General features: G+C 43.0%; 5 protein-coding genes and 1 long non-coding RNA gene across 12 annotated transcripts in view; 1 reads left to right on the top strand and 5 right to left on the bottom strand.

The window, feature by feature from the left end:
• mrtfba (myocardin related transcription factor Ba) overlaps window positions 1–12,712 on the bottom strand; it is a 36,563-nt gene extending 23,851 nt beyond the window's left edge. For 4 of the 5 annotated variants that reach the window (XM_034571130.1, XM_034571129.1, XM_034571127.1 and 1 more), the window contains exons 1-2: window positions 12,540–12,712; window positions 2,683–2,937 (exon numbers count right to left, since the gene is read on the bottom strand). In XM_034571130.1, the coding sequence (XP_034427021.1) occupies window positions 2,683–2,845 (163 nt within the window). In that variant the 5' untranslated portion in view covers window positions 2,846–2,937; window positions 12,540–12,712. Of the gene's footprint in view, window positions 1–2,682; window positions 2,938–4,999; window positions 5,088–12,539 lie in introns of all 5 variants that reach the window. The other variant, XM_034571128.1, reaches the window with a different exon arrangement.
• Window positions 12,713–13,679: 967 nt separating this feature from the next.
• On the bottom strand, window positions 13,680–19,509 carry ercc4 (excision repair cross-complementation group 4). The gene is made up of 10 exons (XM_034571142.1): window positions 19,177–19,509; window positions 18,494–18,674; window positions 17,522–17,717; window positions 17,213–17,420; window positions 16,898–17,078; window positions 16,660–16,791; window positions 16,467–16,571; window positions 15,454–16,120; window positions 15,247–15,359; window positions 13,680–14,668 (listed from the first exon to the last, which is right to left on the bottom strand). The coding sequence occupies exons 1-10, from the start codon at window positions 19,351–19,353 to the stop codon at window positions 13,926–13,928; spliced, it is 2,703 nt and encodes a 900-aa protein (XP_034427033.1). The 5' UTR covers window positions 19,354–19,509; the 3' UTR covers window positions 13,680–13,925.
• A 2,860-nt stretch (window positions 19,510–22,369) lies between these two features.
• LOC117753421 (poly(A) polymerase type 3-like) lies at window positions 22,370–27,209 on the bottom strand. The gene is made up of 15 exons (XM_034571497.1): window positions 27,172–27,209; window positions 26,184–26,354; window positions 25,915–25,981; window positions 25,713–25,794; window positions 25,483–25,592; window positions 25,329–25,382; window positions 25,125–25,236; window positions 24,888–24,977; window positions 24,445–24,583; window positions 24,155–24,227; window positions 23,916–24,036; window positions 23,658–23,742; window positions 23,004–23,057; window positions 22,634–22,854; window positions 22,370–22,531 (listed from the first exon to the last, which is right to left on the bottom strand). Exons 1-15 carry the CDS (start codon window positions 27,207–27,209, stop codon window positions 22,392–22,394), a joined length of 1,557 nt encoding a protein of 518 aa, XP_034427388.1. The 3' UTR covers window positions 22,370–22,391.
• Window positions 27,210–29,625: 2,416 nt separating this feature from the next.
• LOC117753264 lies at window positions 29,626–39,785 on the bottom strand. The gene is made up of 3 exons (XR_004612222.1): window positions 39,362–39,785; window positions 37,308–37,517; window positions 29,626–30,074 (listed from the first exon to the last, which is right to left on the bottom strand). It is a non-coding gene; the product is annotated as an uncharacterized LOC117753264 (long non-coding RNA).
• An 8,951-nt stretch (window positions 39,786–48,736) lies between these two features.
• Window positions 48,737–85,964, bottom strand: cpped1 (calcineurin-like phosphoesterase domain containing 1). Its single transcript, XM_034571209.1, has 6 exons — window positions 85,733–85,964; window positions 81,781–81,999; window positions 67,728–67,900; window positions 66,775–66,900; window positions 66,451–66,583; window positions 48,737–50,881 (listed from the first exon to the last, which is right to left on the bottom strand). The coding sequence occupies exons 1-6, from the start codon at window positions 85,794–85,796 to the stop codon at window positions 50,655–50,657; spliced, it is 942 nt and encodes a 313-aa protein (XP_034427100.1). The 5' UTR covers window positions 85,797–85,964; the 3' UTR covers window positions 48,737–50,654.
• A 2,070-nt stretch (window positions 85,965–88,034) lies between these two features.
• On the top strand, window positions 88,035–132,474 carry shisa9a (shisa family member 9a). Of its 3 annotated transcripts, none has more exons than XM_034571165.1 (5): window positions 88,035–88,997; window positions 89,754–89,860; window positions 121,515–121,724; window positions 129,835–130,052; window positions 130,125–132,474. In XM_034571165.1, the coding sequence occupies exons 1-5, from the start codon at window positions 88,483–88,485 to the stop codon at window positions 130,803–130,805; spliced, it is 1,731 nt and encodes a 576-aa protein (XP_034427056.1). In that variant the 5' UTR covers window positions 88,035–88,482; the 3' UTR covers window positions 130,806–132,474. The 3 variants fall into 3 exon arrangements, with proteins under 3 accessions (XP_034427056.1, XP_034427055.1, XP_034427054.1); XM_034571164.1 differs by having other exon boundaries at window positions 129,835–130,065; window positions 130,102–132,474; XM_034571163.1 differs by having other exon boundaries at window positions 129,835–132,474.
• Window positions 132,475–144,179: the final 11,705 nt, after the last annotated feature.

Raw genomic sequence — 144,179 nt, 5'->3', positions numbered from 1 at the left:
ATTGTTGTTTACTGTGCGTTCTGTCGTGAAAGTTGTTCCAGTAGTTGTTCCTTACGCACAAGGAAACCAAGCGACCCAATTGTTTTGTTTTAATTGTTTTGATTGATAGACCCCTAGCGGACAAAGTTGTACATTGGCCCTACATTTATTCAGTCTTTTCATTTAGATCTGTTAAAAATCAGGGTTTTTAAATGTAATGATCGAGCTGGTGCCTCCCATGGCTGATTAACCCGCATCGTTTCCAGATCTCCAGGACAAGTTGGAGCAGCCGAGTTAAGCAAACAGCGTCACAATAAAAACAAAGAAGAGGAGTTCTCACCTGCTCTGAACCTATCGCAGCAGCTGCTGAGTGTCTCTACCTCCATACCGGCAATGCTCTTGTGCTACTGCTGACTTTGATTCCAGTTTGACAGCCTTTGTATTATGCCCAGACTATAGACACTGACACATAATCAATGAGGCAAATCCACAGCACTGCAACACCTTTAAGAATGATAGAGAAGCAACACTGGGTCCGTCCTTTATATCTTTTTTTATAACTAGTCCACAGCCCCCCCTCCTCCCACTCGACTCTTACTTCGCTCTCTCACTCAGCTCGGTTTGAGATGGCAATTTTCTGGCTGTGGGCAATCCATGCTGCCAGATGTGGAAGACTACACTGGTTCCTTGTAACTACAGAGGAAGAATCGAGTATCTGACTCAGCACAGACGTAAAATGTAACAACATTAAATGTTAAGTGTGTGGCAGCAACACAGGTTATTCAGAGCTTTGTATGTGACTTTGTAAGGGAGCTTACAATAAAGTAAATTAAGTATAACGTGTAGATTTGCTCCATTCACAGGAGGTGACACGTCATAGCTTCCAGTGACTTTGGTATTCAAGGGAAAGTGGGTATACAACCCTGAGAGCTGTGATCAGTTTCGTCCCCAGCTACACTTAGTAAACAGTTAAGAAATTCCTAAATTCCTCAACTCAAGAGAAAGTCACTAGTATTTTCTATTTCCTCTTTCCTAAATCATCTTCACAGGTTGTCCCTGCTGTCACTGACCTTGAGTTCATAGACTTCCACTTACTGACCAGATTCTCAGTCCTTGTCACTACAAACTCAGTCCTGAGTCCGAACATCATTATCTTCCTCTGTTGTCAGAGAAGCACTTTTTCTCTCCCTCCATACTTTCTGAGCCTCCTGCCCCACAGAAAGCCAGTGTGGTCCTCTACATTCACACTTGTCATGAAGGTTGACAGATTGACACCTGCATGTTAAAACCAACATGCAGAAGGGGCTCTGTTGTTGGCGAAGTGCTAGGGATGGCTTAGTCAGTGGAAAGTATGAGGTTTGTGTGTCTTCTCACTGGAGGGGAAATGACAAATGCTGAGATGATGTGTGGGTTCTACTACTATTGACATTCCACAGAATTTTCCACCTTCAAGATGTGTTGCTTGGCTTGGTGACTGTATCTGAAAAACTTAGATCTTTCTGAGCGCAGCGATAAGTATCAGTACGCCATCTGAGCCATGGTTAGGAACTGGAAGTAGAACGTTAGGATTTGCACAAATCAAACATGGGTCATGGGAAAAGATACTTCTCCATTCACAGGAGGTGACACGTCATAGCTTACAGTAAAAGACAATCTCTTGCTCTGACAGGAAACAGTTGGCCTGAATTACTTTGTTGTCCATTCATTATCACCACAGATATGCTGATGTGTAACACATTAACTGAGTACATGTATCCGCCAGGGTAAGACCAGTGATTACATAATCTTTTGTCATAGAGAACTTTGCCCGCAAAAATCATACAACTGACGAGATGACAACACTTAAAAGAAAATCTACACCGACTCCTGTTCAATCAATTAATCCAGAGAATTGGCTCCTGACTTTACCCGCAGTTTGCTTTTCACACATGCACAACACAGCGGGAGGTTCTCTTCAGGCGAGAGGTGGAGCAGCCGGGTGCATAATATGTGACATATCAACTTAAAGTAATCTAGCAGCTATCCGGTAGAACTTGGTATTCAAGGGAAAGTGGGCATACAACCCTGAAAGCTGTGATCCGTTTCGGCCCCAGCTCCACTACAGCAGCAGAAGAGTAGGATTTTGCATGTTTAGTCTGGAACAGCTCTGGCTAAATGCCCTTTGTTTGGTGACTGCATCTGATAAATGAAGATTTTTCTGAGCACAGTGATCAGTATCATTACGCCATCTAAGCCATGATTAGGAACTGGCAAATGCAAGCGCAAATCTAACCCGCTCCTAAAGTCTGATAATGACGTACCCATCCATCAGTGGCTGGCACAGTCCATGGTGAATGCATAAAACAACAGCAGCGTCATGAGGGTGATGAGAAGCACGCAGGCTGGCTAACATGATGACGATAATTTGGGTTTGAACTGCAGAGGAGAAGCTGCTGCAAGTTTGAGGAGCTGAGGACTCGTGGTTTTATGCTTCATTTGGAACTTATTAGGGAGTAGATGAACTCGCATTAATGAAAACTGTGTAGACCATCTCTGTATGAAGGGCATTTGAGGCTAAACAGGGAGAATATATACGTCACCAAGCTGGAAGAGTTGTTAAAAGGACAAATATCATGATGTTATTACAAATCATAATCTTTTTTGGAGTGGAGCCAACTTGAGAGCCGGAAAGATCGGTTTATGTGTCTTCTTCTATGTACTCACCATTTTTGCGTTCACTGAGCGGAGGTAGGTTCTGTGCGGGCTGCAGTGTCAGCTCCTCCATCTCATGGGTCACCGCCTCGCTCTGGGGACTGGGCACTAGCAGACTCAACATCCTACAATCCCCCTCTGCTCCAAGCTGCCACTGACAAGCCTGGGGCTCCATCCCGCCTCAGGAGGGGTGCGGGGTTGAAGAGGGTCCCAGACAAGCAACAGGGGTGTAAGTCACCGTCCCTTTATGTTATGTCTCGCTGCTACCTGCGTGGATACAAGAAGAGAATGAGGCGTTAGTAGGGAACTAATGAATGCTCTTCTCCTTTCACTGAACAACTTGCCCAGGAGGAATACATCACTCTGGGATACTTTGTGGGCTCCTCGTGAACAGTAATTCAGAATAATCATCCAGTTGGTATGACTACTTCACCCAACAGCTGAAATGAGAAGAGTGGCATTTCGTTTCAGCCATCTGGAAGAGCTCAGTCGCTGCCCAAATTATTCATTAAACGAGCTGGGTTGGCTATTACACTGAATAATCACTTCAAACCGCTGCTCATGAGAAACAACGCCAGTTTGGGGATGAATGTTCCCTCTGTTAAGACGGGCTTCATAATCTGGAATATGACGTTGCTGGCGGTTTCAAACAGAGGGTAAGGAAACATTTTGGGGAGCATAACAAACAGTTTAGTATCCATGGCTTCCCAACAGCCTCTTAACCAGAGGATGACAGACGGCTCAGTCTGAATATGTATGCTATTTATCGCTCTCCAGTAGCACCCACACTGTCCATTCCAGGACGTAAGCACTCTTTACTACCCGTCCTGATGTGTTGCTTTTGGCTGAGAACAACTGTGTTCCTATGGCTGCCTTTATTCCTCCCTGCAGAGCCTATAAGTGCCAAAGGCATTAGACGGCAGAGGAACACATTTGGCTACAACACAAGTAAATGTGGTCCGCTCCGGTTGCTGGACGCTCATGTAAGGCATCCAAACACAACAAATCATTAACACTCCGTTTTATTATGTATTGCTTTTCTTTTCTATCCCTTAAAAAGTACATGATCATATATGGTGCAGTTTCTCCGTTCAAGAAAGAATACAAGATGTTACTTAAATCAATGACAGGTTAAAGAAGAAACAGTGCTTCCTGTTTTCACTAAACATGATCTACCCCAACTACCATGGTTGGCAATACTCCTCTGGTAAAAAAAAAAAGTGTGGCGAAAAATGAAGATAACACTTAAAGGAGACACTTAAATCAGTGCAAATGGAAGTTTTGAAATGCAGGGACGTAGCATTTTAGAAAAATTGGTCCAAAACAACATTCATTTATTCAAAATATTTTTTTTTTTAAACAAAGAATTTACAGAAAAGAAAAGAAAAGGTCACGGTTATGAACACAGCCATCTTATGCATTTGGAGCTCGAGTCGGGGGATGGACCAGCGGTAGCAAGGATTCGTTGGTACACACGCTCGACCTATTTCAGCTGTCAATCATGACATTCCATCCTGTTTTATAGGATCAAATTCATTAAAACCATTAATTAAAACTGTACTTTGAATATTTAGTTTGATCCATCAACTAACATGGAGGAGGGATTTCTAACTTATTTTGCAGCCAGCCACCAGATGGCGATGAAGATGTGTTTGCTTTGCTTTTGGGGAGCTGTCACTTACAGTCTATGGTCCCAACAATTAAATATCATGTTACGATGGGAGTTTATCCAAGTGTACTTGGCATCTACTGGTAATCCGAACTGGTGCGCGCTGAATCTGACCACAGCTTCAAAACTCCCCCACTCTTCAAAACTTGACTAGTGTCAGTTCAAGCTCAGTGGTCCATCAACAGCATCTTCAATAATTTAAGTCTCTGCTCTGTCAGATGTAACTTTAACAGATTACAAAGACAGGAAATGCTTTGTGAGCCTCCTTTAAATTATCTAGGCCATGTCAAGGCTGTTTGAAAAGGGACTCTGCTTACATTGACCCTGACTGAGGGATGTTCTTCACAGTCAGGTCCGATTTCAATTGGAGAGGGAGAAAGTGAGACAGTGAAATCCAGTCATATTTACAGGTCTTTAAATGGATGTTTGTCAGTATTGGTTTGGCCCAGGGTTTCACAAAGAACAGCAAAATACAGAGGAAGAGTGATGACGAAAACAGGAACACAAATATAAATTTAGAGTGCATGACAACCTCCATGACAACCTCAGTCATATTTGTTTGTTTGCTTGACTGTACATGGCCAAGCGGCAACCACAACCACAGGAGGGCAGACCAAATTGCTGACAAATAAATAATAATAATGATGAGTTAATTCCTACCCTTAGTAGCAGAGGACAGCAAGGGACGGAGGAAAGAGATGTCTTGGGTACTTCCTGTGTAGAGTGACGTTAAGCCATGGAGTCAAACCTGACAGAGAAACACAGCGGAGCACAAATCACAAACTACGAAATTCATCCAGCGTGAAACTACAGTTTAAAGTGATCATCTAGGATACATTTATTTTTGTTGACATCTGTAATATTAGCCACACACTACAAACCACTGCGTTCAGTGCCTGTGACGTGTTTTTCATTAGTTTTTCTGTTTCTAACATTTCAGTTGCTCTTGACAATTTCCAGAACATTTCCTGCCAGCCCCCTAGTAAGGTGTCCAGAGAATGAGAGTGATTCCATATGAGAATGCAGTGAGTGGGCATGTTGATAAAGTGTTACAAACACATGATGGGAGGGAAACTCGTAAAATAGAATTAGCTTAGGTTGAAAAAGAGGTTTTATGTCAACTCAATTTTCAAGAGCCATGTGCTGTAAACAAAAATGCAGCAGAATCTTTATGTCATGTCCTGCCTCCTGCATGCTATGATCAGGCTTCACCCCTCACCCGATTGTTCTAGAAATGTTTCTATTGTTGTGAACGTGGCTGACAATCTCCTGCTGCGTTCTTTGAAAGGCAAACGACTGGGAAATTGGCTCTGGACATTTTCCAGATTTCATGTCTGAAAACACCTTAAGATTCTTGGAAACCCATTCAGTAGGTTGAACCCTGCTGACGAACAAACAAACCAACTGACAGCTCCTATCTCTGGAAAAAACTACTTTAAAAAAATGGAACGAACACAAGCCTTATTAAATTAAACATATACACAGCGCTGTCAGCACCATACATTGTTGCTTGAATAGGTGCGTTTGAAGATAGACAGAGAAGTGCCACTTCAAACTGTCTGAATGAAACTAGCACACACTCAAGGCTGCATCAGGGCCTGAACGCTGATGTTCACAGGTTGCTAGGAAAACGTGCAGCCGTCTCTATGACAAAGGAAGTGGGTCCTTCATGCACAGACAATAGAAGCCCCAGGTGCTTCAAACTGCTGACTACTTCAGAGCTGTAATGTAGTATCACACTGCCGTCTGAGGCAGAGAGGCAGATGCTGGTTTTGTAGAACATTATGGGATAATGTAATATTTGTTTAAGTCAATTATTCCCCGACTACAATCTTTAAGAACTGCAATGACTTTAATTCTTCTTTGACATTTTATGCTTCTAATAATTAGGTTTTTCCTTAAAAATGTGGTCATTAATCCTTTTTTTTTTTATGTAAACATCTTGTTTCAAAGAAGAGATTTTTGGCAATGACTTTTAAAATAACAAAATAAGCCCCCCCAAAAAGAGTCCAAGTATGTTAGATGGATTACTGATGATTAAAGTAAAAGTTAAGCTGCTTTCAGACATGCACTGAACTGGTGTATGTAAGAATGCAAATGTCCAAGTTTCTACGGACACCCCACACATGGCCCCCTTGTATAAAGTCTGCACTCCGGTAGTGCCGATGTGAAAACACAGCAGGAGATCCACCGCCAGCGAGTGAAAAAACGCCTAGAAGACAGACGAAGATGTCAAGCGAGTTTGTGGTGTTAAGAGCCAATGCCGCTGTGGATGTGCTCTAAACAAAAACATGTGATGAGTAGTTACGTTATGCCCCGCCTCTGCCTGCTGCACCACCCCTCAACTAAATCCTGTGGAAGATTAGTTGCTGTTGGGAACACGTCTGAGTAGAGAATCTCCCGCTGCGTTGTGCAAGTGTTAAAGTCAAACTGCGTAGAAAGTCTGAGTTCCTCTGCAGTTGCACTGTACTGCCGTTGCCAACTATGTACTGTTTTTAGAGTGGCGTAAAAGAAGCAATTTCTGGTAGCGTAGTGTTAGCCAGAGCTAGCTAAAATGTAACAATATTTCCAACCGGAAAGTCCCACAAGTAAAACGGGGACGTGAACCGTATTGTGGGGTGGCACAAGTGTTTCCAATTACAACACGAGCAATGGGCCATACAACAATGATAGCAATCGTCACTTCCATACATGGTAAGTAGGCTAAATGGCATCGGAACGTCTTTGAATATATTCCAGAGAAAGAAAGTGATGTAAAGATTCCAACCGAGGGAGAAATACATGCTGTGTGGGAGTATGTATCAGGGGCAAAGGGAAAGGGAGTAGAGAGGGGGAGCAGTGAAAGAGAGAGGAAGTAGCAAACAACTGTCACGGCTGACGAGGCGTTGTGGGACAAACATCGGCGCTGCCATGGCAGAATCAAAGAGCACAACCAGATGTCGGGTGCTGCGTGATGATTCTTTTAACAGCATGGCTGCAACCAGCACCATGTGTGTCATCAAAGTACAATGAGAGTGGACATCTGCTACTTATGGTTACGCTCTAATGTAGTACAGTTTTACTTTTCCCACAGAGGTTCCGACCATAAACAAGACGCCACAGCTATAAACATTTTGGGACAATCGGCAGAAATGTCACATGACCAGTTGGGGGAGTGCTATATTATTCTGACACTGGGTGTGTTTGTTTAGCATTTTAAACTGCGCACAGGTGGCACGCAGGGTCATTGCAGTATCCCACGCTCGTGTCAACCAGTGCACCCATCCCTTCTCCGTCAGCACACAGCATTCTGTCTTGCTAAACATGTTGCCAACAACCTGTCAGCTGGTTTCGCTCGACACATGATTCAGATGGATGGTTACGAAAGTCCTCACCGCATAAAATGCCATCAAAACAAACAGCTGTTCACGGCATCTGAACAGAGAATTGATCTTGAAATAACAACAACACAGCTATGGGTTTCTGTGCCACGTGGATAAGGAGTCAGACGCAACATCAAAACGAATACGTTTTTGTTTTGAATTAGCATTTAAAACAAAAACGATCCCATACATACAAACCAGTGTTTGCCATTCATTATCTAGACTGGGGCGGCCCGCCAAATTCTAATTTGACCCGCCACAGCTTCATAATGAGCCAGAAAAATATACACTTCTCATAATAACATAAGAGATCTCCAAGTTAGTGTTTTGCTCCATTGATTGAGAACTGTCTGCAGCGCTGTTTGCCTTGTGCTTGTTCAGTCCCCCCCTTTCACACTTACGTACATTAAGTCTTTATTGTCCAAGCAGACAGACAGACCTCACAGCTGCAGCTGTTTGCATACCCCGAGTGGTAGTTCTCTCACACAGGAGTGAACTTCTCTCTCACTTTTATGTACCTGTCACTCAGGCTCTGTAGCACTTGAGAGCGAACTGCATGTGTGTGCAGGTGTACACCTTGTGACAGCCCCCCCTCCCCTCCTCTCTCTGAGATCTGTACAGTCAGTCCTCACAAAAATGACACTACACTGTTGTGCGGTGCGCATTCTCCTTACTGGGAAGGATAAGTGAAGTTTAACAACATCCCCACCGCTAAACCACCAAATACATCTCAATCGCTCAATTTGTCCCTGTTTCCAGATGTGCCAGGCGCATCCTGTCAACAGTTTGCCAAAAGCGCACAGTCATGCTCTCTCCGCAATGGACATTTAACTGCGCTTTTGCAGGATAGGGCCCCATATGTTTTTTTATTGACTAGTAATTACAAACGTGTACACCACAGTGTGGCCTCAATCAGAGTCAGTGCAGACTGTGTCAAACTAAAGCCAATTATAGAGGCTACGTCATGTGATTAAGTCAAACGTTTAATCTCTCGTCCTAGCAGTTCAGTTCACTTTCACCATCTTTGCCACTTCACGCAGGCACATTCAGGAAAATAGGCACAGAATTTGAGGAATCGACTCAAGTCTCTGCATCAACTGAGGTGAGAGGATGAATTTGTCTGGTAAAAACTTTCAACATGTCCGAAATTTATCGAACCTTCGGTCAGAAGCAATAAATTGCTGCTCTTAAAAGAGTCATAAGACTCAGAAATCGGGGGGGAAAAAGGGTTTAAATCGTAAAGTCTATGCCCAGCTTCACAGAAAATACAAAAAAAGAAACAACAATGGGGAAAAGTATGATCAGGGATTTCTTTCCATGGACCGACAACGAGGTGCAACTGATACGGACTTAAAACGGTTTGGCTTCACTGCTAGCAGTTTAGTCGTGACTGATAAGAACCAAATCAGGAAACAAATGCGGGTGGATGATAAGCATACACATAGCAACAGTGATGCGTTTTAAGAATAAAACATAGAAATGTGGATGTAGCCAGAGGCAGCAAAAGTTTAAACCAGTGTGTGTATGGAGGGAGAATACGTTTTCGAACTCTGCCAAACTGCCGTGGAAAACTGGCTTAACTGGTCAGATTTTGTCATCACCAAAACTGGACAATGCACATGGAGCAGGGAGGCTGTCAGGACCTGAAAAGCCTCGGAACCTCAACAACCTCAACCAAACGACCATCAGATGATGCCATTCCTCATATCCCTGTGCTCTCAATGGAAGAGCTAAAAATACATCCTGCTTTGGAGACATTTTAGTTGTGGGACATTAAAGCAGCCATTACCCAACTGACTGCACTTTGAAGATGGTTTGAAGCTATTTCTCCACATTACCAATGCTTAGTTTGGAGCTAAATGAGTCACGAGCATTTCGGACCAACCCAAATTAACCATGTTGGCTTCTCTGACCTGGAAATAATCACCGGCCTCAAGTTTCATTTATGTTTGATTGAGTTCAGCCAGGTTATTATTTGAGTCAACATTTTTGCAGGCTGACAACTGTATGTGGGTGTGTGCCCCCCGCCCCGAGGCTATTCTCACTCTATCTCACGGCCTTATAAAAGGCCCTGACATATGTGGTGCAGTGGACAGGCTTCATGAAGTTTAAGTGGGGACATCTTGGGGATGGCTTTCGGAACAAGATGGGACCGAGTTATTTTATGGGAGATAGGACTTGGGATGTTAAAGACAATACTCCGAGACCGACCCGATTATTTCACAATCATGTTTTCAGCAAAACAAGCCCAACAACTGCAGAGCCATCCGAGGGAGTAGGAACCGTTAACACCACAGAGCTACAGATCTTCAACAGTAACAAGGAAAGAGAAGTCATCTGTTCCCATCTCCAGTCTCTTTCCATACTGACAAGAAGAGGTCACGAGTCAACTTTACTCCAAATAGGCCTGGCTGTGAAGACTTTCAGTGATAAAGAGTCCACGAGCACTCACACATGCATGCACGCACACACACACCTGACAGGAGATAACTGGAATCTGCAGCTTTGGGATTAAGAGCTAATAAACCACTGACCTGTCGAAGGTCTGGTTTCTGTTTGAAAGACATAAACACACCATGACATCTTGTGATCAAACACTGACATGATTGCACAATTGTAAAATGAAACAAATAGGCCAACCTATAAAACAAAGGCTTTGTCTTGCAACAAAACGCCCTTTAGTCTGGGCGACTGGGAATCTCAGAAAAGAAAAAAGCAACTAATTTAACCCTCACAACATGAAATCTAAAGCAGACAGGAATGTTGAGAACTGGTCAAATAACATACCTTAACACCCACCAACATCTGGCTTTTGTCTGCAATGGGAATGGATACAATATTCACATGACTGTGGTAGACGCAGGTTTTCAATCGGCACTAACATGACACCTGGGTGAACGTGCTAATTTCTTATTCTGTCTGTATTTTGGCAGCACTGACCATGCACCTTTTCCGGCACAACGTTAATAACGGTGCATTAATAACAATGAAGGCTTGTATACTTGTTTGAATGTGCATCCGCTATTTTTGTTCTTTATATCTTGCAGGATACAACACTAAGACAGCGAGGTTTCCGACATGTTGGTTTCTAGCCCTTTCGAGGTGTAGAACATGACTCACCGGGGCAAAAAACTATGGGTCAAGGAAAAGGTTACAACCACCTTTTTTAGCAGGTTTACCCTTACTGCATATACCAACTAATCTTGGTTTAGAGGGGTTAGTTAAAGGCAATGGACGTCAAACAGAAGTTTGCTTAAGTTATGTTGTGTAATGGAATTATTTATATTGCTCGTATCGCTTAACCCTGAAAGCCATTAATTCTGTATTATAAAAGAGCTGTTAAATAAACTTGCACGTACAAGCCACCCCTCCCATACAGACACACAAAAACTCAGACACACAAAAACACACACATAGCCTGAGAATCAATCTGTGCCAAACCACAGTTTGCTTCTGCATTTTTCTGGGCCTTAAATAGACCATGTCTTGTCCAAAAAAACAAGTCTGCTTCTATCCAGAGATAAGACAGAGATGATGTCATCGCTGCGGCTCACTCACTAGAGTCGGCGCTCCGCTCTGTTCCCACAGACTCACATGTCGTGTTGTTTCCTTCCTGGCTGCCTTTGTGGACTTTGTTAACTAGAAGCCCTTAAAAACAGTACAAAAAGACTGGACCAAACAAAAACACACACATGGTTTTAATGGCTTGCAGTCAAAGAAACAATAGGACAGCCACACCTAGGAAAAGAGGGAACGCAAGAACGCAAGTTAGATTGTGCTGCCTGCAATCAAGTGTTATGCAGGCTTGTTATGTAAAGCAGTGTCTCAGATGTGAATAAAAGGCCCAGCATGCTCGGTTGCAGGTTTTCTGCCAGATGGATAACTACAGCATGTCAGTACCAAAACCCCCTTCCTTTCCGTACGAGTCGGATTTCCACAATCGCTGCAAGGGGAAAAGTATTAGGTATTATATTTTTAAACAAGGACACTTCTGTGTACATTTTGATATTAGGTTTTATTTTAATGTAATTTGCCACAGGGGGAGGCATGGAGAGCCTGGTCTGAAGTGATCTGGCTTCCAGCAGCACTGGGAGGTAGAAAACACACAGGGATCCGTGGCCCCACAGCCTCGGGAGGATGATTACTTTGCCATCCAGCCATTTGCACGGTGTAGAAGTGGACGCTGTGATTTCACACTTTTCAATGACAGGCTGTGTGGCCGGACGGGGTTCGACTCTGAAAACCGCCACATCCTGCCTGGATCTGTCTGTCTGAGGGATTCACACGGACCGAGACCTGCGAGGATCTGCTGCAGCAGCGCCGCCTCATTCAGCATTCAGACAGCATTCAGCCCGACAACAAACAACTGGGATACACACAAAGACACACACACACACAGACACACAGACACACACACAAAGACACACACAGACACACACTAGCAGGTTAGAACAGCAGAAACAGGGGAGTGTTACTGAGTGAGCTCATGTTTTCTCAGTGGAGGAGGGCGGGTTGCTGAGGGATGAGCTACCGCAGGTTAGCTAGTTGAAATCTGACAGGTGAGTGAGTGGCAGTCTGCCCCGGTGATAAACAACACGATGGGGCGCCTCCCTGGCCTTCGTCTCTGGGACTAGCAAACACGTCCGGAGATAAAGTACAGTCTGATACTCGCCGTGCACGCTCCTGTCCCCCGGCCCGGGCGTGCTGCGTCCCTGTCACATCGCCAACGCTGCTCGACAACAGCCTCCCTCACGTTTTTCGCCAGATAGCCCGGCTTAGCTAACACGGGCTAACATGCTAAAAACAAGACAGCGGCGCCCCGGGGAGTCGGGTCTTACCGAAGTGCGAGGACTTGAAACCCGGATCCGCCCGAGCTCTGGTTCACAGCGACGTGTCCATGACCTCCCGCCGAGCTGCTGCACTTGTTGTTTTTTTTTTGTTCCTCCTCCAGCGCCGAGATTGAAGTTTATTTCACGGAGTAAAATGGCTGCGACTGGGTCTGGGTTCGGATGCTTGGTGACGTAATGACGCGGCCGGACAGGAAGCGTCGAGGGGGCGTGGCGGAGGGCAGGGATCACCGTCCTATGAACTGATCAGAATTTATCCTCAACTGTATAGAGAGAATCTTGTAAAATCTTTTTATGATATTATATAATCTTTATACGTCTACTTTATAAACACTTTATAAGGTGTTATATAATCTTTATACATCTATTTTATTAACACTTTATATGGTATTATGTAATCTTTATACGTCTACTTTATAAATACTTTATATGATATTATGTAATCTTTGTAATGTGGACTCTTTATGTGGCATATAATCTTTGTTTATTTTTTCAAATATTTCCCAGTTTGGGCTCAATCAAGTCCATTCACCTATCCATGCATCCAACCATCCATTTCTTTTCTGTAAAAACTTTACTTATGTTCGTAGGTTAAGTACTGTGCTTGCAAAATAAAATATTTAAAGAGCTCTGCAGACAAAGTAAAACATGATAACTCTTGTGTTCTCAACCGATTGCAAAGTACAACTTCCCATGTTGAAATTGTGCACAAAAGCAACAGCACAGTGAGAGAGGTTGTGGTTTCAACTATAGTTCCCTTACTTTTAGTATGTTTTCCTTTGCTTCCGTCATAATAAATTCCATTGAAAATGACGATAGAAAGTACTACACAAGAGTACTACACAAGAAAAAAATATTTTTATATATTTTAAATGTATGAAAAGATCACATTTTCCTAATTACTGTTTACTGGAAGATTATATTTTATTATTTTTATATTTGACTGATTACATTTAGCTGCAAAATGTCCTTAGAGAAACACTCATTTTTGCTACTGCCATCCTTCCAGAGGCATCATCTTCCATTAAAAACAAGTGCAAAAAATTTTTTTAAAGTAGAATATTTGAAATTAGATTGTGTTAAATGTAATTTTGAGTGTGCTGTATCCTTTCAGGTTATAAAAGCTGTACTGTCCAGTCCAAAGTTTTATTTTGAAATGACAGGTTATAAATAGTTACAAAATTCATCAAGATTTTATTTATTTCAACAACTTTTTAAGAATATGATAAAAGTTCCATATCTTGCATATATTTACAGAGTAATTCCAAAATACAAGAGAGAAACCTGCATTACTTTGATTCATTCTGCACATTAATATAATATGCTGAAATTTAACTTTCATCCAGCTTTACAATGGTGTTAAGAAACATATTATTCCTATGATGTCTTTTTTTTCCTCTGCACTGGAGCAGGAACATCAGCAACATTATGCAGAAACTCGTACAGTATCTTAGCGTTGTTCGCATTTTCCAGTATTTCTGCGAGCTTGTCCTTGCTGAGTTTGGCTAAATCTGCCAGGCTGTCAGCATTTCTTATCAGGGCCCTATAGTTTTTGGTATTGACCCCAGGCATTTTCAACAGGAAGTCATAAGGTCCTGGGTTGTAGAGCCCGGCTGATTCAGCCACCGTGTCCGACTCGGCTGTGACTGCCTGAGCTGCTGCAGCGTCGGGTTCCAGGCGGCCTTGCTTCAGCTCCAGGAAGAGGTCAGCTGTGACATGTGGGGAGGGACACCAGAGTATCCGCAGGCGGGGGAAATGCAAAGTGAGTAAGGTGAGTTTTGAAGAGACGTCATTAGATGAGATCTCATGACGGAAATCTGATCGAGCCATTAAGGAAAACGGTTTAGCCGGGTCAAACTCAATGAGCAGCACTGGCTTTTTGTAATAACGGGTCATGGAGAGACATTGGGTGTAGAGACGGCCGCTCTGCAAAGAGCCAATCAGATCACTGATGCTCTTGCGCTCCACGCATGTGTCCGGGGTGAGGATGTAGTCACCGACTTCTAGGGTGACAGGCTCGATGTCCAGACCACGGCGGTGCAGCAAGGAGGGGAGTTCACTGCGGAACTCACGCATGTCCACAATGACTCGTGAGGGCTCTTTGGGCTGCTCCTGGCCTCCTGGTCATTGGAAACAGGAAATGGAAAAATAAGATAATTAATCACTTATTCAAAGAGAATCAAAAAATAGAAAAACATGTCTGAAGTGCTGGGTGCTGAGCATAATGAGGCGGCTGCAGCACCACCTACAGGTGAGAGACTGAAACTGCGAGGCAAAAAAGTTCATCAATTTTTAAATTTTACAAGATTTCATTTCAGTTTCGAAGATTCAGTGTATTTTATGTGTAGGCCGGATACAGTGCAGTGTAGAAGTTTGGAACGTGACTTGGATACCATTAGGCAGTAATGATCACAGATTTAGAAAGGTAGTAATAGTGGATTAGATATGTCTTAAAAACTATATTTGATTTATTTTATTTAAAGCCAGTTAAAGTTAAAGTTTGCTGTCAATTGTAGTTGAAGATGTTCTAAAAATTGGTATAAAATGTTATTGTTTATTCAAATTAATACACGGTCATGATTTTTGTGTAGCTGCCGCATTTACTGATGTCATTATAAACACCCCTTTGTCTCAGCACCCCGAACTGTGAGTGACTTACAGCCTCCCTGAGAAATGTAGTGAACTGATAGAGTCATACCTGCTTTGCGGGTGTTGGTGGTGGCGTTGGCAGGCTCTAAACTTCTAGCAAGATCGAGGTTGGTGTCTTCTCGTCCCTCCCTCTCCTCTGGTATGACCATGGTAGCTTTTTCCCTGCAAAATTACACACACAAGCACCAATGATGACCGGATACTGTGGAGAAACCTAAATTAAACGAAACGTACAAAGTGAAGAAACTGTTCTGACCTGATGAGGTGTTCAAATGCTTTCTTTTCCTTAGACAGTGCTGTGAGGTACTTCTGTTCTTCTGTCGACCCTCCGTAGATGAGGAAATACACCCTGAGTGCTTTTCCAGGCCGAGTGGCTTTGTAGATCTCAAGTTGTCGCACAAAACTCACTTCAGCATCGTACAGGACCACAAAACTGGGCTCCACCTCGTGCAGCACCCGCGTCAAGCTGTGGGGGTCAGTGCAGCCTTTCAGTGGGTGGATGACAGTCAGCGGCTCCTTCAGGACACCATAGTAAGCGTCAGATGACAAATCCAGCTTCAGTTGCCCTTCCTCGCCTTCTTCGTCCTCCGTCAATTCCTCCTCGTCTCCACTGCTGCCCATCGCTGCTGCCTCCGCCGTCTCTCCCTTCCCGACCATCTGGGTCAGGGTCAGAGATGGTCGGCTTTTACTCTTGGCGGACTTTGTGTTTTTTTTCTGAGCAGGCTCTTTCCCCTTGGTTCCTCTTTTGGGCCAGCCATTGCCCTTTTTGTGAGAGTCGAGCTCCAGGGCAGCGGCAGCAGCAGGGTCCCGTTTACCGATTGTGCGAGCATACAGTCTGTTGAGCAGCCCCTCAGAGCCGCGCCTGATGTACTGCTGCAGCTGGGCACAAGTCCGGTCATCACTGGCACAGATCAAGACGCGGCCTGTGGGCAACATGTTGGGCAGTTAGACGGATATACTGTACAAGACAAATATCCACAGAACCTTTTTATGGACTTGTTAAACATATCTGTTATTAGGATTCAACTATATCTGAATAGACATTTTCTAACATTGTCATTTTAATTGCACTGACTAAAAGGACAGGCCTGTGTTTATGCCAAGCCTAAATGTATCACATTCCTAAATGAAAGGAATCAGACAACATGTTTCTGTTGCTTGTTGCAGTTCCAGCTTCCAAGTAACCTGGACTAGTAACATGAATTTAGATTAGGCAGTAATATTCAATATTATCATGTCATTAATAGTAGTAGTAAGTAGAACTCTAACCTGGTTCATGTTCAGAGCTCTTGTTCTCTCTCTCAATCTCCTGCAGCACCTCAGTTAGAGCCTCCCACTTTGGGCTCTTCTCCAGCACCAGGACTCTTTTCACATCTGAAACACGCACACACACGAAGCGTTAACTCAACAAATATCTAGTCTGAGGAGCACATTGTCAGAGATCTGTTCACATGTCTGTCACCTGAGGTCGAGGGTAACTTCTGTTTCTCAGCCTCTGCCCCCACTTTGAGTTTCTTCTTGCTTTCACTCATGCGGTACACACGACCCCTGGCATTCATGAACATGGAAGTGCTCGAGTCCAGGAACAGCCACCCTGATACAACAATAAACTCATGCAATCAAACAGGGATAAACAGAGTCTCATGATGCATTTTTACACTTAAACTAAATACTCCAAGCTGGTAAATAGTTTAGTTTACCAGAATTGGAGCCAAAGATCTTTTGGCTGGAGCGGAGCGACTCAAGCAGATTGAGGAAGGTGACACAGTCGTACTGTGTGAGGTAGAGCAGGAGAACCCTCAACACCTTCAGGTCCTGGACCAGGGCCTTGGTCTTGGCTCCCAGTTGGTGCCACAGGGGGTCCAGGTAATGACGGATGGTCTGGGATGAGTAAGAGAAGGTCAAAGTCAAACGATTAAGTTCAAACACTTTTATTAAATTCACTATATCGGCTGGAGGCTAATTTGGTCGCACGGCAGATTAATGTGTCATATTTCAGTGACACAGCAACAGACCTTTTCAAAACCATTTCCAAGCGTGTTCTCCAGTGAGAGGTCCTCAGCCTCCAGTGTAGGGTTGTAGCGTTTCAGCTCCTTCAGACAGGCGCTCATAATGTCCAGGATGGAGCTCTGAATAGCCCTCATAGCTGGCGTCAGCGACACATGGAGTTCCACCACCTCTGGTTTATGCCTGTCCAGTGCTGTGTTTACTGATGCCTGGAACCTGTTGAATGATGCAGGTAAATAGAGCAAAGGTAAAGAAGGATGTCGGAGAACAACTCCCCTTCCCTGCTATGACATGTTAAAAAGTTTGTCTCATCATACCTGGGCCACAGATAGAGCTTCTTGACGAAGAGGTTTCTCATCACACGCTCCACCTGGCAGAAGCCGGAGGAGAAGGCTGTGGCCTTATCGGTGAAGGCCTTGATGAATCCCGTCTTGTTCTTCTGTCTGAACAGACGAAGGATGAAGGCCTCCTGACAAGACTCGATGATTTTATGTGCGCGGAACACCAGGATGCCTGAAGCGTTAGTAAATTAAGAGAGGAAAATATAACCACCTGTATCGTGTAACAACAGCTACATTTTTGTGACAATATACTGGCACATTTAAATACTGCATATATGAAAGTATTGGCTGATGTGTCTCTCCCTGGAAATAAACAAAATGCTTTTCCACCTGTGTGTGTGTGAGAGAGACAGGAGAGGATAAGGGACGTCTCGTACAATTGACAATGTGCTGGTTTCTTGATTAAGTTTCTGAATTTGAAAATGAGTGCGGCTTTCAGATTCAGAGATCAGGTGGGTTTCACTTTTTCAAAGACGGTTTGAAACACTAGGTGGCGTTATGAGCCATGATCAAGCCATAAATTTAGATTTAGTTTTATAAAAAGTGATTGTGTTTCTCTACTGGTTATGATTAAAGATGATTGTGTATTTACTCTGTTGATAATAACAGAATTAAAAGTGTCTAGTGTTCTAGTGGATTCCCATGTGTTCACATTTGGGTGATGGATTGTGTTAGTAGAAGTACAGTTTATTTTTTATTAATAACATATACAGCACTGTTAGCAGTTCAAATCTCAATGGTCCCAACTAGGGCCGAGGGAATCATTAACTTTACTAGTATCAATTATTAATCCTCCATTAAGATTTTAACAATAACTGACCTACTATGATTTTGTAGAGGGTAAAAAGTAAACAAACAAACGTTGTTTACTGTAATAAATAAAATCACGTCATTGTAAAAAGACAAACGAGGGGAGTGATTTTCGCCACGATCGCTTGGTCCTCTGACCTGATATGAGATGAGCAGGGATGCGGTCGGTGAGGAAGTCGACCACCAGGATTCTACTGGTGACAAACAGCACTCCGCCCTCGGTGTAAACGGTGTAGCGCTCCGTGCTCTGGACGTCGCTGGTCACCGTCCTGGGCAGGTGGGTCACGCCCTCAACCCGCAGCTGCTCCGTGAAGTACTCCTGAGAGGGGAGGACGAGTGGGAAGGTGCGTTTGTTGAACAGGGGCCGTGGCAAGGGAGCTATCACCGACAGAAACTGTGCCCCCCCACATTCAGACCAAGGTGGAGCTAAAGTACTGTGTTCCAATGTCACCAAAGTAAAGTAAAAAATAGCCACACATGGATTTCATTAGTATGTGTTGTGTTTTTAACATCAAGGTTTTGTTCTGTCACATGGTTCACCAATCAAAATAAATGCTTTTATTCCTATCATTCATTGCGCTGCATTGAGTTTGTAGACTATAAAACCAGATTCATAATTTTGACTACAATTGATTGTTGTGACTTGATGGTTATGTGTTGTTATCATACAGTCTGTCACTGAATCACTGGTACTTTAATATTTCCAGTCATTTGTTATACTGGTCAGTCGCTCCCATCACATAACATTAGCCACCTTGCTGCCCCCACATCGCCTAGCAACGAGCGGACCAGCAGGCTACGCTAACCCGTGCGGTGCTGACCTGCTCGGGGGTGGTCGTGTTGAGCAGGAGGACCAGGCTGTCCTTCTCCGAGTGAACCCGCATGAACTGCAGCAGGATGCGGTCCATCCCCATCCCCTCCGCCGCCACCAGCAGCCCGTCGCAGCCGAACAGACTCAGGAACATCTCGGTCTCGAACTCCAGCAGCGGGCCCGCCATGTTGGAGCCTGTACCGCACCGCAGTCGCACAGCACCGGTGATAGACGTCAGCTGAAGCCGCTGCAGACCATCGCGAGGAAGCTAAACACGGAGCTCCCACATCTGCCGTTCAGTGTTTTGAAATGGCACATCCGGTCAAGTGGCTTGTGAGTGCGGTAATTTAAGATCAACAGCGCCACCTTTTGACCCGGAGTGTTATAGCAGGTAGAAATGTCGCCTATGCTATTTATTATGGCCTGTGTGGTGTTTTCACTTTGATTTTATTTTCGTTATTTTTATTTATAGTGTATAAATAAAATGGTTACCTGCATATCTTTTTATATTCATGTTATATCGCAAAATGAAAATGAGCTCTGTTATTATAGCATCCCTCTCTGTATTTCTCTCAGTTATACTAATATATAGCATTATGGGTACTTTTCTCACAAGGGAGACAGTGGGGTTAGGTGCTTCCGGTGAGGTACTGATCTTGTTTGTATACAAGATTATCTTGAGAAACAAGTATTTGTTTAAAATGCAGGTTTAGTCCAAACTACAAGAACCTTCACTGTTCTCCTATAGTAATTTTATCCTCAATTCTATCCTTGAAAATACCATTAATCTGCTGAAAGACCTTAAAACAACTGACAACATTTAGTTCCATCAAATCTGCACGTGGGGTTTAACCGACATGTGAATCTTACAAACCTTATTCAAAGCTGACGGGATGAAGTATCATGTTTTGGAAGCTATATTTAAAAAAGGAGGAACTTTGAAGTTTTTCATTAGAGATGACAACATCCCCTGATATTCATGCTCAAATCAGCCCAGCTCAAACAATACAAAATAACAACAGAATAATCATGTTTATAATTTTATTTTAAGACAAGTTACAAATTATACAAAAGCAAATTTGATGCTATAAAAACAGTATGAAACATCATGAATGACAGCTGAGATTTACTCGTGATTGGTGGAGCGCACGTATCACTGGGAGCTTGCTACTGCAGCTCCATGCTACTGCACAGACTCTGGCTCCAAATGTGCAAGATGCATTCGTGGCCGGGATTTTTTTTCTGACAGGCATGTTCAGTGATGCCTGTAAGAGAGACAGAGAGGAACAGGGTTGTAATACCAATACATCAATGTATGAACAACATGTAACATGACCTCCATCATTAAAATGGTCTGTAGAAAGAAATCAAATACACGTGTTTCCATGATAAAGAACAAAATAACTAATGTGCACTGGTGTCGCTCCTTCGCCAAAGAGTCTTAAAACAGATCAAAGCAGCAGGGTTCTCGGTCACTAAATGACTGCTCTGTGATCAGTATGAGGACGAGGCCACCGGGAAGGTCTCACTGCCCTTTTATGGATCTCAACATGTGTGCTCTATGAGTCATATCTGTGCTGTACCTGATGAGATTTCACATGATGACATTTTCACGGCCGCGAGAGTTCGCTAGGCAGGTCGGACAGCTCGTCAGGAGGTGGAGTCTGAGGGAGGAACAGACAGTGAGGTCAGTCACAACATATGAACATCTTAAGTCTCTCTACAAAACTTTGTTTATCGAACTGCAACCTGAGAAGTTTGGTCTTGTGTGTTAAGAGGAGATCGATGGTAAGTGTAACATACCAGATTGATATTAGATGTCTTGGCCGGGCTCTCGATATCAGGAGTGCCAGCTCCGTCCTCGCTTGGTGGGCTCACAGTCCTGGATGGTGTCTCACCGGGCGAGATACCTGCAGGGGACTTTCCAAGGGAGGTGGTCTTCGCCTCTTTTACGCCTTTCTCCTCAGGCTTGAACTTCTTAGACGAAGGTTCAGCTGAGGGAGAACGAGGTCTCTTTGTGGCCTGTCGAGCTGTGGGAGCTGAAAAGCCAGGTCTGCTAACCAGTCTCACAATTCTCTTAGTGGCCAAGTCACCTGTGGTGGAGTTTTTGGTGCAGGTGGGTTCCAACCCTTGAGCCTGTTTCTCCTCAGGCCTGAACTTCTTACTTGAAGTTCCTGGTGAGGGAGAACGAGGTCTCTTTGTGGCCTGTCGAGCTGTGGGAGCTGAAAAGCCAGGTCTGCTAACCAGTCTCACAATTCTCTTAGTGGTCAAGTCACCTGTGGTGGTGTTTTTGGTGCAGGTGGGTTCCAACCCTTGAGCCTGTTTCTCCTCAGGCCTGAACTTCTTACTTGAAGTTCCTGGTGAGGGAGAACGAGGTCTCTTTGTGGCCTGTGGAGCTGTGGGAGCTGAAAAGCCAGGTCTGCTAACCACTCTCACAATTCTCTTAGTGTTCAAGTCACCTGTGGTGGAGGTTTTGGTGCAGGTGGGTTTCAACCCTTGAGCCTGTTTCTCCTCAGGCCTGAACTTCTTGCTTGAAGTTCCTGGTGAGGGAGAACGAGGTCTCTTTGTGGCCTGTGGAGCTGTGGGAGCTGAAAAGCCAGGTCTGCTAACCAGTCTCACAATTCTCTTAGTGGTCAAGTCACCTGTGGTGGAGGTTTTGGTGCAGGTGGGTTTCAACCCTTGAGCCTGTTTCTCCTCAGGCCTGAACTTCTTGCTTGAAGTTCCTGGTGAGGGAGAACGAGGTCTCTTTGTGGCCTGTGGAGCTGTGGAGGCTGGAGGGGCTTTGCTGGGTCTGGATGTTACAGAGGAGTCCTGTAGAGAACAAAAAAATGGGTTTTGAGTAATATCTTCACACAAGTAAGAGTTCAATCAATTTAGGAAAATACTTTGTACTTAAGGGTTAGGGGTTAGGGGTTAGGGTTAGGGTTAGGGATACTCTTCTTGCTAAGAGTAAGACTATTGATGCCAATCTTGCATCTGTCTGATAAATATGATGCACTGTAAAAAACAAATATTACATTGGGGTTTTTACAGAGGTTATGTACTGGACTATTTCTATTCTGGGCACAGTAACATCTTGATATCACTGTAACTCCAGGGTGAGAAATACTTCAGTGCACAAGCCACTGTAAAAGCACAATATGCCCTCTCTAAACTATGGTTTTCGTGACGGTTTAAAAAGAAATAGATATCATTAAAAAACTGTATATTTTGTCAAACCAAGCATCAAATGTTTGAGCGAACCTTGTCAGCTGTGTGGCAGGGCGGCACATTGGCACTTTTGGCAACAGCCTCCCTCTTTTCATAGTTGACTGAAACGACCATTCCCTTCTGAAACACGCCACTGGTCTTTGCCAGGTTGTAGACTGCAAGGGCACAAAAATAAAAATGATAACACATTTCCACACAACTTTGCTCCAGTGTCACAAAACTTAAATTAGAAGAATAGGAAGGAAACAAAAACATACCAGCATCAGTAAAGTTGCGGACTTCACAGGTCAGGTCGATATCGTTCTTGTTCCTCATCTTCTTGTACTCGTCTGTCAGGGTAAATCCAATCACCCACTTTGTGCTCAGAGCCTCCTCGGGTGGAGAGTAGGGCTGCACATTCACATGAGCCAAGGTAATGCACTGATGTTTCCAGAGAGCTCCCACCAGGTGTCTGATCCTGGACTCCACCAGGCCGACCCTAAACAAGTGAATGAGAAATTTACAGGAAGAGAAGAAAACGCTCTAGCAGCTGGATGTAAAGTCCTCAAACAGTTTTTCATCACAGGTTTTCCACCTTTAGATTGTCTACAAATGTGTTGACATTAATTCCAGTTGTACTTGACTCACCAATCAAGATGCTGCTCCTCTGTAGCAGAAGTTGCTTCCACCTGAAGGTAATCCCTTTGATTAAAAGAGATCAAAACATTGTTGTGAATTCATTGCTGCTAAATATTTACAGCAGGTCAACTTACTGTACAGCACAATGAGTAACATCACCATAGTCATCTTCATTATGTCCATTATACAGTAAACTTTAAATATAAAAAAAGCACTTTCCAGAATAAAACCTGTTGTTTTAAAAAGTAAGTGATCTGTGTTTGTGTATTTAACGCCCCAAACTCCACAACTCAGTTTTAAAATTCACGTCAAAAGCTGAACACAACTGCTCACTGTGTCCATCAGTTCTTCCACAACATAACTGTATCATTACTAATATCGAGGACGCTGCCTGTTGGGACCTTCAACAAAATAATCGGACGTTCCAAGAAAAAAACATGAAGAAGAGTTTCAGAAGAAATGTATTGATGGGAAAAAGTGGGATGAGAACAAACAGCAGATTTATTCAAACGAAACTGAAACTCAGTCAGGCAGCTCCCATTCCGAGCTTTAACCAACCACATAGCAATGAAGACATGATCACGTTTTTAGAGAGCAGTGTGTGTGAGTGTCTTTAATTACATGGCAGTCCTGATTTCTGTCTTTATGTAACTCAATACATACCAGTACTTGTCCATAAAATGTGGTGTTTCAAAGAGTTTGAACCAGTCGGCTTTGTGCTGCTGTATTTCCTGGACGATAGTGTGGCCTGTGAACGAGGAAGAGACAGGTGGTTTAAAACAAAATGTTCTCACACTCTCAGAATAAAATTCTGGAAGATGTAACTGAGTTTAACATGGTTTTGATGGGAATTGATGGTTGTTTGCCTCGCAATGCAGATAGTGACCATGTGATGGTTCTCAGCTGGGTGACTATACATACCCCGATTGAACTCTTCGACCAGGATGGCTAGCGAGGAGAGAGACACATTGAACGCTGAGTTCTGCTGGGGGTATGCCGGCGTGAGGATCGGCATCAAGTGGTAATGATCACGTCTGTTATACTGGAAATGCAGAAGAACACAGATTCTCATCTTACTATGTTTTAAACTGATAATTCAAAAACTCACTTGATCATGTTTGTATATTAAACTTTGAATAAAGATCCTGCAAAGGACTTACCGTGGAATCCCAGAAAGGAAGGTTGTAGTTGAGGTCCTGCACTACCCTCAGACGAATAGGGATAGGCCACTCCCTGACACAAAACACAAGATTGTCAAAGCAACTGATCCTTGTCTACAACTGATCCTTGTCTACCACTACCACTGATCCTTGTCTACCACTACCACTGATCCTTGTCTACAAAGCATGAACATGCAGTTACATTTTCAGAGTTTAAAAATCCCCAACCACCGAATATTGTGAAGAAATTGAGAAATACTGTATTTAAAAGAAATGCTGACACAACTCACCACATGGAGTAGACCCTGAAGAACTTCATCACCAGGCTGGATGCTGTCATGTTTGGATTAAACTGGCAAATTCTGGCTACCAGAATGGCCCAGGATACCCCGCCCAAGAAGCCCAGCTTGCTAGAGTAAATGTTGCGTCCTGAAGGGAAAAATAAGGATGAGAAACAAGATTAAGACAAAATGTCACTTGAATAATGTTCCCTTTTACTAAGGTTTTACGTTGTGTTCATAGGATATAGTTAAGTTAACCTGTGCATTGTTTATTCCTGCACAACAGAGACTGGCCTGTGGTTGCACGTCAGCAAATGTAGACAAAGCAAACTAAAAAAATGATTTCAGATTCCATTGTTGGTATAAATGTATAATTATCATGTTAGGAAACAAGTCCAGCTATTCACAGAGAGACTTAGTGACTGGCATGATGAATTAGTCGTTCATCTTACTTTTGGCCCACAGCTTGATGGCTATCAGAGCGAGCCTGAAGTTTGAGACGTTCGGCACAAGACGGAGGATTTCCTCTGTGACTCTGTAACCTAAAGAATAAAAACAAGGGATTCATACACAAACAGCCACATTTAAAAAAAGGGGGGAAAGTGCAAATGAACAACTTGGAACAAAAATAAATCGTCTGGTCATACTGCAGCATTCCTGAGCAGCTGTGTATTTGAGTGTGATGTTACCATTGAGACTCCTGGCGGAGGCTTTATCCATGTCCTTCATCCACATGTCGTCAAGAAGGTTGAGTGTGTCACTGAGAGACCTCCGTGGCATCTGGGCATAGACTAAATCAACCTATGAGATACAGAAACACAAACCAGTTATCAAAGCACCAGTAGAGATTTTAGTTATTATTTTTACTTAGTAGTTATTAGATCTTAATTTACCTCAATTCCATCAAATGTCAAATTGATGACCGGCACGAATGCTTTTCCGATGGCCTGAGGAGAACAATATTGTCAGTCACTTGCACTGGGGAAAAATAGACTTTGACTTGCATGATAATGATAAAAGATGCAATAATTGATTAATATGCCAAACCTGTATGTCTTTGGCCTCCTCCTGGGCTTTGATCTTCTCAAAGAAGGAGGTGAAGAAGACCGTTCTGTCCAGAAATACAGGCCCAACACAAAGAGCATCAATATCAGCACCTGTCGAGGCAAAACAGATTCATATGAGAGTGACGTTTATTTTGTTACTTGTGAAACTGTAAAATACAAGTTATCACTGTTAGAAAATGTTCTTAGAGTTTAGGAAATAATCTGAGTTACCTTTGGAGAAAGCTCCCAAGCCATAGGAGCCGAACGGCAGCAGCCTGTATCCGACGTTGTCAGTGACATTTTCAGGTACGTTCTGAAATCAAAAAGCAAACCAATGAAGTCGTATCATCTACGCAATAAAATGCTTTCTGTATAACATTTGGAGATCATTTTTAAAATAACTATATAGATTAAAAAAAAAGATATTTCTTACCATTTCTATACACATGTCTTGGAGCCACTCCTTAAAGAGGGAATTCAGTCTTTTCACAACCGTCTCTCTGCAAATAAAACATAAAGAGCATTTTCAAAATGTTTTTCACTTGTGGATGACACTTCTATTTAACATCATTCACAGAGGATGCTGTTATTGAACAACCACATCACAGAGTTACAAAAGAGAACACAAAAAAAACGTACAGTAACTCTCTGAGACAAGTGAAACATGGTGGAAATAATGAAATAGAAAATGATGGATCTTACCTGTGCTGCAGCTCCACGTCATCCGCAAAGACATCATGCGACTTCAGACTTTTAATGAGTTCATTTGTCTGGATCCAGTCCTCCTTTGGCAGCATGTCTGTGCCGATCGGAACACTGATCCTGTAATGCTGGGGAATTTCTGGGACTGCAGATGATTGGCTCTCAGTTGAACTGAAAAGGTAAAGTTACATGTTACTATCACTGTTCAGAAAGGCCTGTGAGTTATCGCAGGTCGTACCTTTCTTATGTATTATTTTCTTGCTGCATATTTCCTTGTGTTTATATTGCTTCTTTACTTTTGTACTTTTACACGTTGTTGCTGTAACATGGCAAATATCTATTTCATATATATTATACATAAGTATATACTTTACCTTAGGGGTCTCAGTGTGTTAAATATAGTGACTTGGGCCTCATTTTGTGCACATTTTTACAGTTCTACCATCATAACGCAGATATCAACGCCAATTCACAAGTTAAGGTCCAGAAAATATAACCGGAAATGTGAACAGTGCTCAATAGCCTGTTTAACCTAAATCTTGGTTATAGAGATGAGTACTTACTCAGACATTGATGAAAACAGAAGACCTTTCTCTGAATAGATTCCCGATTAAAAACAAAGAAATATAACGATATGCTGTTTTAATATCTAAAAAAACCACGAGCAATTACTAAAGCTCAAGCTGAGGGTGTCCAGAGTGAAGGACGTTTTGCTTCAGCGTGTTTAGATTAAAGTACGTTTCCATGGCTATGATCTTGACGTTGTATTAATTGCCAAATTGATAAAAGGACTATACGCTCACAAAGGAAATTGAAGATTCTTTGATGTGTGAAAAACATTCATCACAGATAATTTCACATTCAGAAGATCATTTCTGAATTCAGCACATTTCCCGTGGTTTTATACATTTATAAACACACACACTGTGTTCTACGACGTTAGCACTAACGGCTGTTTACTTACCAGCATCAAACTTCCTCCCTCTACTCAGACATGGCGGGTCCCTGGAGGGGGACAACGACCATGTTGACTCTTGCATCACCTGTGTTCTTCCGTTGATGTTAGCATGCTAACCAGCTAGCCCCGGCTCATTATAGCACAATGGAACTGTCGAGTCCATGGAGGATCCAGTCTGTCCTTAGTCCAACACTAGAGTGTCCGCTATGTACTGACAGACGACATGACGGCTCACCCAAAGTAAATCCTAAGGGTCTCTATCGTCACCTGGTGGCCGGCTGCAGTACAAGTCATAAACTCCACCTCCTCCATGTTAGTGGGTCTGACATGGACCAAACTAATAAGTCAAAAACCTCGTAAAACAAACGTTTCTTTTTCGCTGGAGCAGGGATTTCAAGTAGTTTTTAGTAACCTGACTATTTATTCTCATCCCTGAAATCTTATAAACCCCACATTAACCAGGCAGTAAAACAACAACAGACTTTTTCCTGTGCCGCTGTCAATTGTGACGTTTCACTTTAATTCTAATAGCATCAAATAACTAATTACCAAACTTACCAGAAGAATGAGCACTTGAACAAACATCAGTGTGATAAGAACTACCTAAAATGCCAGTAACCATCTGTGAGGAAAAAATTATTTCACATGTACTTTTACTTTTTATTTTGGTCCATGTCCCCTCTGTGGAGGAGATGAGATTTATGCCCTATGCTGCAGCCACGAGGGACTTTGGCTTCCTTTTTGGGGAGCAGTTATGTCAACCCTCTTTATATACAGTCTATGTTTTCCACCTGCTTCTGGAGGTTATACAAATCTAAGCCTGACAGTAGACTTATTTACCCATCAGATGTGTGAGTGGGGTCAATCTACTCATTTAATGCTCAGCAAGAGAGACAAATGAACAGGCTTCCCAAAACACTGAGTTATTACTTTGGTGACGGAATTTTGTTTTATTGGAATCAAATCAGAGATAGAAAGATAATTAATCTACTGTATATACCTTCAAATTGATGTCACCTTTCCTCCAACAACAGCTTTGGAAGCAGTTTGAATAATAAATATATATATATATATACTGTACATATAGCAGTTTACCAGTAACTTACTGAAAAGTGCTTAAAACAGTCATAAACCAGAATTTGGGGAAGTCTAAAGCTGCCTGAGACGACGGAGTGGACCTTTGTGTCACTTTGAGGATGGTCATGGTGATGTAGGTGTGGACCTCTGGTACATACAGTTGAATCCTCGTGTGCGTAACTGGGCTCTGCTGTCCTCTGGTGGCTCAAAATGACCACAGCAACGCTTGCAGAAAACAGGAGGCATTAGAGCCACCAGGGGGGAAAGGGACAGAATGACTGGGAATGATGTTGTGAGGAGACTCAAAGCTTTTAGATGCTTTAACTTTTGAGTCTGTGAGCATTTCTGCTGGTTGATCTGTATCTTGGTGGCTTATTTGTTTCAGTCGACAAGTTCATGTGGGTTAGTGAACAGAAGTGTGGAAACCTTCAAGGTCACAGAATACTGAGAGGCAGGGTTTCAATGTCAGTAATAATATCATTAGTTCACATAAATAACTACAAGGGTGCTCAGTGTGGAGTGTAAACCTCCGCCACATTTAAATTCAATAGATTTTTTTATTTGGATCTGCAACAAGTTTCACACACTCATAAATATCAGTCCACTTAACATACCTGATATATTTTTTTAAAAGATCTATGAATAAATGAATCTCACAATGATAAAGAAAGTGAAAAATAGTTTTTATTTTTGGATCCATCCCCTAATCCAGATCCCCACAAAATCTCCTTGGGTCACATCCCACCCTTCCACAAAATTCCATGGCAACTGGTTGAGTTGTGTTTGCGTTATCCTGCTAACTAACAAACAAATGCAGATGAAAACAAGAAATGTGAAGGCAGAAGTGACATAGACAGCGGTGTAGGAAGTATTCAAACATTTAAATTAAGTGAAAGTACAAATAAATAGACAAAAATCTACTCAAGTAAAAGTAAAAGTACCACATTAACTCTTGTACTTCTTCACCAGTGATGATGCTGCTGCAACTGCAGGAGGCGGGGACTAATGATTGATCACTTTTCAAAAAACAAAAATCAATATGAACATGTAACGTAATGCAAAAATGTGGTGGAGTAGAAAACACAGATATTTGCTGTGGAGTAAAAGCGAAAAATACCTGAAAATAAATCGACTTAAGCAAAGTACAAATACATCAAAAAAATGTACTTAAGTACATTAATAAAGTAAAAGTACGTTGTTACATACAACAACTGGACATAGGTCCCAAAAAAGGCAGAAAATAAACATGGTGAAACACCTACATCTCCTAAATGTCTTTCCAGTTCCTTTATGGTCCTTCCTAAGAATGAAATCTTACATATCAAGTGTCTTCAGTGTGTCACAGTTAAACTAAGCACATTGACAAAAGTGACTGAGGATTAAAGTGATGCACTGTCATGGAGAAGCCAATAGGGAGCAGCGGAGCACTTTGTTTTGAAAAAAACCCTGCATCTCAGAAGTCTTACCTGTGTTGCAGTGTGCATGAGAACATTTGTGTCCATCCCTCCTCCTCTGGAAGTCAATAAGCAGCCTCATGCTGGGATGAGAACGTGAAGCAGACAGTTGGGATGGAGTGGTAACACGACACCTTCAGGGCTAACAACAAACTGAAATGGGGAAAGAAAGGCTACACACAATTGATTCTGCTATTATTACAGTTCTGTGGTACATGAAATTGAATCACATGATCCATAAATGTGCTTGGAGTAACCAGCATGTCTCCACGGACGGTTGGCCCGCGAAGGATTGCGGCGAAAAGACCCGTTCATCCTCTCCTCTTTGCGCCGAGCGGCATGAGGAAAAGTGCACATTTGGCAGCTGATGTGCATCCTGGTACCGTGGATGATGTGGCACAGCTGTAAATGAGAGGAGAACAGCTTGAAATTGATGGCAGGCTGGAGGATAAAACAAGATGAGATACTTAACACTGCCTGCCTGACTGCAGTGTAGGAGGGAAATGAGTGCGAGAGAGAGAGAGAGAGAGAGAGAGAGAGAGAAGAGAAAAAGAGCTGAAGGCCTGATAACATCCCTCCAGCCCTCATTAGGAAAAGAGAGATGCAGCAGGGTTTGTTGTAAATGGAGGGCTAAGCCTTGGAGCCAACCAGGCTCTGAGGGCCAAACACGAAGCCTCTGGAGGTTAACACACGCACTCTTTAAAGGGGCAGCTCAACATTTTGGGGAAATACACTTGTCAGGGGGGGTATCCTGCTTCAGATGACATAACTCTGGAAGTCAAGTTTTTATTGGGTGATAAAGAGCTGGATTATTCACTCTACTAGTAAACTAGTTGCATCTCTTTTACACCAAAATTAGAGGGTATACAATGTTTTATATAAAACCTGCAAAAAAAGGTGATTGTCTCCTTTCCCGTTGCCAGAAGAGGACTGGATCTGTTTTTTGTCTGTGGAACGCATATCTCGAGGACCGTTTATCTCATCTGTTTCAAACTTAGCATGTTAATTGTTAAGGGGCCAAGGAAGTGCAGTGTTGAATTTGGTGCAATTTTGGATATGCTCAATATTAAGAAAATCAGGCGATCAGCAGCAGTGGCTGGGACTCCACATAAGTGATGTTGTTGATCACGACAACACCAACTGATTCTCCAAGTTGAGCTTCACTGAACTTTGAATAAACAGGTGAACAGGAGCAGGCCTTTACTTACTGCGGGTTCACTGTTACTGGAATCTGCAACCAGCATCACCACAGAACAAGCAAACAGCCCATTCCAAACACTGCAATTTGTTATGAATAATATCACATGTACACAGTGCCATATTGTAAGTGTAATGGGCCAAGCACCAAAAAAACTCTTTGATTGCACCTGAGGTTAAAGCAGCCAACTCGGGGGTCAAATTCTGAAACGCATGACTCACTGAAAAGCCTTTTAGCGCTAAGAGCAGTCACGATGCTAAAAAGAAAATGGTGCAAGCTGAGCTGAGTTTCAGTAAAAATAAAAGTCCTCCAGCGGTGCAGAGGACGGCTGCTGTCGGCACGACGTGTATAGCATTTCAGGCTGTCGTGACCCTTGTTACCTCAGCGCCGTAGTGGAATGTGACTAAAGATTATGGTGCTCGGTAATGGCAGAGTGACGCCGCTGCATGTTCACAAATTGAGATTATTACAGAACACCCCCAGCGCACTGAAATATAGATGAGGGAGAGGAGCATTTTTTTGGCACTCGGAGCTGGGTCAAGCAGCACCAGTCAAGCATCCTCTGTAATGCTTGACTGTAATGACACCCGTGCAAGTCGGTTCTTTGTTTACGTAATGGTGGGAGCTGATTACCAAAAGCAAAGAGGCCTGTGTTTTTTTTTTCTTTTCCACGGCTGCAATTTGCATATATTATCAGTGACAAAACAAGGGACTGAACATTAGAACAGAGAGGAAAATGCTCTCCCTCACGGTCAGACACAGCATGCAAAAGAGGCAGAAGAAATTTGATGGGAAAAATTCTATTGAGGCAAAATGTATGGCTTTTATAAGAGGCATGAACAACGCTGGCTGACTGTCACATCCACTTTGGCGAATCGCTGTGACAACGGATGCCAATAAAGAGGGGGGAACGTCGCGTTTGTGAGAAAAGATGAGAAAAGGGAAAAGGGGAGAGGGGAGCTGGGGGAGATGAGAGGGGCGAGGCAGAGACAATAACGGGAAGTGAAGGAGTGAGACACACAGAGACAGATAAACAAATTTTTCTTGCCTGTAATGTTTGGCAAACTAATACAACGGCTGGCTTAGGCAAACGGGCATATTAGATGAATAATTCAAGGGGCGGCTGACAGACTGGAGGTTTGGAGGATGGTGTCAGTAGGTGACAGGGGAGACAAGTTACAGGCGGGAGTGGATGTCAGTGATGCACTAAAGACGTGCGTGTGTGTGAGAGAGACAATTAAGGAAACATATAAGGCTTGTTAAGTGAGAATATTGTCGAAAAAAGATATTGAGGGGAATCAGGGATTGTGTGTTTGTGTGATTCAGAATCATCTGCAAACAGAGAAATAGCCACACTGCAGAGGGACTCACATGCAGAGTTTCCAGGAGACATTTGCATATCTCACTCACTCTCACGGCCAATCATGGGAGAACTGCAGATGTTTGTTTTTTTTCCACCAGCATAGTCTGTTGCATCCGTTTGATGTTGCGGACACACGTTTTCCTCTGTCTATAAACCAATAAACCCTAAATCCTGACAGAGCCGAGGCCCGTTATCGAGCGGCACACCTCGAAGCCACGATGCTGCACTTCCTGGACCACAGATAGAGGAGCGAGGAAGAACAAGAGAGAACCAAACAGGAGAGGCAGAGATCAAGGCAGCTCCAAGGCTGACTTAATCTCTACCAGTGGTGTCCTGGAGTGGCGAACCTCTGTGTGTGTGTGTGTGTGTGTGTGTGTGTGTGTGTGTGTGTGTGTGTGTGTGTGTGTGTGTGTGTGTGTGTGCCTACGCATTTGTTTTTCTTACCTCTTTAGGACTATCATATGTCATAAACCCACAAAAAAAAAGTTGTGTAACGGATAATATACACACAGATATATATGTTTCTATAATTTAATCAGAGCTTAATCTCACCGACTCTGATGGAATATAAAAAGGATAAATACACATGTTACATTGTCTCATCAAACAAATACGAAAAACATTAATATGACTGTATTCCTTGTGTTAAGAATGTGTTAGGAATATGTCCATATTCCTCTTACATGGACAAGGCCCTGGCTTATTACTCTCGCAGGGACATTATTAGGCCGTTTTCCAGACATGATGGGACCGGACTTTCTCCGCAGGTCACACATTTTTTAAACACAGTGGGAGATTCTTTGCTCAGGTGAGGGGTGGTGCAGCAGTCAGAGGAAGGATGTAACATATTTATTCTGTTGCAGAGGAATCTTTTTTTTTAACTCAAATACAGGCCCTCCAGAGATTATCAGGAGATTATCCGTAGTTGCATAAGTATGTCTGAAAGCAGCTTTAAGTTGTACGTGTTTATTTGACTTGGAGTCTGGTGTCTTCACACAATTTACAGAGTAGCTGAACCCCAAGTCTAACTCGGAATAACTGAAAAGACCTGTGTGGGTGTGTAGTTCCCAATTAATCTTGTCTCTATCTATATATATAAGTATGATTCAACAGTGAGAGCCGTAAGGAGTCAACTACAGGAGCTGTTGTAGCAATGCACTGAAAGCACTTTATTCTTCAATTAACACGTGCGAGCAGACCCGCAGCATACGGCGGATTAGAATTCAGGTCAGCTAGGCTAAGTAGCTAAGAGAGAGAATGTGAGGTTATACGTCGTGTTTTATGTGATTATCGAGACTCAAGTTTAGAGCTATGATGTTTGACTCCCAAAGGACATGAGAGACAGGATCAGAGTTCACACAGAAAACATCTGAAGAATCGTTTGCGCTCATTTTGACCTCTCTCTGTTCAGGAGTACAAGAAGAAGGGCAGCCGGGGGGGGGGAGTGATGCGAGGCCTGCATGAAGACCATGTATTACAGCGCAGGTGCAGCCACACGGTGAAAGTTCTGCTGCATAAACACTTCCTCCCGTACACACATACACCGAGAATTACACACTTCTCTTTCTAAAAGCCAGATAGCTGTCAAGCAGCTGATGCACTCAAAGGCGAAAGGAGGATTTCAAGCATTAGCATTCCCCCCATAATTCCTCCTAATCCAAACACTAACATAACAGTAGGAAGTTCCGTCTAATTGAGGAGGGGATGAAAGCCAAGGATATCCTGTGTGGGAAAAGATATCTGGATTAATTAGCATTGTTGTGGTGGTGTATGCGTGTGTATGCGTGTGTTTGCGTGCGCCAGAGCGGGCCTGTGTAACAGCACGTGTGCGAGAGGGTAATTGTTACTGCATGATATCGTATATGTGGAGCCACCACCTCATCAGTGACTGTTCACTGTCATAAGAGGCGTGTTTGATTGGATTTCCCTGTTTTAATCGCTCCGCTTCTATTTCTTGCTTGTGGTGGATAATTACAAGCGCGGATTAAATTTGAATGTCAACATGTAAAAGTCATGCAATCACGGCCATAAACATATAAGGGGGCAATCCGGAGGCATCACTGTAAATGAATCAACCCACCTGCGAGTGTTCACAGTCTTAGTTTTTGAAATTACATATATTACATTTATATAAAAATAGTCATATTCAAATTAAAAGTGATACATTTTGTTATGGTATGGTATAACGAGTGAATTTGAACTCAAACTTGGTGTGGGTCACCAATTGAAGTAATGTTTTAAGTTGTTAAACAATTTTCTGTTTCCATCCATCATATAAATGATGGAACAAACTTGTGTAATTGAATTCTTGTGCTAAAAATAAAAAGTCCACAACTCAAAGTGCTACAAAGATAGCACTACGGTAATCTGCCAAAGTGGCTACAACTCAACAAAGGCTAAAACTAATCAAAGTAATGGCTTTCCAGCGCCACTGAAAATGTTTTTCCGTGTCAGTTTGCTCAAAACAAACCCCGTTCATACTTTGCACAAGCAACTCTGAAGTGTTTCAGAACGGTCATGGCCAGAGGTGAGGGGAAAAAGCCTGAAGCAGACAATCATTGGAAAGAGGCATAGCAATGCACATCTTCGCTGAAACGCTCCTTAAATCAGTGGTGGATCTAGGATTGTTTTAAAACAGGGGCCATGAAGGGGACACAATTTACACAGATCTACATTCATGCACGGTTTCTGATTCAGTCAGGTGCACGTGTAAGTCTTTCATCGTTTACTGTGAGCTCTATAGCTTTGAACGTCATTGAACACATTTTTCAACATTGTGCACTTCAAAAAAGCTTTGTGTAAATTCATGTTTATCATATATCCCCAGTCTGTCAGCCGCCTTGAATTATTCATCTATTATTGTTATTATTGTTGGTTTTGAAAAACTACCGATACTACAGGGGCACTTCAATCAGATTTCAGCTGGGGCCAGTTTCCCCTTGGCCCCGCCCCTAGATAAATGCATTCATTGCGGTCGCTATATGAGGAGGGTGTATTCATCCGTTTAGAAAAATAACATGGTTTCAAACGCTGTTCGAATATCAGGGCTAGCTCTACTCATTTCTAAGCCCAAGGTGTTTTATTCATATATAGGTGTTAGTGTGTATACATGACTGTAGATCTGTACTGTATTCTTGCATATGGAAAGAGAGAGTAACATGTACTTCTTGGTATTGGGTAATTCATTATGTGTGTGAGTGTATGTATAAGCACCTAGGTGTGTCCCGTCCCCCTTATGTTATCTACATGTTCCTGTTGATTGAGGTTCTACTCCAATATAAGGGATGAGTGCGTTCCTACATTAAGCCTGGGCTTTCTTCCTCCTCCTCTTTTCATCCCCTCCCTGCGAAACTGAAGAATATTAATATTAATTTAGAGTGATTGTTGCCTCGTCTCGCTCCGCCGTGCCCCAGAGGCACTTTCAGCGATGCGCAGCGTGTCTGCACCCGTCAGTTTAGTATGTTGTTAGCCTGCATCTTGGGTGCTAATGTTCCCCCACAGTTTATTGCTCGGTAGAAAAGGCTCCATTAGTGTTGAAACCCACAGTAATGGCATGCAGATGGGCTGTCATGTGCTAAAGCAAGCTAAGGGAGCGGTGACTGACAGGCAGAATATCAGCCTAACTTCACACTCTGTATGTGTGTGTGTGTGTGTGTTTGTGTATGTATGAAGAAAATGTACCATATTAGCCAGCATCTGAGTGTATATATAGTAAATATAAAGTATGTCATCTTCACCTGTGCATGTGTGCTTCTCAGAATGTGTGTGCGTTGTGTAATTGTGGTAATCTGTGTTTGTGTAGAGGGATAAAATAAGAGCGTGTGTGTTGTGTTTGTGTGTGTTTATGTGTGTGTGTGCTGTCTCCTCTCCGGGGATAGCAGGCGGTTTGGAGCCATGTTCATGCACCGTCTATGCAGCTGTTACACTCGGCTGCTCCTCGGGGGTCTTATTGAAGCGACACAGCCATGAGGGGAAACAGTTGCGTTGACAGTGGGAAGTGGCCACTGTGTCACACTACAAATTATTCTGCTGGCTCAAAGAAGTTGGTCGGCGATGGCCTGCGGGAACTCTGAACTTCCAAACTCAGCGGGCATACTCCAACTACCATTATGTGAAGTATGCCGCCTTCAAGTGGAACTCGTGAGCTTGTGGTTACTAAGTGGGAAGTCGTGTGCACGGCGCGTTTGCTGTTCAAGCAACTATTAAGCATCGGAAAAATGGACGCTAATATTGACATTACTGTCAGCGCCTAACCACAGAGGCTAGGTGAGCTGAGCCATTACGCAAAGGCCGAACGATACAGGGAAATATCATCACTTTCTTCAGACGTATTAGAAACCTATTAATAAAAACTACAAAAATAAGCTCAGCGCTTTCAGTCAATTCTGAGGTTGTGAATGCCACGAGAGGGGGATTGCTCAGACGGACCCTTCTCATGAAGCACAACCCCATTTGAAGTCATCAATACACCCAGGTCTGCTGTTGATGAAAAAAGATGAAAAGATAAATAAATCAATAGGACAATATCTCTGGTTAATGATGCGACCCATCTTCTGGGACTATGGGACAAATCCGTGTAGGACTTTTTGGCTTTATAGAAGGGAAGTACTGAAAGGGGGACATTTCGGGATCTGGCTCCGTTTTCCTTTTAATTTGTCATGTTGTTTACTTGTGTTATGTAATAAATCCATCATGCCTATTGGTTCAAACAGGAGCCACAGAACATGCTGTGGGATTATCGATAATTACTCTATTGCAGCTTCAATGCTATTTCACACGCATCAGGAACAGAATGATTAGCAAACTAAAAATATCAGATTACATTTCATAGTATAAATAAAGATTTGGATAGACTCCAAAACCAACAAAGCACATGAAACCGAAAGTGATGTTGACCCTTTTCTGTAGATGAAGGCGAAGTAATTCCCTAAAAAACAATATAACACTAAGCTTGTGTTGAATAGGTTCTATGTGGTATTATTAAGAGTAAAACAACCATGTTGATGCTAACTTTAGTGTGTTAACATGATAATGATTGCTGTGTCTTAATTTGGATACTTCAGTCAGTACTCACATGTAGTGTGCTACCTGTGTCCCAGGGGCTGCATCCTTCAGAGGCTGCATTTGAAGATCGATTGCGTCACAGCGACGTGACTAGGCTGTACCATTTCAAAAGGCTCCTCCAAACAACTGCGTTCTTCCATCCCTGAGAAGCAAAGGAACCGACGGGTGGATCCTTCAAGGGCCAACCAATCCCAGGATTCATGGCGCTTCAGTGATGGAACTGGTTTTCAAAGATATAATGGCGAGATAACTGAGACGTCCAATGTTGACACTTTGATCTACATATCCGGGATCAACTCAACTGAACAGCTAATGTTGCACATGTTAAAAACCAAGGGGCATTGAAGCTTCTCGTCATGTCTGACGGCAGCCCTGTTGTTACTTGATAGCAGTAAGGGCAGGAAAAGCAGACACAGATCTCAGAAATCCTCCGTAGACCAGACTGTCTCAGACTCAGCATTCCCAGTCTACGTGGCCCAAGAAGGCCGCCTCCACAAAAGAGGATACTTTGGAGTATATTTTCACAAGTTTGATAATACCTTGGTGGTCCTCCTTTTGGAAACTGTAGAGTCTAAAAAGTATCCAACATTTTACACTAAACATTTTGTGTGCACCATTCAGTATTAATGTAGTACTTGTAAATGTGAACATACATATGCACATTATATATCATCTTCAATATCTTAGTTTAGTTTTTTAACATGCTAACATCTACCAATTCACACTACTGCAATGGGAATGTCATGGTAAGTATTCAGATATAAATCAAAACACTGGACAACGTTTAAGAACTGACTTGACGAAAGCACTAGAGAAAAAGTGAAGGTATCACCAGAGTTGATTAATGAATACAAATGTCTATAGCAAATTTCATTGCAATTTATCCAATAAACATTTCACTAAAATCCACAAATACAACTGAGTATGAGAGGAAAAGTCAGTTCACCATCAAATCCTCTGGGGAGTATGAATGTCTGTACCAAATTTAATGGCAATCCATAGATAGAAATTTGTGTTGTATTGTATTTTTCAGTGTGGACCTATTGGAGGACAGAATGACAGATGACTGACACACATACCAACATTGACATCCTCAGAGCTACATTGCTAATGTGGCTAAGATCAGAGGAAATGCCATTTGTTACTGAACTGTTTTGGGGTTAGGTTTCTTTATTACAATCATGCTTTATATTTTGCCATTATGACTTAATTTACTTGTATGTAAGCGAATTAAGAGGTGTGTGAAATGTTAGCAAATATCTTGCAAGTCAAATGTATTTTGGGACAGACGGCAGTCGCCTCAATGTGCCTTTTAATAATTTAAATAGTGGTTTGATTAAATATTCTGACCCTGATGGAGACCACAGTGGAGTTCTGTTGGCTTTAGCCATGTGGTTTCAGTGTTTGGGCTTATAACTGTGGACTTGGAGCAAAACATGAGCAAAAGTAAAAATTCTGAAAGCTCCCTTTGTTTATGCTAATATAAATACTGTTATGTGTGAAAGTGCGGACATCTTTAACATTGGCTCCAAGTGCTCTTCAGTGGGTGGCGTCCTCTGGCAACTGGGCTAACTTTACCGTATAACTGTGGTGTTGTGATCACAGGAATCGCAGGAGACCGTGTCAAGTTCCCACATCGGATGGACACACATTACCCAAAAAGGGATGCATATCGGCACAACATTTCGGTTTACGGAGCCAACATATTTTTGGTTTATTTATTAACTTTGGTAAAAGGTGTTGATTTCTGGCGTTCGGTGAAAAAATATTTGCGCACAGCCTCAATCATAGTTGATTCAGAGAGTCAGCCAGCAGTTTATATGACACTATCCTCCTGGCCAATTTGCCACCGACACATGTAGTGAAACACACAACGCAGTGTGAGGCTCGCTGGGCACAGGTGCTCCTTGTCGTCCTGATGAACCGCCCCTGTCTCGCTTCGCCTCTCCGCTCCGCCACAACACATCTGCTTCCCGTGTGCCGGTTGAATTACAGCGTTTGGCCATTTTTAGTCAGCAGGTGGCGAGACATGTTCAAACGTCCAAACAAACTGCAGAAACAAACCTCCATCTTCGCCTCGAGAGAGTGGGAGTCCAGTCGGTGGTGGTGTGAAGAACGGTATTGTGGGTAAATGTCACAGAGAGCCTTCTGTTCTGTATGTGACTAAAAAGAGAACAAACAAAAAAAAAAATCTTCAAGTATGTCCACCAATTTGTCTGCTCCGACAACAGAGTGAGGCATGATGGGAAATGGGATTTCTGCAGAGAGATGTGACTGGGGACAGTTGGTGTCATCGTTTTAGACGCACACATGCTGCGAAAGTGTTCAATTCTTTTTTAAAAAATGTTTTATGAAGCAAAAATGGACTTCCACGCGTTTCCCAAAGTTCTGGTTGGTGCACACAGAACAGTATCTCTTCCTGTGTCGTGGGCACGCGCAGAGGAACACACTGAGGACTCATGGAACCACTGACTGTTACAGACATATGGCTCACTTCCTGTTGTTGTGCTCACGTCATATGGGGTGGATAGTGGAGATGGAAAGACACTCATGCTCCCAACTTGCGAGTGTTCACATTACTGGCTGTATGATTGCACAGTTGCCTGTGTGAGGCTACTGTGAATTGACAGTGTAGCGGTCTATTCATGTGGCAGTATGCTCGATAAATCTGGGAGGAAATATCACAAAATATTGGTGTCTAAGGATGTATGAAGGGTCTGTGTTCGATTCGGAGCTTTTAGGAAAATTTGGAATTTCCTGGTCGTAATTATGGCGGATGCTGGATGTTGACGTGAAGGTCGTTTACAAGTCAAGTTAGGTGTTGTAAGAACCGTGGAGTAAGTCATCTGATTACTAGAGTTTATAGCTGTCAGACAGAAATAATAAAGATCTGAAAAGATGAATAGATTTAGTTTAATTACAAGTATAAATGTGTGTTGGACCAAACTGATAACAGTGGTTGATTTGTCCACAACATTTAAAACAAACCATCCAAGAATCTGAAGAAATCATGACAACAGTGAGTCCTATACTATTAGTGTGTTTTTCAGTTTTGTACATCTGATGGAACAGATACACACAACTTCTTTTTTTAAATATTCACAGGCCCCACAGCCGCTGGTAATAATAAATCTGTGCGTGAGACCCTGTTAATGGAAGGGGCGAGGCAAGGAAGTTTTCATTTCAGGGAGTTCTTATCACACTTTTTGTTGAAGTGATTAAGTTTGTTTTTAATTACACTTGATGCTTGAAATCTCATGATTGGTCGAGCCTGTGTATTGACTGGACCTTGGTTCAATGGCTCCATTCGCGACTGCAGTAGAATGGCAGCATTCTGGATGTTTTGGCTTCTTCTCTTGATACTGGGAGTACAGTCTATGGTCCTAACTACCAATAATGGTGGCAGTTGCATCTTAATTTTGGACGCTTCATGTCTTGAACATGGTGCCTATTCGGGACGCTCACTGGACGCTCCAGTGTGACATTTAACAACAAAAAAAAAATGTTTCCTCCAGTATTCAAATGAGCAAAATGAGACTTAGTTCAGGCAGCAAGACAATTACCATTTTAATTTTCTCATCCCACGCCGTCTCCACCTACTAATTATAACCAGTGAACTCACTAAGTTATGTGCACGAAATTCTCTGTCAACCATGATTAACCTATAGCCGAAAGGTATTTAAACCCTCCTACGTGTCTTTCTCTGTCACTGCTGCGTCGCCCCCCCCCCCCCCATTACCAGTGTCTCCCTCACAGGTTTATTGCTGGGATTGTTGGGTGTGATGGAGAAAATAAAATGTTGTGGAAAGCAGGAGAAAAAAAGATTCAGAGATTTTGAATTTATGAATCCATTGGTTTTCATTCGTTTCAATGCTGCATGGACTATATATTACGGGGTTAGTGAAAGAACATATCACAGCAATTTCTTTATAATCTGGTGAGGGACAATAAAAAATACGTATTTATGTGAAAATATGAGGTATTATTTGTATTATTAATGCAACAGTTGGGATACATCTGTGACCATGTCAGTCAACGTGGCTGAATCCACCCCGCTGCATTAAATACAGTGAATCACGGGCATTTCTGACCTCACTGAATGCTAGAATCATCAAAACATGCTCCAGATTGGCGAGCGAGCGAGGAGCGCTGATCCTCGCCAGCTCTCCCAGTCTGTCTCGCTGGCTGCAAGCCCAGAGGACAGGGCACAGCGATGGATGGGCCTGTCGCCGGCTCTCTGCTGCCCAGATGGCTTGCTATGTCAGCGGGCCCACAGCCAGGAGGGGTGGCACCCTGACGTCAGGCCATGATTCGATACGCCAACTTTCATTTGCTTCCCCCCCAACACCTGTGGACTGTGTGGTGAAATGACAGGGTGGTGGTACTGGGAGCCTGGCCCAACGTGTGTGTGTGTGTGTGTGTGTGTGAGAACTGCATGTGCCTATATGTGTGTCATTGTACTTGTACATACATTTTTCATTTGTTGCATTACATGTAATGGACTTTCTCTGGTGATATTTTACAAATAGCTGTCTTTAAACGTTCGATCATGCCCTCAGGAGACAGTGTTTGTCCAGTTGTCATAAGATTTGTGCGGCTTTAAAATTCTCTGAACAGCTTTAATCAATATTGTACAGCAGTAACAAATGGACTAAGTTAGCGCCAAGCTTGTGAACATACAAAGTATTTAGCAGCTAAATAGACAAATTGTTGGAGGCCAAAAAAGAAGTAAAAAGCCAGGGAATATTGAAATCACAAGTAGGCCTACATTACACGGTAACTTTCAGTGCTAGTCACTGTATATTAGTTACCATGGCATATTAGGGCCATATTGAAGAAAGAAATAATCAGATATTTCGAGAAGGTCATAATATTACAAAAAAAATCGCATTTTAAGGAGAAACAAGTCCTAATATTTCAAACCACTCCCTCTGGATCCAAAATCATGAACCAATTACCTTGTTAGAGAAACTACAAAACTCTCGAGTCGACCACCACCAAACATTTCCTCCACTAAAGAGGCAATTTCCTCCAAGTTCACGTGGTTCTTTCTTCAGAATAGACACAATCTTCGCTTAATCTCTACTCAATCTTTCCAAAGTTTTGATACTTTGAAAACGCTCAAGTATTTATTTATTTGTGAGACTACAATACTAAAGTATAATTTAACAAGATGTTCCTCATTCCTCATTTAACAAATCTTTTTCCCCTCCAAAATGTCACATACATACCTACAACTATGACTTTATTCTCATAATATTAAGACTTTATTACCTCCGCCAAGGAGATAATGATATCGTCAGCATTTGTTTGTTTGTTAGTTAGTCGGAAAAACTACTGGACAGATTACCATGAAACTTGAATAAGAAATGTTGTTCATTAGTTTTGACAGTGACTTTAAATGTGGTTTCATGAGGGGACTGTTGGACGACTTAATATTACGACTTAATTTGCAAAATCTCCAATTTCTTTTCCCCATTAATTGGCCCTAATACATGCATGGTTAGTTACATACTGGGACATATGTCATCATAATAAGCTTACCTCAGGGTTTTCTAACTAAAGTTGTATTGTGTATTGAGATTTACGGCTTCATAATAAACACTGTAACGTCTTGGGAGCAGAGCAGCCACAATGACATTCAATTCAAGTATACGCTTAAGCTGATAATCATATCACAGAATTATGCCATAACTACACAAATCCGTTTAGAAAGCAATTCCGAGTTTGGGTATAATTTTTGATAAAGCTCTCAGTGGTGACATTGTTTACTGCATAAATCTCCCATTTACTGTGAGTCCTTCCAGACTGGCGTGAAGTAATTTGAGTGAACCAAACAAAAAGTGGATTTATGTCCTCAAGCATTATACTGCAGACGATTTGAATTGTGAAATGATTTCCCGACAACAGGAGCTGCCTGCGCTGTCATTATTGGGAGTTTGAAAACTTTGAAAGGTGCCGTTCTCCACTGCTTTTTGCACTAGTCGCTTTACCCCAGGTTTTTTCCTCTGACACCAGCCGAGAAAACCTGATGACTGCTGCCGCCTCTCCACCGCGTAACCATAACTCCTCCAGGAACCAAAACAGTAAAGCGAACATAGAAAAAGCACTCGTTTGTGTCTCTGGTGATTTAAACCAGCACACTTCTGAAATGTTAACATCCCCTTCATGCCATCAAGCTGCACACAGGCCTCTCATGTGTGTTTAAAAGCTGCCGATCTATGACCCCGGTCTCCCACATGTGCTTGAAGTGCGCTCTTGTAAGAGGAAAAAAACGCTGAGGAAAAACATCAGTGTTGTGGATTTTACACCCTGGCAGCTAATGAAAGAGAGGGTTGTGTGTCTCAGTGTGTGTGTGTGTGTGTGTGTGTGTGTATATCTGTACTTTTATGTCTGTGAGCACTGGAGGACACTGCGACAGCGTTCTGGATCAATAAACAGGAAGTAGCTTTCTGCTGTCAGGGTAGAATAACTCTCCTGCAGGAGCGAGAACAGGGAGCAAAGGTCGCCTCGCTGACCTCAACTCTGTCCAGGCAGCTGCCATCTTGTAACGACTATTTTTGTTATTGTAATATTGATAATTTGCCGGAAAAATAGAAAGACATCATGGTCTTTGAGAGAAATGGGCACGAAGCATCACAATTCTGCAGCAATAAACTACAGGACTAAAGACCTTTGCACATCAACAGAGACAAGAAGAAACAACACGAAATGGCAAATAATTCGGAAGCGGATTCCGACTATTCACATTAAGCGCGACAGGATTTAGCAAAAAAAAAAACGAATTGTGCCTCGGGGAAAGAGAGACGGGAATAACATCAAGCGATGACGACCAGATGCTCATTTAAAAAAGAAAAAAGAGACGAAACGGGAACACTTAATACTTACAAAGATGGGAGAACTAGGTGAGTTTCATTGCTTGGTTCAGGCACCACAGCTGCTTCAGGACGCTTCCTGCCAGTTTGAAGAACTGCTGCAACAGCTGCCACCAAGATAATATATTTTTTTGTTCAGTATTTAATTTGACAAAGGTCCCGGTTGGTTGGAAACGGTCCCAGCTCTGCGCATTTGGTTCATTCCTTTTTCTTTGGCAGGAGTTGGGATGCATTTTGCATTTGATCCTAGCTTCAAGTTGGCTTCATCATGTACTTTAAAACACACACACACACACACACATTAAGCAAAAACTGTGAGCAATGGCTTAGGATTCTGATTGGTTTGATGTGTCCACGTCGGAAGCAAAATCTTGGAAAAGTCGACCTGGCTCAGAAAGAGAAAAAGCCTCATAAGCAAAATACTGTCGCTGGTGTGAAAGATTCCATTGATTGGATTCAGGGACAAGAAATGTTTATAACGTGTGATTTCATCTCCCGAAAGAAAAGTGGGCAAAACTCCTTGAAGGGATGGTTCACCGCAAAAATTTAAATCACTATGCCGATGGAAGGGTGGGTGAAGTGTTTGAGTCCACAAAACACTGATGGAGTCTCAGGGGTAAACAGCGTCGCAGCCAAATTCAATACAATTGAAGTAACTGGGGATCACTTCTTCAAACATAAGAAAAACAACAGATACAAACATAACAATGCCTCCATGCTGCTCCTGTTGTATCATCCAGGTGTCGGCAAGCCCCGACATTTAAATTTGACTCGAACCAAGGTCATTTACACCGTGTTTTTATCCTAAATGTCCTCTGTGGGCCACATCTGTTCATGTACCAGAGTTTCAAAGAGAATGAACTTCGAAATGACGGATGCATGTCAGAGTTGTCATCGTCCGTTCAGCCAGCGGAGCTGAGGAGGCTTCTTGTGGAGCCTGACATGTTTCTGTGTTCTGAAGAGGCCGAAAAACAAACCGTGTCAACGAATGGAAAAACAAACTGACAACACATTGATCAGGATTGCTCTGAAAGGGTGTTTCACAAGGTGCTTTAGAAAGAGCTCGCTATTGTGAGAAACTTAATTAAACCTGGCAACAGCAATACAACTAGAATGTCATTCAGTGGAGTGCATACCTCCACCAAGGCCCAACAGTCCCCTTATGAAACCACATAGAAATGAACAGGAGCTGGATTTTGATTTAGATCTTCCCCAAATTGCACACACTCGTAAATATCAGTCCCCTTAACATGCCGGATTTATTTCATCAAGGTCCATGAATTACTCCCTTGAAAAACTGTGAAAAACTCTGTATCTCGCATTCTTAAAAAAATCACCAGAATGTATTGGGTTCTCCCTTTACTCATGTTGTACCCCGCCACAGAGTTTCATGACAATTGGTTCAGTAGCTATTAAATAATCCCGTTCACAATCAAACAAAGAAACACAGACAAAAACAAACTCCTTGGCAGAGGGAACAATCTGTAGCTGATGTGGCTGGACTAACTCAAGTCCACTCTACACTGAAAAAAGAAAATTGTTTACCAACTTAAAAAACTACTCTTACAGTTGGTAACACAAAAGTTAAGCATTTTCAAATGAAAGTTAGCAATGGCGTTAATATAATAATATTTCTGCTGTTTTGTCAGTATGTAAACAAAATTGCTTCAAAGAAACAGGGCTCAAGCATCCCCCAAGGCATTATGGGGACTGTAGTTCCACATCTAAGAGCATTAGTCCCCCCCCCCCCCACCCAAGTATCAGACGTATACCACATACAGTGAGTTCACTCTTGTCCTGAGTGCTGATGCACAAGAAGCCTCCTGACAGTACCAGTCATGTTCTTTTAAAGTGCTGAAGAGGACAAGCAAACACAACGACACAGAATCATTAGATAAAATCAACATTTATTATAAAAAATACAGCCAGAGGTGTCCCAGTCATGGTGTTCGGTATGGTCATTCATTACAATTCAACGTAGGAAAAGGTCAAGAGCGTGTGAGATATGGACTAAAACAAAAGCACACACAGATGAAAAACAATGTGACTGAGCTCGGCCACTGTGGGGATATAAAAATAGATGAGGACATAAGGTTCCTTCTCAGACAGGAAATGAAGGAGATGGACTGAGTCGTCTTTCACACATCACACTCATTATCCATTCCTCTCAGACGCCCCCCCCCACCCCCCCCCCCCCCCCCCCACCCCCTCCCTTCATCACATGCTGACTTTTTGGAAAATGGACAGAATCTGTCAGTGTGAAATGAGGTCAGCGATTGCGTCGCTGATGGAAAATCACCTACGGTAGCCACCATATCACGGACGGACGTGTGCACACACGCAGACTCACACACTTTCTCCCCGACACTTGCAGCATCTCTCCGAGACACACACACACACACAGATGTGTTGCTAAAGGGTTGCCATGACAACTCTCTTACATTCCCAGTCGGTCAGGGCGAGTGTGAGAGTGTGTGTGTGTGTGTGGAAAGTGTAATGGAGTAGAGTCATTTAGGACTCACAGAGGAAAGTCATTTTGTTGCAGAAATTGTAAAAAGACAATTTCAGGACCGGGAGTTCGGCTGTGTGAGCTCTGACTCAACAGTCAGGAAATACTGAGCTCTCCACAGCAGATCACATTGTATCAGCCGGACACCAGCCCTTCAGTTTGACAGTGTGTGTCAGGATCCTAATCGTGTGCACATAACACGCATTAGTGTGATTTAAATGTGAAGCGTCGCATCATAAAAAATACTGATTGGAACCATTATGAAACACTTTCATAACGTTGAGGGAAACCCGCTGTCGGTTTGATCCACGCCTTCATAAACAAGTAGCTGAGAGAAACCGAATGGATGTGGCAACACTACAGCAAAATATACTGGTGATGGAGTAAACAGAATTGAACTGAGGTTTGACATGAGACACTTTCAAAACAAAGACGTGAAAGTTACAATCCTTGAGATTCAGGCCTCGTCTACTCTACTGCGAAGAGATTTTTTTGAAGAGATTTTTTCCCCTTTTTAAAAAATGTAATTCCGTCCTCATGAATATTGCTTTACGAAATGTCTCTGTCCAGACGAGAACACACAAACGACTCAAACAAAGATGCCAGGACATTAGGGCGGCGATAAAGTTTTACATTAGCGATCCGTCAAATACCAGAGAAGAACACTGGGAGCGTGCTCAGTGAGCAGGTCCGTATCATATTGGGCGAGGCAGACATCTGTGAAGGTCGGTACTGTTGAGCTGTGATCCTTCATTTCACTTCACATAAGCTCTGTCCAACAAGCGGAAAATTACATTTAAGTTAAAATCCTTGAAATGTTTATTATTTATGCTCTAAATTGTCATACAACAGCCAATCAGTGTGTTTTAATTCTATGATTAATTTGTTTTCCTTGATAGTTAGCTCACTTTAAAATGGCGTCGCACGCACACGAAGGAAATTTGCTTGTAAATTCATCTTTCAAATCAGCGTAAACATTTCCTACTGCTACTTCCTCACGCTCAAGTGTGTCCCCTAGTGGCTGGCTGCAGTATAAAGTCATAAAACGCTGCTTTCCTTTTATCTGAGTGAATGGGACATGGGCCAAATTAAAAAGTAAATGTCAAATACATTTTTCTCAAAGACGGTTTCTCTTATTTTGGCTACTTCTTATCACACTGATGTTTGTTCAAATGTAAATTTTTCTGATTCAATTTTGGTTTTAATTATTTGAAATGTCACGATTGACAGCTGAGACTTTATTATTAGTCCAGTGCGTTTATCAGTGGGACCTGGACACCGCTGCTCCATCCTACAATCTCTACTGCACAGACTCCAAATGACGTCACTGACTCATCTCTGGATAGTGAGAGGAAGTGGAAACGCATCTTTATATACATATATTGACAGGCAAAACACGGGGTGGCTTTTATTGTGAAAAGGTCACGTGTTTGTCATGGAGGATAAAACCGACAGTGGCTCTAGCACAAATGCATCAACAAAATAAGACAGCGATCATTTGAAGCGTTTTTTAATTATAAATATTGCCACAGATGTATTTCTTCTTCAACCAGGAGTGACATCTTAAGGATTGTAACTTGAAAATCAGTAAAAAAAAAAACCCAACATTGTCAATTTTTTCACATTTTATATTGCTTAAGAATAACATCTCTAGCCAACTAAAACCTGAAGAGTCGCATCAGCACTATCAAGGCTAGACATTGGAACTCAGGGCTGCGTGAGTAGCTACAGACGAACAGCTCACAGTTGGATCAGAGGTCAGGAGTCAGCGCCACATCTTTTAGTCAAACAATGTACCTGGCTAAACATTAAAATACACACACACACACACACACACAAACACACCACACACTATTGTGGTGCGATTAGCTTGCATAGGATGGCCAACCAGGCAGAGCACTGCAGCAACAGCAAACAGTAGAAAGACTGACCGTACGGGGGGTTAGAACAGTGACACTAAATATTGGCATTGACAACAAATACAACGTTGGCATTGAAACAGGTTTTGCCACTGTTTTTCATTGTCAAGCTGTTTCTTTTTTTCCCCCCATGTCTCTCTTTCATCAGACACCGGTGTCAATGTTCTGTAAATAAAACTCCAACAGTGTGGACAGTCCCCGGAGTCAGGGGGTATAGTGGCGTTTAGACTTTTCTGAGGAACCTTTAGTGAATAAAATCCCTGTTTTTCCTTTCCTGTAGTGATGCAGCGGTGATCCTGCTCCCTGACTGCACAGCTGTTCCCTGCAGAGCCTCATTTCAACAGAACATCAACACTCTGTCTGACCTAAACATGTTTCAGTCCAAACATGGTTTACCAATGTTATTCTTCAATGCCAATAGTCAGTGTCCCTGTCGAAGCCACATATGATTGGAGCTGGATACTTCAGGATCATTGAGGTAAAATCGTTCAACACTGAAAAGCCGGAGTGTGTCCAAACCTCCTCTAGTTCTACTGGGGCCTCACTTATAACAATTTTGTGCACATCTTTCAGACCCCATTGTGTGCGCACGCCACTTCTCACGCAAAAAAGTTGACGAGGAATGTGCTCACTTGAACGCCAACTCTGACGGGAAAGTGGCGACTTGGTGAATTGAAAGCAGATTATAGATCCACTTTATCATAAACATTAAACCAGCAGTGTCATATGTGCTCATGCAACTGTTCCATAAAATCCTTCATTTGTGAAAAAAGAAAAAGAAAAAGTGATTGGTAGTTTGCCTGTATCAATAGGGACGACTTTAGTTTGCATACAGTGTGTGTAAAATCACTGCAGTGAACATAACTGTGCTGTCAGGCGTAGAGAATGCACAAAGCGCACAAAGCGTACTGGAGGCCGCTTAAAAAAAAGAAAGAAAAGTGTTTACCTTTACGCTTTCGTTTCCAAATGAGAGAGGACGATAGGATCCCACTGATGTGTGAAGTAATTGGCCCGATTGCTGTGAACATAAATACTGCGCTGACACTCGTGCGTAATGCTGCGTAATGGATGTAGTGGCGCCGAGTATATACGTGAATGGAAGGATTAAGAGGAAACAAGTCGAATAGATTCTATAGAGCTGTGATATCAGATCTTTGTGCTGAGCCGAGTCCCGTATCAGACAGACCGACCCAAAAGGAAGGAACTGAAACATCCCAAAACACAAGTACTCACCACTCTTAGCTGACAGGTAACACAGTATAATATTTACTGTGCTCCTAAAAGCCCCTTGAGGGAATAAAACAATCCTGTTAAATTTTAATAGATTGGGGATATCACAGCTGTCTTTGAATTTAATAATGCCTGCCGTTTGGAATGGGATCGTTAAAATGCATATAGGTTTTATATAGGTGTTCATGGATTTATATAATTTTGGGCTTTTGTGCCAACTTACACTTTTATTATGGATCCCATGAACTGTTTTATAAATGAGGCCCCTGATCAAACTCTCAGGGTGGACTCTTCCTTTAAAGATGGAACAGGTTGGATACATTTAAAGTTACACTGGCAACATCTGACGACACCGGAGCATATTGTCTTGAACTTGTTACACTGCAGACGGGCAGGCAGACAGGGTGTCGGAGGGCGCAATGCTACTTCAGATCGAGGAGGACTGTGCAGAAAGGTAGAGCCTCTCCACGGAAGAGCCAACAGTCTCAGAACACATTTGCTGATCTCTGTGTGGCCCTGTCAGGGCAGCGGGAGAAGGGATAATAACATCCATTCTGCCGAGAGATAATCCAAGGAACACATTCAGTAGAGGGAACGTCAACCCAATTTCATTTAATCATAAGATTTCTGTAAATTTTCTGTAGACTGGGCCATTGGTCAAATTCAACATTTATACAAATCGCTTTCTTATCTGCTGACACGAGTTGACCAACGCCCTAATCTCCAAAAACCCTGCAGTATGCCCCTAAAATCTGTAAGATCCACATAAAACCATTGATTAAAAAAAGAAACAAAGCCAAGCTGTTCCGGTTTATGCTACTTCATCAGGCCTGAAGGAGCTTCCTGAGGTCCTGGTCCATGCCTCCCGCACTCAGCTGCTCCAGGCCGTGGTAGCGATGGGTGATAGCGTCTGCGGTCACCACCACCACCCTGATGCCATGGGTGTCGTCGCCGAGCTGGCAGCCGATGGCCGAGCTCACGACCATGTCCAGGCCTCCGTGGCAACCTCCAGCGTTCCGGTGGTAATGGCCGGAGAAGACCGCCTTCACCCCTGCGGCGGAGAGAGAAATGCGAGTGCTGAATTTGGTACAGTGGAGAAACGACACAAAGCGGAGCATTGCATGGGAGACAAGAAAAGCTTTAACTCGTCTTGATTTGGTTTGTGTCTGCTTATGTCACTGATCTAAATCAGGATATCCCCATAAATAAGCCACATGCTGTTTAAGATGCCATGCAATTCACACCGTAGCTGCTTTCAGACAAGCACTGAACTCTGGAGATTTTCCTGCCAGACCCCCGAGTAAAAACAACCGGCAAATGTCAGAATATTAAGTGAGAGTTAAGATGCCACGTATTTCACACCCTGTATCTGTCATGTTTTCCTAACTAAAAGGGCACCAGGCAGAATGTTTAACAGCTCACAGAAGAAAATGACCAAAACACAGTACATACAAAAGGATTAGTGATCAATAGCAGTGAGTCAATGTCTGCTCCAGCAGAAGATTTACGGCTTTAAATAACTCACTTCACAGCCACTGGTGTGTTTTTAAAACAAGAACCTGCAGCTCAGGCTCTTCGTATTTGATACAAAGATTTACATGTTGTTTTAATTCACTTAGCATCAGCATAATATCAGCACTGTTGGTTTATCATATATAAATTGAATTAGGACCAAACAAGACCAGACCAGCTGGACAAAATGTTTTCTGGACAGGAAAGGCAAGACATGGACAAAGAAATACATAAATAAAGAACACAAAGTAGGCAGAAAGAAAGAAAGAAACAGAAAGGAGAAATAAAGAAATACATAAATACATAAATAAATAGACCTAGAGAAAGAATGAAAGAAAGAATACTCTTGAGTCTTGAGCCTTCCAGTTGTAAAATATTTTGAAAAACCCAGGGAACTTTCATTAGGGGAGGCACAATTTTCAATTTATTTTCAATTACAAACGACATGGTTAATAGAACAGAGCTGGTTTCGCTCGGCCTGCGGCACAGACGCGGTGTCACTACAACTGAAACGACTACATACTTAAAATGGCACGGCAAACAAGCTCCACTTTGAATGAAGGCTGCAAAATGAGTTGTTATTTTCTGCGTGTGACTGAGGAATTTGTCTGAGCTTGTGAATCCGGTTCTTTACATTATGGGGACAACGATTTTGACTTTCTGAGAAGTTGGTATCACTCGGTATGTTCAATATTAATAACATTTGAATAAACAAAGCTCTGTAACAGTCAGTGGGGGGGGGGTGGAGCAGTGTGCCTTCAGAGTGCGGAGTCCAACATGTCTTCTACGTTTTTGGACAAACTCCAGCAGTGGTCGGCAACTGGTGGCCAGTAATATCTTATTATTAATAATATGTCCTCTCTTTATTTCACCATATCGGACTGACACAGGAATTTACAGGAGTTGCGGGTGCTGATCTAGAATCGCTTCCTCTACAGTAATTGATCTTCGAAGTAAAAGCACAATGTTCGTTTTGGTGCTGTAATACTTTATATAAAGCTACATTGCAGAGCTTTTATTTTGAAAAATTGGGAACTTGGGTCTGAAGATTGTGTCTGTTGCTTAACAGATCTCTGAAATAGCCGTACATGCAACATATGAAAAAACAGTTTAGTAAATCATTCAAACATATTTATAAGCCACAAACTTGAGCAGTAATAAAGCTGAAATCTTCATTGCAGATAAACCAGGTATGATGAACACAAAGTTTTCTAGGCACAGCACCAGCTACAATTAGTTACATGATGCAATGACTGCAGGTGCTGAATTCTTATGTATTATATATGTGAGCTTACATTATCAACTGTGCATGCATGTGTAGAGGTAAGAGGATCTTAAAGGGAGTTTTCGGCAGGTCTTTGGCAGAGAAAACGAGCTGCTTCATTTTCTAACTGCATGTGTTCCCATGGAGGGGAGTCTGGCTGCTGGCTGTCTCGTCTCCACAGACACATCCAGCCAAAAAAAATAATGAAAACTGGCGACAAAAGCGGATAAATTGCAGCCTGTGCATGAATAAAAGACATCGGTCTGTCCCAGAAATCTGCAAAACAAAGACAAGGAGGATCCCCTCTGAAAAACGCTCTCTCTACTGGTACTACACCGACTTCACTTTCCATGAAATTGCTCAGAATGATCAAGTCGACCGCTCTGCATAATCAAACAGCACCAGAATACAGATGTGACCTAAATTTATATTAATCTCTTGAGCTACGTGAGGACAACGATTGCACATGTTGGACCAATAAATAATTAATCTCTCCCGTAGATGGCAACTGATGATTTAAGCCTGTATGTGTCCAGGCAAAATTAATTCACAATCAAAACCAGCGACAGCAGCGGGTGAAGCCCACCCTCCTGTTATTTGGCCTGAAGCTATTATTATCGACCACGCATTTCATGAATTTATTCGCGTTACATGTGTTTGCCCAATAATTACAGCATTTTAACCTTGCCTTGTGCTACAGGTGACTGAAAACCTGACCAGGCTCATGGTGCCGTTTCTGGATGAGGACAGAAAGGCAGAAAATTAGAGATGTTCCAATTCCAGCAGAGGAAATGCCTCCGTGCTGAAAATACTGGGTTGGGCATCGGCGGGTAAATTAATCTATGAACCGATCTGATACTACATCCTTAAAGTTTGAAAGTTATTTTACCCCCAGATAAAAATGCAATTTTCTTTTCCCAGAAATCACGTCTTCGTTTAACACTCTAAAACAGCAGTTGTGTTGAACTGGCACGTACTGTTTTTAGAGTGGCAAGGAAGTTCATTTCGGTGGTGTAGCCAGAGCAAGCTAAATTGTCGGTTTTGGCAATATTTTACGCTGGAATGTCCTACAAGTAAAACTGCAATGTGTGCCATATGCAAGACTTCAGTTTCGAGTTTTATTTTTCTAAATTGTCGCTGCATGTGAACTTTGTCAGGAATTGTTATTCATTCCTAGATTTATTTAGTTTTGAAGTTGCTGTTGCACTGTTTTATACGGTTACTGTGCAGATTAAAACTCTTAAAGCTTTTAAGTCTTTTTATTTCCATAAACTGTGGTTGCACTTTAACAGCGATATAGGAAGTAATTGTTGTGCATTCCTTTGGTTTATGTATCTGTGTCTTTTTTCAGTAATGACACATCTTCCCTGAATGTATTTGTTTAACCCTGAGCCAGGCCATACAACACTGACAGCAATCATCACTTCCATTGAGAGCTTGTAGCATACAGTATAATGTGTGTGTGTGTGTTTTGTGTACTATAGTGTAGTTCTTCAGCACTGACAGACACACAAGTATTATTTATCTGTCCTGTGGGAGTTACACAGCTCATCTGATATTATTCAGTCCCTGCGAATGGAAACAAGCAACATCAGTGTGAGCCTGAGGACATGTTTGATGGGATCACCTGATGATTCAGCAGGCAATGCCGATTGTGGAATTGTCGGATCTGTAACACTATCCACAAGAGGGTTGCGACTTCTTTGTCACCTCTAGGGCGTAAAGGAAGTGGGAGCAAGACGCTAAGGCCTCAATGGTAAAGAAGTGATAGACAAGAATGAATCCTGTAATAACGATGACGACCGAACCACAGGGAGAGTTAGAAAAGCTGCTGAAATGGTTTTTCTGAACCTCCTCTAAAACTCCCAAAGATGCCACGATTAATCATTCCCCCAAATATAGTGCGTGGGAGTGTGTGAGTGTGCATATGTATACACGTGTCAGTGCGTCTGAGTTCTGTCGCCCTGTCTCTGATGATCCACATCCCACACAGACGCCGCACGACGCCACCACGCAGCAGCAGTGAGATTCTCCCATATGTATATCACATATTTATGATGCATCCAAAGTTGTAGCTTTATAGGTCTAAGTCACAAAAGGCCCTGCTTTAAAATTACTTTCCTTTTTACTGTTACTTTGATTAGAAATTACAAACAGATGTCAATGGTGTCATGAGCATTAACCCTGGTAAAAACACAAATTGTTCTTATGACACTTCTGTTTGGGTTGAATAAACAAGACTTTATGTGTAAATCCGGCTATGATTGGCCGAGGAAGCTACGGTATCGAGGTCCAACCAATACACACGCGCCGCCGATCGCCAGTCTCAGCTGTACATCATAATGTTTCACCTTGTTTATAAAGCATCGAATAAGTAACTGAAACCAAAGTTACCCGAAAACTAAATGCTTGAACATACAGTAAATCAGTGTGACAGATGACAGAACCCGTCTTTGAGAAAAAAATGTATTTGATGCATAATTTGACTTTTTAGTTTGGTCCATGTCCCATCTGCTAACATGGGGGAGGTAGGGTTTACAGTATGACCTATACTGAAGTCAGCCACCAAGGGGCGATCAAGACTATTTGACTGTTTCAGACCTTCAAACCACATAGACATGAGATGCATGTTGATCTTATCAAGACTCAACACAAACAAAAGTAACAGAATTTCAAACTATTCATTTAATAATATGGCTACAAATTTAACACAATATAAACAAAAAAGTCTCCATGAACAACAAATAACTATCATTTCGTACAACAATAAGAACTATTCAAATATCACTGTTTCCCTTTGCAAACCTCTCTAATGTCTATCGAGCAGAAAGGATCTCTGGTTTGTCGTTATAGCAGACGACAGGCTTCCTTTCAAGGCCTTAAGTATAGCTGTGAATTGAAGTGGACTGAACCAACACACAATTTTCATGTCATGTAAATGGATTGTCTCGCTCCGCTGGGTTGTCCCAGTGGACCTTATGGAGTAAAACTGATTTCATGGAAACAATTTAGCACAGGCCCAGCGATAACACCCTGTCCCTTTTAGAGCGGCATCATTACACAGGCTTCAGAAGTCAAACCACTCCACCTGGGTCCTTGTCTGCCGAAAACACTTCTCTGAGAGAAGAGACGGACCGTCTCGGAGAGAAAAGCCTTTTCAATTTCCAAAACATTGTCTGTATGAATAAAAGATAAACAATTGAAAAAAGAAAAAAGAAAGATGGAAAAAAGAAGTTGAGAGAGCCGTCTTCTTTGCTGAGCAGTCAGAGGATTAAGCTGACCTCTAAAATTCTCTGCCAGAAAAATATATGGGGGAAGGCATTCTTTCAAAGTGAGGGGTAGAGGCTTAGATTGCCCAACATAGAACTGAAAAATACACAAAATGAATCACTAGAAAAACAAATGATAACACCCCAAATACCCTCACAAGACGTCAGTGCAGCTATTGATTGGTAAAAACCAAAACAGTGATCAGGGTTATATCCAAATTGGCGACCCTCTTTCAGGACATGGGTTGAATGCAGGTCAGACACTTGCTCTGGTGTGACAAAAAAAGAGGGGTGGTGGGCTGTGACATGCATATTTAATTGTGACAGCGGCAGCAGCAGCAGCAGCGAAATTAACGGCAGAGAGAAGTCTGTGTCCACAGGCAGACACAGACTCAAATGCAAAAGGGAGAGAGATATGTTGCTACTTATTTTTGAATGGGGCCTGGTGAAGTCTAGTGGTGGGGTTTACGTGGGCACTTGTGGTTCAAGTTATCTGACGACACATTGACACAACCGTCATTGTCTTAGATGACCTGGCTGGTGTTGAAGTAGAGCCATGCTTTGCATCTCGGTGCCTGCTGTTCGAGGAGATAATGCACTTTCCTTAATCCGTTAAAGGGCCCAATAATCCGTAGGTGCTCTTTGTCATGAAACACTCGAGCAGCTGTTTTCACAATAAGACCAACCTTCAACCCTGCAGGTGCGAACCATACACTGTGTGTAAAAGATGGACGATGCATCTCCACTTCCTCCCGCTGCCCAGAAATGAAGGCAAAATATCCAGGATATGAACGCTGCCATTTTGTGCCTTTCAAGACCGAGTCTGCACAGTAGTGGTATTGAGGTCCCCCTGATACTTGACCAGTCGTGATTCAGTCTCACCCCGTTTTTTATTGCAGGGGTTTATGATACTGCAGCCAGCCACCAGTTGTCTATAGAGACACTTTGGCTTTACTTTTGGAGAGCTGCCATGTGGTCCTTTTTTATAAGTCTATGGTGCGACCACCTGCAGTAGTTTCTCTGCTGGAGTGAAAACGTGACAGCTTGTAGACATGCACTGCTGTGGGCTTCTGCCGCCTCCGGGATAATGATAGCCGGCACCCTTCTGGGTAAATAGACGTGATTTGACAATGACGAAATGTGATACGCAACCCATTTCCCTTTGCTTCACAACAGTAGCACACATCACTTTCTGTACATTGTTATCCAAAGTGCCCCGTGGTACAATCAGCGTGGGTGGCGTGGTGGGATGTAAACCCTTATCCGTGCTAATGTTAGTGCAGCAGATCAGGCAACAGAGCTATGTCAAGAAGGAAATCCTTCTCCTTCCATATAACCTTTAAAATGTCTTGCTTTACCTACTGAACAGACGAGAGACACAGAGTGTGTTAAATATCAGTATCACCTTCAGTAAAGGAACGTGAAGCCAAATTTCCCCACATTTTGGTCTCTTCTCTGTGCTTTGCTGGATTCCTCCCCTTCTGTTTCCTTGCAGAGTGGGTGCCCCCCCCCCTCCCCCCCTGAAAACATGCGCTCTCTGTGCTGATAATTTCACGTCTCGTCTCTGCGGAAATCCCATTTACCTGTCAGGCTTGAAACACTGCTGGTTCTTTTGTGCTTTTCTTTGTGATAAAGACTCCCATCTGGGGACTGGCCTTTGCTTTGACAGACAGAGGTGTGGAGGGTGGAGAGGAGGGAGGGAGGGAGGGAGGGAGGGAGGGAGAAAATGCACGGAGTAAGCAGGCAGAGTGATGAAAACATATTGAATGCAAACGGGGGGGGAAATTACCCAGAGTCAAATTGAATTCTGATCAGCGGTGGCGAGAAAAAATGCACAGAAAGGAGAGGGGAGTCCCCTCCAATATCAGCCTGTATTTTTCTATGTGCTTTTGATATGCTGAGGTCATCTGAGCCATTTTCTTCTTTATTGGTGGGTCTGATTGAAACACCTTTCTACTATTTAAATGCTAATAGGCGACGCTGATGTTGTCCACAGAATAAAGGAATCAAAGAACTAAAGAAACGTCCGTCCACATCTAATCGTGTTTGATGTTCGAGCCCCTCCCTTCAGTCCATCCTCCCCTTCTTTCTCTTCCCACTCTCCATCAACTCCCTTTCATCTCTCCGTCACTGATTTGCCGGCAACAAGATTGGATTTGCTAATTGCAAGCTAACTTTCTATCTCGCCACTGAACCCCCTCCAATTGGTGATTACTTCCAGGAGAGGCCATTTTCCTTCACACCTTGTCTCCCTGTTCCTCTTCGACACAAACTCCTAATGTTCCTCTGAACAGAGCTGTCTCCTCTCTGTGTGTGGGAGTGGAACGTGCAACGTGCGCGCTCGTATTGAAGGGCGTTTGTCATTAAAGTGCAGGTCTAGGAAATAATTCATCATGAAATGGTGCCTGTTGATAATTTACATGACAGGGGGGATGGATACAAAATGATATAGTCTGGTGAGGCATGTTGCAGCCCCGGCTCCCCATAAATCACTTCCAGCCATCAGTCACAGCACTGCATTTCACCCCTTTCCTCCAGTTACACACACACACATGCACGCATACACACACACACACAGAGAATCACAAAGAGAACTGGGAAATGGTAGCAGTCAGCATGTTATCCATCCAGCTTTGAGCATGCAAGTGTTTTGGCCATTTGGTACCCAATGTGGTGCCTAATCATCCTGAATTCACCAAGCTATAATCTCAAAGTGTCTCCAAGCGTTAACAGGCCTTCAAACAGTTAAGACGTCACAGATGGATCATGGGGTTATGTGAATATGACCATTTATTCATCATCACGTGAGAAGGCTGAATCCAATGTGTACTGAGCTCGTAAAAGGAGCAGTATGGTTGTGTTACAATTATTTAGAGGGCTGGGGATCGTTCGTAATGATATGAGACTATTTGGATACCCTGACCTCCTTCAATTGAATGAAAGACAGTACAGAGATACTTCTATTTGGGAACAAAGAAGGAAGGTTCCAACTCAGTGCCTAATTGGAGCATTAAAGACATCAAGCCATGCTAAAAATCTTGGTGTAATTATGGATGGTGATGTGAATTTCAATGACTACATGAAAGCTATAACTAAATCATTTTGGGATTTCAATAATAAAGATGAGAGATTTTGTGTCCAAACAAGACTATTTTCTCCAGACAGAAAACTGTTGCTAGAGTTCTGACTAAAACTAGGAAAATAGAGCATATTCCTCCAATTCTCGGGTCTAAACATTGATTTCAAACTCTTACTTGTTGTCCACAAGACACTTAATGGTCAGGGCCCTGACTATCTTTCTGAAATGTTTGATGTATACACGCCAAACAGGTCTCGCTGATCTGCAGGTGCTGGTTGTGCCTTGCGGTAAAACGAAACAGAGAGAAATTTAACGGCAAATAGCCACTACGCTGCCCACTGTTTCTGTACAGGATATTGAACGACCTCTGTGTATGATAATCGGCTATACAAAAAGACTTGCCTTGCCTTAGATTTCATATTTGAGTTCTGGGGCTTATACCAAAGCCTTTATACATTCCCTGACTTTGACAGACAAATGTGTTTTCTACAAACCCTGTTTAATCAAGGTAAGAAGCAACAATTAAAACAGGTTAAATGTTGTAAAAACACAAGAGCGTGGCCTGAATAAAAGACTCTGAAATTAGCAAAAAGTTTGATTAAAATCAGCAATTAGCTCATCGGAAAATAAGTCAACAAGATGAGGTATCTGACCAGATGAGCAATTGCAGGTTTTAAGACCCTGATTATACGAGTAGAAGAAACAACTTTGGAATCAAGCTGAAACAAGGCAGGACCCACATTTCCAGCTAAATCAATAAAACGGTAAATGAGGAGGAAGTGTTGGTGGATTAATTCATGGATATTACCCACTCCACCATTCTCATTCTTCCGAGCATGAACAGATTACGGATCAGTGCACAAAGGGCCTCATTCACTCATTCAGTGAGGCTCCTGCTATAACACACTGGATGTCATCCGGCACGATGCTGCGATGGCCAATCAAATGCATGCACATGAACTTAACTGTAAGAATCCCCTGTAATGTTTACTTTACTACTTAGACCGTCCTTCCTGGGTCGTGTGCAATCATCTCATCTGTACCCGAAACTAGACTCCACCACTGAAACCGCCCCTGTGTTCAGCCTGAAAGCCCAGTGACTCGTCCCCACCAACCCCCACCTTTTGGTTGCAGAAAGAGAGAAAGATGGGATAAAAGAGCGAGATACAGGAAAAGCAAAAGCATTATTCAGCCTCATCATTAAAACAATGGGGTTAAAGGCTTAGCCGTAGCCTCTTATCAAATCCCCAGCGGGTGATAAATGTGTCTTCGCTTTCGAACAGAGGAGGATCCTCGCTGATAAAGACAACCGGCAGCAAGAGAGCGAGGGAGAGCGAGAGACACAGAGGGAAAGATGGAGAGAGTATGCGGAGCAGCATATGGTTTATCTTTGCCTCTAATTAGCTACTGTACGTATAACTCCACAGCCGCAAGCAATTTTGGGAATCTCAATGAATTTCTGGGCCGCTCTCATGTTTTTATTTTCATTTTACACAAACAGGGTTTGGAGGCGAACAAAAGCCGGAGGGACAGTGTATCCGTCTATCTGTGCATGTGTTCATTCGTCCTTGTTTGTACGTGTGCTGAAGGTAGGGTATAAACCTTGGGAAGAGGTGGAAAGGGGGGCAGAGAAATCTAATTACTCTAGTCCGTCTATGAGGAGAGGACAGGCTGAGAGCACTGATGGGATTTCTGCTACTCGGCTCGTCTCTTGAAGAGGAGACACCAGTCCCTAGCCATGGGCATTTAATCCACTCTGAGGAGACTCTGAATGTGCACAAAACCCGTTCTTCAAGCGACCTGAAACAAGTGCACGTCTTTCTTCCAGCGCTTTGCAGTAAGTGCTGGCTAAGTCACATTCACACAGACCGGCACAGGTAGGGCAATAAAGCCCAGGACAGCATTATTTACTATTATTATGGGGCTGACAGTGAAAAGACAACCCATAATAACAGTAAAGGACGTCCTCCAGGGTGTTTGTGTGATTGTTATTAACAAACTGACAATATAACGAACTCACTAAAAAGTCTCAGAAGAAGTTAAAACAAGTTTTCTTGTTGTCTAGGTTTCTGGTTGATTTGAGAGAAAGACTCAAAGTCACTCAAGAACGTCCCTTTCCAATCAGGTGCTGGGTTTAAACTCAAAATATATTACGACACAAGAGAGCGAGATTTAATATCACAAACCGTAGTAATTGCTTATGCAATTAAAAAAAGGATTTGCGTGATACTTGACTTGCCCAAGAGGGGGTCATCACACAGAGACAGTGGGTCATTAATATGAGCTGGATTGCAGTCAACAGTTCCCAGGGTGGAACTGCTCGCTCTGATGAGCCAGAGGAAGACTAATTGGTGTCACACCTTTCCCATGTGCTGCTGTGTTGCTGAGATAACACACGGGTGCTCACTGTAAAATATATCATGTGCAGAAAATGCACCGCTGCATAGCGATTTATATGCAAAGGGCATATACATGCCAAGGAAATGTACAAAATAAACAGTCTTGCACACACAATTATTCAAACATCTCCCCCCCCACACCCAAATTGTGTGAGAAGACGAAGCAAGAGCAGTGAAAAATACCTCAGCGAGGAGAAATCAATTACGTGTATTTCTTTGTCTGCAGGGGACGACTGTATAGTCTCTATTTCCATCATATGTCAGTGGTGGTGGTGGTGGTGGTGGGGGTGGGGGGGCTGCAGGAAGCAAGCAACAGCAGTAACAGCCTCACCAAATGCTGAGCAAAACCCCCCGCCGCTGTACGTTCACTGACACTACAAAAAGGAGTGGCTGCAGAACTCCAGTCAGTCCCACAGAGCCACGTGTGTGTACGTTCTCACAGCGCGAGGACTGATGTGATGCCAGGGAAACATTTGTGTAACATCCAGTGATCCAATTACAAGGCTGCTTTTCGGTACACTTTGAATTACCCGACAAAGAATGCGGAAAGCCGTCCAATTTTACCTCTTTGTTCTTGCCAGACTGCTGTTTCACTCTGCTCCAGTAAGAACTTTAGAGGTGCCAACAAAGAGGAATATTCTGGAAGTGTTTTCTTTCTCCTTTTTTTTTTTTCAAAACAACATCCATGCATTACTGGTAGACAGGAACACGGTTAGGGTGTCGTAAAGCGTTTTCCAGTCTTGCAATAAAGCTCAGTACTTTTTTTAACAGTATAAAATGTGTAATCCTTCAGCAGCGGGTTTCATTTGTCTTCCAGGCCAAAAGATATGAGCGCGAGCTTCACAAACATAGATGAAGACTTATCCCTGTCAGCTGCTTACTTTAATGGAAATCGTATTAGAAAAATGACATTCATGCTTCATCTGCATCGATGCTTAACTTTTCCGACACAGACTTGAATCATTCTGAGAATAAGACTGGATACAGAAGTGTGTGTATGTGTGTGTGTGTGTGTGTGAGGTTAATGATGGTGCCCTTTACTGTGATGACAGAAATGATCACCAGAGTAAAAGAGCACATCTGGAGGATAGAGGATCACAGGGTGCAGCTGTGAGGACAGATAGCGGAGGGAGATGATGCGTGAATAAAGCAACGCAAGGAGGGGGAAAAATTACCATCGCCAATGTATGTCCAGAAGAGACATCATTTACCATGGATGAGAGGAAACACAGCCTCACAGACAGGAAGACAAACAACACACATCCTTATTCCCTGGATCTCTGTTTTTCTTCAATGTGCAGTAAATAACATATCCGAGTTTTCTGCAATTCTTCACTCGTCCTGATTGTTTTCTTCTATAAAAAGGCCCACAGTCTCTCCGATGGGATATTTTTACCAGGCGCTCGCCTGCCCTGCAGGGAACTTCTGCTTCATGCAGTCCTTAGTTTTGCAGCTATAACATAAATAGAAAATGGACTAGTAAATATTTGTCCTATGAAACCTTTTTGTTTTGTTATGAGAAGTTCGCACACATGCACGCACGTACGCAGGCAGGCACGCGCACCCACACACACCACTTTCCATTCACAATGTTATTTACCACTACCAAGGAGGTTATGCACTCTATTTCTGTATGTCTGACTCTCTGCAGGATTATGCAAAAACTACTGAACCCGTTTTTTCTAGATTAAAATATGAAAATGTGGGAACAAAAATATAATTTTTACATTTCCCAGATAATTCCATAAAAAATATAAAAATAGTAAAATGCTCACAGGGGCAATGCTAACAATGTAGGTATGTGTTTATTATGTTCATTATTTAAATTCAGCATGTTAATCTAATCAGGATTTAAAAGAGAACAGCTGAAGATAATAAGACTGTCTTCAGTTTTGTAGGTATTTGGTCATAAGTCATATTAATGGACAAATTAATACTTTCAATTGACTGTGATCAAATGGGATCAGTCACTGAAGAAATATGAAAATAAGTTAGATATATCATGGCAATTTGTCAGAGCATCACCAAAGGGCAAAACATTCTCTGGGAACCATGAATGACTGTGGACAAGTAAAATGTTCAACCTGTTGGTGAAGCTGGATGAAAAGTCAGGGAATCACCAAATTAAATTAAGGTTCTTCCTCTGGGCTGCAATCCATCAAATTGTTGTTGAGCTATTTCACTAAAAAACTAAAATGTCAACCTTGTGGTGGCACAGGATTCTAGAGCAAAATGGTGGCGCAAACTGCCAAACAGCTGACATTCCCCTCCACAACGTGATGCCATCAGCATGGCTAAACATCTAAAAATATTTTCTGGCCAAATACAAAACAAACATAAATCTATTTTTTTAATCACAGCATATTCTCTGTCACTAATCTTTCTGGGAATCTACGATTGAGGTTACAGACCAAATTATTCTTTAAATTGGGTGCGTGAAGATGATCCATGTCGGTGGAAAAGGGCCATAAGTCATTTCCTTCCATTTTCATAGACTGACACAGAGTGCAGAGCTGATCACAGTCCCTTTTACAAGCGTGCCTGCAGGACGGACCCCAGTAGATTCAGGGTACAGATGTAACAGCAGCAGTCATCACCACGTTACTCCTCGTCGGGGATGAAGGAGAGAGCAGAGGCAGCAGGAGCGGGGAACCAGAGGGGAGGAGAGAACTAAGAGACAGAGCCTGTATTATTCAACAATAACTGGTTGTATTATTTTTCATGTGGTTTTAGTGGAGTCATCAGATTACTCCGATTTTATACATTTAGCTGATTTGTGAAGAGCTAAAGCTGCGCTGTGCAGAAATGTTTTTTACAACAGTCATCAGGAACTTTTTTTCTTACTGCTTGGAGATTTCCTGTGATTGGAAAGACAGTAATCTCCCCCTTTCAGTGCCAACATTGTTTAAATAGCAAATACACTTGTGCCCATTGTGGTCAGACCATTGTTGGTGCATTGTCATCTTGAGATATTGAAAGGCAATTATGTGTTTGACCAACGAAAACCCATGAAGCATAGACTGCACATTAAGACGGACTTGTCTGCACTTCTTCCAACTATCCAGAAGTTAAGCCAAAATATCAGCATCAAATAACTAATTCAAACTGAACTTACCAAACAAATGAGCACTTTAACAAATGACAAAAAACATATTTCTTTCTGATGGTTTATCAGTTTATGGTTTATTTGACGCGTACCTTGACATTTTAGCCCAAGTCCCATCTGTCCATCCATAAAGGAGCCACGATTTATGACCTCTCCTGCAGCCAGCCACCACGTGGCAATATAAGATGCTTTGGCTTCACTTTTGCGGAGCTGTCATGTCTTCCATCTTTATATCCAGTCTATCTTCTGAAGTGGCAACCCTGCAGTATTTCACTGAGCTTATTATCAAAATAGTAATATACACCTACATAGACAGTGCACGCCAATGCATGTGCACTCTGCATGACACACACAAGAACGACGTGATCATGCACTTGCACTTCACTCATGAGCAAATGAAAAGAGTCATCTTGGCGAATCTGCGTCATAATACTAATCCATCAATGTGAAAGACCACCTGGCTTTTATAGGAAATGGGTGATGGCACTCTGAGTCCTTTATTGCATGTTACCCCAAAAGCACAGCCACGATTAATTAAGACTTTTTGAAACCATGTGGCTGGCGCAACACCGTTAAACTCCCAAAAGTGGATTTGCACACGTCCTGAATGCACTTTCAATGCACTTTAAACCATGAGCTCAGATCGTTAAATCAGAGCCCTTAGTATCTTAATTCTTAATTCATTCCCATAAAAATGCCAAAGCTTAGGATAACTTTACTGTGACTTTGTACCGTGACCATTGTTATCTATGGGACAGGACTGGACACAGAGGATTCACAAACTTAAAAAAATTATGAAGGCTCACACTGTAGACGCAGTAAATCACAGAAATCACATCCTTTCTCTGGCTGTAGCAAGAAGTGCCGTATATTGAGAAAACCATGTAGTGTACCCAGCTTTACAGTGAGCAGCATCAATTATTAAAAACCATGTACATGTATGTGTGTGTGTAAAGTTCATACAGTACATGTTGGGTGTGTACTGAATTTATAATTGTGGACAAGAACTGCTGTGAACAAGAGTTGTGAATGAGAGAGGACACTGGCACGTGCATGTTCTGCACATACAGCAACACGCTCCGTCCCTCCACATAGAAAGCCTGTACGGATTGCCCTTTAAATCTTTAACCAGTGTTCCCTTAGAGGAGCAATCAATTATGAGAGAAAGGGTCATCAGACCAAAACGGGCCAACATGGTTAAGTACATGCAGGAATAATGGTTGGATAATGAAATTAACACCATCTCCCGCCAGTCACCTTGATGCATGATTGAGGAGCGAGGCATGAGACCATATGAGAGGTCCCGTCCATCAGCTGTGCAGGAATGGCTGCATTGAGTGATGTGTATGTGACTGGATGTGTGTGTGTGTGTATGTGTTTAGCTGTTGCCTCCTTCCAGACTTATTGTCCTTGTGAGAGGTACCCTTGTATTACACTCCTCTAAGCTCGCAACAGAGAATTTTAATTACGGAATTATTCTTCTTATAGGATGTCAATGTATTCGGTAATTTAATTACGCCTGTGTTGTTTGTGCGGGTGACAAAAGCTCCTCCTGTGCATCTGGCTAATGGCATATTAATCCTCCGGGCTGGGATCTTAACTCTGCGTTAGGTAGATATGCTTGAAATGAGCAGGTTTAAGAGGAATATAAGCCAAGAATTATAAAGAGGAGAAATTTAAGACCACTTCACAGTCGCTTGAATCCATGATCACAGAAAACACTGCTGATATTTCAGGGTTCTGGATGACACAGCTGCTCGACTCTTTAAAAAATAAAACCGAATGGTCTCTTCCGTGACTTCTAATTGAGGGCAAATAATCACAAACCTGGCGTCAAAAGAGCAGATAGATGGTATATCATGTTTAAGTTCCCTTGAACTTAATACTGCATACAAACTTGCTCATTCTCTGTAAGATGACTCATTTAAAGCCAAAGTAACCAAAGGTAAAGGTGTAATAGGCCCAGGATTTGTGCTCCCCTGTTCTCTTACCTGCCTTCTTGAACCTGTCCAGCAGGTTTTGTCTGACGGCCCTCTGCAGGTTGAAGTAGTCGTCCTCCTCCTCTGGGCTCTTTAGATACAGAGGAATGTGCTGGAACACCAGGACGTGTTTGGGTTTCGGTTCCTGAACACAGAGACAGATGTGAGGGGTGAGAGCATCGCCAAAGACAAAATTCCATTGTTGCGTCACATGGCTGCCGACGAGAGGCAATTACCTAAACCGCGGCGTCCAGACACCGCAAAAGAAGACATTATCACACTGAACTCCTTCACAAATCAGACGAGAATAGAACCATGTCGTAGATGCTGTCTTACCGTTGAAGAGGAGGCTCTGCTCAGCTGCTCCTCCAGCCACATCTCCTGGGCCTCCTTCAGCTCAGGGCAGGCTGAGGCATCGTAGAAGAGCTGGGAGTTCAGAACCAGGCAGAGGACGCCGCCCACCTGCGACCACGGGACAGAAAGATGTGCTAGATGTTAGTTACCTACATTTGATTCATTTTTCAAACTAATCATAACAATTTGTACAGTTTTTTTAACCAACTTGACATTTCTGCAACCTACAATTGTTTTTCCTATCATTTTTACTGCTGCAAGACTGCACAGAAAATCAGTGAAGAATCATCTTAGTTGGAAAATTACACTACTAGCAGCTATAGACGCATATTAATGGAAACAGAGCGAAGAGGGCCCTGGAGTAAAAGGGGGCTCATGGCCTTTTCTCAAGTGGGCAGCTATGTAAAAAGGACCAGGAACTAATAAAAGAAGCAGTAGTTGCATGAATCAGAAACTGCTATATCTGAAAGAATAAGCCCTGATATCCTTTTGAGCTAGACAATCATCCCTCTAATGAATAACTGCTCTTCAGATTTTTTGATTAGGCAGACACAGTGCATCTCCTTCAAAGTCAGCTGATAAACACAATGCTGATTGGAAAATCAAGCACCAAACGTCTCAACGAGCTGTCACTGATGGCCGCTGCTCTTAAAGCCAGAAGCCTGAGGTCTAGGTTGAATATTTGTCTTTTTTCAGTCAGTGTTATTTTCCGTATCATTTCCTACATGGAGGTGGAGGGGGGGCCTCAAAGAAACCAAGAGTTTCAGACAGAGGCTGAAAAGGAGAGGAGAGGGGGCTGCAGCAATGGACAGTATGAGGAGACTGATGTGTTTTCTGCACATTAGAGTATGTAAACCTTTTCAAGTAATACCACAAATTAAAGTTATGGATGTGAGGATAATATGTCTCCTTTGATGTCTGAGGTGTCTGCTTACCCAGAAGCTGAAATAGTCGTCCCCCCATGCACTGCAGTACTGCTCCACCGTACTCGGGGTGGGTGTGTTGCCCAGGTCGTGGTTCCCACTGACAAACACCAGAGGGATGGAGGGATCCGTCCCCTTCAAGGCCACCTTCAGGTCTCTCTCCTGACCTTCTCTGAACGGCGTGTCTGGGGGGGGGGGGGGGGGGGGGGGGAGGAGGAGAGATCAGCTTATGTCCTTGTGACAAAATGAGGTGGCGGTTACAGCGCACATTGAAAAACAAAGCAAAATGGACTCGTGAAAGCAGATGCACGATAACAATAACATCTAACTTGGACTACATAAAAATGAGACAGAGAGAGATAAATTCATATGGATGTTGATGAAGAGTGTCAGAGTATGTGTGTGAAGGGTAGTAGAGGTGAGAGTTGCCTTAAGGAAGGGGGGATTATTTGGATGATAATGATGACAGCACAGAGAATGATCAATGCTCCGCTCGGCTCGACTTTATATCACCATGGTTACTGACATGATGAGTAGTGTTCTGGCGGAACCCTCCCCTGGTCGGCTCGGCCCAACCCAACCTTTCTGTGCTGATCCGTGCGCGGGCCGCAGCTCTGCGGTGCACTTGTAAGATTCATTGGTCTCAGATACACGAGGCTGCTTGTTTTACAAGATCTTTACAATGTGTTCAGCGGTTTGCTGTGTTCAAACCAGCCATATGCTATTAAGCCTGCAGTTCACAAAGATAAGAAGGGAGGGAGTCAAATTAATTCAGTCCCAGCATGTGTTTAGGGCAGAGAATGGGCCAGACTCTAATATATATTTATGATTTAGAATGTATATCAAACAAACCTATCGGCCCCTGCTCTCAAGTTATTCCTTCTTCTCCTCTCCCTCCTATTTCTGTTCCTTTTTATTCATCTGAGTAATTATTTTACTGGCCTACTTTTGGAGCAAACGTTTCCTTGGATGTTTGAAAGGACTCATTACATTAGGAGCCTTTTTTTTCTGACAGAACAGCTTGTGCACGGCACAGTGCGAGAATGCAGAGTTTAAAACGTACCCAGAAAAAAGGTAAAGCATCGTTTTCACCTGTCTGTCACTCATAAAATAAGCTACCCTGGCAGACTTCAAACTGTCAATACAACGCAAACATGCACTCAGATGCTGAGGGAGCCCTTTTTGTTATGTAAAACAGTTTCTGTGTGACACTTTTAAGACTGCATTGGTATTCAGTGACTGTTTATGTGTAACTGCGTAAAGTGTATTAATTTCCTCACGAGTAACAAGTAGTATTTCAACAAGTATGCCCAGACGAGCTACAAAATGGTAATAGATCACCACTAGCGGTCAACAGTGACCTTTAAACATTTAAGACAGATTTTTGTGGTTTTTTAATGTGTCTCAATCATAGTCTGTGAATAAAGATGGATCACGAGTATCCACTTCCTCCCAAATGAAGCCAAATTATCCCGGATATGAACGCAGCCATTCTTTGCTAATGATGTCATTTGGACCCAGAGTCTGCACAGTAGTGATGGTGGTGTGGAGCCGCGGCATCAAGGTACCTCCGATTTACGGACTCGAACAGTCGTGAGTCAGTCTAAGCTGTCAAATTGCGATGTTTCAACCCGTTTATATAGCATTGAATAACTAATTAAACCAAACTTTCTGCATGATGACAAACATCAGTGTGATAAGAACTACCGAAAATGACAGAAACCATCTTTGAGAAAAATTGATTTAACATGTTCTTTGATTTTGATCTGTGTCTCATCAACTAACATGGAGAAGGCAGGGTGTATCACCTTTCAGGAGCCAGCCACCAGGAGGCGATCAGGACAGTTTGCCTTCACTCTTGGGGGCACCGTCATGTCGTCATTCTTCATGTACAGTCTATGGTCTCAATATGAACCCATATTGTACATTTGTGTATTGTGTATTTTGTACACGCTCGTAAATAATGATGTAGGTGTATTCTGTCCAAAATTTGATTTAAAAAAATATTGTAATTAGAGCTGAAATTATTTGTTGATAATTTTTTTTTATTTACTATTTATCATTTATGATGGGCTATTTGAACGATTTTCTGACATTTTTAGACCAAATGTTAACCGAGCCATCAATTGGTTATGATAATATTTGTTAATTTCAGCCCTAATTGTAATATATTTAGAAAAAAAAAAAAAGTTTGACAATGAGATAATTAAAAGACTTAATAATTACATAAGTTGTCAAAGCAACTATTTCCTGCAGGTGATGTGCGGTGAAGCTCTGATAAAAGCTCGACGTCTAAGTTGATCTCTTAGGAGCTGCGAGTTGTGTGAAGCAGAATCTTGGAAGTGATGACAGCTGAGGCCACAATGCTGTGGACTCATTATTCCACAATCACAATATTTGAACGCTGCCTCAGTTACATACAAACAAAGGCAGCCTCATTAATGAAGCTCGGATGGAGATCAGGAGAACAAAGGGTGTTTTTTGGGGGAATAGCTGAGGCAATTGTAGCCGCTGGTAGTTATCAACACATAACACATGTATCCATTTATTCACATCTAGTCAATTTATTTGAATGAAGTTTGTCTCTGCCAGTATTCAACAAGCTCAGAGATAGAAGGAGAAGTGAGTGAGAAGCGCTTTGCCCTATTTTTTTAGCACCTTCAACGTGACCTTAAGCAAGGCACCTGACCTTCTCATCTGGTCCAGCAGAGCTACTCAGTGGCTAAGAACAGAAAAAACTGTTTAATGCTCGACATCACCCAATTGGGAATTTGTGTAATTAAGTGTAGCATCTAGCCACATTTATCTTTAAATGAGTAAATGTGGATAAATAGCACTGGCAGGTTCACACAGTAGCAGGGTCACTGTGCTGCCTTCTGCTTCCTTACACGTCCAGCTGCCTGCCGATCATAGCCGATGGCCATGAATCATCCCACAGCACGACAAGCCTCAAACATATGCTCAACCATGGGGTACTCTATGGTCATCATTCTGAAAATGAGGTAACAGACAGTGTCAACCTTGTTTCTTATTTTTCTTGGAGGGGGTAAATAGAAGGTCTCCTTTTCAAAACTTTTTACACTCCTAATGAGAGGAATGGCACTCAGTTGGGCACATACCTCGGCCCAAGGCAACAACCGTTCCCTTAAATCAAAGTCTTGTAGCTGAGGCCACATCATGTTATATGAGCTGTTATCTTTCTAGCCCTATTTTTAAAATACAGTGATTGAAAAAGTCTACCCCTATGAAATCACATCTAAAGCCACTAGATCCAGATTCACTCACTCATAGATATCAGTCCCCTGAAAATGACAGATTTGTTTCATCAAGATCCATTAATTATTCCCTGGGAAATTGGTGAAAATGTCAAAAAAAATTATAAATAGAACGGATATCTGTTCAGTATTTTTTTTTCGTGATCCTGCCGACAAGCAAACCAACAAACGGGCATGGATGAAAACAGTGGTGGCAGCTGATCATGGTGTGTATGATTACAACAAGCCTGCTTGATATGCAATAAGCCCACTCACATATTCTACCATTACTGGCAATAACTCTAATATTTCAATTGTCATTGCCAGTATATTGTCAGTATAAATACTTTAAACATTGAACCACCTTTCCATTATGTTAAAAACTGTTTCTTTTAATCAATGCTATAAATATTGTAATTTTGTCTATGTTCTCAGTTACACGTGGCATCTATTGCACTTGTGTCCGTCCTGGGAGAGGACCCCTCACGTATTTTTTGGTAGTTTTCCTTACTCTTGATGAGGGTTAAGCAGAGAGGATGTCGCACATTGTTAAGCCCTACGAGAGAAATTATTAGTTGTGAATATGGGCTATACAAATAAAATCTGATTGATTGATTGATTGATAACCTCCTTGGTGGAGGTAATAATTTTAGATAAAGATAAGAAATTACTTATATGATAAAACAAGAGGATAAAACACCAAAAATAGGAATTAAATGTTGCAGATGTGTTCAGCACATAAACAAGCAGTAATCAGGAAACATTCTTTGGAAAATGTACTTATTTACCTAACCTGCTATCCTCTTTTGAAATAGGCAATTTATGTAGAGAGAGGGGGATGCGAAAAACAACACACAAATAACAAAAGCTGCTCTCCGCTCTCTCTGGAGCCGACTGAAAGGCCTTGTTCATTTAATGAGATTGCAACACCGTGATTCTCAAACCCTGACAGGGGACTTTGGCAGGTTTTCGTTGAGCTTGTCCAACACTGTAAGCACTTCTCTCAATTACCTCTAAAGACTGGCTGTCGACGCTGCACACAGGCCTCGGTGCGTGGGGTCTTGCTGTCGCATACATTTTCTACACTTAAACAACTGCGTTTTCAATGTGTGTGCACCAGTGTATTTGTGACTCAAGCAAGCAATGGCGCTGGCAGGTTGTGCTGATGTAGCACTGGCCTGCAGGTTATGACAAGGCGGTGGCTGAGATGCAGTCAGCAACTCTATCCAAACCTACAACCTAGTATTATTACAGTATAATGAGATCAATCGTGCATGAGACCAATTTCAGCAAAAACACGTTCTGTGACCGTAAACCACGAGACTCTCCGGCAGGCTTCGCTTTCTTTTTGGCTTGATTGCAACAGTGGGGCCGGTCCTGTAAATATGAATGTCTTTCAAGGTGACTTGGTTACTATTATGTGATCAGGGAGTGTCAATCAATCAATCAATCAAATTTTATTTGTATAGCCCATATTCACAAATCACAATTTGTCTCATAGGGCTTTAACATGGTGTGACATCCTCTGCCCTTAACCCTCAACAAGAGTAAGGAAAAACTACTTAAAAACCCTTTTAACAGGGAAAAAAAGAACGTAGAAACCTCAGAGAGAGCCACATGTGAGGGATCCCTCTCCCAGGACGGACAGAAGTGCAATGGATGTCAAGTGTAAAGGAGAACATCAAGATAAAGGTTTTAGCAGCATTGATTAGGGTAAACATTTTGAAGTATAACTGAAGGTCAGTGAATTGGTGGATTAATGTCATTAATGGTCAAGTGTCTGAGGAGAAATACTATGTATCGAGCAGTCCTGCTGCAATCATAGTCCATGGTCAGCAGCCAGCAAGATCATGATCCACCATCAAGATCGGATGCCACTATAGTCCACAGTTATTGTCCACTGCCGCCATTAGGATCCATCATCAGCTGCCACCTCGGTCGTGGTCCACTACCAGTATCTGATGGCAACACGATAAAGGATCTGCCTTTGTTATCACGATCAGCCAGCACGATGCAGAATCCGCCATACTGGATCCACCATTACGATCTCTGATACGTGATCCCCAGATCCTAATCCATGATGTGGCCACAGCCGCGGCCCTGGATCTGCGGACGATAAGGCAAAGGGACTCCGGGGAAGAAGTCAAGTCAGTAACATGTATTGATGGGATATGAATTACTTTGATGTGATAAAGATTGAGAAGAGGAAGGAGAAGCTGGAAAGAGAAGCTCCGTGTGTCATGTGTCCCCCGACCTTCTAAACCTATAGCAGCCTAACTAAGAGCAGGTCTAGGACAAGCCTGGACCAGCTCTAACTATAAGCTTTATCAAAAAGGAAGGTTTTAAGCCTACTCTTAAACGTACAGATGGTGTCTGCCTCCCGAACTGAAAGCGGGAGATGATTCCACAGGAGAGGAGCTTGATAGCTGAAAGCTCTGGCTCCTACTCTACTTTTAGAGACTTTAGGGACGACAAGTAAGCCTGAATTCTGGGAGCGCAGTGCTCTAGTGGGTTGATAAGGTACTAACAGCTCTTTAAGATATAATGGTGCCATATTGTTAAGGGCCTTGAAGGTGAGGAGGAGAATTTTAAATTCTATTCTAGATTTAACCGGAAGCCAGTGTAGCGAAGCTAATACTGGAGAAATGTGGTCTCTTTTCTTGGTTCTTGTCAGGACACGTGCTGCGGCATTTTGTACAAGCTGACTAGTGTGACTTGTTTCAATTACTTTCAGCACCTGAGTCAAGTGTTTGCCCACTTCTGTCTGCCTGCTGAGACATCATGCCTGTTGTAGGAATACACACAGCTCAAACGGAAAGTATTATGCATTATGCAGAGTTAATACTTGATGACAATGCTGACAACAATCAATATACAGTGCTGTGAAATAGTATTTGCCCCCTTCCTGGTTTCTTATTTTTTTGCATATTTGTCACACTTAAATGTTTCAGATCATCAAACAAATTTTAATGTTTGACAAAGATAACCCGAGTAAATACAAAACGCAGTTTTTAAATGATGATTTCATTTATTAAGGGAAAAAAGCTATCCAAACCTACCTGGCCCTATGTGAAAAAGTAATTGCCCCCCCTTGATAAATCATGAATGAACTGTGATTAACCACATTCTTTGGAAAGCTGAGTTCCATTTTACTAGCCACACCCAGGCCTGATTACTGCCAGTCCTGTTGAATCAAGAAATCACTTAAATAGAACCTGTCTGACAAAGTGAAGTAGGCTAAAAGATTTCAAAAAGCAACACATCAAAAACAGATGAGAAACAAAGTACTTGACATGTATCAGTCTGGAAAGGGTAACAAAGCCATTTCTAAGGCTTCGGGACTTCAGCGAACCCTTGTGAGAGCCATTATCCACAAATGGAGAAGACTTGGAACAGTGGTGAACCTTCCCAGGAGTGGCCGGCCTACCAAAATTACACCAAGAGCGCATTGACGACTCATCCAGGAGGTCATAAAAGACCCCAGAACAACATCTAAAGAACTGCAGGCCTCACTTTCCTCAGTTAAGGTCAGTGTTCATGATTCAACAATAAGAAAGAGACTGGGCAAAAATGGCATCCATGGGAGAGTTCCAAGGCGAAAGCCACTGCTGACCAAAAAGAAAAACAAAGGCTTGTCTCACATTTGCCAAAAAACATCTTGATGATCCCCAAGACTTTTGGGCAAATATTCTGTGGACTGACGAAACAAAAGTTGAACTTTTTGGAAGGTGTGCGTCCCGTTACACCTGGCGAAAAACTAACACAGCATTTCATAAAAACAACATGATACCAACTGTCAAACATGGTGGTGGTAGTGTGATGGTCTGGGGCTGCTTTGCAGCTTCAGGACCTGGACGACTTGCCATAATTGATGGAACCATGAATTCTGCTCTCTAACAGAAAATCCTGAAGGAGAATGTCCGGCCATCAGTTTGTGACCTCAAGCTCAAGCGCACTTGGGTTATGCAGCAGGACAATGATCCGAAACACACCAGCAAGTCCACCTCTGAATGGCTCAAAAAACCCAAAATGAAGGTTTTGGAGTGGCCTAGTCAAAGTCCGGACTTAAATCCGATTGAGATGCTGTGGCATGACCTTAAACAAGCCGTTTATGCTAGAAAACATTCCAATGTGGCTGAATTAAAACAATTCTGCAAAGAAGAGTGGGCCAAAATTCCTCCACAGCGATGTGAAAGACTCATTGCCAGTTATCGCAAACACTTGATTGCAGTTGTTGCCGCAAAGGGTGGCACAACCAGTTATTAGGTTTAGGGGGCAATTACTTTTTCACATAGGGCCAAGTAGGTTTGGATAGCTTTTTTCCCTTAATAAATGAAATCATCATTTAAAAACTGCATTTTGTATTTACTCGGGTTATCTTTGTCTAATATTAAAATTAGTTTGATGATCTGAATCATTTAAGTGTGACAAATATGCAAAAAAATTAGGAAGGGGGCAAATACTTTTTCACAGTACTGTAGGTTCATTCAATGTTAGACCTACTGTTTGAAGATGTCAGCTCTAGGACTTGAACATCTTCTTGTATCTGATACATAAATGTATTTTATCATCAACTGATAACATCTTCCAAAAGACAAATGGACAAATGTCAACAATCCTGTGCAGTGCTTGTCTCTTGTGCCGTCATATCCTCACACCAAGCCAGACATTGACATTGTTTATTTGAAGACTCTGGCCTGGAAGGATCTGGAGGTCATGGTTCGGGAAAGGGACGTTTTGTCTACCTTTTCATGCGGCCACCACAAACCGGACAAAGAGCTGGCAAAAGTAGATGGATAGATCCAGCCTGACACTTACCAGGGTTGTCTTACAGGGTCTGAGAAGATCTTTTCACACTGACATTTGAGCTGTGTATCTCCTGGGTCTCTTAAAAAAGTTTGAAAGTGGTAACAGAGAGACATTTCTACACTTATATACTACTGGTAGCTCCAACCCCCTTAGAAACCTATTAGCCACTGCATGAACCATTAGATAAACACACACAGAACATCCCACCCTCCTCCAAAAAAAATATCCAAAATGTGTCCCAAAAACAAAGTCTCCCAAGGCGGTCAATCCTTCATAATCACATCTGCTTCAGAATCCCACAGAGGGACCCATTTTTTCCACTGCCTTCAATGGCAATTTAACAGGTTTCCACAATTACAGTGAGGGGACAGGAAAGTCCCAAGGTAACCTCTACGTCACCTGTCAGCTTTACCCACATGTGAGCGTGCACACACACACGGTAGTGCACACATACTTGAACACTTCTCCTGCTGTATCATGCGTAACATCCCTCATGAACCCCCAGAGACACTGCTTGAATCCTTTGTAGTGCTCATTAGGAGAGTGTTAAGTCCAGCATGTTTCTCTAATCTAATCAGCTCTCTAACTCGCACCCCCCCCCCCACCCCCCTCGCTCCCTCTGCCGCCGCTCCCCTCCTTACTCTTTATCCCCTTCATTTGTCAGCTTTGAAAATAAGTGAGAGAAAGACACAAGAGAGTAAAAGTGAGGGAGGGAGAGGCAGAGATAGGGAGAGGACGAATGTCGAGATTGAAGGAAGTCCTTGAGACGGGAAGGCGTCTCTTGAGGGTTAGCGAGGATCGGAGAGGAGACAGTGAATTGGGATGAAGAACTTTTTGTCAGTTAAAGTCTGGACAACATGTCGTTGGAGCAAATTCTGGCCAGAATTTCTTACAGGAATCATGACCTGTTTAGTGGGGAATAGATCCTTGTGGAACCTCTGTGATGTGATGCAAATGAAGTCCTTTGGGGTTCCTCTCCATCTTATGTGCACGAGTGCTTCTGATCGCTGCTTCACCAACAATTCTTTGATAAGAACAGGGATTTTTCAAATGATAAGATCTTTAGTCAGCCTTCACTTTCCCTGACTTCAAATTAAGATCTAAAGTTGAACAAACCCCTGACTAATGAACACCAAGATCCCATTGTTTTTTCATGTTTACTCCAGAACAGTTACAAGAACTAAAAGAACTTCTGCTTCCTCAACACCAGATTTAATTCACACTGATGCTGCTTCAAATAAATTCATCAGAGGCATGAATAAGGGAGTGTGTTTGGGTAGAGTGTCAGACTCGCAAATGAAGCCTGTCAAAATAAGGTACGAGGCATAAGACTGCAGCTGTTTACTTAAGAGAACAGATAGATGTTAGAGGAGTGAGAGAGAGAGAGAGAGAGAAAGGAAAAGAAAATGTGAGAACGACGGAGAGGAGAGATAGAGAGTGAAATCCGTGGGAACAGAAATACAGTTGCCAATTTCCCGTCGCCGACAGGCAGCAGTGTTGACAATGCCGGTTGACAGCCAGCTTCCCCTGGCCGCCACCCATTCATTCTGTATTGTAAATAAACTGTCTAAGGGGAAATGTCAGCTGGGAGACGGAAGGAGCAGCCCCTAATATCTCTTCCCTGCTCCCAAACCATGCCGCAGCCCAGTTGCCAGGCAAGTGACGGACAAGGCAAGTAATGAAGATGGCAGACACAACCTGCTCTGCTAGGGCTGACAGTAACAAGGGCTGACGCCGCGACGCTTAAAGGTCCCCAAGGCCTTGCCGCTTAAACCCCATGGTTACACTATCTACTGTCCCACTGTGCATCTGAAATAGATCTTGCTGTGACCTATAAATGCGACTGATTAGAGAGAGACTGGGGGGGGGGGGGGGGGTGGAGCCGTGCGGGGTGGGAAATGGATGGCAGCCATGTTTTGGTCTAAATGTTGCAATCATGGAGATGACAAGGGAGCTTGGACGCCTCCATCAAGACTCTTTGGATGATAGGGAGAGACAGCTCCAGGAGTGTTCACGACTGTGCCTGTGCAGCTAGAATTGGTGGTCACAAAAAAGGGAACAGGAAGGAAAGAGCTGCTCTGTGACTAAGCCAAGCCAAATCTGTGTTGCACATGAACAGTTTGCCTTGAGTACAAATTTTAGAAACAGGGGCCAAGGACATACAAATGACATGCTGCACCAAATCTAGACTCTCTTACATTATGTTCACATCATGTACAAACTCAGGGACACTTTCAACATGATCCAAACGGACACGCTGGCGGAGATGGAGAAAGTGGCAGCGTCGTCCGCTGACATTTTTCTCTCTCTCTCTCTGCCTGTTCCTTGAGGCCAGTCAGCCAGGCAGGCACCTCATGCAAGCTCTCTAATTGTCATGCAAAGGTAGTTTGCACTGGTTGGCGGCTCGCGGCTCTTTGTGCTGAACATTAATTCTGCAGTGGGTCCTGCCAGCCCATTCCGTTTACCCTATTATAGAATCAGGCACCTGGACATTGAGAGAAGCGCACACACCGCATAGTAGTTACTCATTTCATTACAGTTCCTCCAATAACAGCATCCATTTGTCTCTAATGTCTGCCAACAGCTACAGTCAGTGTCTTAGACTGTTGTCTATAGCCTTAAAATGTATTCTACTTTATAGGTAGGATCGGCTGGTTTAAGTTTACATGTTAGCATTGATCATCATATTTCTAGTCACAGAGCGAGGCAGGCAGAAGGCAGCACAGCCTGAGCCAAACACAGCATGTCAGCTCCAAATAAGGTAGGAAATGAGCAGTTAAATGGTTTTATTTTGTTTACTTGGCCAGCAGTTTCTGGAGGTGTCCAACTATTTTCAAACACAGTTCCATTCTGAAAATGTATTTGTCTGGCTGGACAGGGAAAGCATCTGACGAATTTGAGAAAAGCAGCTGCTGTTCTGGCGGAAAGACATCCAACAAGTCACAATCTTTGACTTTGACTTGTTGGATGTCTTTCCGCCAGAACAGCAGCTGCTTTTCTCAAACTTATTTACAGACTAAATGATTGAATACACAAGCACCATATTCTCCATCTGCACCCAGGATTGATCTGCTGAACCATTTCAACAAAGCTAAATCTTGCCGTCATGCAAACAGCTTGAAGGCAACCAGGTGCTTTTTATAGATAAATATTGGATGCTGTCACGGGGGGGGTCTGATGTTAACAAAGACAACTACAACTTTTCCTTTACCTCCTAGCTGAGGCTGAAGCTGGAACAGACGAGGTGCTGTTTTACAGATTTTTTAGAATATAAAGTCAGGCTGGTCTGATCAATTACTGAAATCAGAATAGCCAGAAGGCCTGTGCTTTTTCACAGATAAATATCACCAGCTGTCATAGGGGAGCACGTTGTTTACCGACTCTTGGCTTGGAAAAAGAGAAGAGTAATGTTCACATTTACCTCAATGAGAAATATTCTGCAGCTGAACCAACCCTAAGCTGATGTTATTCAGGGACTGCATTAAATAACATTAGGACTATCTCAGGCCGCAGGTAAGAATTCATTATATCAGACATGTTCCATTCTTTTTATGAATGTAGGGAACCTCACTCGGCTTCTGATAACAACATATCTTAACACATGTGGTAATGGACACAGTAGGAGGCAGGTTTGAAAATACCTTCTGCATATTGACTCTCTCCTGACAGCCAGAGCTATACAGAATATGGCACATCAAATTATTCCATATAATAAAACACCATGTCTATTACAGGTGTTTCTTTTTAGGTCAATTCCCAGTGACCATTTCAAGAGATGCATACATACATTGGTTTTTCAGGTCACAAACCTCCCTAACCTGCAGCACTGGGAACACAAATAATCAATTCTGCCTAAGGCTACAAAAATTACACTCAGATTACACCGCACACATTGTGTCCCTGTTTGGAATTCTACATGACAGAAAGAGTGTGCAATTTGAATGGTTTCAGTCACAAACATTCATGTCACGTTTTACTGTTTCGACAAATGTATTTGACTCAATAGTTTCAGATCAGTTTCCCTGGCCTCACCAGTCATTTCATACTGGGCAGGTCACACGCTAAAACCTAGCAGAGTCAGGAGAGCCAGGTTCAACACCACTGATCAGTCGGACCTCTATGCATCATGAAATAATATAAGTTATATCATAGATATGTAGTTATTTGAAGTAATAATCCAGTCATTCCATTTAAGTGAATAGCCAGCTAAAGGAATTTAAGCCAGCCAATACAACTTTAAAATCTGTAACAGAATAATTGCTTATGTAGTAAAAGGGACAAAGTACTATGTGTTATGTGGCCACTGGTGGTCTCTTAATCAAAACAACAACCAAAGACTTAGTTTGAGGACGTGAAGAAGCACACAGGTCAACAAAATATATAACAAAGGTCTAGAAGTTCTTTTCGACATTTTAATGAAGAATTGTGACATATTTCATCTTTAAATGTTGACTAACACTTCATTGTCAATTTTTAGTAGAGTAGAGTAGATCATCCACTAACAAGGAGGCTGCTGGTCTGATCCCTGGCTCCTATAGTCCACGTGTGACCTTGGGCGTGAGACTGAACCCTAACTTGTCCTTGACGCCTGTGCCCACGGAGTGAGAATGATGTGTGATAGGAAAAGCGCCGCACATAGACTCGCTGTGTGAATGGGTGAATGTGACTTGACATATAAAGCACGTTGAGTGGTCGTTAAGACTAGAAAAGTGCTGTATAAATGCAGTCCATTTAGCAATTTGACGTATGGAGCTGGGTGTCTCAATAGAACGCTGTAATGTAAGGTGTAATTGGAGACCAGCTGATGATGGGCTGATGAGGGGGCACAGATGACTTCCTGCCTGAATCTGCAGTAAAAGCATCTATACTGTGGGTGACATACATCAGATCACTTGTCAGTCTTAACAGAACCATTGATTGTCCCTCAAGAAAAACCTGTGTATAGTGATCAGCCTTGTGATCTCAGGAGGTCAAGTTTTCATCTACATGTGTTTGTTTGTTAGTTATTTAGCAGGATTACACAAAAACTACACAACCAAATTCCTTAAAATGTTGTTTAAAAAAAGGGGCATGACCCAATTTTGAATTTCATCGCCGATCTGGATCAGGGGCATTTCCAGGAATTATTTTTTTACTTTCTTTTTCAAGATTTTTGTTGAATCCTCAGAGAATGATTCACTGATCTTGATGTAAAATGTCTGGCATTTTTAGGGAGCAAATATTTATGAATTTGTGCAGTATGGTGCATCAAGTGAATTTAAATGGTGTTTTCATGAGGTGACTGTCGGGCCATGGCAGAGGTAATGCAGTCTCATTCTAGTTGTCCTATATCCAGATAAGTTAGTTGCTATATTTGATGACGAAAAACAACAAAAGGTTATGACTTGTATTGCTGACTGATAACTCCACTAAATGTTACATCTTTTGCTGAATACAAACGAGGCCTAAAACCAGTTGATGGTGAAATGCATGAAATGGATCTGAAGAGTTTGGCGGCACCAGTAATGTGAGGGCCCCATTTTGGACACTTTGAGATAAGTGCAGCATTTGCATGAGTCTGCGTGAGGGAGCAGATGCCATGAGATAACCCTCATGGGGCCACTGCTGCATCATCTGGATTGACAAAAAGAGCCTGGACAGGGTTGAAGCTCACACAACTGGCATCTGAGAGCTCACATTGTGTCCTCCGACAATGTCCAGATAAATGGAAGCGACCATGGTTGATGCCAATATTTTTGCTTTTACTGCCTCGCGTATTTTTACCCGTGAGCATGTGTTGTTGTAGTTTCTTTGCAGCTCTCAGAATCCTGCATGTAGTTATGGTTTAGAGAAGTTTAAAGTACTTTAATGTTCAGCAAAAAAAAGCAACGTCCTTCAAGCAGTGTTTCATCACGAGAGCAGAACCTAAACTTGGTGCTTCCCTTTTCTGTTGTGAGCTGCACACTTAAAGAGTGCGCTCTTCACTCTGTGAAAAAATGAAACTATAAAGTCTAAATCCCTACCTGGCATGGCGTGGACCAAGTCCCCACACAGCACCATAAACCTCGGCCTAGGTCTGAGCTGGTTGACGGCCTCCACAGCCTGCTTGGTGAGCTCCACCTCCTCGGCCCATTCGTCCCCTCCGCCGTCGCAGTCACCGTCCTTCCAGGCCTTCATCAGCCCAAGCTGGGGGTCCGCGGCCTGAATGAAGCAAAATGGTCCCTTCCACTCTCGCTCTGCATCTGGAACAAAGGATGGCAAACATCAAGGTAATGGCTGTGTCGACAGAGACAGACACTCTGGTTACTATCAAGTCCACAAAGCAATTAAAAGCAATTTTATAATTGACACAGGACCAAACTGTTGTGTAATAGGAACGGTGTCACTCATTGAGATAAACTGAGGTCAACCAATTCTATAGTTCATGTCACATAACTTTATGTTAGGCAGCAGCTGATGTCTTATGCAGAAGGTTTTAAAGTAGACTTGATGCATCAAGGAGACCAGAAGGTGGAACAATATAATGACGCTAACAGAGTAACATGAGCAACTGTCACCCCCAAGTCTGAAGATGTCTCCCACAGCATCCCAATATATATCTCCCTCTACTTGCGTCACCCATTCTAAGAGCACATCCATGAATGGCTAGAATTGCTGTCCCTCATCCTATTGGATAGTTAAGCCTAAATATGCATTTCTAAATCACATTGTGTCCTTACGTCTTGCCACTGGTGAAATAGTCAAAAGAGTTAAAGTTGGTGAGAGTTGAAGTTGGTGCCTCTCTGTCTGGAGCATCTGAGTTAGATATGAAAGTCCCTCAGAGTAGACACTACAATGTACTGTTGGTTGGTCCTTTATCTATAAGCTGACCTTGGCTGCTGCTTAGAGAGAGAAGGGAGTATCTGTGGAACTAAACAGGCGCTATTCTCCTGTACAGATATAATATACACTATACACAATATATGGTGGCATAAACAGTAATGTGTGAGGATGGTTTCGTTCTTTTGCTTAAAAAAGAAAGATGCTAAAATAGCTGTTGATTAATTTAATCTCAATTTAATTAATTAATCAACAAACCAATGCAGCTCTAATTATCTTACCTATTAATGGAAAATGCATAGAGTAAGTAAAAGTACTTTTTTTTCAAAGGCTTCTTAACGTTCACCCGCACACTCAGTTAATGAAAACCTATTAATCTGTAAATGACATCATTTTCCCTATAGCAGCCGACCTCTTTCACGAATCTAACTGGTACTAACTTCACGTTCTGGCAGCATCTGAACATTTTCATTTCCATATGTTCAGGTCATAAGACGCTCACACAGTACACTGCACATATTAATAAGCAGAAAAATAAAAGCTGCAAAGGATTAGCTGTGATCGCAGCATTAGTCATTCAGCGGTGTAAGGCCTGCTGTGAGCGCTTCATGTGGAAACCACATCAAATTCATTCCTGGAATCAACACTTGGATATTTTTTTTTTAAAGCATTTGGATTCAGGGTGTGGGGTGTGGGTGTGGGTGTGGGGGTGTGGGTGTGGGGGTGGGGGTGGGGGGGGTTTACTCACTTCATGAGTAACCAATGCTCAATAATTAACAAACAGCCACATGCAGGACAACGAACAGCAAAGTGTTTTACATAATCCGAACATTACGCAACAGAGAGAGACCCTACAATCTAATCAGCCTCTAATCTTCATTAAAAAAGGGAAAACTGCGCCGCGCTTCGAGAACGGAAGCAGACACTCAACGCTGCTTGGCTGATGGTAATGACAAGGTGTGATGTGAAGGACACCGGAAGACGGCTTGGCAAAGTGACTTGGAAAATGGAGAGACGCTCGGAGCAGATGCTAAGAGCAGGTGTAAACAACAGCTTTCCGCTCCACTCAGGGTGTGGAGGCAAATACTGTAGTTATCAACTGCTGTCACAGAGGAGAGACTGCATGCGCATTGTGCACGAATCCCTTCACTCAGCAGGGGCTGCTAGCTGTTCAGCACCCTCGGTGTTTAACATGCTCTCCGTGTATCCCCCTCCCAAATGAGTTCACGATAATTCTGTCCTCCAGAGAAACTTGAGCAAAGATAGGAAAAGAAAGAGCAACAAAGACTGCCTTGCCCCTGGGAACTAGATGAGGATGATCATTGTCCCCTCTGTGTAATTGATATTTTATGAAAACACATTCTGCTTTTATGATTATCATCATCTTTTCAACCAAATTACTCGAGAATGCCTTCAGTCCAAACTACCCTGGCCTGGATCTTAACTACACATCGAGGACGGCTGATGAATTCTGAACACAAAGCAGTTGCCATGACCACTGTACTAGTAAAAGGAAGTTTCCTAACTTCCTCACAACGGTCTGTGAGTCTAACAACATTTTCAGCAGAATCTTCTCCAAACTTTGTCTCAGCTCACGAGTGATCGCATATGGACGTCAGTGGATAAGACATGGCTCAGTGAGCAGATAAAACCTGCTCTTCTTTGCAAAGGAATGTACAAATCAAACCGGTTATGCAAGTGTACTGATGCATACAAGCACAACATGTAAATTTAGACCCCATAGATTGGTTTCTGTCATTGTAGGTAGTTCCTACAACACGGAGTGTTACTAAGTTTGGTTTTATTGGTTTTATGAATCTAGATATTTCTTTGAAACTTCTCATAATTACTTAAGAGATCTCTGACATGACAATGCAGTTCTCTCTCTCACACGAGAAGTTGTCTTTCAGTCTTTGTGTATCTGCATCTGATGGGTGTGAGCGACTTTTGAGCATGTGCACGTACACATAGCTCCATCCCCTGATCGCTACTGCAGGGAAGCAGTGGAGACGCATGGTCCATCTTTATATCCGGTCTATGGTCCACCCCCCCACTCGGGTTGTTCCTCCATGAGAGTGATTGGCCATCGTCATTTGAAGTTCTCCAAACAAAAGACACACAATCTATAAAGATTTCCTGAAGCTGAAGAACACAAAAAAAAGGATCCAGCGCACTTTTCGTTGCACTCAATAAACTTTTTTAATACAGTCTCCCTCTCTCTGGAGTCAGATGAGTGAACCATTTCCACAACAAATGAAAATGAAATAATAATAATAATAAAAAATTTTAAAAAACCCACAAGGACCTGGAGGAGTGAACAAAGCTCCCATGACAGGAGATAAGAGGCAGCAGCCTTGTGTTTGTCTGTTCGAACTTCAAACATAATCGCACAACTTCAAACATAATCGCAGAGTCGTTTCTCAGGGGGCAGATGGTGCGCTCCGAAGAAAACAAATCATAATTTGAGATGAAAGCACATAGGGGGCAGACTGGTTCATTTTTAAGGCATTTAATAAAAAATACTGAACATTGCAATCTCTTCCCTCTGGGCTCCTGTGTAATAGCGGGTTTATTACACACGGTTCTGAGGAATATATATACACAACTGATGAGGCCTGTGAGTTAATCCTTGAATAAGTTTGACTGCAGGACTGGAGCACACAGCTTAGTGAAGCCTCCTCCAAAGCTAATGAACTCACATCACAGCCACAGAGACAACAACAGCTCGTGGGACGACAACAACAACAATATCAGAGGTTTCAGCTGTGTACCTTAAAAACGTGACTGTTTAGTGCGAGTTATTGGCCAAATAACTATTCCCCAATTGTTTACCTAAAACTATCGCCTGTGCTCATTCTCCGCCACATTTCTGAAACAACAACAACAACAACAACAAGAGGGAATTAACTTATTTAGTTCATTGTTGAAACACAACACCGAGGGTCAGTTTACAAACACAAGGTAGCAAAGCAGCCCTTTCCAGCCGAAGTGTGATTGAAGAAGCGGTTTTCAAAACAAAGCTGCACGAACACAGCAGCGGTCAGTCGTCCGCCTGGACCCTGACCCGCAGCAAACAACTTGTATAACAGGGATCGTTAGCCTGAGCGTTAGCCTGTAAGTTGGCTAAGCTACGCGAGCTAAAGCGGCTGGGGCTACCTTCAGTCAGTCCGCTGAAGGTGCGCTGTTTCGCCCTGAGAAAGGTGTCCACGCTGTCGGCCATAACACCCGCCGGTTCCCGAGCAGCCCGAGCGAACTGTGCTGCCGCCGCCTGTGCTCCTGTCAGCGGCCTCTTCCGGACAGGTTAGCCGCTGCCGTGTGCTGCTGCCGCTCCAGCTGCTCTGTTAGCTGAACGCCGGCGACTCTCGGTGATCGACTACCCAGCCTGTGTGTGTGTGTGTGTGTGTGTGACTGCAACGGCTCCCACTGAGGTTGCAACACACACAAACACAAACACAAACAAACACACATCAACAGCAATATGACAAAGGTCCAACACACATCAATATGATGCTGATGTGTTGTGCAAACAAAGTGAGAGGGTGAAACACATTATTGATCCTCCATCCATAAAGAGGATTAAACTTAAAATAAATAATAATCAGACATATATTGTGATGATTATGGGTATCAACTGTATATTAATCAATATTATTATATAATATCAATATGTTAATCACATGGTTATTTTGGGCCATATCAGTGTACTTTTAATTCAATATATTTAATGCTCCCAGTAGACCACATGGACCAAATTCTACGACTACACTAGTAACCCACTCAGTTTGAATACTACTATTATCATAATAATAATTATTATTATTATTATTATTCTTTTTCCATTGCCATAAAAAATAATGAAATCAAAATATCATGTTTATTATTATTATATTCCCTATAATATAGTAATGTATTATATAATGATAATAATAATAATGATTAACATACACCTCTTCAGTGGTGAGGTGGACATCTTACCTGCTTCATTGGACAATGAAGCAGGGGCGGATCCAGGGGTGGTCCATGGAAAAGTCTGAAAATATGATTGGCCCCGGAAGTGACTCTGTCCTGTCTTTTTTCCTTTTTTATCAATAAATATCACAATTTGTTAAGATTTTTTAAATTTTATAAGCTTTTTGGAATGTACACAATGAGGAACAATTTTCAAAATGTATTCAAAATGTGATCCAGAAGGAGGATATCAGAGGACATCTTATGGACACTTTGATGACACCACAGGAGCAGTATGGAGGCATTTTATGTTTGAAGAAGTGGTCGCCATTTAATTCAATTGTATTGGATTTGGCTGCAACACTGTTGACCCCTGAAACTCCACAAGTGTTTTGTGGACTCAAACACTTCACTCACCCCTCCATCGGCATAGTGGTGGGTAGATTATGAGTGCATTTTTTTATTTTTGGCTGAACTATACCTTTAAATGTGAACCATACTGAATCAGAACATGGATGTTGGACATGTAATTGGCCCCTCTGTGTAAATCGTGGCCCTTTCATGCTTTAAAAAGAAACCTGGATACACGACTGCTCTGAAGTGGAGACTGAATGTGCTTTAGGATATGAAAACAAGTCAAGAGCGGATCATTCTACTATTTTACTCACAGACTTGAACACAGCTGCGTTGTTACTCTTCCTTCTTGCCCTTCTCACTGAGCAAACACAGCCTCCACGAGCAGAAACCTTAATAAGCTGAACTGAATCACATGGCACGCTTTTTAAAAACTCCTGGAAACACTATGATCATGGACAGTGTGATCCCACCTGCTCAGCAGCAAGGCCTGTGGCCCGGGGCGGCAGCCTTTCAGCACCATGGACAGAGGTGATCCACCCAGTCATTTTAAATATGTGAATGAGGATGGATTGTTCATTTTACTTACATCGAGATTGTCAAACAAAAGGAAGTTCTACTTGAGTCACAACATCAATCAACATACTTTTGTCAGATCTTTATGATTTTCAGGTAGAAAATTTAACTTGTACATAAACTGGGGAGAGACATTTCCCAATTGGATATAGTTCATTTGACAATTTTTTCTTTTGGTTAGGATACATTTGAACTTGGTACTGGATGTGGTTAATAAATGGCGTAAAGAACGTTTGGAGAAAGTCCTGGGGCCACATTTTTTGGTGAACGACTCGTTTTTTGCATTCCCGCTTTGAGAGGCTGCACCATTGTAACACATTAAGCTACTTGTGGTTTTGAAAAACTGCAACCTACGACTGAAAATGCGTAAATTGGACCGCCTTTCCTCGACAGTGAAACAGAATATAGTAATGTGCGTATTCTGGGGGTTTTCTCGTAATATTTCATAATATAGTCTCTCTCTCTCTCTCTCTCTCTCTCTCTCTCTCTCTCTCTCTCTCTCTCTCTCTCTCTCTCTCTCCCCTCCCTTCTCCATCCTCCATCCTGTATTCCTCCTCCTCCTCCTCCTCCTCCACCTCTCCTTTAGCGCACCAGGCTCTCCCACCCTCGGCTCTCTTTGGTCGCTCACTGCGCTCTCATCCTCGGTGCGGCTTGCGTCTCAGTGCCTGCTCCTCCCGTGCGTAAGAGCGCACCGATGGACGTGTAAAGTGGTGCACTCCTGATGAAAACGCCTGCAAACAATGCCTCTCTGGAAAGACGCGTAGGTTGCGCAGCGGAGAGCGCGCGCTGGAGAGCTGTTACTTGGAGATTTATTTAGTCTGAGTGATTTTTATTTCTTTCTTCATTTATTTTTTTTGTTTGTTTTTTACGGGGATGGTGATATGTTAGTAAAGATCGTCTACGACGCGCATGACGGCGCTATTTGGATGTATGTTTCTGGACTTTTCAGCGTATCATGACCGTGCGCCTTTTTCCATCTCCCCAAGTCTTTTCGTCTCTGCGTGAAGTTGAACGGAGGAGAAGGCGCGATGAGGGGGAAAGTCTTTCTCCTCGGCTTCTTGTTGCTCAAACTTATGGCTCTGGTGTGCAAGGCCGACGGGGAGCCGGGGCTGCTCGGGGGCTTCGTCATGATCGCCACCTCCAACGGCACCCGCGAGGAGGAGAGCGTGTCCGAGGAGACGCCGCACACCGAGGACAGGTGCCGGGGCTACTACGACGTGATGGGACAGTGGGACCCGCCGTTCATCTGCAAGACGGGCAACTATCTGTACTGCTGCGGCACCTGTGGCTTCCGCTTCTGCTGCTCCTACAAGCACTCGCGCCTGGACCAGAGCACCTGTAAGAACTACGACACGCCGGTGTGGATGAAGACCGGCCAGACCCCTTACAAAAAAATGAACAAGCTGCACGACAGCACCAAAGACAAGACGAACTTAATCGTCTACATCATATGTGGAGTAGTGGCCATTATGGCTCTGGTGGGGATTTTCACCAAACTGGGGCTGGAAAAGGCGCACCGGCCCCAGAGAGAAAACATGTCCAGGTGAGCCTCTCTCTTTCTCCCTCTCTCTCTCTCTCTCTCCCCCTCTCTTCTTCTCTCAGTGCGCTTGTTTACAAAGACACTTGCAGTAGTAGCCTACGCACGCAGAGATCTGGTGCGCGCATTGTCTCCTTCTTTTCTCCACCTCTCTCTATATGTGTATGAGAATAAACATAACGCATCATTATAAAGCTCCAGCTCGCTTTTTTAAATGCATTGAGGGTGTTATATCTCACAGCATGCATGCAGGCTGTTGTTTCTGGGCAACCAGAGCAACTAATGACATCTTCTGTGTCGAGAAAAAGGAGCAGGAGTGGATGCTGCATGCCTTCCTCCACTCCACACTGTACCTGGTCGTTGTGATATAACATTACGTGAGCTACTCTCAACGAGAGGGGGGCGGTTTCTTTCACCAAGGCAGCATTGCGCTCCATTGTTTTTTTCTTCATCACTGAAAAAGCTTGTATACAGTGTAATGTCATAGTGAAGCGTACCTATGGGCAAAGGCTGCAGGAAAAAATAAAACCAGGGCAAATTTTTTTCAGCCCCATTCACCAGGGAATCACGTTTTTTTCCACTCAGCTGCCCCTCACAATTTCACCAAAAAGATTGCACCTGCATGTGCAGCAGTGCAGCCCAACTGAATAATTCAATTAGCCGTGTTATGCACACTTCCTAATGTCTGCCCCCCTAACCCATCCTTTATTCTCCATCCTTCATCCGCTCCCCTCCCCTCCCCTCTCCCCTCTCCTCTCGCAGGGCCGTTGCCAGTGTGCTGCAGGGCGGGTGTCCAGGTGAGCAGTATCGAGGAGAGGAGGCCCTCGGGATGCATTCGCAGCACTACGTCTCCAGGACCACAAACCTCCGTGAGCTTTTTCTTTTCCTTTCATTTCTCGTTTTGTGTTCCGAGGTGTTTTGGACAGCTCATCACTGGCTGTTGTGGACCATGTGTATAACTTGGAGCATATGGAAGTGTGGGTGGGGTGTGTGTCAGCGGGAAAGCTGCTTTTATAGAAGCAACTTGGGTACGTCCAGTGATGTAAGGATGTGAGAGATCTTGAAGTCATCGCAGCTGGACTCGCGGAGACTCATAGGTGGCTCACATAACATCCTCAGAGCTGGGAGAACACATCCATCCCTGCAGGGCTTTCTCCTATATTTTGTTACCAATAACAGCCTTGGGTTTTTGTCTTATCTTGCATCAGCTTCATATCCATCCATTTCATAATGCGAGAGAAAGAGAATATCCGCCTTTCTCTTCTGCTGCTTTTCAAATCCAGCCGTTATTCACTGTTTTATTTTGGATCATGCCCACATGATATAATGTGAGAGAGAATGAGGGAAGTGGGAGTGTGTGTGTGTGTGTGTGAGTTGGTGAGGAAGTGATGGTGGTAGTACGTGTGTGTAGGGGGATGGGGGGGCTGGGAGTTTAAAGGGTGGTGGTGTTGGTGGTGGTGGGGTACAGAGTGTATGAATGCCATCTATTTCTGTTGCGTCCCGTGGGCTGCTACAGTACCAAGCTTCTTTGTGTTTTTTTAACACCGAAGATCAAACAGATGAACAAACACACACATACAAACACACAAATCTGTACAGGCCAGTGCGCACAGTGCAAGCACACACGTGATACAGACATGGAAACAGTTGGTGCACAGCCTTCAGATTCCATCAGAGTTGCATCGTTAGTCTGTTTTCTTGTGCAAAAGCAAAAAACGCTGATCTACGATTAATTTCACCTCAAACGATGTGTGTGAGAAGCAGAGAGACACTTATTACAGTGTTACTGTTTTTCTCCTCACAGTTCCATCTGACGAGATCGAAAATCTCCCCACACACACACCCACACACACGCACGCACAAACACACAAAGAGTGCATCTTGCTTTCTTGAGTGTATTTAATCACTTTAGTGCACAGCATAAAAGATCACCACGTTATTTAATCTGGGTTGAGTTTTAAAATTCTATTTCTGTCAAAAAGTGAAATGGTTTAGCAGTTCGATGAGCAAGAATTCTGACTGAAATCATGATCTGGCCTTCACAGTTATTTTAGCTATAAAGATTACCTTTTTATGCCACTCTTGCCTTTTATCTACCTTCTAATTCCACAAACGTCTTTCTGTCTGTATGTGTAACGAATTTCTCGCAAACTTATCGGCTTCATACTTAGAATGTGTATTGCAAATTGCACGAGGAAGTGCAGTGTCGAATTTGGTGTAATTTGGACACTCAATAGCTTCAATACGAAAACATAAACAGTCGGCCGGTGCTCAAGCAGTAAGTTGGGGCGGGGCAGCGTGATAACAGTCACTGAGTCTGTGGACCGAGAAGAACAAGTCTTCTTTTAAGTCCTCTAACTGCAGTGGTGGTTGGCAACTGGGTCAAACCATTTTGATAATCTGATTATTTATATTTCACCAAATCGGACTGACAGAAATGGTTCACAAAAGGTTCACAGCTGACCGCTGCCATGGCAACAACATTTATAGCATCACCTCCTCTTTAGCGAATTGTCTTCAAAGTAAAAGCACATTGTTCACTTAATTGCAGTAATGCTCTGTACTAAGCACAAGTCCAAGCTTTTATTTTGAAAACATTGTAAACGTGGGTCTGAAGATTGTGTCTATCACAGACCTCTGAAATAGCCAACATTTAATGTATGAAAAAAATAAGCGCAGTTCAGTAAATCATTCAACCTTTAGTTTCATGAATAACTTTGACTTTAAAATCTTCACTGCAGATAAACCAGGTAGGATGAACACAAAGTTGTCTAACTCCTCTGCACCTCATGGTGTTTATAGAAAATCTGTGAATACAACGTCCAGCACAAAAACAACAACAAAAAGTAAAACTAGATTGTAGAAATGTTTGAGGAGGGCTTAATAACAAGGAATATTGCTGATGTAGCTCCGGAGCGTTAACACAGTCCAAGAAAGCAGCCTATTCCAAGAAAGCACTTTTAGAAGCGGCACTGCACTAGTAAGTGCAATTCCTGATAAGCTTATAGCACCAATATTATCTCCAAATCTCTAAATCTTACTCTCCACGTTCACAGTTTATTTTTGGAAATGGTCAACAGTGATCTTGACAGAAATATCGGGATTACGAAGTGCCGCTGAGTGAGGAAGCGTTTGTAAGGGAGCACGTGTGTGTGTGTGTGTGTGTGTGTGTGTGTGTGTGTGTGTGTGTGTGTGTGTGTGTGTGTGTGTGTGTGTGTGTGTGTGTGTGTGTGTGTGTGTGCGTGTGTGCGTGTGTGTGTGGCTACTTCTATTTGTGAGAACGAGATAAATATGTAATCCTACCACAGCTCCCTTGGCTAACGACAAGGTGACATAACCCTACTCAGCATGAAGCACTACACCCACTGATACTCAACATCATGATGAGAGCACATCTCATGGACAAGGGGGGAAAGAAAGGTTGCATTCATTAGAAAGGGTTTGGTTTTCTGAGAGTCTACGTCACCCCAAAAAAAAAAAGAAAAAAAAAAAAAATGAAATACCATGAAAAGACATGAATAACACTTTGAGTAGGTGTTAGAAACCGCACAAGTCTTTCTTTCGCTCCTCGCTGTGGGAGAGATGAGATAACGGGTGACCTATCACCTGAGTGGCCAATAGGACACTGCTGTGGAAATAACAATTATTATTTGCAATGTGGAACGTGCGCATCTGAATGCTCCAACCCTGGGGCTTGTGGGTAATCATGTGGAATGTTATTAACCTCTATGATCTGGCGGGGATCCTCCTCGACATCCGCCCGATGGACCCATAAAGCGAGGGAGGCGATTTAGAAGAAGAAGCAGATATGGATTTGCTGGATGTGGACATGTTTTTCTTGTTTTAAGTGATTAACGGCAGATAAATAGACCGAAAAGGGCGAGATGACTTCTCATTAGGATCATCGCTGCGAGTGCAAAGGGACGGAATGTGGGAAGAGGAGAAGAAGAATGGAGAGAGCGGTAATTGCAATGTAAAGATAAGTGTTTGGGTCAAAAAGGGCCACATGCATGTGCCGCTATGCACAAAGGACAGATATATAGTGCGGGATTGCAGACCACATATTGATTATAGCTTATGGCCAGATTGCCCTATTACTGGCATCAATGAATCTGGTCTGGCAGATCTCTTCTGCCTATATAGGAGGAGAAAATTCCTTCGGGCCTTATGGGAATATCAGTCACAGAATGCTATTCGTCTGTGCAGGATTCATGCATTACCATCACTACCGTATCACCTATTTGGTTATGGCCTGCAGCATTTTTTTTAGTTATGTTGGGGGCCCCATGTGAATCCAGCTGGGGCCACCTGATGCATATATCCACGGATTCCAGACTCTAGACTCCAGGGGCTGTGCGTGAGAACGCATATATCCGAGTGAGAGGCTCCAGACGTTTCCACTTTTTTTCCCGCTTGCACTCTGGTAAAAACTCTGAATAATGTCTGATTGAGCTGATGTGAAAACACAGCAGGAGATTCTCCGCAGGATTTACCGCGAGCGAGTGGGGGGTGCCGATTACGTTTGTAGCACACAAAAAACACTCTGGATGAAAAAAGCGGTGCCATCAATGTAGAAGACACCCATGAAGATGTCAAGAGAGTTTTTGGCGATAAGAGCCGACGCCGTTGTCTCTGTGCTCTAAACAAAAACATGTGATCTCCTCAACAGAATATACACATTACAGCTTCTGACTCACGGAATCTCCTGCTGCAGTTTTCATCTGTGAAAGGCAAATCCAGGAGAGAGTTTTGAGTTCATGTCTGATAAAGACTTATCAGCATCACATTTGACATGTGTATTGTTAATGGCCCAAGAAAGTGTAGTGGCAAAATGAAAAAGTTTTACAAAAAGGCGACCAGAGCGCTGTAGCAGCGGCGGCTCGGAATCATCAACGTAATAATCACAGCAACGGGCATGTTCACAACAATGGCAGAGACAACTGATTCTCCAGCTCGGAGTTGTGTATCACCCCAGGCCAAGCAAACAGCCCATTCCAAACAGGCAGGTAAACAACAGGCACCCTTATAAAAAATGGACACTCTTCGCTTGCTTCCTGAACCAGAACCGACCGGCTGGCAGACTTTCGTGTCGTCGCGAAAACGCAGAGACTTAGTGTGAATCCGTAAAAAGCTGAAAATAACGTGTCTCCTCACTCTGTGCATCGAGGAGCCGAAGAGCCAGAGAGAGGAGGAACGGAGGAAAAGCGAGATAAAGGAGAAGAGAGGGAGCTGACGACAAATGAGCTCGGTGGCAACGACGGCATTTTTGTGAAGCTCTGACGGCCGGCGCTTTGTGTGTTTTGTGTTGAAGCTGGGCTCTTTCTATGGAACAGCATGAAAACATCTTGAGCCGTCGCCATTTAATTCAGGGTGACTTTCAACATAGTTTTTTAGCACTGAAAGACGGGAGAAGCCTGGTGTGTTTAAGTCTCACTTGACGCAGCAGCAGCTAATCACATTGTTACTGCACTTACTGTATAATCTATTGGAGAAGATAGATGTGAGATTTAATTAGAAAACAGTGGTTATCCTCGTGAATTATTACACGCAGCACTTCCTCCGCACCGATATTGTACTTTTTTCCTTCTGTAATTGTCATTCTGGGTATCACACGATCAAGCTTTAGGTGTGCAGCGCTATTAGTTTTATTAAGACAAAAACACACATGCACACACACACACACACACACACACACACACACACACACACACACACACACACACACTCGTACACATACCCACACGCACACACAGAGCACTCACTATTCACAACTCAGTTCGCCATTTGCAGGCTTAATTACCTCCCCAGCAGTTATAATCTTTTCCTAAACATTCTGAGATGGGAAGGATGAAATTTTAATAGGTAATTGCTTCTGAGATTGCACAGGCACGAGAAAAGGCCCTGTCTGCAAAATACTCACAGCTCTGCCTTGTGACTGTGCATGCGTGCACGTACGCGGGTGCACGTGTGTGTAAGCGGTGTGTGCGGCTGTATGTCTGTGCACAGCGCGGGCCTGTCACAGGAAGCTGTGCGTATCCTTCGTTAAAGGTAGATGAGTGTGACCTTGTCTTCCCTGCTGTCATCTGAGCCTTCAGTGTGTCACATCTGATTGCCGAGTGTCGGAGCGGAGACGGAGAGAGGGAGAGAGAGCGAGTGAACCTGCGCGGGCCATAGAAACAAGCAGAGAGAGGCTGTGAAAGGGAAAATGACAGAGCTGGAGGTAGTTATCTGTGAGGCGTCACTCCAGCTCCGGCTCCGTTTGAAGCTCAGCTCCTGTCCTCGCGTTCAAACAGGCAAAGAAAAGCAGGTGGAGTCGAAGTTCCATCCTTTAGTTTGTCTTTCAGGCTCATAGCGACGGCGACGCTTCCACTATATTTACTGCTGGTTTTCTTCTGATCTGAGGGAACATTTGCACGTTTTTTTTTTTTTATTTGATATGTTTGTGTCCATGCTACAAGAACACAAGGGCTTTCACACGCATGAAGTCACACGGACAGTGGTGGGATGTAACAGACTACAGTTACTTTGTTACTTTACTTAAATGGGTTTATTTGCAGGTACCATTAGAGCCTCTCCTCCAGCAGCAAGTACTTGGTATTACTCAAGTAGAAAGTTAATATAGTTCTTTTACTTCTACCTGAGTAATGTTTTTGTCTCATACAAAGAAACCTAATGTCTGTAATGTCACCTTGGATTTGGTTGAACCACTTGCCATCACACAGTTTTTTGAAACCAGAACATTTGAATTTGGACAAATATAAAATAATAATCCCAAAGTTTTTAGCTCTTAAATCGTTGACACCTTTGGTTAATAGGCTACTACAGTAAACACCCATTGAGCCCCTACTTTATTTACTTGGAGGGTCGAGTTACTGAGGAGAGTAAAGCTGCAGGCTCCTCGGACCTGGGTGTAATACCACGGACGGTCACCCTGGCCATATGATTCTAGGGTTTGCACCGGAACCAGGCCCGAAGCCTGGATGTTTAGGTGCTGACAAAATGGAGTTGGACCCTCAGTGTTTGACCAGGGACCACTAAGGCAGCTACAGCAGTGGATTACAAACTGTTCAGGTGGTTGGCCTAGCTGTGTGTCACTCAGAAAACAGTCACCCACATGCTGCTGAGTTCCATAAAGACGTATGACAGAGGAAGTTGAATAAATCAATGCATTGAGATGTTTTCTTGTACCACAAATTCATCTAGATATGGATATGAAAGACTTTTGCGAAGATATTTAATTAGCTCCTAACAAATGACTTTGCTTTCCCACATTATTAAACACGTTGGTGCAATTATTCAGTGCCAAACAAGCTCTCACATTTTTTTTCTTTCCCCATGACAATAAGGTAAAGGAGTAAATTGTGTTACAGTGACACGGCACAGAAGCAGTACGCCACAGACCCAGATTCGGAGAAACAAAGGAAGCGTCTCCTCCTCCTCTTCTCAAGGGCCTCATCCCTCACCCTCTTTCCACCTAATTATCTTAATGTGAGGCCCCTCAGCAGCCCAGGGACGCCATTGGATTCCTGTCTGTTCGGGCTCTGGGGCCGCAGAGCCGAGAGAGGTTGGAGCGGTGGTGGACATCCACTCAGTTTAGGCACGGAAGGAGGCCTAGGCTGGGGAGGTGTCAACACAGTCTGGGCAGGGAGGGACACTGGGACTGACGGGACATCCATACTACAACAAAACGACATTTGGCTCTGTATCAATTAAATCAATGTCCATACTAATCCGCCTGAAAGTGCATATCAAGTGGCCGTTCATAAACACTGGTCATCTGCGTGCTGCTGTTAGTTGCAGAAGTGTTGCAGATTGCTGGCATATTAGCGTCATATTGCTGGCAATTAGTTGGAGGATTGTAAAATACATGATTTAACTGCGCAACCGGACCAGCAATGCTTGATCATCCATGTTACATCCTACACTGGTAGCTAAGGCTAATACCTTTTTTTTCTTCTGGAAGCGGGTCATGTGATAGGAGATATATAAATGTCGTAAACGAAAAGACCCAATCAGCAAGTTATGTCTACTTTGTCCTTTCCAAACGTCCGTTTCTGCCCGTCCAGACTTAAACGCAGCGATGGAGTTTTCAAATTAAAAACAGGACCAGCAGCGTTTAGGAGAAATCGGTAAAACTCAAGAAATGGGTGGGGTTTTCCCATTGGCGTAGAGTGTTTGAAATCATAACGTGGCAACAGGCCTTGAACTGTCCCGCTCCTGTTGTTGAGCTTTGTAGAGAAGGTATACTATAAACTTTAACAGGTAGACATGAAGCAGGATTTTAAAGGGCAGTGAGTGGTGTTACGCGGGGGCACTCGTCCTTCTCTGTCCTTCCTGTTTGGCGTCTTCCAGTGTGTAATTTGCCATCTTGTCATTATGATGTAAACGATGCAACAGGGACAGTGAATATCTTAACTGCTAATCAGCCAACCCCACCACCCCTCACGAATATTAATCAGGTCATTTACTCTCAGGAAGTCACATTTTGCAATTTGACAGGTAATTATGTCTGAGTCTCTGTGAGTGTCTAAGTCTACGTATGTGCCTGCACGAGAGTGAAATGCATTAAAAAAGACGATCGTGCGCTTCACTCAGATTCTGAGCGCAGTGAGCGATATCACGTCCATCGATCTCCATCTCTTTCCCTCTCGCTCGCGTTAGACTCTTTGTAATGACACAGCACTCGCAGGCAGTCATGGGATGTGCAGGCCCACTTCCCATCTGTATATTTGAACAGGTGGTTATCACCCCCGCTTTCTAATTAACTGCTACACTGACTCTCCTTAATCCACTATTCAAATTAATGACTCAAGCCTTTTTGCAAATATAAGGATTATTTCTCTTTGTCAAATGAATTCACACGTAAGAAGTCGGTTATTAATGAACATAACTGTAAATACTTTTCAAGTAGATTTTTTTTGTGTTGTCCTTAAAGGGATAGTTCACCGAAATAAAAGGAAAATGCACTCATTATCTTCTCACCCCTACGCCGACGGAGGGGTGGGTTAAGCGTTTGAGTCCACAAAACACTGTTGGAGTCTCAGGGGTAAACAGCGTTGCAGCCAAATCCAATACAATTGAAAAAACTGGGGACTCCTTATTCAAACAACAAAAAAAACAAAAGAAAAAAACATAAAATGCCTCCATGCTGCTCCTGTGGTGTCGTCCAAGTGTCCGCAAGCCCCGACATTCAACTTCGACTCTAAACGGTGTATTTCAGCCTATCCCTGTATATTTCAAGGGTGGCTAAATGCAAACATGCTTCTCTTTCTTATTGCAAAAAAAGAGCAGCAGCTATGATGCTTTTATCAATAACAAGCTCCTCGTCAGACATGAAGTGAATCACACAGTGGTGTTATAAGTGCTCTGATGTTAACATGTTATGCTGTCGCAAATCCTCGGTAATCTGCAGCTGTTGTCTGTCATGCACTTTCCTTTTTATACATTTCTAATGGGGAGATGGAGCTTTAATCTTTATATATATATATATTTAAAGATTAAAGCTCCATAGGTTGCCACTGTTGTGTCCGATATTATCCCGATAAAGACAATAGTCACACACATTGTTATCTATACATCATTTTCTGATGAACTCAACCCGAACAAGGTCATACTCAGAAGAGGCAACAATTGAATTAAGACATGTGGAGTATTCTGATAAAGTCCTATCAGGGCTTTTACAGCATTTCGAATCGACGCAGAGCAGTTACCAACTGCTTGAAGACACATGACCTGAGTTCAAGCGTCAACAAGTAGTAGGACGAAATGTTGATAAAAGTCATAATCAGACTGTGCTCTGTAACATGTACACAGGAAAATAAATGGAATCTCTGAGCTCATGTAAGCATCATAATTGAAACAATGTCTTATTCAGAATATGGTCAATAGTCGGAGCTGTAACAGCTGATCACCTGAGGTGGTGATTGAGGGTGCTTTAAAACTAGTAGGAAGATGAATAGTGCGAGTATAGTGTGGAATAACATCTAGTTTAAAATCTCTTTGACTGGTGCTGTTGATGAAGAAGTGCCTGAGTTCCGCTGGCAGGGCTATAGGGGGATATACGAAAAACAATAGGTTGAGAACCGCTGGAGTCACACTAACTGTACTATAGGAGCTATGTGTGTGTGTGTGTGTGTGTGTGTGTGTGCTTGTGTGTGTGTGTGTGTGTATCTGTGCATTTGAAAGTCTTGGCTTTGATAGAGAACAGTCTGTTTTGGATGAACCTGCCAGATCATTTCCCATTTCCCAAGTGCTGAGGGCTCTTTTTTCTCTTCCTTATACACACACACACACACACACACACACACACATTCACAGGGACACCTACACACACACGTGTACGTATACACACATACATTCTGTCCCAGGCTTGTGCTTCACACACGGCCTGGGGGCAGGGAGCAGATTTTGCTTGGCTAGCTGACTGATGCCACCAGCGAAGTAAAGTCACCAGCAGGGAACGCTCATACTGGGAGCACGATTGTACACAACGCCCCCCCCCCCCCCCCCCCCCCCCCTCGCTTTCCCATGCACCATCCATGCCTCCCCTCCCCGCACATACTCACCCATCACCAGACTCAGGCTGGTGGTGCTGAGAGAGTGAGCTCTCTCTCTTTCTCTCTCTCTCTCTCTCTCTCTCTCTCTCTCTCTCTCTCTCTCTCTCTCTCTCTCTCTCTCTCTCTCTCTTGCCTGCGGGCTTCAGTATGGCCTGGCTCGCTCACCACCCTGCCCCGAGGAAGTAAGGGATACATTGGCACCTGTCCCCCCCCCCCCCCACCCCCCCCGCTCCATCGCACACACACCCAACCTGGCCCACAGACATGGGACATGTGGCTGAGGCGGAATGCGGATGTCGGCGTCACGATGCTGGGCTCTCACGCCGACAGTTCTTGTGCCTCTGTGCTCGCCTGCAGACCACCGGCCCGGAACACCTCACAAAAACAGAGATGGGAGTTTTGTTTTCCTCCCCTCTGATTGCAGGAGTCGCCCTGCCCTCAGTTCCCCTCGGCTTCTGGCCACTGTTGCCTTTTTCCCTCATCGTCTCTTGTTGGGTTGGTCACTGAATCGGCTTTTTCTTTCTCATCTTGGTGTTGTGTTTGTTGCAGTTTCTCATTGCAATTGTCCACAGAGTATCGCAAATGTGTCCCCGTCTGTAGCTATTTACACTATATGTGTGCAACAGGCTTAGAAGCCACAGACAAATATGTTCGAATTCGTGAAAATTGCATATATTTTGGGCTGCGAAACCGCGAATGAGTAGAGTCTACAGCTGAACAACAAATCTCCGTCCGTGGAGGATTTCGACCGGGAGATTATTTGTGGGGAGCTTTTCTTCCAGGAAAGGTCAGATCCTGTCTTTGTTTATTTCATCCTCATATTACTGCTCACATCTGGAATCACCTTGGTGTCAAAGAAGGGAGTCGAGGAGAACACACCACCTGAATACTTAACTTTATCAAGAGGGAATAGCATCTGTTCTTGCTTTGAGATCTTTTAACAAGACACATCCACTGAAAACCTATGTTTCCAAAGGTGCCTCTGAGAGCACGAGCATGCGGCTCGGGAAAAGGAAGGAAGACAGCCGGCTTGAATTAACAACAGTTACAATGGATTGTGATGGTGACCCAGTTTCTCAGCATTAAAGGGATACTTTTGACATGTTGCAAAATATGCATATTTGCTTTCTTGCCGAGCGTTAAATGAAAGGACTGATAGCACTCTGATGTCTGATGTTGAATATAAAACTACAGCCAGCAGCAGCCGTGGCGATAGCTTAGCTCAACATGAAGTCAGGAAACTGCTACTGCTTACCTGGCAATCTCATGGGTAATGACATTTCATTAAAAGCAACCCAAGATTTGCGGGATGCGTTATTCACTGTCGGAAATATGAGTGGCGGTCCGAGCCCCCCCCCCATGCACACAGCTGTACACATGCATTTGTTGACAAGCTGATGGAGAAAGATAGATGTGTAACAAATCACATCAAAATGTTTTTAGCTAACTTGCCAGCTATTAAAAATGGGATTACTTGGCTCCGGATGATAAAGTAACTAGTCAGCACCTTCACTTTTCCAGCCCAAAGTCAAGCAACGAGCACAAGACATAGCAAACAAGCAAAAGTTACGACTTGTCCCATCATAACGCCTGGTCGGCATCTGTCATCTGTCACCAAGAGGTGAAATATGCTCTGACATTCACCCTTGTTTGGTTTTCTTACTTTCTCTTTACCTTTCTTCATCTTCATTTACTCCGACAATATTTTCTTCTTAGACTCTGCCACGATGGCCACACTGAGAATGGCGAGCTCGTTGTCTCTTATAGCGCGCCGCTAGCTCCGGCTCTGGTTGTTGGTGTGTGATGTATGCCGTAAAGCATATTATAATATGTTGTTATAATGTTCCAGCCTGGTAGACCTGTTTCACATGCTTACATTGTGCAGTTCCAGGCATCCAGGGGCGCTGTGGCATGTGGCAAAATGATTTTGAAGCTGTTATTTTAACGTATAAAAATGACCTACTACTGGAAATCATTTCTGTCACTCAAGAAATTGTCCAGCACCCAGATATTGTGGCATTTCTAATTACAAAGCTGACGATTCAGATCGTTTTTTCGCCAAAAGGACAAATCTCTTGTGTTTTTTTTCAGCCTGTTGATTCAATTTGGAAATCCTGATTGTTTTTCTGCCCTTTCATTGGTCACCGTGTTTTCGCCTCATGCATGTATGCAAATGCACCATTTCAGTATCTTCTCATCAGTTCGCAGGAAGCTGCGTAGCACCGTCTCTGCCCGTAAAGCAACTTAATGAGCTTTATAATCCCAACGGGCCGTACCTTATTGGAAAGTCAGAGGGAACACTAATTAAGGGGCTGCCCAGTTCGTTTAATATAAAGTACTGTGCATGTGATGACGCATTCTTTCTTATTTAGCTCTATTATGGTGACGAGAACTCCGGCATTGAGATTGAATTCTTCCCTCGAGTATCTCCTCTGCAGCCTATAATCATACCACTCTGTATGGCTTAGCACATAGAGCAGGATAACCATCTTCCATCACACAGAGAAAGGTAGTCTCTCACTGTAGAGAGATGCAGTGTCGCCGCGCGCCGCAGCGAGCAGAGGGATGGGAAATTCTAGAGAAGTGTGAGAGCCAGACATCCAGAGGGAGAGGTACCTTTAGATGTCACTGTCAACCTAAGCAGCAGGCAGTGATTGAATCAGCTCCCCTCAGGAATCTTGGGAAATGGAAGTGGACGGGATCTGAAAGTCTGAAATCCCCCCCCCCCCCCTCGCTCCTCATTCTGATATACGGAGCCTGGCGTAGAGTAGTTGTAAGTGCCAAGTCTGAGGGAGACATAAAGTGAGATGTGCAACTGGAGGATGTGAGATGGGAAAATAAAGATTATGAAATTGAAAAAAAAAAGAGAACAGAGAGGAGACTGAGAGTGTTTGACGAGAAGATGGAGCGAAGAAATCTATACTGAGACCATCGATATGTCAGGCCTCTCCAGGAAGGAACAGAGCAGATAGGACTCAGACAAAAGCTCCCCGTCGTGTTTCATCTGAATGCACACAATGGAAACATTCCACTGTTGTGACAATGTGACTTCGACTCTTTGACATTCATTTAGGCCTAAATTGGTCAAAAGCTGCTCTGTGGACAAAGTCCATATCCGCCGCAGCATCGACGAGTTTGTTACGTGTTATGTGGACAAAAAGCATTGATGTGAACGTGGCAGGTGTATGAGTCTTGCATAGTACAAGTCGAGGATGAGAGACATTGATTTCTAGTTTTTTGCTGGTTGACAAAGAATTCAGCAATACCCTTGAGAGAGTTTTTATTGCATTTTCTCTATGACTGTATGAACACGGGTCATTGATACAAACATGCTTGTCAGCAATTCTCAATTTGTTCTACTCAACATTAATTGCACTGTTGTGTTTAAAATCACTCATAAATGTATAAATATGTATATGGACCTTAAAGGGATAGTTCACAGAAAAATGAAAATTCACTCATTACCTACTCACCACTACGCCGATGGAGGAGTGAAGTGTTTGAGTCCACAAAACACTTTTGGAGTTTCAGGGGTAAACAGCATTGTAGCCAAATCTAATACAATTGAAGTAACTGGAGAACACTTCTTCATTAGCCTCAAAGTCCAGAACTACCGGAAGTAGCGATGCTAACACACACCCCATGCATGCTCTTGTGCGAGAGCTTGTGTGCACGGTCTTTCCGGTGTGTGCATGTGAAAAGAAGAAGAGGATATCAGAGGACACTTAGGCTAAAAACATGATGTATATGACGAATGTCGGGGCTTTTGGAGACTTGGACGACACCACAGGAGCAATATGGAGGCATTTCATGTTATTTTGCTGTTGTTTTTTTACGTTTGAAGAGGGGGTCTCCATTTACTTCAATTGATTGGATTTGGCTGAAACACTTTAACGCTGAAACTCAAAAAGTGTTTTGTGGAACCCACTCCTCCATCAGCATAGTGGTGAGTAGATAATAAGATCATTTTCATTTTTAGGTGAACTATCCCTTTAACATCCAATGCTTAAACAGCAAACGGTACACATGTTAAAACCAAGGGGCATTGAAATCGTTCATCGTGTCCAACTGCAGCTCCGTTGCTATGCAACAATGGTAAGAACGAGACGAGCTGGTGATGCTAATCACGGTCTTCCTTACACCATTAGGTTTTGTTTTGGTGTGCGCATTGATCGCGTCCTTCAGGAGAGGAGACCCTGGAGTTGGGACACAGCTGCTGTTTCCCAACTCCACAGCACACTGTTCTAAGCAGGTTCTGAGTATATTGTGTGTTTTCACTGGAAAAGAAACTAACACTAACAGCAGTCAGCACACATACAGTCATGTATATTTCTCATCCACATACTTGACTTAATTGTGCAATGAGAGATTATAACTCACACTTTCTGTTTAACCTCCAAATCAAATCGTCTTAGTCTAGTCTCAGGCAAGTGGGGGCTTACAGCATGACTGGTGACTTTGCACGTTGCTCTTCCTTGTACTGAGCATTTACTCTAGTAGGCACAATGCAAATCTTTCAGGCATCTGAAGTGTTTACTGTAGCTTTGTGTTTTATTCGGAGCCGAGACAAAGTTATCCTGATAAAATATTCAAGGTATTTGGCTAAAGACTGCCTGATATTGTTTTATTATGTTATTGTGTTTTTCTAGGATTTGAAAAGGTCAGAATATGATGTCAAACATCAAATACTTAACCTTTTACCTCAAGTCCAAGTAAACTCTCTAGTCTACAAATCGGATTTCCGTCCGCATTGTGCATTTGTAAGTGTGCGAGGGTGTGTTTATGGATGCGTGTGCGCTTTTGTACAGTACACGCCTACTGTATGTGTGACATTTTGCATGCGTGGCCTTCGACTGCAGACGTTTCACTTGGCTGTCTGTCGTCGCCTCATATTATTTCAGCATCACGCGGAATTTCATCTTGCTGCGCCCAAGTCATTTGTTCCAGCCGTGTGTTTGTATTGATTTTAATCTGCACCCTCAGTACATCCCCTCCATCAGCCACTTCCTCTCCACTCATGCCGTTGTTCTTTCTCTCTTTCTCATCCTCTCCTCCTCTCTGGTTGTGTACATTGCTCCGCAAGGCTCCACGTCACACTAAGATCAACAGTTAAGAGCCACAAATGATGTTTAATTCATTCCACGCAGCTCTTCCCACACAACAGATTACATTTATGTATGACTGCCTCCCCAGACCCACAATATTTATCCCTGTTTACTTTGCTGAATTCAAATGCATCTCACAGGATTCCAGGTTCTTTACTGGGTGTAATAATCTGGCACTTTTCTCTTTGTGTCATACGTTCTGTAGATTCTTGTCTAATTTAGGAAGTTGTTCACTTCATATTGTGAATAGCTTGATTAGCTACATACAACAATAAGGTGTTTGAAATATTAATACAGTTTACCCTTTCATATAGTGCAGTAGTGCAGTATAGTGGTACTGGTTTGGTTGGTGGACCACCATAGCTGTGCTGGTCACGAAGAAGGTCACCAGCATGGTCTTGCTGGTAAAGAGGTTTCACCAGCATCCATCCATCATCTAACAGGGAAAAGGGGCTTATCATTAGCCAACTAGATGATATTAGGGTCACAAGTTACATTAGAAGTCCGACTACATCACATTCACATCCACAAAGTAGAACATATGTGAAGAAAGGCAGTTCTGGATGCAATAAAGCTAACCCATTCACTTCAACTCAATGTTTTATTATTACATGATATTTAAGACTCATTTCACAAGCTGTAAACATTAAAAAGTCATCCAGAGAAACAGCATCTTCATGGAGCTAAAGTAAGCTTAATTTGATGGATTGCCAGAGACAGTTAATTTGTTTGTGTGCGTCTTATCTGTCTTAACGGTTTATTGATGCACAAAAGCAGCACCTTTAATAGCCCAAATATTTGCCTGCAATTACCTTGTGCTGCTTTTCCTGTAGTGTTTGCAAAGAAGATTATCATCGTTATCTGCAGACACACATGTTTACTGTGCACGTCTGCAACCCCGCGACACATGTATCAATACAATGAGAGGGAAATCACACACATGCGTTGGCTCCAACGCCACAGCTGCTGCCAGCAAGTCTGGAGTGAATATCTTAATGCTGTTCTTATTAAATTTGCAATATTTGTCTTCACATTTGATCAAATACTATTGGTTTGAATATCAAAATACAGCGTTGAAACTGCAGCACAAGCACACCTGGCCAACCACTGCTCTGTCCAGAACCACCTCTACCATTCCATCATTAGCCCGCTCCTAAATTATTTACCGTTTTCTGATTGTGTTTGCCAACTTGACATCTCAGGTTTCTCCGTTCGCCACGTCCGCACCTCCTACACTCGTCTACCCATCTGTGGCTGGTGGAATTCCACCACGGCTCTATCCAAGAGCCGTGGCCGTCGCGGCAACATTTGTTTACAGCAGCGCTTGTTTATTTTCTGGGATGATGCGCTAACAGCAGGCGCAGGCCACACAGGTTGATGGTGATAATGAGCAGGGCCGGGAGAGAGGAAGAAGGAGACGTGAGAGGAGAGGGAGAGACGGAGAGCGATGCTAGCTAAAGCGTGTTTTTATGGAGGATAATTTTCCTCCCCAGAAGGCAGTGATTGGCATTAATTACCTAACAGGTGCTAACAGTGATGAATCTCATAATTAACCATTTTAGATTCTGTTCATTTGGGAAGACACGAGTATGAGGCTGGGGGTGCAGAAGTGTTTGTGTGTGTGTGAGCATGTGTCTAATGTGTGTGAGCGTGCAGAGTAAAGATGCACAGGTGAGAGATAAAAATGAAAGAGAACAATACACAGTAAGAAAATGTGTAAATGTTTGTGTTTCAGAGAACTCAGTTAGTTTGGATTTCAAAATAAAGAGTGAGGGGGACTAAGGGGGTTTTCATTTTCATAAGCATACATTTCTGAGGGAAAACCCTCATAGGTGTACAGACACTACTGTATAGGACCTATTGTGAACACCATGGCATGGTTCTTATCCCACAGAGCACAGCATATATCTTTGCATGGATACTGCAAGGTACAAGTTGCACAAATACTATGCTGCTCCATGTAAAAAAAACATGTTTTTACACCTTCCCAAAGATGCTGGAATGGTTTTATCAACAACAAAAGAAAAGAAAAGGTGAATACCTTTCTAGCACGACCTCCCAGAGTCCAAGGTGACATCCATAGTTGTCTTGTTTTGCCTGATCGACAGCCAACACCCAATAAATGAGGAGAGACCTAGACCCCAGCAGGAAGTAGAACACCATTGAAGCAGTCCTATGGATTGAGTACTTTGGATAGAAGGAGTAGACACTGGTGATGGTGATGAGAAATTGAGAAGATGAAGATGGGATGTCTCATCTATAGCATCTGATTTGGAGGTTGAAGGGAGATAATAGAGTATCCAGAGTTGAGGCGGTGCAGGAGTGGAGGTGGGTCACTCAATGATCGCAGCACTGAGCATTTTAAACTTTGACAGCTTACAGGTGATTGGCACAAGCTGAGCATGTCAGGTTGTGATTGGATAAGATAAAGAGAGAGTGAGCTGGTGGAGCCTAGAGTCAGCAAGAACTGTGCATGTCACTAATGTGCAAGAAGACAGAGTGAAACAGTGAAGTCTGTGGTTGGCATGGTGGAGCGGTGGTTCACACTGTTGTCTCGTGGAATGAAGGTTCTGTGTAGAGTTCCTCCAGGTTCAGTCCAATGACATACAGGTTAACCAGGCTCTAAATAGCTCGTAGGTATTGACTGTGAGCGTAAATCGTGTTTTTTCTTTGAACGACCGCCCTGTGACAAAGTGGTGACCAGGGTGTAATACAGTGTGAAGGGGTCTAATGTTGGATTAGCTCCAGCCCCCTGCTGCGTTCAAAGGATAAGACGTATCGATAATGGAGGTAACAACAGAATGCACGTTTACACCATTTTTGCTTAAAGTACTGAATCTACTAGCAAGATAAAATGGGATTATTTTCTGCTTGTGGTAATGTATCGCTTTGCAGAATTCATGACATTCTACTTTCTTCTCTCTGATTCACCAGATTGTTGTTAGTTTGTTGTCACCTTTTTTTTTGGTACATCAGTGAAACACTTGTACTTTAAAGAAGCCAAAGGCAGCATCCGTGTGATCATGATAGAACCGGCATGACTGTCTCCAACATTCAGAACCACTGTGATTATTCATTTGCCCTTTCCAACTTTCAGTTACACTTACTGATTCGATTCCACTGACTAACTGCAACTGATGCATGAAACACTGCTCTTCCACACACATGCAGTCACGTGACATGTAACTTGTTAGAATGTACAATCTGTGTCGAAGGCAGCATTTCTTCCAAATAAGTTGGCGAGTCTGTGCATGTAGCAGAGCGCTTGTCCCCTCTGTGCTTCTCGCTCCGGGCTCTGGGTTTGTTTTGAGGGCTGCTGGCAGCGCAGGCAATGCCCAGCAGGGTAAGATGGTGCTGCTGGTGGCGGAGGGGGGGCCTGTATGGGGATTTCCTTATGACCCACTTCTTACCCCCATGCTGTTGCACAGAAGTCATCTCTCGCCTGCCTGCCTGCCTCGTCGGCGCTCTGCAGCATTCGCTGGGCATTCGAGGGAGGCGTCTTTGTCTGCTCGCACTGGTTCCCTCGCGCTCCCTGTTGCCAAGACACTGAGCGGTGCAGAAGAGCCGACACTTACATTGCCACTCTGCAGGACTATTGCCTTTGCACGGACTGTCACATGAATGCTATCAAAGCAAGCATTCAGCAGATTCACAGCATGTGCGCACGAAACAAAAGCACCAGAAGAAAAACAAAGGTATTCACATGGATAGAAGCTCTGAATGGATATTTATACGTGAGAATGTGCACCCATTTGTGAAAGAAAATGCAACTAAATCTACTCGCGTGCATCCCCATGTGCGACTATTTCTGCTGTTCTTTGTTCAATTCATCGGGCCACATTCTCCCTCACAGTGACACGGCCAGACATTCACACAGTACAGTTTACACAGTACACAATGACGCACACTCACAAACCGTACACTTTGCACCCGGCCAATGCTCGCGTTGCTTACAAATGGAGCCAGGCAGTCGGTCCTTCCTGAGTAACCTACTTTTTCCAATCCCCTGTCCTTTTTTCACTTTCATCCCTTTAACTCTCTGAGGGAGTATGGATGTCTCGCTCCAGTCGATTCCTGCAGCGCGGGCCATCAATAAGTGTTGTATTTGGTTCATATCACTAACAGTAGGACGTCACAACGGCGTCATTGTGCATGAATAGTAAGGGGCATGCATGGGATTCACTGGCGGGTTAAATCCTCTCGCTCTTAGTGCGGAGATCCCTCCGGGGCCACTCCGCGGTTCCTGATATAATATTCCTCTACCCCCGAAATTTGATACCTTTCCTGAGCTGGAGGAAGGTATCAGAGGCAAAATGCAGGCTATGTGCTTGAGTGTAGTGGAAGTGTGCTGACCCGCTCTTTGGAGCTGCGGCTCGACAAGAGGGCAGAGAGACAGGCAGATAAATACAGGAGGATTGCTTTTGACAAAAGGATGGGCCGAGAGAGCAGGGGATTGTGCGAGAGGAGGAAGGCACACACACAGAAAGACAAGACAGATAAACAGGTACGCAAACACAGGGATGAGAGAGGGTTGCAGAGCATGTGCCGATATCAGACAGACATATGACGTCAACGTAGAGGCAGAGATAGAGACGGAGGGAGGAGAGGGATCACTTTAATGACCAATCCTGTCAATCTAGCCCTGCGGGAGCCTTTCACCCTCTAGGAAACTAATGCAAATAATATTACATTTTTGTTAACATACCTAGTTTATTCGTGACTGCTCTTGTGCACTCGGCATGCACGTGCCAGTGTGCACGGGAAGCGTTTGGTTGTTAGTTGCACAATTGTCGCAGTTTGCTTGAATAATAGCTGGTCCCCTACATAATGGAAGCTGTTGTATCATTGTTAAAAATATAGAATTTCACTGCTTTTAACTTCTCGTGACCGGAAAGACCCATTGTCATCATTTCCAAACATCTCCGTTTCTACTCATCCAGAGTAAAACGCTGCCCTGGGGTATTAAAACAAAAAGACTCCAGCACCATTTCCCAATTTCACTGTAGCAGAGATGATGTGATTTCAAACAAAAACAAAGCAGCATGGATGTAGCATTAGTGACCTATGTTAATGTTGTATCACAGCGTCGGTGAACCTCCCGTTAGATTAGCATCGGCGAGCGGACAGGAGGAGGAGGAGGAGGCCGTGCTCTGAGCTCAAGGAGGAGAGGAGCATGAGACGGATTACGTACTTCACAGATGGAGCGATGTGCGGGATGCGAGGCCGCCTCGCTTTGACTCGCTCCATCATTAGGAGTAATTGGAATGAGGGAGTGGGGTGGCCGGCGAACAAGAAAGGAAAATAAAGAGGAACAATTTGTGGTCGGGATGTTGGAAACTGCTAAATGTTGTTAACTCTGCGAGCAAATTACATCTGGAGATGATGATGAAGCGTCGCGTTATCGAGCTGTTGTTGCTCGGAGCCAGCTCTAGAAAGTCGGTAACAAGGGGTCATTTGTACTTTCGCAACCTAGATGTTCACCTAGAAGCCCTCTCTTTCTTTATGTCTCCACCACACAAACGAAAGCCTGGTAATTGCAGTGCAGGATTGATACGATTGTTCTGAGGCCGTGTGAGCTGCGTGCACCTTACTGCTTACATTTAAATCTGCGGAGGGATGAGCAAGAGAGGAATCTACCTCTTGCCCGTTCTCATCTTGGCAGAGCAAAGAAAAGCCCCCGACACAGACACTTAAACCTTTCCAGGGATTCAGCCCCAGGGCCAAGGTGCAGCAAACCGAAGCTTTTCAACACAAATCTTCTCTTCAGCGGAGCCGGAGGAGTAGACGGCGGGTCAGAGACTGCTGGGAGAATAAATTCTGAGGTTACACTTAATTAAATACTATCGGTTAACATCTACGGGCCTTCAGTCTGGCTGGTGTGTTGTAATAGAAGCGGCTGGATTAAGTGTTGAGGTGAGAACGATATAAGAGTTCAGCCTATAGTCCGGCGTCTGCTTAGCTTCCAGCTGTTTGCCCTACATTTAACAGTTATTAAATAAAAGGGTAAAAATGTAATCCAAGCCCACAGCTTCACTTGCTGGTGCTTTAAGCTTTCAATCAAATCCCATGGTCTTCATTCAGGGAGTTTGGGGGATTTAGGGACAAAAACAGAGACCAAATACAGTGATTTTCTCACTTTCGAAAGTGTCAGAGGCAGATTAAAGAAAGTCAAAATTCTGACAGAGGGTGAGACAGAGATATCCAAACTTTTTGTTCCCACGATGGATCAAATTCCAAAACAACTGAACCCTTCATTTCTCATAATCCATAAGGTGTACTTTCATTCCCTTCTCTTTTCTTTTTTCTTTTTCTACCAAACGTCATGCTTCTAGTTTGGAACGCAGGCTTTCAGTTAAAAGTTTGAAGTTTGAAACCCAACTCAAGGATCGTTGTTTTAAATCTTGAGCAGCTCCCTCCACAGCCACAAGCTGTTTTCAAACTCGAGAAAAACGTTCAGTTAATTAAAAAGTATTAAACGCTTAACTAAAGTGGTAGTAGGTAGAAATGAAATGATAAAGCAGTATTGAAATTATATTGAAATAGAAATTATTTTGAATTATATTGAAATAAAATATTGCACATAACATTGAAATCAATTGAAATATTGCAAACTATATTGAGTTGATATGATCGTGAACCGAAACAGTAATATTACACAAATTGCACATGAAAGGTGTTATTGCATATGAGTATAATAAAGAAAGAAGCAGCCTAATTTCATAATTTAATTTCAGCATCAGTTTAAATCACACACAGTATGTTTTCGTCTTCCGTCATCATAACCTCCACGACTACCTGACAGGCTCTCACAAGCAACCGTTGGAAACTGGTGTCCTGCCTCGTCTCTCTGCTGTGGTATCTGGGTCGGCACTGCTGACATGTTGTCAGAGGTGTCAGCCCCCCCCCCCCACGGAGACACACATCATTATCATCACCATCTCCCACCGCCTCCCTCCCTCCCTATCTGTCTGTCTCTGTCCGTCTCTCTTTGTCTCGAGCAGCATGTTGCCCTCGGCTGACAGAGCGGTGGTCCCACCGCTGACTCATAACTCCGGATGAAGGAGGGGAAAGGGTATGGCCGGGGAAGTCAAGGTGGCACTGCAGCGGTAGCATCTCGCCAATCAGCTCAGACTCACAAGGAGGAAGAAGTTAAATGGGGACAAAGGACAAGGACACTTACTTTTAAACCTGGCCTCCTTTTCTGTAATCAAGCCATCGGGGCCGCAACGTGAAAAAAAAATTCTGTGAGAGAGACAGAAGATTGTTGAGAAAAACAATAGGCCCAGATGTTATTGCGGATGCCCTGTTTCCTTGAGTGGTGCTTCTTCGCCATGATGAATAAGGGCTCCTTTTTGTCAATCATGTGCTTTAGTGGAGCAGGTATTTATTTCTCTGTTTTCTGTCTGCTCGTCTCTCCCTCGCTCAGCCCGGTGACTGATGAGCCCTGTCACAGGCAGGAACACCCAGTGTGTAGCTACCAGAGATGACTGCCCTGGGCACTTATGAGATACAATCATGTGGCAGGAACCTGAACACTGGTGGTTTGAAATACCACGAGAAAGATAGAAAGATTTCTATGAAGTCTTTTGGGGGGTCGTAGGAGTGTGAGAAGGAAAAAATAAACTTTAGTGAGGTCAACCATAATATTTCAGTCTATTTTCAGGTTTAAATTTGACCCCTTACCACTAAATGATTTGCAGGGATGAACCGATCTAATGTTTTGTCTCCCGATCTATCTGATACCCCAAAAATGTTTTCACACTGCCAACAAACCGAACCAGTCTGCTTCTCCAGACCATGATCCAAGGCTCCTTTCACACCTCTCATCTTGGTTTGGACCAAACAGAAAAATCTGAGGGTCCGAACCAAACGACGAAGCTGTGAAACATCAGATTCATTCTGGGGCAGAGTCTAACGTTATTGAGCGAATTTAGCCTCAGCCACCAGTGACAGATCCACATTTTATAATCTGAGCATTCTCCTCTTCAGTTGACATCAAAGCATTGAAGCTGCTGTAGTATTTCACACCTCAGCATTGGTCGCCTGCCAGGCCGCTGATGTAGTAATTGAAGCTCGTATCACTATTACACTCCACACAGAAATCAGACAGCACATGTGCTGTCTGATTTCGGCTCGATTTGATTTCTCATTAATATGAAATTGCAGTTGTTAGACAGCACTTTGCGGCTTTCTTCCCAAACAACTTGTGTTTTCTGCGTGATGTTCTCCCACACATCTGTCAGCACTCAGCGCTACTTTTGGTTTGAAGCGTGTGATAAACAGGTCTCGTTGTCCGGAGGTGTTATTTTCGCGTTTCATTTGCTCTAATGTCCTTCACGTGTGAGTCGTCTCCATCCATTCGTGCAGTTCAGCCGCCACGAGGTAGATTCTTTTTGCATTTTTAAATGTGAGCGTGAAGTCAGCTGCAATGACACATTTCCATTCCGTTCCAAATGGATGCCCCCATCTGCCACAGTTTGGGATTGGATACAGATAAAAGTCTAAGAAATCTGTCGTTGTGTACTGTATGCAATAGCAGGAAATTAAAGTTCAGAGCAAGAATTTAATTCGACAGTGATGCTATTATCAGAACTGCTTTGACACTGATAATGTATTTTTTTCCATCCCATACACTCGCCTCCCTTGTACTGACATATTTCTAGTTTAAACAGCGATCAGGTCTTGATAAATATCAGAGTTATATGTTACTATTGATTCAGTGACTTGCTTTAACAATGTCCTGTGAGACTGGAGTCGATGCATTGTCCTGTGACAAGACAATGCAAGATGGAGATTTGTTGAATCCCGCAGGAAACGCTCCACTTTGAATAGGAGAGACAGACAGAAAAAAAACGGAAGAATAGAAATCGATAGCTCTTCAAAATGAGGAAGGTATGACGGAGGGCTGTAATCATGAAAGGCTGCAGCGGAAGTCATTGTGCTTCCAAAGGCTTACAGAGGAACAATTAAGGTTAGATAAGCTTTTCTCTCTGCTATCATTTACAGCCGCCGTTTCCCATGACAGACTTTTCAATAATACGGTTTCCCTGCATCGCCCCCCTATCTGTTTAATGGTCAGCCCTCATGAGAATTACTCCGAGATATGTGATCAGTTTTGGAACAGAGTTGGCTGCACACATCTCACTGTATCTCTCTCGAGTATTTTATGACGCTCTCTCCATCGTGTCCCCCCTCTGAGCTCTCTCTCGCATTATCTCTTCCTAAATGGGAGTGTGCTGATGCGCTAATGAGCGCCGGCAAAGCTAGCAGCATATGGTGATGATAATGAGATGAACAATGTTTGGAAAACAAGCCCCTATATGAGTCTGAGGATGTGACACATTGCTTTGGATCAGACAGACTGCGCTGTGTGCTGAGCGCCACGCAGCAGCCGTATGGCTAAGCTACATAAGATATATTATTCATGGCCATGCGAGCCAAAGTCCTCAAGGCACTTCTGTGTGTTTCTGGGGGGGGGGGGAAATGAACGTGTGGTGCCAGTGACATGTCGTCAAAACAGGAAGATCCTGTATCATATTGCACGTTGCCCACTTTTCCACATGCTTGTTCATGCAAATACTCATCTTGGAGCTTTAAAACCTACTGTGTCGCTAAACACCCAGCAATCCAGATCCTTCTTTCAGAGTAAACATCCCATCATATGAGTTAGAGACAGGATGTTATTTAACACTATTACCAAAAGAAAAGTGGATTTTGCGGCATTGTTTTTTATACAATCGATCAGTGTTCAGGCTGATTACGTTAAATTAGAGATAAGTTAAAGTTAGACGACGTGACTGCTCCCCAAAGGTGAAGCTTAAGCGTCTCAATCGCCAAATGGTGAATGGCTGCATTATGGGTTATAACCCTGCCTCCTCCATGTTAATGGGTAGGACAAGGACCAAACTAAAAAGTCACAAATCAAAGTTCACGTCAAATACATTTTTCTCAAAGAAGGTTTCTGTCATTTTAGCTAACTCTTGTGACGTCAAGTTTGTATCCAGGATATTTTGGCTTCATTTCTGGGTAGTGGAAGGAAATAGAGACGCAGCGTCCATCTTTATATACAGTCGACAGATCCATCTATATAGCATCACCTAAAGCTTTCAGTTATTTGACCATTTATCCAAAATCGATTTATTTCAGCTACCTACCCATTACTTTTATCTGACTATGTCAAGCACGTTTCCATTGCTTATCCGCTTGCTATTTGAAAACCCCCTCAATCACAAGCCACATTTAATGTGTGCATACTGTTTTAGATCAAATTGGAGCCTAATTTATTTTTTTTTCAAATCACTGCTCCACAGTTTTTCCGCATGACAACCGCCCCTGAGGTACAAGGATCCATGGTTGGTACTCACTGATCTAAACACGACTCAGTGACTTTTAAAGCTCCTCTAAAAGCTGTGGGCTGTTGGCTCGACCCTCATAAAGCTGGCCCTCTCTCAAGGTGTAAGCAGCGATGTCAAATAAGTTTCCATCCATCTGCTTTTTGGCCCTTTACGCTTCAAAGTCGCCACCCACTGATGACAGCACCAGCAGGTAGCGAGACCCATGGAGGCTCAGACATCTGTTCGTGTCTCAATTTCTGTCTCTCGCTCTTGTGTTGGGAAACCGTCTCGTTTCTATATCATAAGCATCTGATGCATATTCTCCCACATGGCCACCAATCACGTTTGTCTGACCTGTTTGCCTGAGCCACTTCTGCTCAGGCCTGCACATGAACTCGTTCGCCACGATGCCCCGCCACACACGAAGCGGATCTTACACCCGTCTCTTGGAGAAATTCCCATGAGCTCGAGGGTCACACCACGAGGTCTCTTTTCGATATGTGATCCTCGCTGTCCTCCATGCGTGCAGGAGAGCGATATGGATGGAAGGGATGAGGTCAAGACAGGAGCCGCGCTTCTTACTGTAAACAGACGGGAGGGGAAATAAAGAGGGAGCTCTCGACTCCCGCCGCACACGGGCTCACACATAACCTGCTTACCGCTTTCAGTGTGACTAAATATGCGTTTGCAGAGAAACACAGAGGCGCCCGCGCGCTCTTACTTGCACACACTGTCACGTAGTGTTGAATGATGTGCAGTCAATACAGCCACATAATACACACACGAGAGTTTGCTCTTTTATGTGCTGTTTTCATGTAGCTGTTCTGAACTAATATCACAAAGATATTTACTGAAGCTCCCGTTTTTACAGGAGCAGCTATTGGAGAATTGTGCATGTGTCATTTTTTTATAGTCAGGCTCTATTTACTCTGGTTTTCATCGTCGGTGCAGACTTCTGTGTCAACGCTCAGCATCAAAATGATATAATACCCAAAGATGACTCATAAAAATTGCCTTTATACCAAACTACAGCGAGTCTTTCGATAAAAAAGATGCACGCTTCTTTGACAGTGCCTGCCTGACAAAGCTGTTAGGATGTGACCTTAAACAAGCTCGGAGGAGGCAAAGCAGACACGTGAAGCCCGAGCGGAGAGGGAGCTGAACAGACAGACCGACGGAGCAGCAGGCAACATAACATAGGTTGCATAACAATGACTTTTTCAGTACAGTACAGCCAGGCTGCCTGTTGATATGTGGGCGCGGGTGACTGCGGGACAAAGCGAACTCGCCGCGTGCTGCAGAGCAAATACTACACGAGAGAATGCCGTTGCCATGACAAGAGGGAGAGGAAGAGAGAGGATGGAGAGGGTTGAGTAATGACAGAGAGGCAGTTTTGCAGCTGAGGAAAAGAAGAGGGTTTATCCGTTTGCCGAGTGAGGAGAAAGAGGGAATAATAGATGAGTCAGCTGCTTACAATTTCCAGCGCCGAATCAAACAAGCAGCGAAATTACACTGTACAGCCAGTGGCAATGGAGCCAGGCCAAGACAGAGACAGAAGCACTCCTACATACATGTGCTCTGGCTCTCTCTTGATGTCTCCGTCTCCCTTTATGCTTTCTCTTCTTCATTTTCCCTCGCACACACTCTCTATACGGAACACATCAAGGACCAGCCTACCCTATTTCCCTTTCCTTCTGCGCTTAGCACAGGAGAATATATTCGTGTCTGGGACATGAGAAAAGCACAGATACCAGTAAGTCCCCGGGAGGATACGCTGTGGGCTCCACGCTGGATGTCTGGCTTCACACGGGGGAAGCGGTGCCGCTTTGAAATCGCTCAGTGTTTTGGGGCCGTACGTGCGACTCTGCCTCGGCAGTGTAGTTTAGCGCACGCTCACGTTGGGCGCTGCTGACTGCGCCGTCTGTTACCTGGTGGTCATAAGCTCATCATCCACACGCTGTCTCATGAGGGCAGTCACACTTACTGTAATCCTGACATTCCCCCGCCTCTGCTCTGCAGCGTGTCTTCTTCTTTAATCCCCCCAAAAAATAAGTTTCAAAAAACAGTGGCATACATTTCAGACCAGATTCAATGCTTTTCCCAAGAAACCCTTCAGTAGTCCTCCATGGTGCCTTCATATAACTAAATGCCCGGCAGCCTTTTGTCAGTGACTGACACGACACAGCAGGGATTCAGCCTTCAGCCAATTTACAACCACTTAACAATATACTTTTCTTTGGGGGGGGAACATGGTGTACAGGAAGTGATAAATCTTTAATATTGGTGAGCGGTAACATTGCACAGCCAGATGTCCGTCTCGTCAAGCGAGGAAAATCATAACAAGTGACCTTTAGAAATCGTCTGGCATCTCCTCAGAAACTATGGATTTCATACTTCAGTGGGAAAAAATACAAAAAAAACCCATTTCTTAGGGTTACTACTGGAATCACACACGCGTAATGCAGTAACAAGCGTAGAACCTAAGCTAGTATTTGAACACTAGCATTCACGACGCAGCCAGTTGCCTATGCATATACTTGGTTAAACAGGAAGTTTACCGCGGCCCAAAGCTTAAGCCAAAATGCAGCACAGTTGTAACCATATGTTCATTTGCGGCTCAGTGAGACTGCGATAACAACATATGGATCATTTGCATACAATCAGAGTTTGGATAACAGTACAAATGTGAGGGGGGGGGGGGGGTCTCCTCTTTCATTTTTGTAACTGTGGGTTTTACAACTGTGCTGACATTTCTACGACTGTTCAAGGATTCACTGAAAACCTGTCGGTGGCAGAGTGCCTGGAGAGAGGGAGCTGCACCTGCGCTTCGATGGGACATTGAATTTGACAAGTGCGCTCCACACCACCACACAAAGCCTTTATGAAAGGAGAAAATCAGGTACCTTGTGGTTTTGGCTTTGGCCTCCAAAGAAAGACAGAGCAGGAGACTGGCCTTCATCGTGACTTGAATGTAGTTAATGAATGAGGTTGTTTCAGCAGTATAAATACCCAATGCCTCCCGTTTCTTATATTCCTCCTCTTCATGGCTCTCCTCCCCTTCCCAACCCCCCCGACCCCCATCACTCGGGCTCATTTTCAATTTACGTAAAATTCACACAGCCTTCAGTGAGCCAGTATTGCCAAGCCATTTCAAAACATTGCAAAGTGTTTACCCAAGAAGTGGGTGGCTCTCGAATCCAATAAAATAGAAAATGTTTCAGGCTGGCATTTTCCAGTCATTTAATTTCCCAGCTTTGGATGTGCCGTCTCCACTTGTCTATATGAACTCGCATCACATGCCTGTTCCTCTTCACTCAGCACCATGGGACATTTCATCGCATCAGGGAATCTTGTCTCTTATTCTTTCGTCGACACGGCCTCACACTGTTTCTCACTCTGATGCTCTTTTTAATTGTCTCAACTCCCTGTCTACCTTGTCAGTCAGTCAGTCAGTCAGTGTGTGTGTGTGTGTGTGTGTGTGTGTGTGTGTGTGTGTGTGTGTGTGTGTGTGTGTGTGTGTGTCTGCGTGTGGTTTGAGTCGGTGCCAGGGCTAAGTGAATAATAAGTAGCGACACAAGTTGCTTTGCCTTGACAGTAGGGCTGTGGAGGTTTACGGCGTTTGAGCCCGGCTCACAACTGGCTGAGGTGAAACAGGGAGAAAATGGTGAAGGAAATCATAATTGTCAAGTTCTGGACTTACAACTTTACTCGTCTGTTTGCTGTGGTGCAACTATTGGACAGAGAAGGAGGAGGGGAGGAAGAGTTTATATTTATAGGGCTGGTTTGGGATTTTCCATTTTTTTGCTGTAGGTGTTTACGCCCTGCACATTTTCATGAAAGTTTTACGGAGGGGCTTTATGTGAGAACACAAATGTCCAAGCCAGTTGCTCTTTTTCTGAACTTTTTTCAGCCCAAAAGACAAAAAAAACAAAACAGAACAAATACAAATATTCAAAAAGAGGAATTATACTCCTAGAAGTCACCATCGAAGATTTCTTCGGTAAAACAACGAGAATCGAGAGATTTGGATGATGAAGGCCGTTGCCGGTGTTGACAAAAATATGTGATTTCTGCAGTGGAGTTCATACGTAATGTTCTGCCTCCTGCATGTTCTTTCCATGTGCTACCCCTCGCCTGAATGTGCCGGACATATTCCCGTTGTCGCGCGCCAGACTCTAACACTCTCCTGCTGTGTTCTTCATATGTGAAAACACCATTTCCGTACATTTTCGTGTCTGAAATCGACTTCTGTGTCTCTATATTCATTCCTTTTGCTCTCTGGGTAAATGGTTTTGTCACGCTCCCTCTGTGCTTCACACACCTCCTTCATTTCTCTGCCAGAAAAATTTGAACACTCTTCATTGTTCATGATTTCTCATCCCTCTCCTGTCCTCCTATTTCACTTTCTTTTTCTCACTCTCGTTCTCTCTTACATTTTTACTTACTTCCTCAAATTAGCAAGTGGCAGTACGGGGGCTTTTAACAGAATGTTTTCACTTAGCCGGGATACCTTTGCCTTCAGGAACAGGAATTTACAATTATCTTGTCAGGCTCAGCACAGCGAGAGGAACAATGCTGGAGAGTGTCCTCAGAATTCCCACACATATTTTAACACTCGGCTGAGTTTTAAAGTCAGACAGAGCAGTTCACTTCCACGACGCTCTCGTACGACTCTTCTGAGACGCCGGTGCCTCAGTTTATTTCCACGCTTGCATTTCTTGGATGTCTTGCCCCCCCCCCCCCATCGGATTTCTGCATCTTCCAGGGGAGATACAGCATCAGGGCCAATTACATAACTGAAGTGGGGAGGAGGGCTGATCCACTGACTTCCCAATTATGAGGTTGAGAGGGCTACTGTGAAAATGTGCTGGATTATGATTGCTAATCACAATCACAACATCACGCCAACTAGATTTTGTTGTAAATAAAATAAAAACATAAAATAGTAACATTTTCTTTTTTGAAAACTGTAACAGGAAGCAGAAGAGAAGGAGAATGCCACGTGAGACATGTGAGACCAGCTGGGCTGAAAGCACTTTATAAATGGTTAAAATATTAAACAGTTAAACTTATATATTGTTCTGAAGGTAAAATATCTTTTCCAAATCTCTTTGCATCCTAGAGTTTGATGTCAAATCGACAGTATTGTTAAAAAAAAAAACTAGAGCAGTTTCCCAGTTCCACTTCTCATGCTGTTCTTTTCTGTTCTTAAGAAAACTCTACGTCGGTTTCATGAATCATTATTAAACTGCAGAATTGTTCCCGTCTCACAGTCAGGCAGCTCGTTTTCAGAATTAACACGCTACAATTAGACGGAGCATTTTCTCTAAAAGCTGGAAAATCATGGAACTTGTGACACATTTAGCACATTTACCACAGCCAGTGTGTGAAACCTAATGATAGGTGACTATTTTGGTGAATGAGTGTACTCTTTTTTAACATTTTCATGTATTTTAAATCTCTAGAAATTAATATAACTTTGCAAAAAATAGAAATATGCACTGAAACCCGTAAAATATTACTGTAATTGAAACCTAACCATACAACTGCAGATTAAAGAGAAACTGATTATTCTGCACGAGCATTGTCAGTAAGCAAGTGTGTGCAAGAGGGCTCTTGAGTGTGCATCCATTTTGTTTATACCTGAGAACAAATCGCAGATGAGAAAAACACTGATGAATGTCAGAACGGTGTAAGTGGGGCCCGGTGGGTGCTGCAGCAGTAATACCTTCTGTTTAGCAGAATGAACATGGCCAAGCAGCCCCGATAGAGATACTCAGTTTAAATACTATTAGGAGAATTTGCTGGAAAACAAAAGTTCAGTCTGACTGCCTGGTGTCTGGATTTTTTTTCTCCCCACTTCAAAGAAGTCTTAAGGAGAGTTATTTCTCAACCCTCTCCCAAAAAGTTCTGTTTTTAAGAATCAAACTTCCTTTAAAGTGAGAAATCTGGAGAACATATTGATATATTCCCTTTTAAACCCTCACTGGAAATGTTTCGACCATGGTCTCGCCCGTGTGCTCACCACAGACACACTTTCGAGATGGACAGTTCTCACACAGTACCTGACACCGTAAATGTGGGATGTGTCTGTGAAGCACCTCAGATAAGGAGCTCTCAGCTACTACACGGGCTTCCAATGCTACTTTGTATTCTGAGACACGCACTGACTCCGCTGATAAAATCTCTTGTAATGGTCGGTAGATGCAGCCAATCAGTGTTTACAGTCTGCATTCCGTCCAAATGTTTAATGGGGAGCATGGGGAAACTAGAGGCTAGAGCTGTAGAATGAGGGCAAGAGTTCATTTGTTAATGGTGCTGTAATGAACAGCCGCTCATGTGTCCAGAGAATTGTTGAGTGTGGACAGATTTTCAATATCATTTCGTTTCTTTATACATCATACAGTAAAAGAAAAAGGGGGTGGGTGTATGAGTGGATGCCGGAAAATGAACAGGAGAGATATTCCCGTTATATAACCATCCTAATCCTGATCCTAACCTTGTCCTGCCATGTGTCCTTGTCCACAGAGAGCGGTCAGATCAACAACAACGTGGGACAGGGCTCAAACATGGTTCAGCAGCACCCGTACCCCGCCCTGAGCCAGTTCGCTCACGCCTACGAACAGCAGCAGCAGCAGCAGCAGCAGCAGCAGCAGCAGCAGCAACAGCAGCAGCAGCAGCAGCAGCAGCAGCAGCAAAATAAAGATTTCAACAAATACGCCTCCCTGAAGGCTGTGGGTGAGTGTCTGTCAAGCTTCTTCTCATCTTAACATTTTTTTAAGTGTAAAAATGAAGAGGAGCAGAGAATGTTTCCACAGTTTGGGGGGGAGAGGCGAGTGCACTGGAAGTTGTGTGACTGATTTACCTGCTGTTTCTAGTGGTGCTGACTGTAAGAATGTTGGGAGAGGGGGCACCGTCAGTGACTCTTGGGGCTTGTGACCCTTCCCTACGGAGGCCCTGAGAGCTCAACGCACTACAATGAATGAAAAACGTCTTCATCAATTTGATAGCACATGCCCGGCAAATAGAAAATGTGCTGTAAACATACACATCGAAAAGGGAGGAACATGGCTGAGACACTGTATCCAGCCAGTCGAAGTGATCCGCATTAATTCAATCTGCGGATGCAGTGGGGGTGCATGTGCACGTGCACCGAGGTCACTCTCAAGCTCAACAGATTCTGATATGAGCACAGAATAATATGTGCACAGAATAATAGGGAATAAAAGGTCTCGCATGAGAGAGAATTGCATACCAACTGGAGCTGAAACTATGAGGTCTGACTGTCTTCATGGACGATAACAACTTTATGGACCATAGTGTGAGCATGCGGTTGCTCGCCGTCGCGCGACGCCACAAGCGAACACACAGCAAATGGTGCAGCACACACAAAGATATAGATCTCTTATGTTGTGATGAGCAGTGTACAACATTGTTTGGTTCATTATAAAGCTCTGACGGGACAAACTAGAACATGGCGGGCCTCCACAGTTCTCAATAATTAATGGAAGACACTGAATTATATGTCTGTATTTTGTCGAATTTCCTGAATTGGCAAGTGTGTCCCAGCTGTGTTCATCACTTTCTAGTGTCCCCTGGAAACACTTCCATTGTGTTGCGAGTATTTGGTTGTGTCGTGAGTATTTGCCAAACGTGTGTTGTCAGGTTGATGTTTTCTCCATTTGCATGTGTCTTCTCAAGTTGCATTGAGCTCTAAGGGCCACCGTACTTCCCCCATTCTTGCAAGCTGAATCATAATCGAATGTATAGTATCTTGAGAAATTGAGAACTGGGGTTACTATCAATTCATCACTTGCCTTTTTTTTATAGATCCCCAAGGAGTTGTGTTACAATTTACGAGGAGCCATTAACCTTAAATTTATTGTTATTTTTGGAAACTATGTTAAATCTCTTAAATATAACTGACAATAAAAAGGGACATTATGGCTGTTGGTCATGGTTAAGTTGTAACTTTGCAGTGACAGCAAAGCAATGAATGTACTTTCATGGTCCATCGCACATGAAAATGCATTTTTTTTATTTTGTCTTGTAAATCCTGCAAGAAAATGATTAAATCTGGGTCAGGAAAAAAAAAACTACAGATTATGCCCAACCTCCCTTCAGCAAAAAGACCTCCCTCTGTTTTCTACCCCTACCTCCCCTCTTGATTAATTCATGTACAGTCCCCAAAGGTTTTGTGATCCTAACATAAAGAGTGGTGGAGACATTTTTTCCAGAGGTCTCCAGGAGCGACGCTGCCGAACTACAGCAGTCTTGATTTGACTGGTGGCACCAAACTAGACTCCATGTAAAACAGGAACAGGCGGCTCATCAAGCTGTTTGGCAGCCTAATGCAGGCCGCCAAATTCAACGAGGTCATTTGCCAGTGTGGGCTGATGCGCACCATGCTCATATGTTATTGGCAGCGGCATCACTATTTCATAACCTGAATCCATTTGAGATTGACTTGTGAATTTTTCAGCACGAGCGTCTTGTCAGCTTGTTTATGCTCGTCAGGTATGGGCACCCTAGCCTCACCTGATTCAGAATTCAGCCCACTCGCGTCAGATGTTGTTAATAACACATTGAAATATCTGTGCAAATAGCTACAAGACCCTATTTGTTGAAAGGCCTCTGTGCATGGCAAACAGCGGAAGTTAAAATATTTGATTCCGATGACAAATACAGGTTTGAACCCCCTCTGCATTCTAAGTGTCCCTCCCTACACCGCCCTGCATGTTAAGAACCTAATTCATCCATAGACATGTTGCGCTAACAGATCACGCTCATGTATGCTGAGCGCTGCTTTGTGCCCTGGAAGCAGGAAGGTGCTTTGTGATTACAGTAGCAGTTTATGTAACTGCCAGAATTATTTTTAAAGCGAAACAGAGGAACACAATGTGACAAGTGGACACGTAAAGCGTACAGGAAATGAAAATAGTGATTAACATCCTGAACCCTGCCATCTTTATTGTTTGCTGGTGTATATTTAGAATATGCTGATAGTTGACCAAATATAGACTTCAGTCGGTGGCTGGATATTTTCAGCACATCTACAGCCGTGTTTGATCGCAGAAAATCGTTCAGTTATTCAAAACGCAAACAGAAGACATCTTGGTGTCCGTCTCTGAGGACCAAAAAGGCAATGAGATTTTTTTTTTTGTCCTTTGACCATTCAGCATGGAGTGAAGGAATCAGTCATGGCCGAGGCAGGGATGCCAATTTCTCCACTGACAGCAGCTCCGATAGATCAGAGTGCAGCGCAGCCACATGACACGCTGCAATTTGAGTAAGGGATGCAGCCCCACTGTCTCTCAGCTGGAGAACCTCTCTCTCTCTGATGTAAGGCTGCTGCTACTCATCTAACGGCACATAACAGCAACACATGATGCACATGCACATGCTCCGCGGAGAGTGTGTGGTGAAATAGAAGTCATCTGTTACGATGTGCGGAAGAAATTATGCAATCTGATGGAAGATTGATCCAAGAAAAAGGAAAATTCGGGCACAAGTCCTGGAATTTGTCAGCCATCAAAAACTGACAATGTTCTCAACAGGATGGAAGATCATTGTTTTTGTTTAATGCACAACAATGATTAGACCCCCCCCCCCCCCAAATTCCACTTGGAGTTCAATATCCTCATACAGACTGAAGATTTTAACATGCATCCAAACGAAAGCAGTTTTAATTTTCATGTAAAAGCAGCAGCGTACTCCCACACCCTTCACGCTGTCGAAGCCCGTCGAGCTAAATAAATGCCAGTTGTGTTTCACGTCGCATTTCAGTGACACAAACACATCAGTGAGTGTTTGGCTCTTACTCCTAAGAGCCTGAAACTTGTAACATATTTCATGATTTTTAAATAAAAAAATCTGTTTTAAATTAAGAATCAATCCCGAATGAAATTGTGACGACAATGATCTGAATCAAACTGTGGCCCCTAGTAAGAATAAGCCAATTGTACACATTCCTGTGTGGAGCGAGACACTAATATCAGCTATTTAAAATTCTGTTGTTCACATGAACTACAACAGACAGAAAAAGGCTCCTGCATAATCCAACAATAATCCGAAGATAAATAACGTGAATCCCTACTCTGCCTGAAGAGCATAAGAATCTTAAGTCTGCAGCGGTTTCACAACCAAATGTTCATGTCTTTGTTACATTGTTTACATTTGCTTTCACATTTTAATTTAGGGAGCACACCAAAAACATCCTTGACATTGATTGGTTTGTCGACAGGATGCGTGCACGTTGTCACTTTGTCAATTTGGCAGGTAGTAAGTAGTCTTTCTTACTTAATGGGATGAAAAGTGCAAAACTACCATAGCGGTATGGTTCATTTACTACAAGCAAATTTGAACATCTGGCTTGGCAACAATCTTTATTTAACAGGAAGCAATGTCAAATTGTTGTAAAGTCTTTCAGCACATAACTGTCAATATTCTCCTCTTCCTCCTCTTCAGCTGCTTTTAAAGCCACCTCCTTCTCCTTACTTCTACATACCTGAAATGGTCCTCGTCTTCCCCGCACCGCGTCTCATGGACCTTTTTTCCTTCCTCCTCTTGGCTCTTCTAATCTCACCTCGTTTTTCTCTCCTTCATCATTTTCTTCCTCATCACCTTTATTTCCTCTCACCTTTTCTTCTGCCCCCCCTTTCCCTCTCACCTACATCTCGGCACTTCCCATCCTCTCGTCTCCCTCCCCTCATTTTGTCACCTTTATCTCTACCTCACCTTTTTCTTTGTGCTCCCTTTGTCTCCCCCCTCCCACACACACACACACACACACACAGTCACCTCCAGCACCCCACACAAAATCCATCACGCTCCATATCACTCCTTAAAGAATCACTGAGCTGCTAATCTCGATCCTCCCTTATAGGGGCTCATATCTGATTCCATTTCTGTAATTGAAGGAAGGCCTCCTGCCTTACCCCCCCTCTAGCTCTTGACTTGACTGACAGATTTCCATTCCACAAGTGGTATTCAAAGAGGCACCTTTGAAATGATTGGAAACCTGTCCAGAGCTATACAGCACAGGAGCCTGGGATTCCAGCAGGCAAACTGCCATTACTGTTCACCCAGAGATGGGAACGTCACTCATCAGCTGTGAAAACATTTTATGGGGGTGAAGTATGAGAGAGAGAGAGGTGAGACAGAAGGAGACAGCAGACAACCCGAAAAGGAAAGTGGTGTCTCTGTTTGAAATCACCTTTGTATGAGCTCTATCAATCTCAAGGAACATAAATGGACCTCGGTTTTCTTTTCTTCTCTGCGTCTGGTGTTTTCACTGCCTAGTGACCCCCTGAGAAAAAGCACCAAGCTAAGATCAACACCATTCTCCCAACTGCCCTTTTTCCCCCTTTTCTTTAATTGCCTCTGCCACTTTCCCAATGGTCTACTGTCCAGCTGATAAGCCACACTTCTGTCAATCAATAGCCATCTCCACTGTCCCCCTGTGAATCTATATAAGGTCACTTTATCGAATTCTAACTCCGACCGAGGCAAAAACCCAACTAATAAAGCTCCCTGGATGCAGACCTGTGGCTCAGCCCTGGAGAACAAATGACCAATTATGGCTCACGCCTAATGCAACCTGCTCTGCAACATCTAACAACTGCGATAAACCATTAAGAGTTGGAAAGCATGTTCCTTTACAACATCAATAAGTTTGTCTGTCTTGGATAGTCTGCAAAAATAATCTGCAGTAATTGTGGAACAAATTGTTCTGATCACACATTCCCCTTGTCCTGCATCTCTTTAAAGTCCTGTAGAAATCCAATCCTGCAGGGTAGATGATTGATGGAGCCACAAGAGCAAGGTCCCGCTGATACTAGCGTTTGATCGGTCCCGAGTCAGCTGTCAATACTGCCGATTAACCCTTGGAGCCATGGGGAATTAGACATATATCTATCAAACACAAATGTTTGTTGATAATTTCACGTCAGTCCATAGTGGTGGAGATGTTTCAGTGTGGACCAAAATGGTGCATTAACCCAAGGGACCAACGTTGTCTTCTCGAGCCGCCCTGCTGAGATGGCCGATGGCCGAAATGTCACATCCGCTAACGTTTTATAATAGAGAGCGCGAGCAGCTTGTATCTGTAATAACCTATTTCTTGTGCTACCGTTTCCAACAGTTCAACCACTTTGCCTGACATTGCTGCATTTCCACAGTGGAGATTGCAGCTGAGCTACTATAGAGAGCAGGTTCAGATAACGTCTCACATCCTGAGCCGACACTGAATATCTTTACATTAGACCGTTTACCTGCCAAAGAATGCAAATGTTCACTTGAGAAAGCTTCTCTGGCCGCATTTACTATGACTATTGGATGTGTTTTTTTGTTAGGGTGGAAGAACTAGTCTTTGATTTTGAAATTGCAAAATATAAAAAGAAATGTGGTCTTGAAGAGTTTCATAATTATGTGTGCCTATGCATACAATGCATTGGCCATATATTACTATTCTGTATACTTATTATTATTATAAGCCCTCCATCCCTTTTGACAGTAGACAACTTGATTCTCTAATAAAAAGCAGACTGACACACTGGTCTAACACTAATAAGATCTTTATGTTATTTGCGCCGGGGGACTTTAGAAAAGCAGTGCTTGATTTATTTTTTTCATCATGCATAATGTGTGCTGGTCCCTGTGGGGTGCTGGCCTTTCTCAGGCAGAGCCATGCAGAGCCCGTACTGCGTAACAGCAGTGTTTTCCATTTCCACTCACGTACGCCGCTGGATGTGTGCACTGTTGAGCTGACTGCCGCCGGATTGATTCACCTGTCGCCTGAGCAAGTTTGATCCCCAGGGGCGGTCTAGCTGCAAACTCGGCGGGTGATACGCCGCCCCCCCCCCCCCCCCCCCCCCCCTACCCGCATCCCCCTCCGCTATCCCTCCCCTCCCCTCCCCCTCCCCCCCCCCCCCCCCCCCGCTTTTCTCGCCATGATAAACTAGATTTATAGTTACAGTGGCAGAAGGAAACTCACTGACTGTGTTAACTTTATCTTTGACGACGTGGAGGCAACGAGGGCTAAAGAGTAATGACTCGACTTGGAATGTGAATCCGACAGAAAAAAAAGGTCACATTTCGCAGTGATAAGAGAGACTGTGGCTTGGGGACGGCGGCTGCCAGAGGGAGGAATAAATGTGTGGCATGAAAGGTGACTGCTCCAAAGCTAAAGGAGCAGTCACACACAAACATGGCCGGGTCTACAGAAGATATGGGAAGAGGCTTAAAGCCAGCACATAGAGCCCTGTGAGGCTGAGTAGGAAGATGCTGGTGTCTGTTGGCTGAGACTCCATATGTGCACACTGTGTGTTCATTTGTATCCTCATACCTGATAAAAAAAATTATTTGCCAGCAACTTTTTCCAGCAACTCTCCAGTCCCAGTGCGATGCATTATATTCACCCATTACACTGGGAGGTAGCATTTCATAGAGTCACAAAGCTAACATGCTTGTACAGGATTACATGTTCTAATGAATTCACTACATTTATGCAGAGCGCTGAGCTTAAAACCGACATTGGGCATATGTTTCGTGCACGAGCAAAATTACAAAGCTACCAAAAAGCATTGATGGAGTGCAGCTGTTAATCTCTATAAACTCATTCTGCATGTGAATATGCAGAATCTGTATTCTGGTTTCCATTCCATTCAGTTTGACCTATCAAGCTTTTGTTGCCAGCAGGTAAACAGTCTATTGTGGAGAGCAAAAGGGCTGGAAAACATTGACCAAAATGTTTTGGCTATCAACTTTTTAACTTATCTTTATTCATATGCAGATTAGAGATTAACCAAAATATCATATGGACCTAAAAAAACAACAAAAAGTATCGCTGTTTGTGTTTTGTGTAGAGACTGACTGACAGCAAATGGAAGACAGCATCTTGGCCCTGATATCCACCTAGTGGCTAGTCCCTGATATGTCACCAGAAGCCCCAAAATATTGGCTGAGCACCCAGAGGCTAATTCATAGTCAGACTTTAGCTGATGGTCTTGGAATTCAGTATTTTGCATGCGGACTGGATGAGCCAATCTTCCAGTTCGTGGATGACCACAGCCATCGGCCATATACTCAATAATTACCCTCCCGAACACTCAAATGTTCTCTTGATTGTATGTCAGAGGGAGAAAAGAACATGCAGTATGTTCGATGTTGACCACCATAGTGTATGTTGTAATGGCCTTGCATGCTTTGTCCAAGATATAGTTATTTTTCTTTTTATTTATTATTTTAGTTATTTGTCATAATGAACACCTTCCCACCACCACAGAACATTTTTTTTCTTTGCTATATAAAAGGAGGAAGAGGCAAGATGGAGGAGACTCTCTAGGCTTTCCTTTTGATTTCACTCCTCCGGTGGCACAACACGCCTCAATATGCAGGCGTTGTCAGTAGCCCTGACAACCTGTGATGAGGGAGGGCTGACCAATAAATTTAAAGTATATGGGGTTTGTTACACGACCTTTTTAGATTATGGGAGTAAAAAAGGGATGGGGTATTTTCCATCCAAACCTTTTCTTGTGTGTGTGTGCATGTGCATGCATGTACTCTCGCCTGCCTTAGTTTGCAGCTGATCTACAAACCGCTCAACGTTCTTTTTTATGAGTCACTCTATAACAGTTTTATTTTCTCAAGCAAACACAGACATGCTGAGAATATTCTTTTTTTAAACAACTGACTGTCTAAAAAGAGCAAACAGCCAAATTGAAAAAAAGGCAAATTAAATAGATTCTAACAATTAACTGAAGATCTCAGCTGTACCCTGCAGCAGCTCTTTCATGTCCACCTTACATTTTCATTAGCTCCCTGTTTCTCTCTCTCCCTCTTCCATCAGCCGCCAAGTACAACGGAGAACTCTACACCAAGCGTCGACTGATGGTTGAGCTGCCAACGAAGGGCGGCCTCCCTCTCCAGCCAATGGGCAACTCCAGACCCTCTATGGGCAACATGTCGTCGATGACTCCTCCGATGACCAACAATCCCATGGCTTCGAATCCAATGACCTCCAATTCCATGAACCCCAACATCACTCAGATGACTTCAATGAACCCAATGACGTCAATGAACCCAATGACGTCAATGAACCCAATGACGTCAATGCAACCCATGACGTCAATGACACACATGACGTCAATGACACCCATGACGTCAATGACACACATGACCTCAATGACACACATGACATCCCTCACTCCGATGTCCTCCATGACTCCTATGACTTCTCTGGGTCCACTGACTCCAGAGCCCGTGGCCACCTATGTCACAGAGATGCCCAGTATCTCCTCTGGGTCAACCCTCCCGACAGAGCGGCACATAGCAGGGGGAGGAGGAGGTGGGGGACTTAAGCCAAATGGCCACAAACTCAAAGGCAGCCATGGCCACGCTGCCCACAGCTCTCACAGCTCTCACAGCTCCCACCCTCATGCTCACAGCCATAGTAGCAAGCCGCCAGGACTCGGGGCTACCTCCCTGGCACACATGGTGGGGACCATGCCAGGTGGCATGTCCCTAGGCATGTCCAGGCTCGCTGAGACCACCATTGGCTCCAGCTCGGCTACAATGGGCCGCCCATTGGCATACAGTTCCAACACAATTGCGACTGGGCATGGCATGGGGCTGGGGCTGAAGGGCTGGGACGGGACTGAGACAGTGGGCCGCAGGAAGACCTACGGGCACAAGAGGCCTCAGTGTACCGTTCTGGAGCCGAACCAGCTCCATGGCAGCAGAGGCCAAAGCCACAGCCAACACTTCCTCCCCACGCAGCCCTACTTTGTGACCAACAGCAAGACAGAGGTGACTGTGTGAGTGAGGAGGGAAAGGGAGAAAAAGAAGGGTAAATGGATGCCTACTGAGTGATGGCACAGGTAATCTCTAAGTGGAGACACCAATTCCTGGGGTGGTCAAAAGGTGCAAATCTGTGTGTGTATGTTTGTGTCAAGAAGTTGAGGCTTCTTGGTTTGCTGGTGAATGCGGTGGGAAAGTGACACTGTGTCCGAGTGTTCCTCATTTCACAAACGGAGAGTTCACGAATCAAATCACTGAACAGACCTTTGTTGTCAAGAGGATGGCATAAAAGCAGGTGACGTCTGTAACCATAACAAATAGCCTACAGAGCTGGGATGTATGTACACTTGTGGTGATATTCGAGTGTTGTCTCACGGATGATATCTACCCTGTAATGATAACAATATCTGAGCATTTCAGTGCGACTACACACAGACAATGAAGTGGGAACCTGCTAGTAAGATGGATTGGCTTCACTGTAGGAACCCAACCTGAGAAGAAATATAAAGGATTAATGTACAGCACTGAAACATCTTGGTAAGAAGAAATACAAGTTTACCCACAAACCTGGCCACAAGTGTTCTGCTCATCTGCCCAACAAAGTGTGGAATGGTTTGGAAGAAATAACATTCCCTCACGATTCAGCCCCAAATCTACTGAGGGCTTAGAAACAGACGAGGAGGATACTGGGCTTTGCAGACATGCAGGGCTTTCCAGTCTGGCTATTCAGAAACACCTTCATAAGCTCTGCAGCTGAAGGTCGCCCTTTTCCACGAGGCTCCAGCACAGAGAATGGACGCTGTCGCACTGGCATTGTACTGCTCTGATCTCGTCTGTGGTGGTGACAGCTGGCCGCGAGGAGGGAAAAGGTGGCAGGGAGGCAGCAACTGGACGAGGCTGCTGCGAGCAGAGGCTCCTCGGAGCTTTGTTCTCATGCACACGCCCACACACAAATGCACATACTCAGAAACATGCACAGAAAAACTTGTACACACAGACAGATATATTTACTGTAGCAACAAAACACACAAGGGTTTGACAGATATGGGTTTGTTGAAGAATGATACCAGTCAATTTGGATTTCAGTTGCCAATGGTTGCTAAATTATTTAATTTGGATATATTTATTATCTATATTTTTGTGGCTTGCATCCTAAAATGTATGTTCACCCACAATCGTATTCTTGTCAGTGAATTGAGACCATTGCAGTGTTCAAGAAATCTCTAATAAGACTACAAAAAAATCTAACTTTAGAATTATCAGCTGAGTCAAAATGACAAGCAATTAACATTAATTATACCTTTAAATCCTATTGAACAATTGACATAGTTAAAGAAATGGTTTGACGGTTTGGGAAATATGCCAACTGGCTTCTTCGCCAAGAATTAAATGAGAGGAATGATACCTCTCTCATATCTATACAATAAAAAGCAACAGCTAGCAGCCAGTTAGCTTAGCTTAGCACAAAGACTGAACAGTGGGATCTGGCTAGTCCATATACAGTGGTACCAAATTTCATATACCAGCACTTTTAAAGCAAACTTAAACTTAAAAACTTTTAAAAAGTACATGTTATGCAGAGTAGTAGACTTTGTTAATTCCTGTAGTCTTATCACAGTGAAGTTGTCAGGCAACTAAATGTTGAGAAATTCCTATAAAATTATTTATAGATGAATAAAATGTGCAAAATATAAAGTTATTTTAAGGCAGCTGTGCAGGACTGTGGACAAAATGACATATTTGATTAAAATAGCCATTTGTTTTATGTATATATCAGTTTAACACACGTAAAAAAATGGGTCAAAATAAAATATTTATTTAAGTGGACCAAATGTCAGGTTTGGCTTCTGAACATTTTATTTTTTTATTCTGCATAGAAAGTTCTACAAAAGCAAGGAACTGTGGTGAAAAATGGGTATAATGGGAATAATAATTAAAAAAAAACACATCCTTTGCTGGTAATAAAAGACACTGCCACAAAAAACTAGGCTTAATTAGATCACTTGCTGTACTCGAGCTCTTGCTAAGAAAGAAGAAAAAAAAACATCACAACCAGCAGAAAAAAAGAAAATCTGGGTTACATGACTCACACATGAAAATAAATCCTTAAGTCTAACAAATAGGCCAAATCTTCTCACAGCTTCTCCGAGCCCATTTGCTAGTTTTGTAATGATGTGGTACTTATTAGCAGCTGCAGCCACTGTTATCATTGTAACCTTGTTATCTAAAGTGCTGCGTCAACCTCTAAGACCCTCTTTACGCTTGCGATTAAGATGCATTTTCAAGTGATCAGACTGAAGTCAGACATTGCTTAGCCACGTTAGAGTCAAAACACGAGTATGCCCAGGACGCGGTGTGGAAGGATCATGATTTGATTGCTAAAACCATCTCTGGGAGTCGTCAGAGCAGTGTTCAGCCTAAGAGCTAACAAGGCGACGGGCTGCTCTGACAATATCACACTCTAAAATACATTTGTTGATAGACAGCAACCTAAAAAAAAATGGTGTTAACTTTCCATTTTAATGTCTGTAAATAAAAGAGGAAGAGGTGCACATGCCTGCCTGGTGTGAGACCAAGACATTGGATTTCAATGTGACACATGAAACAACTCGGGCCAGCTGAGCGCGGGGTCTACGGGGGGGGAATGTTTTTACCTCGTGCTGTGGAACCACTGCTGCCTCGGGGGTCACCTGACTGGAAAACCTGAGACCAAAATTGAATCCGTGGAACAGGATTGAAGAAGTCATCAGTGCATTCAAATGTGTCACTTATACATCCACATCCAACACACACACACACACACACACACACACACACACACACACACCCACACACACACACATGTACACACACAGAGATTTACAGGGTGGACTCTGCTTTCCTTGTGCTCCCACAGTGCCGAGCGGCAGGCGTTGTCACAGCGGAGAGACAAAGAGTCACCGCTACTGCGTCTATTGTACATGAAAGACTGTGAAACTCCAGACCTTGGCCCTTTGTAGCGATAACTGACATTATGCTTTTTTATATATATAAATATACATAGCCTTTCTCGCTTTATCTCTTTCTTTTCATGCTTTTTTCTTCCCCCCTTCTTTTTCTTCTTTGCTCCCCCCATGTCTGTCTTCAATCGAAGACATTCAGAGCAGAAATATTGGAGGGAAACTAAATCTGGGCTGTTATGAAGCTTTTCTGTGATAGTAGAGTACAGTCATGATGAGCCAGTGAGTAATAATAATAATTCAGCCCCACCTTGAAAGGCATGATTGGTTTTCCCCCATTGTTCTAGCAGGAAATATAAGTGATTGATTCTGTGTGCCAAAAAATGTAATCCAGTTTGAAGTTTTGTCCCACTGTGTGTGCTCTTGAACACTGTGCACATTTCACCCGTTATAAATTTTGTATGTCTGTATGTGTGTGTGTGTGCAGATCCTACTTTAGTAAAGGATTATTGTGTCTGAGGAAGTCAAAAATCAAACAAACCAGAAAAACTTTATCTACGGAGATTAAAATCCTATAAACCTGCCATTCTTGACAATGATAATTCTTGTGGGTTTTTTCCTCTGTGTATTTATTTCCTTATTTTCTTGACAGCTGGTGGTTTTGTTTGCGACAGAGCTGAGAAGCAGGTCAATGTTTGCCCGGGATGTGCATTATCGGACCCAATTGACTTAATCCAGCAAGGTGGAAATGTGGAAATATGAACCCTCCTAGCGGCCCCATACTGCCCCATCCTTAAAGCCCATTCAGCTGCGCAAAGGCAGGCGCTGGAACAATAGGTAACTGGCAGGCCAGGGGAAACAGTTGGTAAACAAAAAAAAAGGGGGAAAACTAATCCCTCACCGTAACAGCCAAAATAAACCAGATAGAAAGCGGGGAATTGGTTGCGCCGGCTGGGTCACGGTTGATGGGGTCAGAGGCACAGATGCGTGGGTTCAGGAGGCAGTCATGTCTGACATTTTTCATCAGACGAGTCGGCCAGACTAAAAAAAAAAATGCCGCAGCGGAGACAAAAGGACACAGGTTGTCTGCAGGCTCGACACCACTAGTGACAGAGCATGAAGAAGATGATCAAAGACTGTCCGTGTTCATCGTTTAGTAATAAGATACAGATTTTCTGAATTTTTGTAACATTAATTTTACATAATTGATGACGTAATGTAGTGTCTGAAGCTATTGTCAGCACTGGCCCCACAGACTAAGAAAAAGGGGACCAGTGTATCCTTTGAGTATTTGTAGTTTGAAGAACAGTTTTATAGCTCAGAGATGGTTGCTTTCCATTGACTTGTTTACCTTACTTTAGAAAAACCAACCAGCTTCACCCCCTGAGGGGATCTCCTCCTTCTTTGTGGTGGAGTTTGACCTTTACAGTTTTTTATGGTTGATGCACAAAAAAATAGACATGTCCTTACTTTCACTGGGATGATAGCATAAGGTATCATGGGCAGGGGTATAAAGCAAATCATTATTCAATGGTATCAGCTCCAAAAATAAAAGGTACCACGCTACAAAAGGGATTTAGTAGTGGCTTGGTCACTCCAGCATTTCAGACTGTGAACTTTTGTTGTGTAATCCATGGAAATGTCTCACTATATGAAATATGTTATATTTCAAATAAATTGGCAGAGAAATGTGGATGATTTCAGCTGGGCCACTTTCTGGTGTGACCAGGCCATTAGTCAGTCCACCTGCTAGTCAATCAGAAAGTGCCTAGTGACCACCTTCAGCTCTATACCACCATCCACGAAACTGCAAAATGAGGTCCAAATCTAGAGCTGACCACTCAGTGGGAACTCATTGCTCCAAACCATCCATGTCCTGATTACTCTGGGAGCACTGCCACGGCTTAAAGCTTTTTTCTTTACCTTTTTTTTCTCCTCTCTGGCTGAATGGAAGTCAAATGGAGAGTGGCCGTGAAAATGGCCTGATAACAGACCCAAGTTAGAGGGTTCAGTGGTTCATTGGAGTAGATTGATCACCAGCTAAGGACAGGCGCAGGAACCGCTTCTCCACCTTCTCCTACTGTATAAAAACACAGCCAATATATCACAGGTGTAGTCGCTGCCGTCTTGGGCTGGTGATGCCTGAGTCGGCGATAACGAAATCTTACCCTTATCCCATTCTCTAGTCAATCTCTGCTCTCAAACATGACACTCCACCCACTTTTGACAGCATCAAATAACTCATTAAAACCAAACTAATAAGAAATATTAGCACCTGAACAAACATTGTGTTGAAAATACCTAAAATACCATGTGTACTTTTTTTTAAGTCCATGCCCTTTCTGCAAACATGGAGGAGGCGAGCGAGATGATTTGACTTTTGGGAGCTGTCATGTAATTCATCTTTACATACAGAGATAAATCACCAAATGGGGTCACAATAGAGACAAGTGAGACCCGTCTCTCTAGTAACTTTATTTAATCTGGATAAATTCCTGCGTCTAATATGAATACTACCAAAGTGCATTTCCCTCTTTTGTCCATTCGGTTTACTTTAACCAGCTAACCATGATACACAGCCATGTCTTTTCTCACCCACTGGAAAGAGCACAGTCTGGTTATTGATCCCTATAGCTCAAACCCTTGTTTGTACAGTGGTAGGTCCCCAATTATTCGGTGCGAATCGCTGCTCAAACATGACCTCACCAACTTCCCACCTGCAAAAACCCCTGCTTCTCTGGCTCTGTCCGCAACAGCTCTTTACAGCCGTGCATCACCTGAGCCACCACGCTACATGACTCACTTCTCATAACCGTGCGGCCACCTCTCGGCTCATTTCTGATGTGCTCTTACTCTCGTGTTCAGGGTCCAACTCTTGGAAGGAAAACATCAGAATGATTGTTGAGCTTATGTGGGGTTTGCAGCTGGGCCCAAAGTCTCTGAATTTGTCAAATGTATAAGGGCACTGAGAAAAGCAAACCACCCACTTACTCACAAGATACACACCGACAAGCGCTAACAGAGAGAAAACTGAGCTTATGCTCCCCGATAACTTACGATCTGGTCTTTAATCACTGAAACCCAGAGCAATGTTGGGGAAAACCTTTGGTGCTGCGACAGGGACTCTGTCTACGGTGGACAGAAATCGAAAAGGGACTTTGGGAAGCTTTGAATTATTAAATTTAGCTCCTTTTACAAAGCTGTGAATCATGGACTGTTGCCTCACACACACACACACATCCACACGCTGAAAAACACCACTGTCCAGTCACTCCATCTGGCAACAGTATTGTTAACCCGACATGCAGACTCTCAGACCATCGATCATTGATGCAGCAGCTCAGTTAATTCTCAAATCAATCACTGATATGAACTGCAACATGTCTGGAAAATGCATATCCTGTTGAGTATTTTCTTTTGTGCACTCATTTAAAAGCTGAAGATGTGAAGCATGGACTGTTCTCGTCGTCAGTCTGAATCAGGAGGGCGACGTTGTCTGTAAATATTTATTTTTCGCTGGGGAAGTAGTGAAGGGACTTTTCTTTTTTTTTTCGTTTTACCCAAACAGACAAAATGCAGTACAGTCTTTTCATTAAAGAAAAGAAAGAGCAGCGTTATCTTGATGACAGAGTGGGATATGTACAGTACATGGGAGATGACACTAAAGGGCTCAAACACAAGATTTCCCTCCACTCTTTTCTTGTCTATCCTCCACTGTTGCCGTTTGCCGTGCTTGATAGTGTTGTAATGATTACAGCCTATGAAGAACGGCATCTGTACGATCACGAGAAATCGATATATCACTATATTATCAAAAGGGTTCTTGTCAGCTACGTTTACGACTTTGTATGGCATCTTTATGCGCAATGTTTTTCACCACTACGGAGCTGTCTACTTATGCACACAGAGACAGAGGAGACGCAGTGTTTGTTGTCCAGTGACGCTCTAACATCTGTTTAAAAAGGGTTTTGCTCCTATGATGTGCTTTATATGTATGATTTTGACCACATACCTATATTAAATATATCTGCTGTTAGCATCACGGGATGGATATCAATCACGGTGGATGTGACCCCTGCTATTAGCCGGAGTCAGAAGAATCAATAAGCTATTTGTGATATGACTACTATTCATTAGCGAGCATATCCTTTTATAGAATAACTCATTGATTAACTCATTTTGGTGTTAATCATGCATTACATGCAAAGTTATATGAAATCCAATTTTCTATTTTTGATGTCCAGACCAGTTTGTGGTATTTATGCATATGTGTATATGGATATGGCCCCAACACTGCATTTATGCGTGACTAGTAAAGCATATTTTCTAAGATATAGAGTCCATCTCCCACTATTGTTTGCACAGTAGCTTATAATATGCACCGTGATGCCCCATCGTCCTATTACTGTTTACTGACTTTATAATTTGTGAGAATTACGTTATGAAAAAGCTGTATTTTGGTACTATTCAAATATTGTTAGAAAAAGAGGTATAGCAGACGTTTTGTCCAAGACATATATTACCATAGTGTTGCTATGAATTAGTCAGTTTTTCTTATTTTTGGGGAGGGATGACAGGGATATTTTTGTTCTTCTTTTGTTGTTGATTTGCAATCTGACAGTATTATCACCATTGTTCTATATACAACTTTCTTACGTGGCAATAAAAGATGACTTCTGTAAAAAACGCTGCCGTCTTTGCTTTCCTTTGGAGTCTCTTTTGTTTCTTGTCCTTTTGTCTTAAATTAGAGAAACTGTACAGTCCATCAGCTCCTTTTTATTCCCTCTCCTCGTCTCCTCTCTCAGTTTCCTCCTCTCCATTTCCCTCGGCTCTACACTTCCCGAAAAAAACATCCGATGATAAATAGAGGCTGTTACTCCAGCTTGGACAAACTTTACAAACATGTTAATGTACTGTAGCTAAAATGAGAAGTTGAAGCAGCATTCAATCTCAACTGTTTGACACCTAAATGTCTCAAAGATGTCAATTCTAATTCTGCTAAAGTTGCAACGTACTTCTTTTCACAGAGAGCACTTGACAAAAGTGACAAAATGTGCACAAGGTCGAACGATCGAAGATAAATGTACTAAAATTAACCTGCTTTTTGTGATATTTATAATATGCATTGCTTTTTCATCTGTTGTTAGTCAGCATATTTACATTCAGTAAATACCATCATTAGTTAGTAGCGTCATAAACCCCGACGGGAACCCTCGGCTGGATTCTCACATTGAGAATTCGATTTCTATGGACATTATACTAGGAGGCCAGGCGGATAAAGTCTGCAGAAACTGCAGAGTGTCTCACTCGGACATTTACGTTCACATATGCACCTCCTTCGGAGAAAATAAGGAAGAACTGCAGAGTTCAGTGCATGTCGGAAAGCAGCTCTAGTTTATCTGATGGATATCAGCCGTGCTGTGTATAATAACTCCCCTGCAGCATCAGAGCTGTATTCATCTACTGTTAATGTTCACCTAACATCACCTGCTGCTGCCACGTCACATTAAAAGCTTTAAAGTGGCGAACCATGGGGTGGCTTTAATTGTGAAGCGGTAATGGGAAAATCAATGTTACTGAGGGTCACGGTAAATGGACTTAACGCTTTTCCTGTCTCCAGTCAACAGTGCAAGACACATTCACATATTCACGCAGTGCTTCCATACACAGCACTTTTCATTATCACATTAACCCAGGGGGCACTTTGGGGTTAAGTAACTTGCCCGTGGACACTTTGGAATATACACTAGAGGAGCTGGGGATCGAACCACCAATATTCTGGTTACTGGACGGCCCTCCGTGCATCTTTAGCCACAGATGTTAATACAGACATTGATCATTCAACAATAAAAATTTATACAAACAGAGACGAAGCCATTTTCTGCTTTTTCTGGTTGTAGGTCAGTTGTAAATATTGCATGAATTAAGAGAAAAGAGCAGTCACAATAAGTGGCATGTGGAAAATTACCTAATGCCACATGTAGAATGAAATGAGATAACAGCTGCTCATGGCATGATGGGAAAATGTAATTAATTGACCCTCTTCTTTATTAGAACAAAACCAGTGATGAACGACGTGTCTCCACTTCATCCAACTATCCAGAAATGAAGCTAAAATATAATGAAAATGAACGTCGCCATTTTGCACGTTTGGATCCCTAGATTGCACAGTAGCTTTCAGGGGACAGAGGCACCGGAGCAAGGTCTCGTCAATACACGCGCACGACCACTCATGGGTCGATCTCAGCTGTCAATCATTCATCAGTGTGATGAGAACCACCTAAAAAGAAAGAATCCATCTTTGAGAAAAATATATTTGATATGTAACCTAATTTTACGTTTTAGTTTTTGTCCATGTCCCATCCACTAACATGGAGGAGGCAGGATTTAAGACCTCTACTGCAGCCAGCCATCAGGTGGCGATAAAGAGGCTTTGGCTTCACTTTTGATGAGCTAATGTTGTCCATTTTTATGTTTAGTCTATTTATTAAACAGTGCTTGTTGTTACCTCTAGTAACTCTTTCTATCCCATCAACCTGAACATAAATCTTAATGATTATTACTAAATGAATCTGCAGGTTTATACTTTTCTTCATGTAGTTGTATCAGCATCACCTCCTTGAGTCTGAAGATTTCTGGCGGTTTGCCTTTCATTAATAATAACGTTGGACATAAAACAAAGTGTCAGTAGCGTATTAAATTAGCCCAAAGTCAACATCTATTCATCATAAAAATATCTCCTCTCCTCTCATCCCTCTTTCCCTGCTGCTGCTCTCCATGCATGCAGAGCTCCGGCCAGAGAGTGAACGTGTCCTTGAGCTTCAAACAGGAGATCACTGCCAGGCTAATCAAACCTACCCTCTCGGTTGTAAATATAGTGAAACCGTGCGTGCAAGTCATGGGGAAAAAAACATAACAAATTTTAAAAAAGCCATCTTTTAACTGCACACAAATTCTGTCTTCACACCCATCTGAATACAAATACACACCACAACAGTCAGACGTAATCGCACAACGTGGGTTTACACTAATTACTCAGGCTGCCAGAGCTATTGGCAGTGAGGAAACAGTCCAGGGAATTTAAGTCAAAACAAAGCAAACCTGCTTTTCCTCACACTCCCCTGCCAATCCCTCTTTACCTGAATCCTGCTCTGCTGAGCGGAGCTACACAACACTGTGTGAGTGTTTAAAGCCGACTGGCACCGATCCCTGCTTCAACTGTCAGGGACGATGTCATTGTCGTCATCATCATCATCATCTTTTTGTACTTTTTGTTTTTACTGATCAACAACATCGTCACTGTCAATGCATCACTCCTATCAAATCGTAATCACCATTGATTACATCATCTTTCAATCACTGTCTTTTAATTAACCACAAGACAAAATCATCAATGTGCAGCAAAGCGATAAGTGGAATTATATGTTGCGTGTATAGTACATTTTTTTGTATGTATGTAATGTAATTTCCTATTTCAGGTCAAAGTGTGGCAACTGCATTTTGTGGGAGTTTGACGAGTTACTGGGAGAAACCAGAATAATCTAATACTCTTTAAAAGATTAAGTTTTAGTCATCACCATTTTAATTTATTCATCATATTAACCTGATTGAAACAATAATTTGAATAAGACACTGCCATGAACATAGTATTTTCTGAACAAGGTCAAACCCACATAACATACGGACGCGGGCCACTTCTGGCAATGATGCAGCGCTTCTGGCCTTGTAATAGCAAATGTGACCTAAATATCCCACAATACCCCACACAACAAACGTTTTTTGGCCCATGTGGTCACTGGTGAATATGGAAAAATTCAGGCCACCTTCTGAACCTTTGGTTGGCATATGTTATTGCTATGGCTTACTTGTGGCCCAGATCTGGCAAACAGGAGTGGACCTCACAAGTGCCATCAACCCACACAATATGTGGGCCGGATGTGGGATCTAGGCCAACTCTGGGCCAAAAGAACTTTGCTTTGTGTGTATTCAGAATAAGAAATAATGGAATTGTGAAAGCATTCTGATTCTTATTAGCATTATGTAGACATGTATACCTCTTAGTCATAGTATATATCACATTAATCATCCTGTTTGCGTGTTCTAGCATTTTGCAACATCAATGTACAGAAGTTACCAGCTGCTTGAAGACACATTTCCTGGGTTACAATGTAAACAAGAAGCAGGACATAATGTTGATGTGAGTCATAATCAGACTATTCTCTATAACATGTACATATGAATGGAATATTCTGTGAGCAACTAATATGGACATCATAATCAAAATCATATCTTTATTAGGATAATGTATGAAGCCAGAATTTGGTGACTGACACAGGGCAGATTGTTCAGCTGGTTGCTCTGTGAACTGCTCTGTAGATTCTGGAGCTCTGGAAGGAACAAACTGGGAAACTCACAGTCCACTGAGATCCCTGAATCTTCACCACAGGATCATCAAGCTGCTTCTCACGTGTATAACACAAACAAACAGACAGATAGTTTCACTTATGTTTTCCCCTGTATCTTATATTGTACAAAATGAAGCCAGATCTTAACATCAATTTAAGGGCCTAACATATTCAATCAATATTAGAATTTATTAGAATTATAATGTATTTATTCCAACAGAAATAGGCCAAGCATATCTTGTAATGCTGAACACAATAACGATAAGAAACAGCTTTATTAGCTTTCTTAATATTGAAGAGAGCAATACATTCTCATAGATTGATCTTGTTAACCATCAAAATATTTTACCTCAACTGAGTTAACAAAGTGATTAGAATAAATGAGATCCACCTAAAAAGCAATAAAACTAAATTTGTATTTTACCATTTCTTATCACAAGTACAAGTAGACAGTTCACTTACAACTTATTAGCAAGCTATGGGGTAAATGATTTACAACTCTTCATCTGAGGCTGTTCATTTAACATGATTAATGAATATAAACAGTAATGTAAAACTAAGTAATTGATTTATGTATTTAGTCATATTTAACTCTGCCTGTTCAGCTGGCAGACGCATGGTTTCGTGGCCAGATTTCCATCAAAATGTTGCATAAATTTCAATTAAATTCCCAGAAAACGTGCAAAGAAAAATGGAAATTATTGTGTCGCCATTCAACGTTATTAAACAAGATAGTTGCTCTAATTGTGCATTTGGATGGAAGAAGATGCAGAGGGTGCTTAACATGGTGTAATTGAAAGAACAGCAATCCTGTCATGACCAAGAATGCACAGAACTTATATGAGACTCAGAGATTCTGTTGAAAACTTCACCTTTACTTTACAAAGGCAGAAAAGGGCTGAGAGGACGGGTGAAGTCAGCCGGCAGGTGGTTGACAACAGACAAGCAGGAATACCAGGCAAAAAGACCAAAGTCCAAAAAACGTGCAGGAGGTGTAAAAAGTGGAACTGGGCTGGTATATATACACAAGATAGTTAGGGAATAGGGGAAAGGGTGAGCAGGTGAACATGAGGAAACCAGGTGAGAAAAGGCAGAGAGGGCTGGGGTTACTTCAGGGCAGGTTAGAGTGGCAGGATCTGGATTGAAAAGACAGCGAATGTGACGTTTGACCAAATTGGCCGATCGTAACCTGATGAGATTCTCAGCTAAAGCCCAACTCGCCAGTCCACAGTCCTCGACTACTACGGTGAACAGGCAATCTAGATTGACATCTGTCTGGCAAACTTTATAAATCTCTCTTAAAGGTTACATTTGTAACCTTTAAGAGGTTTAAGAGGCTTTCGCAGGACCAGGGATCTGAATTTACCTTTAAATTGTTATTTATTTATTTTCAGTCTTTAACTTGTAACTCTGTTTTGAAAGGTGCAACATAATTAAAGCTTGTTATTATTAATTGTCAGATAAAACAGATTAGAGGTATTAAGGCTTCGTGGGGAGATATATCAGTGTAGTGATGTGGTGATGTGAACAAATGTCACACGCTGGATGAATGACCAAGGGGAAGCATACACAAGGGGAACAAGATTGGGCCTAGAATAAAACCCTGGGGAACTCCACATGTTATATGAGGAGGAAACATTGTCAGTGACTGAAACAGAAAACCTATCATCTGATAAATATGATGAAAGACACCGCAAGTTTGTATCATATATACATACATAATAATACATAATGGCATTATGTGCTATTATCTACTACGTCAAAAGCTGTGAGGTTACGAAGAGTATTCGATGGCTGCAGTAAAAGCTAAGGGCAGTTTCTGTACTAGAGTTTTTTTTTAAAGAAAACTTGATAATCTGAGTTTTTAAAAAGCTGTAATCTTTGCCAATTACAATAATAATGTCATTGCCTTTATCACTTTTGGTTATATGATGATCTTTTAATGTCTTTCTCAATGTTCTTTTTTTTTTTTTTTTTTAATAAGTCTGGTTAAGCATTAGATTTCACTGCACAGCACATCAATTATATAGTGGAAACAGCACTCAGCTTTT

Source organism: Hippoglossus hippoglossus, chromosome 19 (genome assembly GCF_009819705.1).
Source record: "Hippoglossus hippoglossus isolate fHipHip1 chromosome 19, fHipHip1.pri, whole genome shotgun sequence".
NCBI classification, from domain to species: Eukaryota; Metazoa; Chordata; class Actinopteri; order Pleuronectiformes; family Pleuronectidae; genus Hippoglossus; species Hippoglossus hippoglossus.
The sequence above is the reverse complement of the archived record's forward strand: the minus strand, read 5'-3'. Positions and strand labels throughout refer to the sequence as shown.

Excerpts from the sequence above, each read along its gene's own strand:
- shisa9a (XM_034571163.1), top strand. The coding sequence starts at position 88,483 with ATGAGGGGGAAAGTCTTTCTCCTCGGCTTCTTGTTGCTCAAACTTATG. Across the intron at positions 88,998-89,753 it reads CAGAGAGAAAACATGTCCAG|GGCCGTTGCCAGTGTGCTGC; the intron begins GTGAGCCTCTCT and ends CTCCTCTCGCAG. Across the intron at positions 121,725-129,834 it reads CGCCTCCCTGAAGGCTGTGG|CCGCCAAGTACAACGGAGAA; the intron begins GTGAGTGTCTGT and ends CTCTTCCATCAG.
- ercc4 (XM_034571142.1), bottom strand. The coding sequence starts at position 19,353 with ATGGCGGGCCCGCTGCTGGAGTTCGAGACCGAGATGTTCCTGAGTCTG. Across the intron at positions 17,718-18,493 it reads CCCTGCTCATCTCATATCAG|GCATCCTGGTGTTCCGCGCA; the intron begins GTCAGAGGACCA and ends CTAACGCTTCAG. Across the intron at positions 16,792-16,897 it reads GATCTTTGGCTCCAATTCTG|GGTGGCTGTTCCTGGACTCG; the intron begins GTAAACTAAACT and ends TTGTTGTATCAG.
- cpped1 (XM_034571209.1), bottom strand. The coding sequence starts at position 85,796 with ATGGCCGACAGCGTGGACACCTTTCTCAGGGCGAAACAGCGCACCTTC. Across the intron at positions 82,000-85,732 it reads CTTCAGCGGACTGACTGAAG|ATGCAGAGCGAGAGTGGAAG; the intron begins GTAGCCCCAGCC and ends CCTTTGTTCCAG. Across the intron at positions 67,901-81,780 it reads CTTGGTCCACGCCATGCCAG|ACACGCCGTTCAGAGAAGGT; the intron begins GTAGGGATTTAG and ends CCCCCCCCCCAG.
- LOC117753421 (XM_034571497.1), bottom strand. The coding sequence starts at position 27,209 with ATGGTCGTTGTCCCCCTCCAGGGACCCGCCATGTCTGA. Across the intron at positions 26,355-27,171 it reads CAGGGACCCGCCATGTCTGA|TTCAACTGAGAGCCAATCAT; the intron begins GTAGAGGGAGGA and ends TTACCTTTTCAG. Across the intron at positions 25,795-25,914 it reads AAGACATGTGTATAGAAATG|AACGTACCTGAAAATGTCAC; the intron begins GTAAGAAATATC and ends TTTTGATTTCAG.